This window comes from Aegilops tauschii, chromosome 4, assembly GCF_002575655.3.
Source record: "Aegilops tauschii subsp. strangulata cultivar AL8/78 chromosome 4, Aet v6.0, whole genome shotgun sequence".
NCBI classification, from domain to species: Eukaryota; Viridiplantae; Streptophyta; class Magnoliopsida; order Poales; family Poaceae; genus Aegilops; species Aegilops tauschii.
Window position 1 is genome coordinate 117,125,412 of NC_053038.3, and position 144,179 is coordinate 117,269,590.

The following is a 144,179-nucleotide window of genomic DNA, read 5'->3' on the forward strand; positions in this document are numbered from 1 at the left end:
CATAACGACGCCTATGGAACTCAACCTTGAGGTAGCCATTCATCTTCTTGAAGTTCTGAACATCTGTGACACTAAGCTTGGCCATGTGCTTCTTGAAGATAGCCTTTTCATGATCAATCTTGTTTTTCTACTCGATAACCTTTTGAGCAATGGCAAGCTCTTTTGCAATGCAGCCTTGGAACATCACACTGATGTCAATGGGAAGCTGCAGATCATCAATGGTAAGTGAAGTGTCTTCAAACCATTCATCAATGAAATTGTTCAGTATATCCGCATCAAACAGAGGCAAGTCTTTAAAGATTTCAGCCTCCTGTTTGCTCTTGATCAGCAGCTCAAGGGCATCATCACCGAGATCTTCATCACTGGATAGATCTATTACATCTTCATCATGGCGCAGGATGGTTGCTGGAGTAAGGCCTTGCCCTGAGATCTTCTTAGTCTTCATAGAGGTACGAGACAAATCTTCAGACTGCGCACTGGATTCAGGAGATGCAGATTTCAGTGGCTTCACTCTTGAAGCTTTTGGTGCAGCAGAAGACTTTGAAGGCTTAGCCTTCTTCATAGGCTTCAGAGGCTCTGGAGCTTCATTTTGTTCCTCATCCTCAACAGTATCTTCAACGCTGGCCCTCTGTTCCGCACAATGTGCCAGAAATGAGTTGAAATCATCAAAGGGGCCAATGAGATTTGGGTCTGCCTCCCGGCTGCCATCGGGCCTTGGCTCAACGGGACCTGGGTTGAAGTCAATCCTAAGGTCCTTCTTGTTTTGAATTGCTGAAGCCCAGGCAAACTTATATTTTTCTTCAAACAGATCATTCTCACGACACCATCGAAGACTGGATGGGTCGGCATTCTCAGGCATTGGTCCTCTCACCATACAAGGAAACAAACCTCTCTCAATGGCTTTAGCTTTGATCTTGGGGTGAAGCTTACGGTACACAATGTCAGCCGGTTGCCTCACATCATTCTTGTCCGCGTATTCTGGAGTCATAAAGTGACATAGAAACCATTATTCAGCCCAGTACCTGCGAATCCATTGAACTCTGGATTTGTGCTCTCCATAGCTTTCATTTGGATCAGACTTGTACATTTCATAAAGATCAGGAGGCAGGTCCAATGCAGTATTATCACGGCGCTGTCTGCCACCTTTGCCTCCTTTCTTTGCAGATTTTCCACCGGCCATTAGCTTCACAAGACTGAAAGGCTTCAGAAAACTGATTGGCTTTGTTTTGCTGGTCAGACAAGAACTGGCTTCAGGAGACTCAATGTGATGCTATAAGAATTCTGCAAATGAATTCAAACAATGAGAACCAAGAGACTCTCCCACGGACATGTACATGTGACAGCATTAGAGATGCGAGGGAAGGGGAAGAGGTCATATGCATTCTCAGAGGATTTTGAAGATAAATCGGTTTGAAGACATTGACCTCATAGCACGAAGACATTCACTTATTGATGTAAGTTGGTTCCATATTTGTACGAATCCATGAATAAGTACAAGTGAGGAATCTAACTAGTTGTGAAGCATAAGTGAAAGCACTTGCAAGTTATGAGATGCAGAGTATGGAAGATCCCAATTTGGAAGTGAGGAAACAACTTTCAGAAGATATGGAAAGTTTTAACAGATTAAACGTGCGGCAAAAATAGAATTTTAATTACCGCTCAAGAGCAGATGATAACTGCTAGACGAGTCGTGGATGGAGGCCAAGCAGTCCAATCTCCCGCGCCCTAACTTGGCGGCGAAAGACACCTACGTCGGCGGCAAACGAAAGAAGACCGCGACCGGCATACAACAACGATGGAGAACTCGCAGCAGCGAAGCGCTTCATCTCCAGCGACGACGGAAGCTAGCGACGGCACTACTTTTTGAGCGAGGTAGCGAGGGGAGTAGGAAATAATGACCACAGGGGGCTGAGTATTTATAAGCAAGGTGACGGCTGAGTGAATTTACTCAGCTACCCCCGGTGGTTCACATCTGAGGGACACGTGGCATGCATGCAACAACTCAAATATTGTGCCACGACCCCACACTACTGCAGGTTGCTGCTAACGTGACACTATGACCAGAGACCCTTTGAAGAAACTCTGTGCGATGCATTAATCGCAAATGGTGGTGTAAAAAAAATCGTCAAAAAAGTGCAAAATGTTTGCGATGACGGATGCATCAAACACGGTTCAGATTTTAGTTGCGCATGTGATGCAGGGCTTACGGTTCAGTTCAATTAACTGTTTGCGATGTGCCAGAACAAAAGAAACGGGTAGCCAGATGAAGGCGTGTACGATATACAGCTTATGGTTTACTCATATGAACTGTTTGTGATTAGGCAACACAACAGAAACGGTCAGCCAGATCAAGGTGTGTGCGATATACGGCATACGGTTCACTCGGATGAACTGTTTTTGATTAGGCAACGCAATAGAAACGGTTCAACCAGATCAAGGCGTGTGCAATGGAGGGCATACAGTTCATTTCGATAAATTGTTTGTGTTGAGCCAAGAGAACAGAAACGTTTCACATAAACAAGATGTGTGTAATACGCTGCAAACATCCAATTACAGAGGTGGCTAGTACCCACATAACATTTCCACACACCAAAGTAAACTATTACATGCATAACTAACTAGGATAAACGATCATCTGATCATCATCTACTTCTTGTGCTAGCTCGATGTTCCTTCTATTCTAAGTTTCCATTAATTGATGGCGTTTTATGAACATGCCACCCTTTCACGCCATTTCCTCACCGGTTTCCCGCCACCCAGCGATATTGCGCATAAACCTAGGCGACGCGCGATGCACGGAGGCAACAAGCATAGCCTGTAGCACATCCACCCTTTCCAAGCATGCCAACCCACCAAAGCGTCGCCTCTGCCATCAACCTCGTCGACGAGGAAAACGAGCAGGCGCCACAGCCCGTCGAGGCCGAGGCGCTCCTCGGCAACGCGATGGACGACGCCGTGATGCGCGTCATCGCTAGGGTTGAGCAGACCCTTGGTGCATGGCGCTTCAGCGCCGTGGATCAAGATAGGCATGCCAGCACCGAGAGGCTGCAGCTCACTGCACAACATGATCGATGGCGCGCGGTAGAGCAAGCTAGGCGCGTCCGCGCTGATAGGCTGCGGCTCGCTGCACGGCGAGACCGTTGGAGCGCCGCAGAGCGAGAGGCACGGCGTGCTGCACAGCAAGAGCGGATCAATCGGTGCTTGCGTGCTGTCGACAGGGTGTCGCAACTGGGTACACGTCTCGTCAGTACCCCCATTCTTCGCCAGGAGTGGGCAGAGGCCCTCTGCGCCGTACTTGCACCAGAGGCCGGCCGCGCCATACTTGCACCGGATGCCCACCGTGCCGTTCGCATGGGTCGCGCTGTTCGCCTTGTCTGTGACCCGCTTGATGCCAACGCGCTGGTCGATAGGCTCGACCGCCTCCTTGGCCCAGGTGTCCACCTGGGTGCAGTAGAGGAACATGGCCGTCGCATCCTCGAGCTGGTGATCTCCGATGAAATAGCCAACTTGGAGCTCGAGATCGCGCTCCAGATGTACCACGAGCGTGTTGACCGCTTGGACGAACGCCTGCATGAGTTCAGGCAGAGCCAAGAGCTACCGTAGGCAAGGGCAGCTGGTCATGGTCTCATGGACGCATTTTATTTTGTTGAGTCGTTTTGACGTGGATAGCTATATATTCACAACAATCATAATATTGCTATGTTTATTGCTCTTTTTCAATGTGTGTACTCTATTTTCCGTTCTTATATGTTCTATTTCAATGTGTGTATATACGCTTTCCATTCTGTACATGTGGATGATAACAGCTAGATTCAAATTAGTATACAAAAATAGATAGAAAATGGAATTCATAATATATATATATATATATATTAATTGTTCATTAGTTCACCATAGAATATATATAATATCATCACATATACGTGATGATACTTAACTACTAGGTACAATGCATAAAATTGAAAACGAACAATACTAAAACTAATAATCCCTCCTGGGGCCAGTATTCCGGCAGCCCCTCGCCAGCAGCTCCCTGGTGCGCGGCGTTTTCCAGTGCGGAGGCAGTACTCTACCTACTCCACCTCGCAGCACTTGACGTACCAATCTGCCTATTGCTGGCGGACGAGCGCGAACGATCTTGCCATTTCATTGGGCGCCCACCGGAGCTCCTCGTCGGTGGCACGCTGGAGCTTATCGGCCCACCTCCACGCAGCGATGAGGCGCCCAGCACCTTTGACCTTCCTTGCCAAGTACCCGTCTTCGTACACCTCCTCTGCACGACGACGCGCCCGCCCCCAAAGCTCCGCCGCCTCTTTTTTCCACGCGGCATCACGGGCTTCACAGGCCGCCTGTTACCTGGCTTCCTTCTCTGCCATCTCCTTCTTGAACGCCACTTGCCTGGTTTTCTTAGCCGACGGGAGCGACTTCCACAGACAAAGATTGTACTGGCCCCAAAACCAATCCAAAGTTGGGGGGGGGGGTATGGCGCAACCTCGTCCGGCGGCGCATAGGGTTCCTCGTCGCTGTTATTTGAGTGAGCGTTCTCGGGGGGCGGCGACTCCTCGTCGGCGCGCGGGCAGACCGGCGGCGCCATGGCAGAGATTTGAGAGAGAGAGAGAGAGGGAGAGAGAGACAGAGAGGGAGAGAGAGGGCGAGCGAGGGGAGGATGTAGATGAGAATGCAGGCGGGACGAAGTGAGCAAGGTATTATTTATTGGCGGCCGAAATCTAGGTCGACGGGAACCGTACACATGTCGGTCGCCCGAATTTACGAGTACTGTAGTTTGACTTACACACGATTCCCGCAGCAAAATCCGTGTGTGAACGTAATAGCTGACGGTTTCCAATACAGAACCGTGTCTGATTAATGACCCCCGCCACTCACCTACCAAACCTCGAGCCATGAAATAGAGTGCCAATCGTGTGGGGGCCGGTTGTCTTGCCAGATCTTTACAGTTTCTTTTTTGAACACCAGATATTTACATCGTCTGATGATTTTTTAACTCGCACACAAGTACACAAATATGATTTTTCAAGCCGTTATGGTTAGCCGTTGCATGTAGATGTAGTTCAAATTTGAATTACAGTCATTAAATGGCTAGAAAATCACTTAATGTCTTTAAAAGGTCAAATGACACCTTGAATTTTACATTTTTTCACATGATAGTTGTATTAGTGCACGTTAATAAACATAGAAAAAATTTGAAGGCCGTAAGAGGAAGCTATTTCCCGTTCGTCGTCAAACATGCATTGTTCCCTCTCGGAACCACGAGCCTTCTAGTGAGTTGCTCCGGTTTGTGAGGGGTGTGTGTACAAACTTTTGTCAAACAGGCCAATTTTTTTACCACATCATCTTGGTGGCATGACATTACATCAAGCAAGGTTTCATGTTTTTCCGATCATTTTTTTTATTCTTTGGAATTTAAATGCCATGGCACTCCATGCATGTGTCCATGCTGTGAGACCAATATGTTTGAAAATTCCTTCTAATTTACTGCACATGGAATTAACTCACACACAAATACACAAATATGATTTTTCGAACCGTTATGGTTAGCCGTTGCATGTAGATGTAGTTCAAATTTGAATTATAGTCATTAAATGGCTAGAAAATCACTTAAATGTCTTTAAAAGGTCAAATGACCCCTGAAATTTTCCAAATTTTCACATGACAGTTGTATTAGTGCACGTTAAACGTAGAAAAGAATTTGAAGGCCGTAAGAGGAAGTTATATCCCGTTCGTCATCAAACATGCATTGTTCCCTCTTTGAGCCACGAACCTTCTAGTGAGTTGCTCCGGTTTGTGAGGGGAGTGTTGATACGTCTCCAACGCATCTATAATTTTTTATTGTTCCATGCTATTATATTATCTGTTTTGGATGTTTTACATGCATTAATATGCTATTTTATATGATTTTTGGGACTAACCTATTAACCTAGAGCCTAGTGCCAGTTTCTGTTTTTTCCTTGTTTTAGAGTTTCGCAGAAAAGGAATACCAAATGGAGTCCAAACGGAATGAAACTTTCGCGATGATTTTTCTTGGACCAGAAGACGCCCATGAGACTTGGAGTGCAAGTCAGAAGAGCCACGAGGTGGCCACAAGGGTGGAGGGCGCGCCCCCTGACCTTGTGGGCCCCTCGATGAACCCCTGACCTAGATCTTCCTCCAATATATTCTCAAATATCCCCAAAACTTCCAGGGGAGCCACGAAACCACTTTTCCACCGCCGCAACCTTCTGTATCCGTGAGATCCCATCTAGGGGCCTTTTACGACATCCTGCCACAGGCGGATTCGATCACGGAGGGCTTCTACATCAACACCATTGCCTCTCCGATGAAGCGTGAGTAGTTTACCACAGACCTACGGGTCCATAGCTAGTAGCTAGATGGCTTCTTCTCTCTCTTTGATTCTCAATACAAAGTTCTCCTCGATGTTCTTGGAGATCTATTTGATGTAATACTCTTTTGCGGTGTGTTTGCCGAGATCCGATGAATTGTGGATTTATGATCAGCTTATCTATGAATATTATTTGAATCTCTCTGAATTCTTATATGCATGATTTGATATCTTTGCAAGTCTCTTCGAACTATCGATTTGATTTGGCCAACTAGAATGGTTTTTCTTGCAATGGGAGAAGTGCTTAGCTTTGGGTTGAATCTTGCGGTGCTCGATCCTAGTGACAAAAAGGGAACCAACACGTATTGTATTGTTGCCATCGAGGATAAAAAGATGGGGTTTTCATCATATTGCTTGAGTTAATTCCTCTACATCATGTCATCTTGCTTAAGGCGTTACTCTGTTCTTTATGAACTTAATACTCTAGATGCATGCTAGATAGCGGTCGATGTGTGGAGTAATAGTAGTAGATGCAGAATCGTTTCGGTCTATGTAGGATCAAAAGTATGTCTAGAGGGGGGATTAGACTACTTGACCAAATAAAAATCTAGCCTTTTCCCAATTTTAAGTCTTGGCAGATTTTAGCAACTTATCACAAGTCAAGCAATCAACCTACACATGCAAATCTAAGAGTATAGTAGCGGAATGTAAATCATTGCATATGAAGGTAAAGGGGAGGAGTTTGGAGGGTGCAAACGCAATGTAGACATTGAGATTTTTGGCGTGGTTCCGATAGGTGGTGCTATCGTACATCCACGTTGATGGAGACTTCAACCCACGAAGGGTAATGGTTGCGCGAGTCCACGGAGGGCTCCACCCACGAAGGGTCCATGAAGAAGCAACCTTATCTATCCCACCATGACCATCGCCCACGAAGGTCTTGCCCCACTTAGGTAGATCTTCACGAAGTAGGCGATCTCCTTGCCCTTACAAACTGCTTGGTTCAACTCCACAATCTTGACGGAGGCTCCAAGTGACACCTAACCAATCTAGGAGACACCACTCTCCAAAAGGTAATATATGGTATGTTGATGATGAACTCCTTGCTCTAGTGCTTCAAATGATAGTCTCCCCAACACTCAACTCTCTCTCATAGATTTGGATTTGGTGGAAAGATGATTTGAGTGGAAAGCAACTTGGGGATGGCAAGAGATCAAGATTCTTGTGGTTGGATTGGAATATCTTGATCTCCACACATGAGTAGGTGGTTCTCTCTCAGAAAATGAATGATGGAAGTGTAGGCACGTTCTGATGGTTTCTCCAGGAATGGAGGAAGGGTGGAGGGGTATATATATAGCCTCCACACAAAATCTAACCGTTACACACAATTTACCAAACTCGGTGAGACCGAATACTGAAACTCGGTCAGACCGATTTAGTTCAAAATGTGAACGTTAGGGTTTTTGGTGGGACCGACATGTCAACTCGGTGGGACCGATTTCATTAGGGTTAGGGCATAACGTAATCTCGGTGAGACTGATCACATGAACTCGGTGAGACTGATTTTTGTAATAGGCAAATAGAGAGTTGGTCAGGCAAACTCGGTGGGACCGATCGCTCATTTCGGTGAGACCGAAATGTTACGAAAAGGAAACAGAGAGTTTGCATTGCGAACTCGGTGGGATTGATCACTCATCTCGGTTAGACAGAAACGTTACGAAGGGAAACACAGAGTTTGCAATCCCACCTCGGTGAGACCGAGATGGCTATCGGTGAGACCGAACTGATTAGGGTTTCTGGCTATGGCTATGTCAAATGAACTCGGTGGCGCCGGATAGATCAAATTGGTGGGGCCGAGTTTGACTTTTGGTTTGGGACATATGTGGATATGAGAAAGTGGTTGAGGGATTTTGGAGCATATCATTGAGCATTTTCATCAAGCAAGCCATTAAGCAACACCTCATCCCCTTTTAATAGTACTGGCTTTTCCTATGGACTCAATGTGATCTTGGATCACTAAAATGAAAATGTAGGGTCTTGTGCTTGAGCCAATATGTGTCCTTAGCATTTTGAGGGGTCCACATCTCTAGTCGATGCCATGCCAATCATTGAACTTTCTGAAATGATCATCTTGAAAGAGTATTAGTTCAATGAGCTATATGTTGTTAAGAATTACCAAAAACACCCAGGGATTAGTTGCACTTTCAATCTCCCCCTTTTTGGTAATTTATGACAACATATAGATCAAAGATTCGACAAATGATAATAAGAATGAAACACATCATCGCTTTGAGAAGTATGTGATAAGCAAGAGCTCCCCTAAATTTGTGCTTTATTTAAAATTTGCTTTTGAATGCAAATGAACAATCGATTAGGATCATGGTTACTCTTCCATGTCACAAACATCCTGGTGGAGCGCTCAAAATGATAGTAAATGAAATATGCACTCATCACCAAGACAAAGTGAATGATCATACAAGAGAAATAAATAAATATCATCATCCAAGCACAAACATTAAAGTATGATATGATCAAACACATGACCAGACAAGTATCAAACACAAACATAGAGTATCAACAAGTAGCAAAAGAGATAGAAAAAAGAAGCAAAACTCTCTCTCTCTCTCGAAGCCTATGATCTATACACTTTCTCCCCTTTGGCAACAAGTTACCAAAAAACTTGAAAATGCATAGTTCTATGCGGCTCTCTAAGCTTGATCTTTGGGAGGTGGCGTGGATAGGACGCCTAGGACAAATGCATCTGTTGAGGTTGTTGGAGTTGCTGGAGTTGTAACCGGAGGAACAACTGAAGCTGTGGCTGCAGTTGCTGACATAGTAGCTCGAGTGTCTGTCACTGGCACTGTTGTAGATCTCTGTGCCCTAGGCACTCTTTGAAAAGCTTCGCCGGCTCGTCTGCTCTAGTGCCGGCAACCCTCGAATCCACGAATCCTGATCCACATTCCCGCACCCCCTTCTTGCAAAGAAGACACCGTGGAAACGCTTCGTGAAGGCCCGTACGATGGCCGCGTCCTCCCCGAGCACTGCCGCCTGCACCGAGAGCGCGACCGCCTACGCCAAGAGTGCCGCCGCATCCGCATTGAGTGTGGCCGCATCTGCCGAGAGGGCATTTGCGGCAGCCGACAGGGCAGCTGCAGCAGCCGAGACGGCTGCAGCAGCTGCTACGACTGCGGTTGCAAATGCCGAGAGCGCTCGAGCTGCCGTCCGTGCCGTCGATGTCGCCCTGGCCCAGGTCGAGGCCATCCACGCCAAGATCAAGGACGCACACGCCAAGATATTCTAGGCCACCTCGGAATACAGCATGCAACCCACGTACGAAAAGGTGGCGGTGGCCATGGAGCGCCTGCTTCCTCATGAGATCTCCGAGCGGGAGCTCGAGATGCAGGAGGCGGCGGAGATCGACGAGCGCCGGGAGGAGGAGTTGCGCGTGGCCGAGGTCGAGGTAGAGAAGAGTTTGTCTGTTGAGGAATCGGTGGTGGGGTACCAACACGAGCTCTGGCGCAGCCACTACTACGAGTACTACAACCTTGAGGATGGCGCCGAGGACGAGGACGAGGACGCGGTCAACTTCAGTAGGGGGGACGCGGAGTCCACCAACAGCGGCATTTCGCCAGGACAAGTCATCGACGTCTCTAAATGGGTCATGGAACTTTGCAAACGGTTCTACCAGTAAAAGCGCTTGTGATGGATAGCCCAATGCCACACAGTTTTCTTCATCACATCGTGTGGGATGTAGTTGATAAAAGCACACGGTTAACCAAGGCAGAGCGTGTGTGATAGTTACACCTTTCACACACGAGCCTATACATAAAACTGTGTGGGATGTACATACGAACGGAAATGTTTCCCTGGATTGACTATGTGGGATGTACATAAGAACGGAAACGTATTCCTTGGATTGACTGTGTGTGATATACACACGAACGGAAATGTTTTTCTGGGATTCACTGTGTGGGATGTACATACGAACGGAAACATTTGGGTTTGATGCCTCGCCCGATCGCACACGAGCTCATTTTGCCCCAGCCTTTGTGCCAGGATGGCCTATCCCCGACGGTTTCTGGGTCGTGTGGGAAGGACCTCCCCCTATCGCCCACACTCACTTGGCGACGGTTCCAAATGCCGTCGCAGAAAGGGGTTAAAAGCGTCTGTATAGCACCGACGCGCACCAGTGCCACGCGCGCCCGGTTTGTCGGGTGGTCGGTCCAGCTTCTCCGGGTTTAGGCAGACATGATAAGGATATTAAAATCATTTTAAATGTTTGTCTCTATATCTTAGACTGACAAGGACACGGTGAAGACAATCGACACGTGTTAATAGAATGCATATGAAGAGATAGAGAGAGTTGGAGAGAGTGTTGGAGAGATAAGCACAGATGGGGTCAGGGTCCGATCACATTCACTTAGTGCAGAAAATGGCAACTTGAAGACATAGCTATAAGTGAATGATGTAGAGGACAGAATATATATATATATATATATTTATATTTATATCTGTGTGTGTGTGTATTAATGGACAATGAGGACCAAAACAACATTGTGAAGATAATTCATGAAGACAAAAAATGTTGAAGACAAACCAACTTTGAAGATAATGCAATATGACGCCAGCCATAAAATCTTCAAGAGAAGTTGGTAGTGGCGCTACCCATCGTATAGGAAGTATTAGACCCAGACACGGCGCACAATTATTGTGGCACACCGAAGTCAAATTCCACATTAATGTATTCACAGTTAGATTGTATGTCTTCATGAGTTGAAGACATACGTGACTTTGTGTGTTGTGCACCTAAGTCATCAATATGCATAAGCATTATATCTGGCCTAGATGCTCATAAATACAATAAAGAACCAATCATGGAGCGGTATACCTTTTGATCGAACTCTTTACCATTGTCGTCGGGGCCCAATTGACCTTTGGTTGGCATTGGCGTCATGTACCCTTTGTAGTCTTGCATTCCAAACTTCCTCAGGCAATCATTGAGGTACTTTTCTTGTGAAATGAAGATGCCATTTCTATGTTGACGGATTTGAAGACCAAGGAAGAATTGCAGCACCCCCATCATGGACATCTGATATTGCTCTTGCATCATATGCCCGAACTTGTCGATGTATCTTTTGTCAGTGCATTCGAAGATAATGTCATCCACATAGATTTCGCATACAAACAGTTCTCCATCATATGTCTTCGTGAAGAGAGTGGGATCTAAGGAACCAGGTTTGAATCCTTTGCTCTTCAGGAAGTCTTTGAGTGTGTCATACCAAGCTCGAGGTGCTTGTTTGAGGCCATACAGTGTGTTGAGCTTGTATACCATATAAGGATGCTTTGGATCTTCAAAACCAGGTGGTTGAGCTACATATACTTCTTCTTCAATTTTGCCATTGAGAAAGGCACTCTTCACATCCATTTGTTACAGAAGGATGTTGTTGTGGTTAGCATAGGCTAGCAGTATGCAAATAGCTTGAAGCCTAGCCACGGGAGCAAAAGCTTCATCGAAGTCAATTCTCTCCACTTGAGTGTAACCTTGAGCAACAAGATGAGCTTTGTTTCTGACAACATGACCATGTTCATCCTTTTTGCTGTGATAGATCCATTTGGTGCCAATAATATTGTGCTTGCGAGGATCAGGATGCTTGACTAGCTCCCAAACAATGTTGAGCTCAAATTTTTGGAGCTCTTCTTGCATAGCTTGAATCCATTCAGGTTCCATGAAGTCTTCATCAACTTTCTTGGGTTCGGATATGGAGACGAATGCAAAGTGCCCACAGAAGTTTGCTAGTTGCGTAGCTGTTGATCGAGTAAGAGGACTAGGAACATTGATACTTGATAACGTATCTATAATTTATGAAGTATTCATGCCATGTTTACAACAGTTTTATATGGTTTTGGTATGATTTGCATGGAACTAACTCGGACTGATGCTGTTTTTAGCAGAACTACCATGGTGTTTTTTTGTGCAGAAATGAAAGCTCTCCAAATGAGCTAAAACTTTTTGACGATTTTTTTGAACAAAAGAGACCCCCGAAGCTTCATGGGAGGGCCAGAAGAGCCCCGAGGAGGTCAGAGCCCACCAGGGCGCACCTGGTGGGCCTGGCTTGCCCCGGTGGGTTGTGCTCACCTCGAGGCCCATCTTAGCGTGAAACCAAGCCAAAAAATCCTATAAATAGAGAAACCATCAAGGGTTAACCTAGATATCCACCGCCGCAAGGTTCTTTAGCCACCAAAAACCAATCTAGACCCCATTCCGGCACCCTGCTGAGGGGGGAATCATCTCCGGTGGCCATCTTCATCATCCCGGCGACTACCACTATGAGGAGGGAGTAGTCCACCCTCGGGGCTGAGGGTTTGTACCAGTAGCTATGTGTTTAATCTGTCCCCCTCTCGTGTGCTTGAGATGTCACGATCTTGATGTATCACGGGCTTTGTTAATATAGTCGGATCATATGGTGTTTTCACCTCTCTATCTTTTTTGTGATGAATTGAGTTTTTCCCTTTGAGATTTCGTTGTTATCGGATTGAATACTTTTATGGATTTGAGAGCACTTGATATATGTCTTGCATATGAATACTCGTGGTGACAATGGGTATCATATTGATTCACTTGATATATGTTTTGGCACTCAACTCGCGGATTCCCGAGGTGACATTGGGGTAATATACGCATAGGGGTTGATGCACGTTCTTGTCTTTGTTTCTTTGGTAGAAATCTTGGGGCACTCTTTGAGGTTCTTTGTGTTGGATTGAGTATTATGAATCTGAAATTATTTGGTGTTATTTTAGTACGAACTCTAGGATAGATCGAACGGAAAGAATAGCTTTGTGTTATTTTAGTATGAACTCTTGAATAGATCAAACGAAAAGAATAACTTTGAGGTGGTTTCGTACCCTACAAACAATTTCTTCTTATGTTCTCCGCTAGATAAGAACTTCGGAGTGATTCTGCGTTGCACGTTGAGGGATGGTTATGTGATCCAATTATATTAGCATTGTTGAGAGATTGCACTAGCGTAAGTACGGACCCTAGGCCTCATTTTCAAGCATTGCAATACCATTTTTGTGCCCATTTACTATTTGTTACCTTGCTGTTTTTATTTATTCAGATTATAAAAATATATTTCTACCATCAATATTACACTTTTATCACCATCTCTTCGCCAAACTAGTGCACCTATACAATTTGCCATTGTATTGGGTGTGTTGGGGACACAAGAGATTTCTTGTATTTGGTTGCAGGGTTGTGATACGTCTCCAACGTATCTACTTTTCCTAATGCTTTTCCTCTTGTTTTGGACTCTAATTTGCATGATTTGAATGAAACTAACCCCGGACTGACGCTGTTTTCAGCAGAACTACCATGGTGTTGTTTTTTGTGCAGAAAGAAAGTTCTCGGAATGGAACAAAACTTTACGAGGACTTTTTATGCAATAAATAAGAATTTCTGGAGCCAAGATCCACCGGAGGGGAAACCTGGGTGGGCACAACCCACCAGGGTGCACCCCCCTCCTGGCGCGCCCAGGTGGGTTGTCCCCACCTGGTGGCCCCGCAGACCCTGAAACCGACGCTATAAAATCCTATTTTTCAGAAAAAAATCAGGGAGAAAGAATTATCGCGATCCACGAGATGGAGCTGCCGTCACCTCCTGTTCTTCATCGGGAGGCCAGATCTGGAGTCCGTTTGGAGCTCCGGAGGGGGGGGGGGTTTGTTCTTCGTCGTCACCAACCCTTCTCCATCGCCAATTCCATGATGCTCCCCACCGAGAGTGAGTAATTACTTCGTAGCAGGCTCGCTGGTCGGTGAGGAGTTGGATGAGATTCATCATGTAATTGAGTTATTTTTGTTAGGGCATGATCCCTAGTATCCACTATGTTCTAGGATTGATGTTGCTATGACTTTGCCATGCTTAATGCTTCTCACTTTGGGCCCGGGTGCCATGAATTCAGATCTGAACCGTTTATGTTATCACCATTATATCCATGTTCTAGATCCGATCTCGCAAGTTATAGTCACCTACTACGTGCTATGATTCGACAACCCCGGAGTGACAATAGTCGGGACCACTCCCGGTGATGATCGTAGTCTGAGGAGTTCATGTATTCACCGTGTGTTAATGCTTTGTTCTGGTTCTCTATTAAAAGGAGGCCTTAGTATCCCTTAGTTTCCAATAGGACCCAGCTGGCACGGGAGGGTAGGAAAGAAGATGTCATGCAAGTTCTTTCCATAAGCACGTATGACTATTTACGGAATACATGCCTACATTATATTGATGAACTGGATCTAGTGCCGTATCGCCCTAGGTTATAACTGTCTCATGATGAATATCATCCAACAAGTCACCGATCCAATGCCTACGAATTTATCTTATATTGTTCTTGCTAAGTTACTACTACTATCATCACTGTTACACTTGCTACAAAATTACTGCTATCACTGTTACCGTTACTATTACTGTTGTCACTATTATCAAAACTATCATATTACTTTGCTACTGATCACTTTGCTGCATATAATTAATTTCCAGGTGTGGTTGAATTGACAACTCAGCTGCGAATACCTTCAAATATTCTTTGGCTCCCCTTGTGTCGAATCTATAAATTTGGGTTGAATACTCTACCCTCGAAAACTGTTGCGATCCCCTATACTTGTGGGTTATAAAGACCTTTTTCTGGCGCCATTGCTGGGGAGCATAGCTATATTTGTTGAGTCACTTGGGATTATTATCACTTTATCACTATGAAAAATCTGAAGGATGCTAAGACTAAGATTTTCCCTCAAAGACGAGGGGAGGTAAGGAACTACCATCCAGTTCTGCTTTAGATTCACCTTCTGTTATAAGTAAACTTGCAACACCACCACATGCTATCAATTCTGATATGTCGCAAGTTATTGATTATGCTACTTCTGCTATGGATAATGGTTATGATGATACTAGTACCTTCCTTGATGATAATGATGTGCCACTTGGTGATTTTCTTGATGAACAAATTGCTAGAGTAATACAACATGATGTTGTTGAATCTGATGATGAGCCTGAAACTGAAACTCCTGAAACACCTGCTAGAAGTAGTCTTCCTAGATATGAATTGCCTAAGGTACCGGAAGGTTATGTTATGAATGAGGAGACAACTAGAGATATTCTTGCTTGTAAGGATAGAGATGATATAGAGAAATTATTATGCAAGTATAAAGAAAAATCTCTGAATGCTAGAATGAAGTATGATCCTAAGTTTGCTACTTCACCTATCTTTATTGATGATAAGGATTATGAATTCTCTGTCGACCCAGAGTTAATTACTTTGGTTGAATATGATCCTTTCCATGGTTATGAAACTGAAACTGTTGTGGCACATCTTACTAAGTTGAATGACATAGCCACCCTTTTTACTCATGATGAGAAAACTCGTTATTACTTTATTCTCAAATTATTTTTGTTCTCAAATTATTTCCGTTACTCTTCCATGTCACATACATCTTGGTGGAGCGCTTAGAATGATAGTAAATGAAATATAAACAAATCACCAAGACAAAGTGAATGATCATACAAGAGAAATAGATAATATCATCATCCAAGCACAAACATTAAAGTATGATATGATCAAACACATGACCATACAAGTATCTCACACACACATAGAGTATCAACAAGTAGCAAAAGAGATAGAAAAAAGAAGCTAAATTCTCTCTCTCGAAGCCTATGATCTATACACTTTCTCCCTGTGACGCCCGGATAATCAAGCTACAGTAAAACTCTGCTAATGATGCCACGTCACCTCCGTTACTGTTTCTAATCCTTCGTTAGTTCAAAACCGATTCAAAAATCAATTCAAAATATAGCAAACAATAAAACTTTTCAAATGTCAAAGCTAAAATGTTCTAAAAGTGACAAATAAATCGTAAGTAATTATGGTGGAGAAACCAAGCTTTGACAAAATGTTTAAAGGCTCTAAAACAATTAAAACAATAGTGAAAACAATTAAACAAATGCCTATTGAATTTATAAAATGCTAAAACTATTTTATTATGGGTTAAGGATTAATCTCACAGTAGTTTGTTGATAAATACAAATTTAGGCACTAGTGGTAATTTTTGTAAAACAAGAAAATAAAAGAAACTACAAATAAAAAAAGAAAAGAAAAGAAAAGGAAAAGAAGCCCCCCCCACTGAACCTGGCCCAACTGGGCCAACCTCCAGCCGCCCGAGTGGGCCGGCCCACCCCGCGCCCCTCTCTCCCCTTATCCACTCCCCAGTCCCCCCACCGACAGCCACCCCCACTCACCCCCCCGAAATATCTCCTCCTCCTCCCTCCCCCCGATCCAGAACGGGATCGAGAGGAGGCCACCGTCGCCGACCGCCCCGCCGGCCTCGCCCTCGCCTCGCCGGAGCGCTGCCTCGCCGGCCTGCACCCCGACACCGCATCGCCGTCGTCTCCGTCTCCTCCCCGCGCACCGCTGCCACCTCCCTACGGCCCCAGTGAGCCGCACCTTCCTCCCCCCTTTCTCCTCTGCCCCCGCGCGCACCCCGCCGCAGCCGCCAGCCCCGTGCACCACCGCCGCACGCGCGTACGCGCATCGCCCCCCCAGCGCCCGTCTGCTCCCGCCTCGCCGCACCCTGTGCGTGCCGCCCGCCCGTGCTGCGCCCCTGTTCGCGGTGCGCGCCCGCGCCCCGAACCGCACGCCCGTCGACCGGCCTCCGTCGCCCGCCCCCCTCTCCTCTCGGTCACCGCCGCCCCGCTCGCGCTCCGGCGCGCCCAGACGCGCTCGCCCGCGCGCCCGCGTCGACCTCGCGCCGCGCGCCCGCGTCGACCTCGCGCCGCGCGCCCCCCCCTTTTCCCCCGTGCGCCCCGCGCCCGAGCTCCGGACGGGCTCTCGTCCGCCGCGCTCCTCGTCGGAGCCCCGCCTCCCCTGGACCTGGCCGCCGGCGCCGGCGTGCGCCGTGCGCGCCCAGCGCCCCGCCCCGTTGCCCGTTCGGGCCGTGCCCGATAACCCGCGCCCGTAGCCGCAGTGCCCCCCCTGGGCCACTGCCTAGTGGGCCTCGCCCCTCTGGGCCACTGCCAGGTGGGCCTCGCCCCACCTGAGCCACTGGCCACTGGGCCCGACCCCCTGGCCCAATGACAAACGGGCCCCAGCGCCCCAGAACGGTTTTTATAAAAATAAATAAATAAAATAAATAAATTAATAATAAATAATAATATTAATAATAAGAATAAATTAATTAATAAAAATTAATAAATAAATAAATAAAGAAAATAAAAATAAAAATAATTTTAATTAATTAATTAACTAAATTAATTAAGTTAATTAATCATGTTTAAATTAATTAAACAGAAATTATTTAGCTAAACCCTAATTAACCTAAACAGAGAATGACAGGTGGGTCCCACTGGACCCACATGTCAGTTTGACTTAGTCAACCCCTGTTGACTGCTGATGTCAGCATGACATCATGCTGATGTCATAAATTCAAATTTCGAATTAAATTAAATAATTAATTAAATTCCAGAAATTAAAAAAATCTTTAGAAAATCATATCTTTTAATCCGTAACTCGGATTAAAATATTTTCAACATGAAAGTTGCTTAGAACGTCGAGACGAATCCGGATACGTAGTCCGTTCGTCCACCACACCTCCCTAACCTATCGGTCTCGCAACTTTCCCCCTCCGGTCCGTCTGTCCGAGAACGTGAAACACCGGGGATATTTTCCCGGATGTTTCCCCCCTTCACCGGTATTACCTCATACCGTGTTAGAACACGTCTAGCTCTGCCTGTTGTCCTGTTATGCACTTGCTTGCTATGTATTTACTGTTTCTCCCCCCTCTTCTCTTCGGCAGACCCCGTGACGATGCTGATGCCCCTGTGGTCGACTACGTCACCGATGACCCCTCCTTGTCTGAGCAACCAGGCAAGCCCCCCCCCTTGATCACCAGATATTACCTACTCTACTCTCTACTACTTGCATTAGAGTAGTGTAGCATGTTACTGCTTTCGATTAATCCTATTCTATTGCATAGCCTGTCATTGTTGCTACAGTTGTTTCCCTTACCTACTATCCTACTGCTTAGTATAGGATGCTAGTTTTCCATCAGTGGCCCTACATCCTTGTCCGTCTGCTGTGCTATACTACCGGGCCGTGATCACCTGGGCGGTGATCACGGGTATATACTTATATACCATATACATGACACATGTGATGACTAAAGTCGGGTCGGCTCGAGGAGTACCCGCTAGTGGTTCTGATGAGGGGGCTGAAAGGACAGGTGGTTCCACCCCGGTAGAGGTGGGCCTGGGTTCCTGACGGCCCCCGACTGTTACTTTATGGCGGAGCGACAGGGCAGGTTGAGACCGCCTAGGTGAGAGGTGGGCCTGGCCCTGGTCGGCGTTCGCGGATACTTAACACGCTTAACGAGATCTTGGTATTTGATCTGAGTCTGGCCATTTGGTCTATACGCACTAACCATCTACGCGGGAGTAGTTATGGGTATCCCGGCGTCGTGGTATCAGCCGAAGCCTTCTTGACGTCAGCGACTGAGTGGCGCGCGCCGGATTGGACTGGAACGCCACTAGGCTAGGTCTACTTCCGGCCGCGTACGCAACGTGCAGGTGTGCATAGGGCGATGGGCCCAGACCGCTGCGCGCTTAGGATTAGACCGGCGTGCTGACCGCTCTGTTGTGCTTAGGTGGGGCTGCGACGCGTTGATCTTACGAGGCCGGGCATGACCCAGAAAAGTGTGTCCGGCCAAATGGGATCGAGCGTGTTGGGTTATGTGGTGCACCCCTGCAGGGAAGTTTATCTATTAGAATAGCCGTGTCCCTCGGTAAAAGGACGACCCGGAGTTGTACCTTGACCTTATGACAACTAGAACCGGATACTGAATAAAATACACCCTTCCAAGTGCCAGATACAACCCGGTGACCGCTCTCTAACAGGGCGACGAGGAGGGGATCGCCTTGTAGGATTATGCTATGCGATGCTACTTGGAGGACTTCAATCTACTCTCTTCTACATGCTGCAAGATGGAGATGTCCAGAAGCATAGTCTTCGACAGGACTAGCTATCCCCCTTTTATTCTGGCATTCTGCAGTTCAGTCCACTGATATGGCCCTTTACACTTATACCCATGCATATGTAGTGTAGCTCCTTGCATGCGAGTACTCTGAATGAGTACTCACGGTTGCCTTTCTCCCTCTTTTCCCTTTTTCTATACCGGATTGTCGCAACCAGATGCTGGAGTCCAGGAGCTAGAGATCCCGAGGATGATTCTACATGGAGTTTGGCTTCGAGGAGTAGTTAGGAGGTCCCAGGCAGGAGGCCTTGCCTTTTCGATCGTTGCTACTTTTGTGCTAGCCTTCTTAAGGCAAACTTGTTTAACTTATGTCTGTTCTCAGATATTGTGGCTTCCGCTGACTGGTCTGTGATCGAGCACTTGTATTCGAGCCCTCGAGGCCCCTGGCTTGTATTATGATGCTTGTATGACTTATTTATGTTGTAGAGTTGTGTTGTGATATCTTCCCGTGAGTCCCTGATCTTGATCGTACACATTTGCATGCATGATTAGTGTACGGTCAAATCGGTGGCGTCACATGTTGGTATCAGAGCCGACTGCCTGTAGGAATTCCCCTTCCCAAACTCCTTGGCCGAAGTTGAGTCTAGACATTGCAAAAACTTTTACTAACATGGCTATGTGTCTTACGGGCCCACGTCGCCATTGGGTGGTATTAGGATCTTTTACTCCTTGTCTATACTCTGGGACTCTGGTCTCTCTTCTATTCAGGTTAAGTGAATTTTACTAAATCTAACATTAGGATCTCGTTATCACTTTCACCCGGAGAGCCCTTATTACTGATGATCGTCTGCTGCACGTGAAGACCCTGAAGATACTCTCCGCTGATAACCCGAGAACTTGTGTTCATTGCTTTTGCAATTCCCTTTCATCGATAAACTCCTATGAATAACCACGTATACTCGCCATTCATACCATGTTTCCCAGTTGATCTTGTTATTACAAGATACCCCGAAATTATCTCTATTGTTTCGAGAATCATTGAGCTTACTGCCTTGCTGTTCTCTGACACCTGAATACCCCTACGGATAATCCTCGCACTTAACGAGTATCCGCTCATCCCCAGTTGATTCAGGTATTTCACAAAAGTGTGCAAAATATCATTCGATTTTCCGAAAATCTGCAGGAGCCTTTTTGCTCTTGAAATTCTTGCTTACTTGCATTATGATTAATCTTAAGTTTCGTAATCTTATTGGCATCTCTTGTCATTATCAGTTTGAGTCCGTTGATTCAATTTGTTGCGAATGCTCGCAATCATCAATCATATCCTAGAATTCATTCTTCCGGCTCAGACGCCATTCTAAACATGAGCTGGATCTCGACCTATCAAAACCATCGATTGTACCCCTAAGCCTACTCAACTTATCCATCCTTGATCAGAGCGTTGCTTCTGACCCCATGATTTGGAAATCATAATTCGTTTGTATTTAAACTTTGAGTTAGTCAGTTGTTTCTATAATCAGATCTCCTTGCATTCTTCTTCCTCTGGTTGAGTACCGATGCTCACATCAGATCCCTAGTGGACCATCGGTTCCTTTGTTGGATTTTATCCGACAGTGTCCTTCATATTGAATAACCTTGTGAGCCTTTCCATGGGTATATAATGCCTTTGGTAAATTGTATCATCTGTTTTTGAACAATGCTCTTCTTTCGAGCTTGTAATATTTACTCCGAAGTTTGTGGTATATGTTCCTAAGATGCCTTGATGGGTTGAACCTATACCTTCCCTAAAAACCGTATGAACCCGAAGGTTTTCACAAGCCATACCCTTCTGGTATTTTACCAGATAATTTTCTACCATACAACTTCATCGAACGCGAGAAGTGAATGAAAGGTTATGCATTGAAGAAGTGGGAGTCGACCTTGAACTTTGCGTTCATGCCCATGGACCCGATGTAGATCTTATCATTAAAGCTTTTCTTAAATTAATTATTCCATTGGTATAAGTTCATCTTATATCTGGGATCTGGCCTTTTTCAATCATGGTTCCGACCATGTTCTCCTTTAAATACCATTTCTCGTACAAGTTTAAGCACTTGTCTTCTGTAAGAGCAATACCCCAGTCCAACCTCTACTTTGGTTTGTCGTCGAGTATTACCCCCTGGCATCTCGAGATTATCACGGAACTGCATAACTTCTTATGAGTTCTCCATCAAGTATTACATTCTCATGGATTCCAAATTTTCACGGGCTCCGAGTTATTAAACACTCAAGGACATCGATAACTGAATCGAGTCCGCATCATGATTAAACAACTCTTAATAATCTCCTTTGTTTACGAGTTTGTACTCGATCACGTCATCCCTAGCCTGCTCGGCTATGTTATTATCATGCCGATTTTAACTGTGCTACCTGGTCTTTATTCCCGGAGCACCACCTTCGACGCTGAGCTAAGCTTACGTCGATTTTCCTCGTCATATCATTTCGCCTTGAACAACAAGCTTGATTTCGAGTTTGTGTCGTACCCCTGGTTCCAATAACTTTTCGCTTCATCATTCCTTTGACTTGATGTCATCGCCGATCGATTACCACTTCATAAATTCTCGCTACAAATGTGTCGTGAACATCATCAACATTCTGAGATCTTCCAAGATATCTATCGAATTCTGGATGAGAAATACCATCCTTGCCCTCGATGATTTGTTTTATCATCGACCATTTTGTCGCCTTCCATTCAACACAAACTTGTTCGTGTTTTGTGTTGTACCTTGATTTCCTTGCTATCTAGCTTATGATATGTTCTACCTTGGAGTATTACCATCTTTTATGTCAAGTATGTCGTAAGAATTTCACCACCTCGTATGACATCTTGGTACGGTGATACTTCTCCCCATCACCATTCTTTCTTAGTCCCCGTGTTGTTTCTAAAAGGAATACCGACCAATGGTCTGTGGTGTGTGAATTCTAAACTTCTAGAAACCCTATTGCTTTGAAGTTATTGGTCTATAGTTTCATTCTACGTCTATGGCTTAATGAATCATCATTCGAACATTGATTGTGCTACCTAGCCCATATTTCGGGTGCACATTTCGACCAATGTTTAACTGTGTATGTTTTCCTCGAGCATACATCATTAAGTCATTCGATCTAGCTAATGTTATCTCCTTGTTCACATAGTGGTGGAAATCCATCTTTTGGAAATCTCAATGGATTGTCGCTGAGTCAATCAGTCACCTCCTCACCTCTCCTTGATGTAATGGTGAACCCAGGTCCGGAACTCGCATCCATAGTTCATCGCCCGAGAATCTTCGATGTCGTTTCGACAATTTGTGTTGCACCTTTCTTCTCAGGCCTCCTAAGTCTGAGTTATCCTGACATCAATCAGATCTGAATCTCGGTCAGATATGATGGTTGGAACATATTTCCAAGAGTTATAACATTGGCCTATTTATGACCCGGTAAGGTGATGTCATGCCTAACACACCTGGCGGGAGGACCTATTGTTATAAGTTTTACTTTTTAGCAAGGCTAGCTATTCTTCCATGAGGAAATTGTAAGACTTACTCTATAAGTTGTTCCTGATGGATCCTTTTTGTTTCCAAAGTCTGATCTTCACCTGTTGACCATGTCAATGCTATCTCGAAGCATGTCTATGGTACTCTGATTTTAAACAGGAACATTTGAAGCCCAAAGCTATTTGTTTCCTGCTCAATTATCCACACACCGTTGTATGGGTAATGTCATGAAATTTCTCTCCCGTACCTAAAGAGTTTTCTACATTATATCACGTCATGGATATCATGCTCTGCTTTTCCTTGGGAAGGATATACCCTTGAAATATGTGTTTAAACACATTTTCCTTTCCATTCTTCTGTTTAATCTAATAATCATATTTTCCTTTCCATTGTTTGGTTTAACCTTTCTGGTGATCTATATGATCTAAGCAGTAATATTCTCCTGCTTATGTAAACACCTCGGTGTACAACTTTGTCAGTAAGACCCTGTTATTATTGTTGGTGACATTTCGGTAACCACCGATGGACGAGAACTTTGCCTAATGGTCCGCCTCGTTTCAACGAGCAGGAAAATGGTTCTCTTCGTCCCTCGCCCTTGGTACCGACGATGTTGCTGACATATAACTGACAGGCTACCCTCTGACATGCCTTGCTATCATGATCGTGCAAGATGTCACCGCCCTTCCTACTTTTAACCCACATGGTGGGCCCATAACCCAAAGTTCCACAGGATCGAAACCTGACTCTCCTGTACACCCCCTGTTCCCAAATTTATTCATCGCGCGTGGCCTCGTATGTAATTCACGGACCATCGTCCTACTGATCTATACTGGCATCAGACATAATACTTATTCCGATTGCTTTGAACCCCTTTCACACTTTGTTTCAGGCTTCGAACGATTGCCTACCCGTTTGAAACTTCTCATGGTACTTTCTTACTTGCTCTCGGCTTTTCTTAAGGTTTAGTTCGAGAGATACTTTCCGCCACCTTCCCCGATGATATTGACCAGATAGTAAACCCTGCAGAAGTCCGTTCTTCCAGAATACCCCCTTACTCTGTCGTAAGTACGGTGGAGTTCCCGAAGAAAGGACGACAACTTTATCATGATGACCTGAAACAACAGAATGAAGACATCAATGTATTGGACCAGCCTCTTCGAGAAGAGCAAGCCAGGATGAGAAGACCCGCTAGATTCGTTACCAAACCTTCCCCCCTTACTCCCCTCTTAAATCTCGGGACGAGATTTCTTGTAGTGGAGGAGAATTGTGACGCCCGGATAATCAAGCTACAGTAAAACTCTGCTAATGATGCCACGTCACCTCCGTTACTGTTTCTAATCCTTCGTTAGTTCAAAACCATTCAAAAATCAATTCAAAATATAGCAAACAATAAAACTTTTCAAATGTCAAAGCTAAAATGTTCTAAAAGTGACAAATAAATCGTAAGTAATTATGGTGGAGAAACCAAGCTTTGACAAAATGTTTAAAGGCTCTAAAACAATTAAAACAATAGTGAAAACAATTAAACAAATGCCTATTGAATTTATAAAATGCTAAAACTATTTTATTATGGGTTAAGGATTAATCTCACAGTAGTTTGTTGATAAATACAAATTTAGGCACTAGTGGTAATTTTTGTAAAACAAGAAAATAAAAGAAACTACAAATAAAAAAGAAAAGAAAAGAAAAGGAAAAGAAGCCCCCCCCACTGGACCTGGCCCAACTGGGCCAACCTCCAGCCGCCCGAGTGGGCCGGCCCACCCCGCGCCCCTCTCTCCCCTTATCCACTCCCCAGTCCCCCCACCGACAGCCACCCCCACTCACCCCCCCGAAATATTTCCTCCTCCTCCCTCCCCCCGATCCAGAACGGGATCGAGAGGAGGCCACCGTCGCCGACCGCCCCGCCGGCCTCGCCCTCGCCTCGCCGGAGCGCTGCCTCGCCGGCCTGCACCCCGACACTGCATCGCCGTCTCCTCCCCACACACCGCTGCCACCTCCCTACGGCCCCAGTGAGCTGCACCTTCCTCCCCCCTTTCTCCTCTGCCCCCGCGCGCACCCCGCTGCAGCCGCCAGCCCCGTGCACCACCGCCGCACGCGCGTACGCGCATCGCCCCCCAGCGCCCGTCTGCTCCCGCCTCGCCGCACCCTGTGCGTGCCGCCCGCCCGTGCTGCGCCCCTGTTCGCGGTGCGCGCCCGCGCCCCGAACCGCACGCCCGTCGACCGGCCTCCGTCGCCCGCCCCCCTCTCCTCTCGGTCACCGCTGCCCCGCTCGCGCTCCGGCGCGCCCAGACGCGCTCGCCCGCGCGCCCGCGTCGACCTCGCGCTGCGCGCCCCCCCTTTTCCCCCGTGCGCCCCGCGCCCGAGCTCCGGACGGGCTCTCGTCCGCCGCGCTCCTCGTCGGAGCCCCGCCTCCCCTGGCCCTGGCCGCCGGTGCCGGCGTGCGCCGTGCGCGCCCAGCACCCCGCCCCGTTGCCCGTTCGGGCCGTGCCCGATAACCCGCGCCCGTAGCCGCAGTGCCCCCCTGGGCCACTGCCTAGTGGGCCTCGCCCCTCTAGGCCACTGCCAGGTGGGCCTCGCCCCACCTGAGCCACTAGCCACTGGGCCCGACCCCCTGGCCCAATGACAAACGGGCCCCAGCGCCCCAGAACGGTTTTTATAAAAAAAAATAAAAAAAATTAATAAATAATAATAATAATAATAAGAATAAATTAATTAATAAAAATAAATAAATAAAGAAAGAAAATAAAAATAAAAATAATTTTAATTAACTAAATTAATTAAGTTAATTAATCCTGTTTAAATTAATTAAACAGAAATTATTTAGCTAAACCCTAATTAACCTAAACAGAGAATGACAGGTGGGTCCCACTGGACCCACATGTCAGTTTGACTTAGTCAACCCCTGTTGACTGCTGATGTCAGCATGACATCATGATGATGTCATAAATTCAAATTTCGAATTAAATTAAATAATTAATTAAATTCCAGAAATTAAAAAAATCTTTAGAAAATCATATCTTTTAATCCGTAACTCGGATTAAAATATTTTCAACATGAAAGTTGCTTAGAACGTCGAGACGAATCCGGATACATAGTCCGTTCGTCCACCACACCTCACTAACCTATCGGACTCGCAACTTTCCCCCTCCGGTCCGTCTGTCCGAGAACGTGAAACACCGGGGATATTTTCCCGGATGTTTCCCCCCTTCACCGGTATCACCTCATACCGTGTTAGAACACGTCTAGCTCTGCCTGTTGTCCTGTTATGCACTTGCTTGCTATGTATTTACTGTTTCTCCCCCCTCTTCTCTTCGGCAGACCCCGTGACGATGCTGATGCCCCTGTGGTCGACTACGTCACCGATGACCCCTCCTTGTCTGAGCAACCAGGCAAGCCCCCCCTTGATCACCAGATATCGCCTACTCTACTCTCTACTACTTGCATTAGAGTAGTGTAGCATGTTACTGCTTTCGATTAATCCTATTCTATTGCATAGCCTGTCATTGTTGCTACAGTTGTTTCCCTTACCTACTATCCTACTGCTTAGTATAGGATGCTAGTTTTCCATCAGTGGCCCTACATCCTTGTCCGTCTGCTGTGCTATAGTACCGGGTCGTGATCACCTGGGCGGTGATCACGGGTATATACTTATATACCATATACATGACACATGTGATGACTAAAGTCGGGTCGTCTCGAGGAGTACCCGCAAGTGGTTCTGATGAGGGGGCTGAAAGGACAGGTGGTTCCACCCCGGTAGAGGTGGGCCTGGGTTCCTGACGGCCCCCGACTGTTACTTTATGGCGGAGCGACAGGGCAGGTTGAGACCGCCTAGGTGAGAGGTGGGCCTGGCCCTGGTCGGCATTCGCGGATACTTAACACGCTTAACGAGATCTTGGTATTTGATCTGAGTCTGGCCATTTGGTCTATACACACTAACCATCTACGCGGGAGTAGTTATGGGTATCCCGGCGTCGTGGTATCAGCCGAAGCCTTCTTGACGTCAGCGACTGAGTGGCGCGCGCCGGATTGGACTGGAACGCCACTAGGCTAGGTCTGCTTCCGGCCGCGTACGCAACGTGCAGGTGTGCATAGGGCGATGGGCCCAGACCCCTGCGCGCTTAGGATTAGACCGGCGTGCTGACCGCTCTGTTGTGCTTAGGTGGGGCTGCGACGCGTTGATCTTACGAGGCCGGGCATGACCCAGAAAAGTGTGTCCGGCCAAATGGGATCGAGCGTGTTGGGTTATGTGGTGCACCCCTGCAGGGAAGTTTATCTATTAGAATAGCCGTGTCCCTCGGTAAAAGGACGACCCGGAGTTGTACCTTGACCTTATGACAACTAGAACCGGATACTGAATAAAATACACCCTTCCAAGTGCCAGATACAACCCGGTGATCGCTCTCTAACAGGGCGACGAGGAGGGGATCGCCGGGTAGGATTATGCTATGCGATGCTACTTGGAGGACTTCAATCTACTCTCTTCTACATGCTGCAAGATGGAGATGTCCAGAAGCGTAGTCTTCGACAGGACTAGCTATCCCCCTTTTATTCTAGCATTCTGCAGTTCAGTCCACTGATATGGCCCTTTACACTTATACCCATGCATATGTAGTGTAGCTCCTTGCTTGCGAGTACTTTGGATGAGTACTCACGGTTGCCTTTCTCCCTCTTTTCCCTTTTTCTATACCGGATTGTCGCAACCAGATGCTGGAGTCCAGGAGCTAGAGATCCCGAGGATGATTCTACATGGAGTTCGGCTTCGAGGAGTAGTTAGGAGGTCCCAGGCAGGAGGCCTTGCCTTTTCGATCGTTGCTACTTTTGTGCTAGCCTTCTTAAGGCAAACTTGTTTAAATTATGTCTGTTCTCAGATATTGTTGCTTCCGCTGACTCGTCTGTGATCGAGCACTTGTATTCGAGCCCTCGAGGCCCCTGGCTTGTATTATGATGCTTGTATGACTTATTTATGTTGTAGAGTTGTGTTGTGATATCTTCCCGTGAGTCCCTGATCTTGATCGTACACATTTGCGTGCATGATTAGTGTACGGTCAAATCGGGGGCGTCACACTCCCCCTTTGGCAACAAGTTACCAAAAAGCTTGAAAATGCATAGTTCTATGCGGCTCTCTAAGCTTGATCTTCCGGAGGTGGTGTGGAGAGGACTCCTAGGACAAATGCATCTGTTGAGGTTGTTGGAGCTAGTGGAGTTGCAACCTGTTGAGGATATAGCCCTTAGAGTCACCCGCCAGGAGGGGCCGGGTTACTCATATGGTCATTGCCAGAAGCCCGGCGCCAAGCTTAAAGACGGTGGGCCAAAGATGGGCTTAAGACCCGGATATGGCTTAAGGCCCGTAGTTACAATCATTATTATGGTAGAACTTGTACTGTAAGGCAAGAATAGTTGAGAGTCTGAGCCGGACACTCTTATGAGCCGGCCGGGACTCTGAGAGCTGCAGGGCATCAGCCTCCCTATATAAAGGGACGACCCAGCAGCAGTTTAAGGACGACGACAATCTCATCGAGAGCCGGGCATAGCAGTTTAGCTCCCTGGTGATCGTAACCCTAATCAATACCACCTCAAACTGGACGTAGGCTTTTACCTTCACCGTAAGGGGCCGAACCAGTATAAACCCTCGTGTTCCTTGTCCTGCATTAACCCCTTCAAGATTCCTAGTTGCGATGGCTCCACGACTAAGTCCTAGCTCGAGGACATCTGCCGTGACAATTCCACGACATTTGGCGCCCACCGTGGGGCCAGCGCACGGTGGATTTGAGTTATTGAAGGGCAGCTTCGAAGGGCTCAAGGGATACGCTGTGGGCCGGATGACCAAGAGTCGTCGCGGCAAGCTCTACATCGACGATGCAAACTGGGGCCCCGACGCCGGCTCAATTGAGTACGGGTACCGGGTCCCCTTCGGCGGAGTTCATGTTTTCATTGGCAAGATTGGTGAGCCGGGCCCTGAGCCGGATCTCTGCGCCGATCTCATCGAGGTGGCTCAGCGCGCATGACCCGCCCGGGCCAGGCCTGCCTTAAGACATGCTTTTGTGGGGTGTATCCACGGAGGACTCTCTGATTGATCTGGATCTGGTGATGAGACGGCCGCCGGCTCTGACGGCGAGTCGGCCACCGATGAGTCCAACTCGTTGTATCAACTTCAAGATGGCAGGCTCATGGGTTGTTCCGATGGTGACAGTATTCCGGACCCGTTTGAGCCGCCAAGTCAGGTTGGAGTCTTTATGGCCGGGGCGCAGCCTGTTCAGAACCCCGCTGCTGGAGCGGGAAACCCGGTGCCTTCTCCGGCTCAGGTACTGATGGATCTCACGGACAAGATGACGGCCCTGTTAACCGCCACGGTTGACCCGGCGGATCAAGCTCAGCATGATGCGGAGGTGGCACAGTTAAAATTGGATCTAGTGAAAGCTAAGGAGGACCTTGCAGCGGAAGGGATCAGGATGGCTGCGGAGAGGGCGGCTCTCGATGCCCAAACTCAGTTGATCCAGGCGCAGTCCTTCCAACTCACGATGGATCAGAACGCGTCCAATGAGGTCATGAGAAGGAGGCGTCAAAAGACCCAATCTCGACTCCCTCCGGTTTACGATCCACGCAACCTCTTCAACACGCCAGGTGCAGGGTCTAGTAACCCGCCAGGGGTCATAGTGCCCGGGTCTGGAACCCCTATTCAGCCAATAGTGATGGGGCCTCCCCAGGTGCCCCCTGCCCCGCCTCAGTACGTGCCAATACCCCCGGGTCATTATAATAACCCACTGGAGAACATGGTCGCCGCGGCAGCACGGCTGGCGGCTCTCCCAGTTGACGGCGACTCTCCGACAGCTATTGAAACCCGCCGGGTCAGGGAACTCCTTCAGACAGCACTGGCGCAGCAAGAGGCGTACTCCTACAGCCGGGACAGGATCCACTCGACCCCTCGGCTAGGCCGGAGCCCGAGTTACAGCAGACACATGGTCTCAGCGACCGGCTCAAGTAACGTCCGACGCCATGACCCGCCCCCTGGCCATGGCCCGGTTCATAACGGAGCCTTTCACGCAGCAGACCTGGAGAGAGCGCGGCAAGAGGCGGAGCAGGTGCCTCAATTAACGGCTTACCAGACCCCCCCGGCTTACCCGACGACTTCCGTCGACGTGGGTATCCCTACCAGGACTGGGGGTGTCCCTTGTTTAGTACCAGCTATCCGTAATGAACGTTTACCTAAGGACTTCAAAGGCCCTAGGAAGGTGCCTAATTACAAAGCTGACTTACAACCCGCAGCCTGGATCGAGAGTTACGAGATGGCCATGGAGCTGCTGGAGGTCAGTGAGGCGGCAATGGCCAAGTATTTCACCATGATGTTAGATGGGACTGCCCGCACTTGGTTGAAAGGGCTATCGCCGAATTCCATTGGGTCTTGGGCTGAGCTGAAGGCCCGGTTCATCCAAAACTTCAAAGATACCTGTAGGCAGTCTATGTCAATTGTGGATTTGACTAACTGTAAGCAGCAGGAGGGTGAGTCTACAACACATTGGGTTCGCCGGGTTAAGGAGATCATACACTCGTCAGACAAGATGGATGCCGGCTCAGCAGTTTTAATGCTGGAGCAGAATTGTCGTTTTGTGCCCCTGAAGATGAAACTCGGGTGGCTTAAGCGCGACTGCAATGATATGGGTACACTAATGGCGGCTCTTGTCAAGTACGCCGATTCTGATGGTACCAAGGATCCCCCTTCAGATGATGAAAGGACAGGGAAGGGAAAGAAGAACGGCAATGGCAAGGGTCCTCAGCATAACCCGGGGAACCAAGGAGGAAGCAAGCGCAAGGCTGATGGCAGCCTAGAGTTTGTAGCCAACGCCAGCTCACAAGGTAATAACCAGCGACGCAAAGGGAGGCCCCCTCCCCGAGGCGGCGGGTCAGGCCCGACGCTGGAGCAGCTGTTGAATGAGCCTTGTCCAAGGCATGGCTCTAGAGAGAAGCCGGCGACTCATCTATGGAAGGACTGTGCAATCATGAAGGCCTTTAAGAATTACAATGGCCCGGGCGGCGGCTCAGGCGCCGGCGGTTTCCATGGCCCGGGCGGCGGCTCAAATTCTAATCCTCAGAACGGTCAAGGGGGCTTCAATCAACAGTCTGGCCAGGGTCATCATCAGGAGCAGGGGGGTTATCAGACCAATCCAAAGCAGCTTAGCGGTGGACAGTACCATGTGTTTACCACCAGCCTGTGTAAGCGAGATCAGAAGCTTCATAAGAGGGCTGTGAATGCTGTTGAGCCGGCGGTTCCACGCTACTTGCGGTGGTCTGAGCAGCCTATAGTGTGGAGTAGGGAGGATCACCCTCCCCGGGTGGATAACCCGGGCCACTTGGCCCTAGTGGTGGCTCCTCAAGTGGGAGGATATAAGTTTACTAAGGTGCTCATGGATGGAGGCAGCAGCATCAACATCCTCTATTATGAGACGTTCCGTCGTATGGGGTTGATTGATAAGAACCTCAGCCAGTCCAACACTATTTTCCACGGTGTGGTACCTGGTAAGTCGGCTTATCCAGTCGGCAAGATCGAATTGGAAGTGGCCTTTGGAGAGGAGAACAACTACAGGGTGGAGAAATTGACCTTTGAGGTGGTTAAGATAAGAAGTCCGTGTCATGCTATATTTGGGCGGCCGGCTTACGCCAAGTTCATGGCTCGGCCGTGTTATGTGTACTTACAGCTCAAGATGCCGGGTCACAATGGGACCATTACGGTTCACGGCAGCCGGAAAGTGGCCCTGGAGTGTGAGGAAGGCGATGCAGCTTATGCAGAATCTGTTTGTGCAACAGAGGAGTTGAAGTTTTACAAGGACAATGTTGACCCAACAGATATGACCTCTCTGAAAAAGCCGACTACGGAGCATGAGCCGGCGATGAAATTTAAGTCGGCTGATGAGACTAAACTTGTTGATTTCATTCCAGGAGATTCATCTCAGCAGTTCAGCATCAGTGCCAACCTGGATCCGAAATAGGAAAGCGCGCTCATCGAGTTCATCCGTGAGAATAGGGACATCTTCGCATGGAAACCTTCTGACATGCCAGGTGTACCTAGAGAACTCGCTGAGCACACTCTCAATGTTGATTCGAAATTTAAGCCGGTCAGGCAGTTCCTTCGGCGGTTTAATGAAGAGAGGCGGAAAGCTATTGGTGAAGAGGTGGCCCGGCTCTTGGCGGCCGGGTTTATCGTTGAAGTCTTTCACCCAGAGTGGTTAGCTAACCCGGTGCTCGTACTCAAGAAGAACGGCACTTGGCGGATGTGTGTGGACTACACGGACTTAAACAAGGCGTGTCCGGCTGATCCTTTTGCCCTTCCCTGTATTGATCAAATTATTGATGCTACGGTAGGTTGTTCACGCTTAAGGTTCTTGGACGCCTATTCCAGATATCATCAGATTAAAATGGCAGTTAAGGACCAGGAGAAGACAGCATTCATCACTTCCTTTGGAGCCTTCTGCTATGTCTCCATGCCCTTTGGACTCAAGTGTGCACAGGCGACTTATCAGCGTTGCGTACAGAACTGTCTTCATAAACAGATTGGGCGCAATGTTCATGCTTATGTGGACGACATTGTGGTTAAATCCATAAAGGAGGAAACCCTGATAGATGATTTGAGAGAAACCTTTGATAATCTCCGGGTCTACAAGATGATGCTTAACCCGACCAAGTGTGTTTTTGGTGTTCCTGCAGGCAAACTTTTGGGTTTCTTGGTTTCTGACAGAGGCATTGAAGCTAACCCGGAGAAGATCAAGGCCATCACCTCTCTGGCTAAGCCGGCGTGTATAAATGATGTTCAGCGCTTGGCTGGTTGCATCGCTGCTTTAAGCTGGTTTATAAGCCGTTTGGGTGAGAAGGCCATGCCATTATATTAGTTAATGAAGAAAACTGATAACTTTGTCTGGAATGATGCAGCTAATACCGCTTTTGAGGATTTGAAGAAGCAGTTGGCAGAGCCCCCAGTCCTTGCTGCTCCGGTTGATAAAGAGCCCTTATTACTGTACGTGGTGGCAAACACGCGAGCCGTCAGTGTGGCTGTGGTGGTGGAACGCAAGGAAGAGGGTAAGGAGCATCCGGTTCAGCGGCCGGTTTACTATGTCAGCGAAGTGCTTATTGAGTCCAAACAACGGTATCCACATTGGCAGAAGCTTGTTTATGGTGTGTTCATGGCAAGCCGGAAGCTTAAGCATTATTTCCATGGTCATCCCATAACCATGGTCAGTTCTGCCCCTCTTGGTGATATCATTCAAAACAGAGAGGCCACAGGGAGAGTGGCTAAGTGGGCTATCGAGCTCGGACCTCATGGTCTCAAATATGTGCCACGCACTGCTGTTAAATCTCAGGCCCTGGTGGATTTCATCAACGATTGGACAGAGTCACAAGTGCCCGAGCAAAAGCCGGATAACACATATTGGACTATTCACTTCGACGGGTCTAGGCAGTTGGAGGGCTCGGGGGCTGGAGTTGTATTGGCTTCCCCTAAGGGTGACAAGTTCCATTATGTGCTACAATTGATGTTTCCTTGCACTAACAATGCGGCTGAGTACGAGGCCTTGCTCCACGGCCTTCGGATGGCTAAGGAGATGAGCTTGAGCCGGGTGAGGTGTTTCGGTGACTCAGACTTGGTGGCTCAACAAGTATCAGGCAAGTGTGACTCTAAGGACCCTCTCATGGCGGCTTATCGCCGCGAAGTTGATGCCATTGCAGGGCACTTTCAGGGCTACCAGGTAGAGCACATTGATCGCAGGAGGAACGAGGCGGCTGATGCTTTAAGCCGGCTACGCTCTCAGCGAAAGCCAGTGCCGCCTAATACTTTCCTGGATGTCCTGTATAATCCTTCTGTTAAGTTGCCTACAGAGGGAGATTTGGCTGTCCCTGACCCGGAGGCACGACTGGTGGCGGCTCTCCATATCATACCAGACTGGACAATGCCGTATCTGGCTTACATGACCCCGGGCGAGTTGCCTGAGGATGAAACTTTGGCCAGGCAAATAACCCGGCGGGCTAAGTCAATGATTGTTATCGATGGCGAGTTGCATCATCGCAGTGTTACAGGGGCGTTTCAGCGTTGTGTTTCCCCTGAGGAAGGGCAAGAGATCTTGCATGAGATTCATGAAGGGGATTGTGGCCATCACGCCGGCTCAAAGTCCCTTGTGGCCAAGGCTTTTCGTCATGGTTTTTATTGGTTGACGGCTCATGCTGATGCAGAGGACTTGGTCAGTAAGTGTGATGGTTGCCAAAGGTTCTCGCGACGGGCTCATGTACCGGCTCAAGAGCTGAGGATGATCCCAATTACTTGGCCCTTTGCGGTCTGGGGGCTGGATATGGCTAGGCCTTTCGAAAGATCCAAGGATAAGAAGACCCACCTTTTGGTGGCAGTTGACAAGTTTACCAAGTGGGTTGAAGCGGAGCCAGTTAGCAAGTGTGATGCAGCCACGGCGGTTCAGTTTATGAAGAAGGTGATCTTTCGCTTTGGTTTTCCACACAGCATCATAACTGACAAAGGCACCAATCTCTCCAAAGGCGCCATGGAGGAGTTTTGTCAACGAGAGCATATCCGACTTGATGTTTCCTCAGTGGCTCATCCTCAATCCGATGGTCAAGCTAAGAGAGCTAATCAGGAGATTCTGAAGGGTATCAAGCCCCGGCTTTTGGTCCCTTTGCAATGGACACCGGGTTGTTGGGTGGAGGAGTTGCCCTCCGTGTTATGGAGCATCAACACTACACCTAACAGGTCTACAGGTTTTACGCCTTTCTTCATGGTTTATGGGGCAGAAGCAGTCCTCCCCAGTGACATCCGTCATGACTCACCTCGAGTGGCGGCTTATGTTGAGGCGGATAATGAACAGGCGCGCCAAAATGCTCTTGACTTGTTGGACGAACAGCGTGATGTGGCGGCAGCCCGTTCAGTGATTTACCAACAAGACCTGCGCCGGTATCATAGCCGCCGGGTTAAATCCCGGATCTTCCAGGAAGGCGATCTCGTGCTCCGGCTCATCCAGGATCAAACAGATGCACACAAGCTATCCCCGCCTTGGGAAGGGCCCTTTGTGGTCAGCAAGAACTTGCACAACAGGTCATATTACCTCATTGACATTAGGGAGCACAAAGATTCATGTAAGTCGGAGGAAGAAACCCATCGGCCGTGGAACATAGCTCAGCTTCGGCCTTACTACACTTGAGCCACCGGCTCTCATAATGTACATATTTCGCTCAGCCATGTATATATTATGATAAGCAATAAAGCAGGACCTCTGTCCTTTTCTCTCCTCCATATGTGCACGTGTTGTTTTCATTGCAAGATTACATGATAACTGGAAGGAGGATCCGGCTTATGATCGTATTCGAATCTAGCCGTAGGCAGTAAGGTCACTTGGGGGCTTCATGTTCAAACATGGGTCGTATTCGAACCAAAGAGAACATAGCTGTCGATACCCATTTGATTGGCAAAGTGCCGAGCTCATTGAGGAGTTTTCTTTGATCATATTTGAATCTTAGTTTAAACCCTTTGAGAACCGACGTGGATCATATTCGAATCAGCGTCGTTAAACAATTCTTAAAGTCATTTGGGCGCTTCCTGTTCAAACATGGGTCGTATTCGAACCAAAGAGAACATAGCTGTCGATACCCTCTTGATTGGCATCGCCACACCCACTGGGGGCTATATGATCGTATTCGAATCCTAGCATAACCCCTTTGGGCCGGGTCTCTGGTCGTATTCGAACCGGAAGCCCCTAAGTTCTTCTGTTTTATAGCAAGTTTCTTCTGATTATTTCAAAGTGTGTACGGCCGGGTCTCACTTTGCCGGTTTAACTTTGGTTTACAGTGTTGGTTGAACACAATGGGGACCAGTCTTTTTTGATTCATATTCCGGGTTATATATCTAAAACATATGATTCTTAGGGCGGTAAGCCGCCTGGAGACTTGTGATTCGTCTTTCTATGCAGGATAGTTAAAGACAATTATTTGAGACTAAGGAGAATGAATAACCCGGAGAAGCATAAAGGAGAAAACTTCAATAAAACTTCAAGCATTCAAGACATGCACGATGGCACGGCAAAGATAAAGTGTTGGTCCTACTCTATTACAAGACTCGTTGAGTCCAAAAGGGTGAGGCATTGTTTGGTAAACCGCCAGCAGAATTACGACGCTTGCTGGGTTGATGTCTCCGGCTCGTCTCTTTCTTCTCCTCCGGCTGTTCCCAGGATCTGGAAAGTCGAAGACTTCCAGTCGATGCCGCTCAGAGCTTCGAACTGGGCTTCCTCGTCAATTAACCCGGCCAGGTCAATTTCCGGGGCGAAGGTGTGCTGACGAGCCGGCAGGATTAAACTCAGAGCTTCATAGCGAGGGGTCGGGATCCTCTGATTCTCCGCATTGTAACCCGGCTGATACTTGGTCAGATCTGTGTCGTTGCCAATAAGAGTGGCCATCGGGCGTACAGTCTTCACGCAAGCTGCGAAGTCCTTCTGATCAAAGGCGGTGCCATCTTCCTTCAGGCTTGGGTAGCCGAGGGCGATGTCCGCCGGGTCTAGCTCTGGCAAGAACGCCTTGGCCCGGCTCAACGCAGCGATTGCTCCGGCTCTCGCAGAGGCCCGTCGCAGCTCTTGGATCCGTTGAGGCAGAACGGCGAGCCGGCGGAGGACTTCCGCCAGGTGAGTCGGCACCTCGTTGGAGAGGGCCACCACAGCCAAGGCACGCTGAGACCCGGTGTAGAGTTGCTCCACCAGGGTATACACGGCCTTCAGCTTGGTTACCACGCTCTGGTTGAGGTTGGCACTTCTGGGACCTGTTTAATAGAGTCAGATAAGCCGCCGACAAGGATGAATTATGAGATATGAAAATTCTACGCTTGATGAAAGCCGGTGAGACGACTTACCGAAGATTGCAGCAACCATCTGGGACACCTGGCGCTTTAGGCCGGAGAGCTCGGCGGTCTTCTTGGAGAGAGTCTTCTCCGCCTGTTCAGCCCGGGTCACCAATGCGGCCTTTTCTTCGGCCCATGCCTTCCGCTCAGCGTCGAATTCCGTCTTCAGCTTCTCTTGCGCGGCGATGCTGGACACAAACTTGGCGTTTGCCTTCCGGGTCTCCATCTCTTGCATCTGCAGCCGGCTCTTGAGATCAACCATGTCAGCCTCTACTTCTTGCCAGCAGCCTGCATACATTTCCGGGTTATGACATGAACAGTTACTATATAAATTTTAAGTCCCAAGCGTTTTCCAAGCAAAGACACCTGGCACTTGGGGGCTAATGCATATTGAATGTATCTATCTACAAGCTGCCGGCTCAGTTGAGTAAGCCGGACCCTAAGTCTACAACATATTTAATCATAAGTCGCCGACTTGGGGGCTAGCATGATAAAAGTAACTATGCAGTAAGTAAGAGGATAGCAGAAGGATACCTCAGATTTTTGCTGGATCTGGTTCACCATGGCAACCTCTGCGTCCCGGCTCTTGTGCACTTGGCTGATGTAGCCGGAGACGAGCTCTCCAATGCTCAGGTCGGTGTGGTCGGAGAGGTCCAGGTTCACCCGGTGGGGCTGCAGCAACTCCCCCTTCGCGGAGCACTTAGCCAATGCGGTAGGTCTCCCCGGCTCAACAAATGCCGTCCGGGTGATTACCACGTCCGGGTCATTTGTTGGTTGAGCCGAGCCGGAGGCCTCTGGGTCAGCAGAAGCTTCTACAGGTGCCGTGTCCGTTGGAGTGGTGGCTTCGGGGGCGGAGGCAGCTGGCGGGTCTTGGACCGTCACCTCCGGCTCAGGCAAATCCGGCTCTCCGGCCGACTTGGTTTTCTTCGCCCTCTTGGTGAGTTTTGCCTGGGCACTGAAAGAACAACAAAGGTTAGTATAAAAAGTATGAGCAAGGACCAGAACAAATATGAGAGGGTTATCATTACCCGGGCACGGTCTTGAAAGCCGGAAGACTCGACTGCATAGAGTCGCCCGAAGAGGGGGAGGTCTCCTGATAATTGGAGTCAGAAGAATTGAGTGGCTGACGGATAACACCCGCCAACGGATGAAAAGGGTACAAGTGGGAAATAACCTCAGTTTGGCACTTCCTTGTTGCGTCGGGTAACCCGGCTGAGAGGTCGGTGTCCTTGTTGGTCCGGGTGTGATGCCGGCTTTCGTGAACCTGTCGCTTCAAAATAAATTGAAGGTCTTGATAAGCTAAAGGATGTGAAAAGCTTATTTTCCGGGTTACCCTTCGGACTTTCAGCTTGGGCAAGGGCTCCGAGTCGGAGGAAAGTGACATTACCTCTTCAACCACCGGGTTACTTGCGCCGGTGTCATCCTGTCAATGAGCAAATATTGATAAGGCGGACAGCAACAAACAACAAATACAGCAAGGACTTAAAGGCTCAGGGGTTACCTCTGACTCGGAGCTGTCGCTTAATTGCATCAGCTCCGAAGCAGTAGGCCTGCTTCCTTTCTTGCGAGGGGCGGCTTTCTTGGCAGATTTCTTCGCCTTCCTGGCCTTCTTGGCCGCTTCATGGTCGTATTTGACCCGCCAGAACTTATCATCAGCCTGAAAAATGCAATGAGGTTTTCTTAAAACAATTCAGATGAAAGTCATGTACAGATAAGATGTTCCGATCAGCGGCTTACCGCTGGGGCTGGGTTGGTCTTGCAGAAGGGGGCTAGCCCGGTCCTTCCGCAGTCTGCCAGGCTCTCGTTCAAAAGAGCCTTGGTCATCTCTTCTGCAACGTCTTCAGGAATATCATTGCGGCTGTGTCTCTGAGGGTCATCTTTTCGGCCCGTGTACTCACACATTAAGCCAGGGCGGCGGCTCAATGGGATCACCCGCCATGAGATCCAGACCCGGACCAGGTCGATTCCATTCAGACCATTGCCCAAGAGAGCCTTGATCTTGTTGATAGTGGGGAGCAGAGGTTGGCGCTCCGCTTAAGTCAGCTTGTCTGACAGTGGGTGAGTCGGCTCCAGACGCGAGGGGCGAAAGCCGGGCAACGGACTCCCGTCAGCCGGCGACGTGTCTTGGCAGTAAAACCACGTCAGATTCCAGTCCTTGGGGTGGCTGGGCGGCTCTGCGTAAGGGAAAAGGCAGTCCCTACGCCGCTGGATGGAGATGCCACCTAACTCCAGACTTGGCCCATTGGCGCACTCATTCTGACGGTTCAAATAAAAAAGCTCTCTGAAGAGCAGCAGACTAGGTTCTTCTCCAAGGTAAACCTCGCAGAACACTTGGAAATTGCAGATGTTGGACACTGAGTTGGGTCCTATGTCCTGAGGCCGCGGGTCGAAGAAGTTCAGGACGTCTCTGAAAAACTTTGAACCGGGCGGTGCGAAGCCCCGGCTCATATGATCCGCAAAAACCACTACCTCCCCGTCCTTTGGCTGTGGTCTCTCTTCTGACAGGTCGGGGGCACGGTAGGACATGACGTCCTTCTTGGGCAGGTATCCGGACTTAACAAAATCTGCCAGTGTCTCACTAGTGACATTGGACCTCATCCAGTTGCAAGTGATGGAAGCTTTGGGAGCTTTGGGAGGCATGGTGAAAGTCGGCAGTCTATGATAAAAGGAAAAATGTCCGGGTTAATTATGAGCCGGAGGAAATCTACAGTTCAATGTCAAGGTGGCGGCTTATGAAGGGGACTAATGGTATACACTTAAGTGCATCGGGCTATTTAAGCCGCCGAGGGATTGAGAGTAATTTGATCGTCTACAGGCCTTACCACAGCTAAACCGGAAAATTTTATGGTGCATGGTTTCTTTAAGCCGGACGGTTCTACGGCGCGTGGTTTCTTTAAGCCGGAACTGTAAACCGCCGAGATTCAATGATTGCAGTTTTTTACTAAGTGTGGTAAAACAGGTTTCACACATCGCAGTAAAACTTTTGGATCAAAATGGTCGGGTAAAATAAAAAGTTTCTAGACCTAGAAACAGACGCGCGGATGTTCTTGAGCTCGAACGAAGCCGTTATGCAGTGGAAAGAGATCTACTGGCATTTGAAATAAGTACCAAACAACCGCCGCACTAGTTCTATGCAGATCTAAGATCAAAAGGAGCAGTAAGAAAGAAAAATACCAGAGTTTGTGGCAATGGCGACGAACACGAAGAACGCAGACGAACCCTACGGCAGATCTATTCTACAGGACAAGCAGGACTTACAGGAGCTGGAGAGCTGCGGAGGTTGTCGCGTTTCTCTGGTCCGATCAGGGTGATGCAGCGGCCTGAGCTGGTGACGACGAGAAGACCCGCGGCGGCGACGGCGGCGGAGCTCGAGCAGCACGGAACAATGAGAGGAAGGAGACGACAGAGGAAGGAGAGTGAGAAAGGCCCGTCGGGCCGGCCTATTTATAAGGCGAGCTCGTAAAGCGGGCGCGAGAATCAAGGAGACCGTGGCGTGGTTATCTCCCCACACAACGCCTCGATTTTCGGGATGACAGTAAAGGTAAAGATCCGTTGCGGATCTGGCGGAGTAAAAAACGGATTTAATGGAAGATGACGTCACGGCGGATTACCCGGAGTCCAGAGGATGACATCACGCCGGGTTATGGCCTTCATACAATTGTAAGCCGGAGGTTTTTCTGTCGAAGGAGTTGAAGATTGACATGAGCCGGCTCAAATCAATCTGGGGCCTAATGTTGAGGATATAGACCTTAGAGTCACCCGCCAGGAGGGGCCGGGTTACTCATATGGTCATTGCCAGAAGCCCGGCGCCAAGCTTAAAGACGGTGGGCCAAAGATGGGCTTAAGACCCGGATATGGCTTAAGGCCCGTAGTTACAATCATTATTATGGTAGAACTTGTAGTGTAAGGCAAGAATAGTTGAGAGTCTGAGCCGGACACTCTTATGAGCCGGCCGGGACTCTGAGAGCTGCAGGGCGTCAGCCTCCCTATATAAAGGGACGACCCGACAGCAGTTTAAGGACGACGACAATCTCATCGAGAGCCGGGCATAGCAGTTTAGCTCCCTGGTGATCGTAACCCTAATCAATACCACCTCAAACTGGACGTAGGCTTTTACCTTCACCGTAAGGGGCCGAACCAGTATAAACCCTCGTGTTCCTTGTCCCGCATTAACCCCTTCAAGCTTCCTAGCTGCGATGGCTCCACGACTAAGTCCTAGCTCGAGGACATCTGCCGTGACAATTCCACGACACAACCGGAGGAACAACTGAAGCTGTGGCTACAGGTGCTGACGTAGTAGCTCGAGTGTCTGTCACTGGCACTGCTGTAGATCTCTGTGCCCTAGGCACTCTCTGAAAAGATTCAGTGGTAGATTTCCCTTTCCTCTCTTCAGCTTCTTCCTGGAGCTGCTCAACAGCTGTTTGCATCTCTGTGACCTTCAAGTCTAGATCATAGAACTTTGTTTCAATGATCCTCTCAAGACTCTCTTGATTCTGAGTCAGGGTGGCCAATCCTTTCTCAATCCTCAAAGTGGCTTGAATAAGATATCCAAGTTGATCTTGTTTTGACTTGAGAAAAACTTGTGAAGCCTCTTCAGCACTTGGCATCTTGGCTGCCTTTTCTGCTTTTGCTTTCTCCCTCTTCTCTTGAGCCTCTATTGATGTAGGATCTTCAGCATCCATGACAACTGTGTTGTCCTCAAAGTCAGGCCTCAATGGAACGTGTTCTTTATCCAATAGATATGTGCGTGTGCCCATCTTGGAGTTGATGAGCATTTGGATGTGTGGAGCATATCCACATGATCTCTTTTGGTCTGCAGTTGTTCTCTTGATGATCTCAACAGTCAAACTCATCACTTTAAATTTCTGTGGCACATCAAATAGCTGAAGCAAATTGATGGAGTGGCCTCTGATGATCATGTGATATCCTGATTTGGGCAACAAGGTGTGCCTCAAAATGGTGTTTATGGTGGCCAGTCCAGACAGCAGATAATACACTGAGCCTAGCTTGTGTGTCTCCAAGGCTTTGTCAGGAATTTCCTTATACATGTTGGCCAGGGAGTTGTGATCTTTCTTTCGCTTGGCATAGACATCAATGCCATCCTCATGCTCTTCAGGGACATTGATCAGCTTGGCCCACTCAGCACAGTAGATTGGTACTTGTACCTTCAGACATCCAAACAATTCTTCCATTAGGATAGAAATGAGCTGTAGAATATAATTGCATAATGAGCTCATCATTCAACTTGATCAATTTCTGACCCACAAAGGTGCCTACTCCATTGAGTCTGAAGCTCTCATGCACTCCAGGGAAGTGGTCTTCATTGTTGTTAACGTACTTCCAATCTGCCCACTTCATGTCACAGACTATTGACTTCTTATCCAAAAGAATTGTCTCATAGAAGTCTTGCTGCTCCTTGGTGTGAAACCTATAGTCCACAGCAGTCCTTCTCCTCACAGCATAAGGATCTGATTGTCTCCACAATCTGAGACCTGCATCCTTCCTTATCTTCATGTTTTCAGCCACTGGCTGATTGTCATCATGATCAGGGATCTTGGACTTTAATTTTCTGAGCACTTGGGCTTCATCATCATCATCATCATCATCATCATCATCATCATCTTCTTCTTCTTCTTCTTCAATTTCAGGCACTGGGGCCTTGTTCTACTCAGCAGCTGGAATATTTCTTGTGCTTCTCTTTGGTGCATTTTTGGGGGCTGGAGCAGTTGCTTTGGGGGCAGTCTTGGGCTTTGAAGGAGTAGCCCCAGACTTAATGGCATCCTCCATCAGCTTTTGAGCTTTAGGTGCTGGTGCAGCATCCTCTTCTTCCTCTTCTTCCTCACCAGACTGAATCATCATTGAGGGTTTTCCAATAACTCTGGCCATGGTCTTCTTAACCCTTTCCTTTCTCTTCTTGCCCTCACCAGCAGCCTCTCCAACAGTTGATTTGGAAGTTTCAAGAGTGGAGGCTCTGGCCTTTGACATGGGCACTCTCCTTGCAGGAGCCTTCTTGTTCAGACCAGGCTTTGTAGAAGCAGCTATGCCAAATTCCTTCTTGACTACCTTCTTCTTGGAGCTGACCTCCTCCTCAGCAGCAACATAGTCTTCATCCTCAGAATCAGAATTTCTCTTTCTCCTCTGCCTAGTACCAGCCTTAGGCAGGTTGCTAGGAGTACTTCTACTGCCCTCATCATAACTGCCAGAGGGACTAGTGCCCTCACTCAGGTTAACTTGCTCCTCAGACCTGTTCTGGCTATTTGATCAGACATTTCTGACACTGCAAACTAAAAGCTGACCCTATGAATGTATATAGATGAGATAGAGTGGATGAGCATCACAAAGTGCAGAGATTTTGCAGAACAATTGAGTCAAAAACTTAGTTTTAGTTTTCCACACAGAGCATTTAGGAGCTACGGATTTGTTAAACTCGGTGCCACGGAAGCAATATCGGAATCTGAACTAGTGAGATCGGTCAGACCGAGACACAGTTCGGTGAGTCTGAGATTGCTAGGGTTTCACGGAGAGTTGAACTCGGTCACACCGATTTGCAAGTTTTGGTCAGACTGAAAGTTACAAATGCAATGGCCTAAGCCAAATCGGTGAGACCGATTTCTACAACTCGGTCGGTCCGAGATGAGTTCGGCGGAAACCTAACCCTAAATTTTCGAATCAAAACTAATCTAAAGGAAGTTTTGGCTGGATAGGATAATCTCATACGTGGTAAGAATCATGGCATTGACTTTGTTCTAGGAATCGGAGGTAAATATTGCACAAAGGATCAAACTCATACCCTAACTTGGCGATGAGCTCGCTACAGCGGCAACGACAGAGACGATTCCCATTAACGGCGGCGGAGACCAGCGGCAGGAGGTCGCTGGTGATGAGGAGATGATCCGGAGACCCAAGTAGGTAGAGCAGGACACGCACGGGCAAAAAGGTTTCGGAGAAATTTCCAAAATTTGACCCGTCGGAATATATATCCTGACCCTGTCGGTGTGACCGAGTGGAACAACTCAGTGGCACCGAGATGCATAATCGCAAGCGGTTGCTGCAACTCGGTGTGACCGAACGGTTCTAATCGGTTGCACCGAGATTGAAAACCTAGATCAACTCAATGAACTCGGTATGACCGAAAGGGATGAATTGGTCAGACCGAAATACACAGAGAGGTTTTGGAAGTTTAAGTCTATGACGAATCGTGACTCCGAGTGCTCCTCACCCAGAGAGTTCGAATTTGACTTGATCAAACTTTGTGATGTAGCATGAAAATAGTTTGAGACGAGAAAAGCATAGATAGCTAGAGGAAGTTCTTAGGCATTCTTGTCCATCCATTTGGCAAAATAAGACGAGCCAAACAATCAAAGCAACAAATGGATGTCCTCGAATGAGAAAAATATGCAATCAACATGCTCACACAATAAAATGGCAAATGAAATATGTGGCAAAGCATGCACAAACACTCTAGTATCTATCAAGCAATTGGCGATGACTAGGTCATCTATATATTAGTATATTGACTTAGGAGTCAAATGAGAACATTTGATCATAGGTCATACTCATCGTTTAAGCGCAAGTGGGGTTACCACTTTTACATAAAGCATTGTTGTGTTCACACCATTAGAGTTGCTTTAGCTCAATTCTTAGAGTAAAGCTCCCCCTAGATGTGATATCCCCCAAAATAGGGATGAACTAACCTTGGGTTTTGTCGATGATGACTTCATGTAGGTGTTGAAGATGTGGATGCTCAATGTTGTTGTGGATCATTTGGAGCAATCCATTGGAGTGAGTTACACTTTCGATGCCTACATGGGTTAGTCCCACAAGGAACAAACAAGGATATCCATAGACATAGAGTGAAGTTCACACAATATGATGTCCATGAAAGCATTAGGTTACCTTGTCCCTTGTCTTACCAACAAGAGGGTTTGTGACTCCTTGAACTAATGCAAGATGCGGAAGTTGTTTGCACTTGTTCTCGCCAAAATGATATGAGTGAAATATGTTGGCGGAGTCATCCTCGAGAACTATCTAGTTCTTCTTCTTCGGGATCCACATCAACTTGATGGGAATCCTTGGAGTTATAGTCGTACTTGATGAAGTAGAACTTGATGTAGTCTTGGGGACCCACTTGACCAAGGCCTTGGGAGCTTCTTCAAATGCATCAATCTCCTCTTGAAGCTTGTCCTTGCCTTTTTGCTTGTGGTCTTGTGGTGGAAGATCATCTTTAGCTTGTGTTCCTTTGAAGGAAGTAGGATCATAATTCTCTTGTTGAGAAACAAACTTCATCTTGGGTTATTGATCTTCTTCCCACTCAACTCCGTTGACATTGAACTTTCGTTCAAAACCAACACCTTGATTCTTCCGGTGCCTTCCTTGCTTGGGTACAATTTCCTCAAATTGCTTACTCCCGGCAAGGCTCTTGTAAACACCTTTCTCTATAATTCCCTTCAATAAGCTATTTTCTTTCTCAAGTGTAACTTGGCTAAGAGAATCGTTAGTGGAATCAAGAGAAACTACTAGAAGCAACAACATTGGATTTAGCATGATTGCTGTTACTACTAGAGGAAGAATCATTCTTACCCTTGTTGATAGATTTTACTTGTGGCATGTAAGTAGACAAGAGCAAGCGCTTGGAAATGTAAGAACTTTTCTTGTGAAGATCATCATTGATTGCTTTTAAGAACCCATGCTCTTGTTCTAGGTTGAGATTTTCAATGCGTAGCTTCTCATGAGTCTTTGAAAGCTCTCGATGAGCTTCCAAGGTAGTTTCATGAGCTAACTATAGAGTGTTTAGTTCTTTAGTTAGACGCTCAATATCCTTCTTATCATCATCATTCGCTTTATCTTGATTAGCATGATTAATAGCAAGTTCATCATAGTTTTCATCACTAGAGTTGTCAAAAAGTAAATCATCATCACCTAGCAAATCATCTTCATCACTATTGAAATCAACATACTCGGGGTGTGATACCTTTGGGCCTTTAGCCATGAAGCATCTTCCAATTCCTTCATTTGGTGAGTCAAATATGTCATAGGAGTTGGTTGACACAAGTGCTAGACCGACAACACCTTCATCTTGAGTATATTCTGAGCCGGAGTGATAACTTCTCTCGGAGTGATGGTCGGAGTCGGAGCCGGATACCCATTCACCAACATGAGCTTGATGTCTTCGTTTTGTGTAGCTCCTTGATGACTTGTCCTTCCTCTCTGAATCCTTGCTTCTGCGAGAGGTTCTTCGTTCATAACGATCATCTCTACTCCTTCTCTCTCTTGGAGGTGATTCTTCCCTTCCACTTCTCCTTTTAGGTGAGTCTTCTCTTCTATTGTAAGGAGCCGTACACTCATTGGAGTAGTGTCCAGGTCTTCCACAATTGTAGCAATTTTGCTCATGACTAGAAGATCTTTTGTCATTGTAGGACCTTGACTTGGAACTTCTTTCCTTGCTTCTACTCTTGTAGAACTTGTTGAAGTCCTTCACCATTAGGCTCAATTCCTCATTGAAGGCCTGTTTCTCACTTGATGATGTAGGAGCATCACATGAGGCTTTGTAAGCACCACTAGACTGTTGGAAATATGCCCTAGAGGCAATAATAAAATGGTTATTATTATATTTCCTTGTTCATGATAATTGTCTATTGTTCATGATATAATTGTGTTATCCGGAAATCGTAATACATGTGTGAATACATAGACCACAACGTGTCCCTAGTAAGCCTCTAGTTGGCTAGCTCGTTGATCAACATATAGTCATGGTTTCCTGACTATGGACATTGGATGTCATTGATAACGGGATCACATCATTAGGAGAATGATGTGATGGACAAGACCCAATCCTAAGCATAGCACAAAGATCGTGTAGTTCGTTTGCTAGAGCTTTTCCAATTGTCAAGTATCATTTCCTTAGACCATGAGATTGTGCAACTCCCGGATACCGTAGGAGTGCTTTGGGTGTGCCAAACGTCACAACGTAACTGGGTGGCTATAAAGGTGCACTACGGGTATCTCCGAAAGTGTCTGTTGGGTTGGCACGAATCGAGACTGGGATTTGTCACTCCATTTGACGGAGAGGTATCTCTGGGCCCACTCGGTAATGCATCATCATAATGAGCTCAAAATGACCAAGTGGTTGGTCACAGGATCATGCCTTACGGTACGAGTAAAGTGACTTGCCGGTAACGAGATTGAACGAGGTATTGGGATACCGATGATCGAATCTCGGGCAAGTAACGTACCGATTGACAAAGGGAATTGTATACGGGATTGATTGAATCCTCGACATCATGGTTCATCCAATGAGATCATCGTGGAACATGTGGGAGCCAACATGGGTATCCAGATCCCGCTGTTGGTTATTGACTGGAGAGTCGTCTCGGTCATGTCTGCATGTCTCCCGAACCCGTAGGGTCTACACACTTAAGGTTCGGTGACGCTAGGGTTGTAGAGATATTAGTATGCGGAAACCCGAAAGTTGTTCGGAGTCCCGGATGAGATCCCAGACATCACGAGGAGTTCCGGAATGGTCCGGAGGTGAAGAATTATATATAGGAAGTCAAGTTTCGGCCACCGGGAAAGTTTCGGGGGTTATCGGTATTGTACCGGGACCACCGGAAGGGTCCCGGGGGTCCACTGGGTGGGGCCACCTGTCCCGGAGGGCCCCATGGGCTGAAGTGGGGAGGGGAACCAGCCACTGGTGGGCTGGTGTGCCCCCTTTGGGCCTCCCCTGCGCCTAGGGTTGGAAACCCTGGGGTGGGGGGGGGGGCGCCCCACTTGGCTTGGGGGGCAAGCCACCCCCTTGGCCGCCGCCCCCCTCAGATGGGATCTCCAGGGGGGCGGCGCCCCCCCAGGGCCCCTATAAATAGTGGGGGGGGAGGGAGGGCAGGCGCACCCTAGCCCCTAGCGCCTCCCTCTCCCTCCCGTGACACCTCTCCCTCCCGCTTGTGCTTGGCGAAGCCCTGCCGGGATCCCCGCTACTTCCACCACCACGCCGTCGTGCTGCTGGATCTCCATTAACCTCTCCTGCCCCCTTGCTGGATCAAGAAGGAGGAGACGTCGCTGCTCCGTACGTGTGTTGAACGCGGTGGTGCTGTCCGTTCGGCGCTCGGTCATCGGTGATTTGGATCACGACGAGTACGACTCCATCAACCCCGTTCACTTGAACGCTTCCGCTCACGATCTACAAGGGTATGTAGATGCACTCCTTCCTTCTTGTTGCTAGTAAACTCCATAGATGGATCTTGGTGATGCGTAGAAAATTTTCAATTTCTGCTACGATCCCCAACAGTGGTATCAGAGCCAGGCCTATGCGTAGTTACTATGCACGAGTAGAACACAAAGCAGTTGTGGGCATAGATGTTGTCAATTTTTGTTGCCACTACTAGTCTTATCTTGTTTCGGCGGTATTGTGGGATGAAGCGGCCCAGACCGACCTTACACGTACGCTTACGTGAGACAGGTTCCACCGACTGACATGCACTAGTTGCATAAGGTGGCTAGCGGGTGTCTGTCTCTCCCACTTTAGTCGGAACGGATTCGATGAAAAGGGTCCTTATGAAGGGTAAATAGAAATTGGCATATCACGTTGTGGTTTTACGTAGGTAAGAAACGTTCTTGCTAGAAACCAATAGAAGCCACATAAAAACTTGCAACAACAACTAGAGGACGTCTAACTTGTTTTTGCAGCATGTGCCTTGTGATGTGATATGGCGACAAGGATGTGATGAATGAGATATATGTGATGTATGAGATTGATCATGTTCTTGTAATAGGAATCACGACTTGCATGTCGATGAGTGTGACAACCGGCAGGAGCCATAGGAGTTGTCTTTATGTTTTGTATGACCTGCGTGTCATTGAATAACGCCATGTAAATTACTTTACTTTATTGCTAAACACGTTAGCCATAGAAGGAGAAGTAATCGTTGGCGTGACAACTTCATGAAGACACGATGATGGTGATCATGGTGTCATGCCGGTGACGAAGATGATCATGGCGCCCCGAAGATGGAGATCAAAGGAGCAAAATGATATTGGCCATATCATGTCACTATTTGATTGCATGTGATGTTTATCATGTTTTACATCTTATTTGCTTAGAACGACGGTAGTAAGTAAGATGATCCCTTATAATAATTTCAAGAAAGTGTTCCCCCCTAACTGTGCACCGTTGCGAAGGTTCGTTGTTTCGAAGCACCACGTGATGATCGGGTGTGATAGATTCTAACGTTCGCATACAATGGGTGTTGACGAGCCTAGCATGTACAGACATGGCCTCGGAACACACGCAATACACTTAGGTTGACTTGACGAGCCTAGCATGTACAGACATGGCCTCGGAACACGGAAGACCGAAAGGTCGAGCATGAGTCGTATAGAAGATACGATCAACATGAAGATGTTCACCGATCTTGACTAGTCCGTCTCACGTGATGATCGGACACGGCCTAGTTAACTCGGATCATGTTTCACTTAGATGACTAGAGGGATGTCTATCTGAGTGGGAGTTCATTGAATAATTTGATTAGATGAACTTAATTATCATGAACTTAGTCTAAAATCTTTACAATATGTCTTGTAGATCAAATGGCCCACGTTGCCCTCAACTTCAACGCGTTCCTAGAGAAAACCAAGCTGAAAGATGATGGCAGTAACTATACGGACTGGGTCCGGAACCTGAGGATCATCCTCATATCTGCCAAGAAAGATTATGTCCTAGAAGCACCGCTAGGTGAAGCACCCATCCCTGAGAACCAAGACGTTATGAACGCTTGGCAATCACATGCTAATGATTACTCCCTCGTTCAGTGCGGCATGCTTTACAGCTTAGAACCGGGGCTCCAAAAGCGTTTTGAGAAACATGGAGCATATGAGATGTTCGAAGAGCTGAAAATGGTTTTCCAAGCTCATGCCCGGGTCGAGAGATATGAAGTCTCCGACAAGTTCTTCAGTTGTAAAATGGAGGAAAATAGTTCTATCAGTGAGCACATACTCAAAATGTCTGGGTTACACAACCGCTTGTCTCAGCTGGGAGTTAATCTCCCGGATGACGCGGTCATTGACAGAATCCTTCAGTCGCTTCCACCAAGCTACAAGTGCTTTGTGATGAACTTCAATATGCAGGGGATGGAAAAGACCATTCCTGAGTTATATTCAATGCTGAAATCAGCGGAGGTGGAGATCAAAAAGGAACATCAAGTGTTGATGGTGAATAAAACCACTAAGTTCAAGAAAGGCAAGGGTAAGAAGAACTTCAAGAAGGACGGCAAGGGAGTTGCCGCGCCCGGTAAGCCAGTTGCTGGGAAGAAGTCAAAGAATGGACCCAAGCCTGAGACTGAGTGCTTTTATTGCAAGGGAAGTGGTCACTGGAAGCGGAACTGCCCCAAATACTTAGCGGACAAGAAGGCCGGCAACACCAAAGGTATATGTGATATACATGTAATTGATGTGTACCTTACCAGTACTCGTAGTAGCTCCTGGGTATTTGATACCAGTGCGGTTGCTCATATTTGTAACTCAAAACTGGAGCTGCGGAATAAGCGGAGACTGGCGAAGGACGAGGTGACGATGCGCGTCGGGAATGGTTCCAAGGTCGATGTGATCGCCGTCGGCACACTACCTCTACATTTACCTACGGGATTAGTTTTAAACCTCAATAATTGTTATTTAGTGCTAGCTTTGAGCATGAACATTGTATCAGGATCTCGTTTAATTCGAGATGGCTACTCATTTAAATCCGAGAATAATGGTTGTTCTATTTATATGAGAGATATGTTTTATGGTCATGCCCCGCTGGTCAATGGTTTATTCTTAATGAATCTCGAACGTGATGCTACACATATTCATAGTGTGAATACCAAAAGATGTAAAGTTGATAACGATAGTCCACATACTTGTGGCACTGCCGCCTTGGTCACATTGGTGTCAAACGCATGAAGAAGCTCCATGCAGATGGACTTTTGGAGTCTCTTGATTACGAATCATTTGACACGTGCGAACCATGCCTCATGTGTAAGATGACCAAGACTCCGTTCTCCGGAACAATGGAGCGAGCAACCAACTTATTGGAAGTCATACATACCGATGTGTGCGGTCCAATGATTGTTGAGGCTCGCGGTGGCTATCGTTATGTTCTCACTCTCACTGATGACTTAAGTAGATATGGGTATGTCTACCTAATGAAACACAAGTCTGAGACCTTTGAAAAGTTCAAGGAATTTCAGAATGAGGTGGAGAATCAACGTGACCGAAAGATAAAGTTCTTACGATCAGATCGTGGGGGAGAATATTTAAGTCACGAATTTGGTACACACTTAAGGAAATGTGGAATAGTTTCACAACTCACGCCGCCTGGAACACCTCAGCGAAATGGTGTGTCCGAACGTCGTAATCACACTCTATTGGATATGGTGCGATCTATGATGTCTCTTACCGATCTACCGCTCTCATTTGGGGCTATGCTTTAGAGACTGCCGCATTCACTTTAAATAGGGCTCCGTCGAAATCCGTTGAGACGACACTGTATGAATTATGGTTTGGGAAGAAACCTAAGCTGTCGTTTCTAAAAGTTTGGGGATGCGATGCTTATGTCAAGAAACTTCAACCTGAAAAGCTCGAACCCAAGTCGGAAAAATGCGTCTTCATAGGATACCCTAAGGAAACCATTGGGTATACCTTCTACCTCAGATCCGAAGGAAAAATCTTTGTTGCCAAGAACGGGTCCTTTCTGGAGAAAGAGTTTCTCTCGAAAGAAGTGAGTGGGAGGAAAGTGGAACTTGATGAGGTGATAGTCACCCCTTCCGAACCGGAAAGTAGCACAGCGCGGGAAGATGTTCCTGTGATGCCTACACCGACTGGGGAGGAAGTTAATGATGATGATCATGAAGCTTCGGATCAAGTTACTGCTGAACTTCGTAGGTCCACAAGGACACGTTCCGCACCAGAGTGGTATGGCAACCCTGTCCTGGAAATCATGTTGTTAGACAACGGTGAACCTTCGAACTATGAAGAAGCGATGGCGGGCCCGGATTCTGACAAATGGCTAGAAGCCATGAAATCCGAGATAGGATCCATGTATGAAAACAAAGTGTGGACTTTGACAGACTTGCCTGATGATGGGCGAGCGATAGAAAACAAATGGATCTTTAAGAAGAAGACGGGCGCGGATGGTAATGTTACCATCTATAAAGCTCGACTTGTCGCTAAGGGTTATCGACAAGTTCAAGGGGTTGACTACGATGAGACTTTCTCACCCGTAGCGAAGCTGAAGTCCGTCCGAATCATGTTAGCAATTGTCGCATACTAGGATTATGAGATATGGCAGATGGACGTCAAAACGGCATTCCTTAACGGCTTTCTTAAGGAAGAATTGTATATGATGCAGCCGGAAGGTTTTGTCGATCCTAAGAATGCTAACAAGGTATGCAAGCTCCAGCGCTCCATCTATGGGCTGGTGCAAGCATCTCGGAGTTGGAACATTCGATTTGATGAGATGATCAAAGCGTTTGGGTTTACACAGACTTATGGAGAAGCCTGTGTTTACAAGAAAGTGAGTGGGAGCTCTGTAGCATTTCTCTTATTATATGTGGATGACATACTATTGATGGGAAATGATATAGAATTCTTGGAAAGTATAAAGGCCTATTTGAATAAGTGTTTTTCAATGAAGGACCTTGGAGAAGCTGCTTATATATTAGGCATCAAGATCTATAGAGATAGATCAAGACGCCTCATTGGTCTTTCACAGAGTACGTACCTTGACAAGATATTGAAGAAATTCAATATGGATCAGTCCAAGAAGGGGTTCTTGCCTGTATTGCAAGGTGTGCAATTGAGCACGGCTCAATGCCCGACCACGGCAGAAGATAGAGAAAAGATGAGTGTCATCCCCTATGCCTCGGCCATAGGGTCTATTATGTATGCCATGCTGTGTACCAGACCTGATGTAAACCTTGCCGTAAGTTTGGTAGGAAGGTACCAAAGTAATCCCGGCATGGAACACTGGACAGTGGTCAAGAATATCCTGAAGTACCTGAAGAGGACTAAGGATATGTTTCTCGTTTATGGAGGTGACGAAGAGCTCGTCGTAAAGGGTTACGTCGATGCTAGCTTCGACACAGATCTGGATGACTCTAAGTCACAAACCGGATACGTGTATATTTTGAATGGAGCGGCAGTAAGCTGGTGCAGTTGCAAGCAAAGCGTCGTGGCAGGATCTACATGTGAAGCGGAGTACATGGCGGCCTCAGAGGCAGCACAAGAAGCAATCTGGGTGAAGGATTTCATTACCGACCTAGGGGTGATTCCCAATGCGTCGGGCCCGATGACTCTCTTCTGTGACAACACTTGAGCTATTGCCCTTGCCAAGGAGCCCAGGTTTCACAGGAAGACCAGGCATATCAAGTGTCGCTTCAACTCCATTCGTGAAAGTGTTAAAAATGGAGACATAGATATTTGTAAAGTACATACGGACCTGAATGTAGCTGATCCGTTGACTAAACCTCTCCCTAGAGCAAAACATGATCAACACCAGAATTCTATGGGTGTTCGATTCATCACAATGTAACTAGATTATTGACTCTAGTGCAAGTGGGAGACTGTTGGAAATATGCCCTAGAGGCAATAATAAAATGGTTATTATTATATTTCCTTGTTCATGATAATTGTCTATTGTTCATGCTATAATTGTGTTATCCGGAAATCGTAATACATGTGTGAATACATAGACCACAACATGTCCCTAGTAAGCCTCTAGTTGGCTAGCTCGTTGATCAACAGATAGTCATGGTTTCCTGACTATGGACATTGGATGTCATTGATAACGGGATCACATCATTAGGAGAATGATGTGATGGACAAGACCCAATCCTAAGCATAGCACAAAGATCGTGTAGTTCGTTTGCTAGAGCTTTTCCAATTGTCAAGTATCATTTCCTTAGACCATGAGATTGTGCAACTCCCGGATACCGTAGGAGTGCTTTGGGTGTGCCAAACGTCACAACGTAACTGGGTGGCTATAAAGGTGCACTACGGGTATCTCCGAAAGTGTCTGTTGGGTTGGCACGAATCGAGACTGGGATTTGTCACTCCGTTTGACGGAGAGGTATCTCTGGGCCCACTCGGTAATGCATCATCATAATGAGCTCAAAGTAACCAAGTGGTTGGTCACGGGATCATGCATTACGGTACGAGTAAAGTGACTTGCCGGTAACGAGATTGAACGAGGTATTGGGATACCGACGATCGAATCTCGGGCAAGTAACGTACCGATTGACAAAGGGAATTGTATACGGGCTTGATTGAATCCTCGATATCGTGGTTCATCCGATGAGATCATCGTGGAACATGTGGGAGCCAACATGGGTATCCAGATCCCGTTGTTGGTTATTGACCGGAGAGTCGTCTCGGTCATGTCTGCATGTCTTCCGAACCCGTAGGGTCTACACACTTAAGGTTCGGTGACGCTAGGGTTGTAGAGATATTAGTATGCGGAAACCCGAAAGTTGTTCGGAGTCCCGGATGAGATCCCGGACGTCATGAGGAGTTCCGGAATGGTCCGGAGGTGAAGAATTATATATAGGAAGTCAAGTTTCGGCCACCGGGAAAGTTTCGGGGGTTATCGGTATTGTACCGGGACCACCGGAAGGGTCCCGGGGGTCCACCGGGTGGGGCCACCTGTCCCGGAGGGCCCCATGGGCTGAAGTGGGGAGGGGAACCAGCCACTGGTGGGCTGGTGCGCCCCCTTTGGGCCTCCCCTGCGCCTAGGGTTGGAAACCCTGGGGGTGGGGGCGCCCCACTTGGCTTGGGGGGCAAGCCACCCCCTTGGCCGCCGCCCCCCCCCTCAGATGGGATCTCCAGGGGTCCGGCGCCCCTAGGGCCCCTATAAATAGTGTGGGGGGGAGGGAGGGCAGCCGCACCCTAGCCCCTGGCGCCTCACTCTCCCTCCCGCTTGTGCTTGGCGAAGCCCTGCCGGGATCCCCGCTACTTCCACCACCACGCCGTCGTGCTGCTGGATCTCCATTAACCTCTCCTTCCCCCTTGCTGGATCAAGAAGGAGGAGACGTCGCTGCTCCGTACGTGTGTTGAACGCGGAGGTGCCGTCCGTTCGGCGCTCGGTCATCGGTGATTTGGATCACGACGAGTACGACTCCATCAACCCCGTTCACTTGAACGCTTCCGCTCGTGATCTACAAGGGTATGTAGATGCACTCCTTCCTTCTCGTTGCGAGTAAACTCCATAGAAGGATCTTGGTGCTGCGTAGAAAATTTTAAATTTCTGCTACGATCCCCAACATAGACTTGTTGTGAAGCTCTTCTTTATCCTTGAGTGACATCTCATGAGCAACAATTCTTCCAATGACTTCCCTTGGCTTGAGATCTTTGTAATTGGGCATCATTTGGATCAATGTTCACACGGTGTCATGTTTTCCATCCAAGGCTCTTAGGATCTTCTTGATGATGAATCTGTCGGTCATCTCTTCACTTCCCAAGCCGGCAATCTCATTTGTGATGAGAACAAGCCTAGAGTACATTTCAGCGACACCTTCACCATCCTTCATTTTGAACCTGTCAAGCTTAGTTTGAAGCACATCCAATTTGGATTCCTTGACGGAGTCGGTACCTTCATGCATATCAATCAAAGTATCCCAAATTTCCTTTACATTCTCAAGACGGCTAATTTTGTTGAATTCTTTGGGGCACAATCCATTGAAGAGGATATCGCAAGCTTGAGCATTGTATTGCAGCATCTTCAATTCTTCCGCGGTAGCTTCACGATTCTGTTCTCTCCCATCGAAGAGTTCACCTTGCAAGCCAATACACACAATAGCCCAAACGGCGGGGTTATGTCCAAGAATATGCATTTTCATCTTATGCTTCCAACTAGCAAAATTAGTACCATCAAAGTAAGGACCTTTACGGTGGTAATTTCCCTCGCTAGAAGCCATACTCTCCTAGGTTGTGAAACCAAGGCTATGATCACCAAAGGTATGGAATTCAAGGCAAATGGAGACCAAAGCTCTGATACCACTTGTGGGATTGAAAGTATGTCTAGAGGGGGGTGATTAGACTACTTGACCAAATAAAAATCTAGCCTTTTCCCAATTTTAAGTCTTGGCAGATTTTAGCAACTTATCACAAGTCAAGCAATCAACCTACACATGCAAATCTAAGAGTATAGTAGCGGAATGTAAATCATTGCATATGAAGGTAAAGGGGAGGAGTTTGGAGGGAGCAAACGCAATGTAGCCACAGAGATTTTTGGCGTGGTTCCGATAGGTGGTGCTATCATACATCCATGTTGATGGAGACTTCAACCCACGAAGGGTAAGGTTGCGCGAGTCCACGGAGGGCTCCACCCACGAAGGGTCCACGAAGAAGCAACCTTGTCTATCCCACCATGGCCATCGCCCATGAAGGACTTGCCTCACTTGGGTAGATCTTCACGAAGTAGGCGATCTCCTTGCCCTTACAAACTCCTTGGTTCAACTCCACAATCTTGACAGAGGCTCCCAAGTGACACCTAACCAATGCAGGAGACACCACTCTCCAAAAGGTAATAGATGGTGTGTTGATGATGAACTCCTTGCTCTTGTGCTTCAAATGATAGTCTCCCCAACACTCAACTCTCTCTCATAGATTTGGATTTGGTGGAAAGATGATTTGAGTGGAAAGCAACTTGGGGAAGGCTAGAGTTCAGGATTCTTGTGGTTGGATTGGAATATCTTGATCTCAACACATGAGTAGGTGGTTCTCTCTCAGAAAATAAATGCTGGAAGTGTAGGCACGTTCTGATGGCTTTCTCCACGAATGGAGGAAGGGTGGAGGGGTATATATAGCCACCACACAAAATCTAACCGTTACACACAATTTACCAAACTCGGTAAGACCGAATACTGAAACTCGGTCAGACCGATTTAGTTCAAAATGTGAACGTTAGGGTTTTCGATGGGACCGACATGTCAACTCGGTGGCACCGATTTCATTAGGGTTAGGGCATAACGTAACCTCGGTGAGACCGATCACATGAACTCGGTGAGACCGATTTCTGTAATAGGCAAACAGAGAGTTGGTCAGGCAAACTCGGTGGGACCGATCGCTCATTTCGGTGAGACCGAAACATTACGAAAAGGGAACAGAGAGTTTGCATTGCGAACTCGGTGGGACCGATCGCTCATCTCAGTTAGACCGAAACGTTACGAAGGGAAACAGAGAGTTTGCAATCCCATCTCGGTGAGACCGAGATCCCTATCGGTGAGACTGAACTGATTAGGGTTTCTGGCTATGTCAAATTAACTCGGTGGCGCCGGATAGATCAAATCTGTGGTGCTGAGTTTGACTTTTGGTTTGGAACATATGTGGATATGAGAAAGTGGTCGAGGGCTTTTGGAACATATCATTGAGCATTTTGAGCAAGCAAGCAAGCCATTAAGCAACACCTCATCCCCTTTTAATAGTATTGGCTTTTCCTATGGACTCAATGTGATCTTGGATCACCAAAATGAAAATGTAGAGTCATGAGCTTGAGCCAATATGTGTCCTTAGCATTTTGAGGGGTCCACATCTCTAGTACATGCCATGCCAATTATTGAACTTTCTGAAATGATCATCTTGAAAGACTATTAGTTCAATGAGCTATATGTTGTTAAGAATTACCAAAACCACCCAGGGGTTAGTTGCATTTTCAGTCTACTTGACACGAACATGATGCCTATATTCACGATCATTGCCTTAGATATCATCATAACTTTGCGCTTTTCTATCAATTGCTCGGCAGTAATTTGTTCACCCACCGTAATAATTTTTATCTTCAGAGAAGCCTCTAGTGAAACCTATGGCCCCCGGATCTACTTTCCATCATATAAGTTTCCGATCCAATCTTAGTTTCCTATTTACTTCCTTTGCAATCTTTTACTTTCCGTTCCATAAACCAAAAATACCAAAAATATTACTTTACTGTTTATCCATCTATATCTGATCTCACTTTGCAAATAACCGTGAAGGTATTGAGAACCCCTTTATCGCGTTGGGTGCAAGTTGGTGTTTGTTTGTTCAGGTATTCGGTGGCTTGTTGCGTTGTCTTCTACTGGATTGATACCTTGGTTCTCAAAAGCTGAAGGAAATACTTACTCTACTTTGCTGCATCACCCTTTCCTCTTCAAGGGAAAAACCAACGCAAGCTCAGGAGGTAGCAGGTGTGTCCAAACTTTCGTCAAACATGCCAATTTTTTTACCATGTGATCATGGTGGCATGACATTACATCAAGCAAGGTTTCATATTTTTCTGATCATTTTTTTATTTTTTGGAATTTAAATGCCATGGCACTCCGTGCATGTGTCCATGCCGTGAGACCAATATGTTTGAAAATTCCTTCTAATTTACAGCACATGGAATTAACTCGCACACAAGTACACAAATATGATTTTTCAAACTGTTATGGTTAGCTGTTGCATGTAGATGTAGTTCAAATTTGAACTACGGACATTAAATGGCTAGAAAATCACTTAAATGTCTTTGAAAGGTCAAATGACCCCTGAAATTTTCCAAATGTTCACATGATAGTTGTATTAGTGCATGTTAAATGTAGAAAAAATTTGAAGGCCATAAGGGGAAGCTATCTCCCGTTCGTCATCAAACATGCATTGTTCCCACTCGGAAACACGAGACTTCTAGTGAGTTGCTTCGCTTTGTGAGGGGTGTGTGTCCAAACTTTCGTCAAACATGCCAATTTTTTTACCACATCATCTTCGTGGCATGACATTACATCAAACAAGGTTTCATGTGTTTCTGATCATTTTTTAATTTTTTGGAATTAAAATGCCATGGCACTCCATGCATGTGTCCATGCCGTGAGACCAATATGTTTGAAAATTCCTTCTAATTTATGGACAAGGAATTAACTCACACACAAGTACACAAATATGATTTTTCAAACCATTATGGTTAGCCTTTGCATGTAGATGTAGTTCAAATTTGAATTACGGTCATTGAATGGCTAGAAAATCACTTAAATGTCTTTAAAAGGTCAAATGACACCTGAAATTTTCCAAATTTTCACATGAAACTTGTATTAGTGCACGTTAATAAACATAGAAAAAAAATTGAAGGCCGTAAGAGGAAGCTATTTCCCGTTTGTCATCAAACATGCATTGTTCCCTCTCGGAACCACGAGCCTTCTATTGAGTTGCTCCGGTTTGTGAGGGGTGTGTTTCCAAACTTTTGTCAAACATGCCAATTTTTTTGCCACATCATCTTGGTGGCATGACATTACATCAAGCAAGGTTTCATGTTTTTCTGATCATTTTTTAGTTTTTTGGAATGAAAATGCCATGGCACTCCATGCTTATGTCCATGCGGTGAGACCAATATGTTTGAAAATTCCTTCTAATTTACTGCACATGGAATAACTCGCACACAAGTACACAAATATGATTTATCAAACCGTTATGGTTAGCCGTTGCATGTAGGTTTAGTTCAAATTTGAATTACGGTCATTAAATGGCTAGAAAATCACTTAAATGTCTTTAATAGGTCAAATGACACCTGAAATTTTCCAAATTTTCACATGACAGTTGTATTAGTGCAAGTTAAATGTAAAAACAATTGAAGGCCGTATGGGGAAGCTATCTCCCGTTCGTCATCAGACATGCATTGTTCCCTCTCGGAAACACGAGCCTTCTAGTGAGTTGCTTCGGTTGGTGAGGGACGCATGTCCAGACTTTCGTCAACATGCCAAATTTTTTACCACATCATCTTGGTGGCATGACATTACATCAAGCAAGGTTTCATGTGTTTCTGATCTTTTTCTAATTTTCTGGAATTTAAATACCATGGCACTCCATGCTTAATTGTGTCATAGCCATAAGACCAATATGTTTGAAAATTCCTTCCAATTTACTGCACATGGAATTAAATCGCACACAAGTACACAAAATATGACTTTTCAAACTATTATGGTTAGCTGTTGCATGTACATGTAGTTCAAATTTGAATTACGGTCATTAAATAGCTAGAAAATCACTTAAATTCTTAAAAGGTCAAATGACCCCTGAAATTTTTCAAAATTTGTCATGACAGTTATATTAGTACTACAAATTTTCTCGTACATTTAAAACACCATCCGTTGCCACTTTACTCCAAATTCATCTTTCACATCTAATAAAAAATATGCACAACATCGGACATAATTTTTTTGTACGAACCGTTTGCGATGAAAATTTCTGGGTCTATTTAAGTCTTCCTCCTTAAGCTTCGCCGGCTCGTCTGCTCTAGTGCCGGCAATCCTTGAATCCATGAATCCCGATCCCATTCCCGCACCCCCTTCTTGCAAAGATGACATCGTGGAAACGCTTCGTGAAGGCCCATATGATGGCCGCGTCCTCCCCGAGCGCCGCCGCCTGCGCCGGGAGCGCAGCCGCCTACGCCGAGAGTGCCGCGCATCCGCATTGAGCGCGGCCGCATGTGTCGAGAGGGCATCTGCGGCAGCCGACAGGGCAGCTGCAGCAGCCGAGACGACTGCAACAGCTGCTGCGGCTGTAAACGCCGAGAGCGCTGGAGCTGCCGTCCGTGCTGTCGATGTCGCCCCGGCCCGTGTCGAGGCCATCCACGCCAAGATTGAGGACGCACACGCCAAGATATTCCAGGCCGCCTCGGAATCCAGCATGCAACCCACACACGAAAGGGTGGTGGTGGCCGTGGAGCACCTGCTTCCTCATGAGGTCGCCGAGCGGGAGCTCGAGATGCAGGAGGCGGCGGAGATCGACAAGCGTCGGGAGGAGGAGTTGCGCGTGACCGAGGTCGAGGTAGAGAAGAGTTTGTATGTTGAGGAATCAGCGGTGGGGTACCAACACGAGCTCTGGCGCAACCACTAATACGAGTACTACAACCTTGAGGACGGCACCGAGGACGAGGACGAGGACGTGGTCGACTTTAGCAGGGGGGACGCGGAGTCCACCAACGACGACATTTCGCGAGGACAAGTCATCGACGTCTCATCACACCAGCGATGCATAGGCCGCCGCGGTGGCGGATTTGTTAAAATTATGCATACTTAGGCTTTGTTTATAATGCTGGTCTTTTGTTAGAGCAATGTTTAGGTCAACTGGCTCTGTTTAATTACTAAAATTGCTCGATTCAGTAAGTGTGGTCTGTGTGCTGTACGCTCTTTTGTGTGCCCAAATTAGGAAGCGATGTTAAATTATGCAATGACGTACCCAGGGAATTTCCACCAAAATTTGAATGATCAAACTCATCCCATGCGCGTAAAGCAGAAGAATCGTTTGCGATGCACACAATTGTTCAAAGTGAATGGTGTCTGGCGGCCCCGTGCACAAAGTTTCCTTCCACATTTCCAAATTTTTGTCCTACCGCCAAAATATCTACCCCCCCTTCCCCACCCCCTTTTCTCCCCGACCACAAGTCACATTTCCCCTATTTCCTCCTTCCTTCCTTCCTAAGCTATAGCCGCTTCCTCGCTTGCTTCCTCGCTCTCGCCGTCTTGCATCCTACCACCGGGGTCGCCATGGTCTTCTTCAATGACCTCTCCGGTGGTTCCTCCGACTCCTTCACCACCCGGGTATGCCTCTCTTCTCTCTCTCGAGCTATGACTTGGAATGAAGGATTTTAACCCGGTGGTCGATTTCAGTCATTTCTTCCTCTTGTAGCTCCCTAGGACCATCAATTGCAACGAATGGAGCGGAGTGGCTGAAGATCTGTCTGCTCGTTGTCACCATCAATCTCCATGCGTGAAGCTAGTTGTGTTTGAAGCTGTGGTCAATGGGAGGAAGTTTCTGGCATGTGCAGAGAAGGTTAGACCCTCTTTCGTTTTTACAAATCATTTATTAGATGTGATTCAGACACTGTCACGGTCCCAACCCATTCATACCACACCTTCAACCAAACGCATCCTAAGACAGTGTCACAGTTTGTACCTAGTATCTAAAAATGTTGCCATCTCATCGGCGGTGCCATTAGAAAATTATTTGGCACTGCTTCAGTAGTTTGTGCCGCCAACTTTGGTCCACACATCCGAGAAGCCAAGCAGTAAAATACTAAATCTTTATGGCATGAAGGAACTGGGCATTGGAGCAACTAGGTGGTCCGGATTCCGGGTCCCTGATTTTTTTTCCGCTGCATCGGCTCGCTAGTGCAGGGCACCGGTGCGAGATGTAGAAACAGTTGCCTTTACACCGGGTTTGGCATACATAGTGGACGAACTTAGTGCTATTAGTTCTGTGTTACTAAATTTGTGCATGTACACACCTGTTAGTATCAATTTGCTGTCATCCAAACATTGTCGCTATGCTGTTGCAGTTATATTTACCATCCTCATAAAATGTTCAATTTGTTATTTATAGTACATGAGTAAGAACTTGTAGCGTTGTTGTAGTTAATTATAGCTTCTGATGTTTCAGAATTTGGTTGTTGTCTCAATAGCAATTAATTCATTTGCACATTGATCTTTTTGAGAAGATATGTCATAATTAACATGTTTCTTCAGTTTCTCAAAATAAGTATTGGTGATTTTCTATGTTGCTATAAACCCATTTCCCCTATAATTGTTACCGATCTAGTTTTAAATATTATAGGATGAATGGAAGTGTTCTTACCTGGAGTGGGTTGATCGAGAGTGGCCACAGTCTTTGAAGATGTGCCTAGCAAAGCTCTGGAGCATGTATGAGGAAGAGAACAAAGGTAGGCTTAAAGAAAGTGTTGTCAACGCTGAAGAATATTTGAAGATGCGGGATAAAAAGAGAAAGGTGGAGAATGAGCTCAGATTTTTTAAATCAGACTTTGCTAAGATGGTGTTGGCGAAGGAGGAGGCACTTTCCCAGTTGGACAGTGCAAAATAGGTTCTTACTGAATTGAAAGCAGAGGTGGATACGACGTGCCTGGATGATCTCGATTAGGGAAATGTATATATTGTTCTAATATTGTTCTTATGAAGTTGAAGTAGCTATATGATGTAATGTGTTGTTTTCAGGTAACTATCGTACTGTGATGTTAAAATATATTTATGTGCCTGATATGAAATTAGCAAACAACTATTCGATATGAAATGTGAATTTGTGTAATACTAGAATTATTAATTATAAACTAATAAACCTGCTAAATGGGTCATGGAACTTTGCAAACGGTTCTAGCAGTAAAAGCGCTTGTGATGGATAGCTCAATGCCACATAGTTTTCTTCATCAAATCATGTGGGATGTAGTTGATAAAAGCACACGGTTAACCAAGGCCGAGCGTGTGTGATAGTTACACCTTTCAACATGAGCCTATACATAAAACTGTGTATGATGTACATACGAACGGAAACGTTTTCCCTGGATTGACTGTGTGGGATGTACATAAGAACGGAAACGTATTCCTTGGATTGACTGTGTGTGATATACATACGAACGGAAATGTTTTTCTGGGATCCACTGTGTACATACGAACAGAAACGATTGGGTTTTGATGCCTCGCCCGATCGCACATGAGCTCATTTTGCCCCAGCCTTTGTGCCAGGATGCCTATCCCCGACGGTTTCTGGGTCATGTGGGAAGGGACCTCACCCCTATCGCCCACACTCACTTGGTGACGGTTCCAAATGCCGTCGCGGAAAGGGGTTAAAACCCGTCTGTATAGCAGCAATGCGCACCAGTGCCACGCGCGCCCGGTTTGTTGGGTGGTCATTCCAGCTTCTCCGGGTTCAGGCAGACATGATAAGGATATTAAAATCGTTTTAAATGTTTGTCTCTATATCTTAGACTGACAAGGACACGGTGAAGACAATCTACACGTGTCAATAGAATGCATATGAAGAGATAGAGAGAGGTGGAGAGATAAGCACAGATGGGGTCAGGGTCTGATCAGATTCACTTAGTGCAGAAAATGGCAACTTGAAGACATAGCTATAAGTGAATGATGTAGAGGATAGAACATATATATATATATATATATTTATATTTATATCTGTGTGTGTGTGTATTAATGGACAATGAGGACCAAAACAACATTGTGAAGATAATTCATGAAGACAAAAAATGTTGAAGACAAACCAACTTTGAAGATAATGCAATATGACGCCAGCCATAAAATCTTCAAGAGAAGTTGGTAGTGGCGCTACCCATCGTATAGGAAGTATTAGACCCAGACACGGCGCACAATTATTGTGGCACACCGAAGTCAAATTCCACATTAATGTATTCACAGTTAGATTGTATGTCTTCATGAGTTGAAGACATACGTGACTTTGTGTGTTGTGCACCTAAGTCATCAATATGCATAAGCATTATATCTGGCCTAGATGCTCATAAATACAATAAAGAACCAATCATGGAGCGGTATACCTTTTGATCGAACTCTTTACCATTGTCGTCGGGGCCCAATTGACCTTTGGTTGGCATTGGCGTCATGTACCCTTTGTAGTCTTGCATTCCAAACTTCCTCAGGCAATCATTGAGGTACTTTTCTTGTGAAATGAAGATGCCATTTCTATGTTGACGGATTTGAAGACCAAGGAAGAATTGCAGCACCCCCATCATGGACATCTGATATTGCTCTTGCATCATATGCCCGAACTTGTCGATGTATCTTTTGTCAGTGCATTCGAAGATAATGTCATCCACATAGATTTCGCATACAAACAGTTCTCCATCATATGTCTTCGTGAAGAGAGTGGGATCTAAGGAACCAGGTTTGAATCCTTTGCTCTTCAGGAAGTCTTTGAGTGTGTCATACCAAGCTCGAGGTGCTTGTTTGAGGCCATACAGTGTGTTGAGCTTGTATACCATATAAGGATGCTTTGGATCTTCAAAACCAGGTGTGTGTGTGTGTGTGTGTGTGTGTGTTGATGGACAATGAGGACCAAAACAACATTGTGAAGATAATTCATGAAGACAAAACAATGTTGAAGACAAACCAACTTTGAAGATAATGCAATATGACGCCAGCCATAAAATCTTCAAGAGAAGTTGGTAGTGGCGCTACTCATCGTATAGGAAGTATTAGATCCAGACACGGCGCACAATTATTGTGGCACACCGAAGTCAAATTCCACATTAATGTATTCACACTTAGAGTGTATGTCTTGATGAGTTGAAGACATACATGACTTTGTGTGTTGTGCACCTAAGTCATCAATATGCATAAGCATCATATCTGGCCTAGATGCACATAAATACAGTAAAGAACCAATCATGGAGCGGTATACCTTTTGATCGAACTCCTTACCATTGTCGTCGGGGCCCGATTGACCTTTGGTTGGCATTGGCGTCGTGTACCCTTTGCAGTCTTGCATTCCAAACTTCTTCAGGCAATCGTTGAGGTACTTTTCTTGTGAAATGAAGATGCCATTTCTATGTTGACGGATTTGAAGACCAAGGAAGAATTTCAGCACCCCCATCATGGACATCTGATATTGCTCTTGCATTATATGCCCGAACTCATCGATGTATCTTTTGTCAGTGCAACCGAAGATAATGTCATCCACATAGATTTGGCATACAAACAGTTCTCCATAATATGTCTTCGTGAACAGAGTGAGATCTAAGGAACCAGGTTTGAAGCCTTTGCTCTTCAGGAAGTCTTTGAGTGTGTCATACCAAGCTCGAGGTGCTTGTTTGAGGCCATACAGTGTCGTGTTGAGCTTTTATACCATATAAGGATGCTTTGGATCTTCAAAACCAGATGGTTGAGCTACATATACTTCTTCTTCAATTTTGCCATTGAGAAAGGCACTCTTCACATCCATTTGTTACAGAAGGATGTTGTTGTGGTTAGCATAGGCTAGCAGTATGCTAATAGCTTCAAGCCTAGCCACAGGAGCAATGGTTTCATCGAAGTCAATTCCCTCCACTTGAGTGTAACCTTGAGCAACAAGATGAGATTTGTTTCTGACAACTTGACCATGTTCATCTTTTTTGTTGCGATAGATCCATTTGGTGCCAGTAATATTGTGCTTGCGAGGATCTGGATGCTTGACTAGCTCCTAGACATTGTTGAGCTCAAATTGTTGGAGCTCTTCTTGCATAGCTTGAATCCATTCAGGTTCCATGGAGGCTTCATCAACTTTCTTGGGTTCGGATATGGAGACGAATGCAAAGTGCCCACAAAATACTACTGGAAATAGGAGATTTGCCATCAGCCATCTCTTTGCTGTCGGCTGGCTGAAAGCGAAGAGGTCCTTTGCCGTCCGCTTAAAATAAACAGACGGCAAAGAGTCAGCGTACGATAAAGAGGTACTTCTCCATCTACTAGCTCTTTGCCGTCCGCCGGCGGACGACAAAGAGGTGGGCGGGGTCTAGTGGAGGTCTAAACCATAACGACCCACCGGCCCCACCTCTTTGCCGTCCGCCAACGGACGGCAAAGAGACTGGTACGTAAACGGCCGTCCCGCCCCCGTCCCCTCTCTCTTCTCTCTCTGTCTCCTTCCCAATCGACCCACACCCGCGCCGCCGCCGCCGACGCCGTCCGCCGTAGCCGGCCGCCCCGCCGCCCTGCACCCCTCCCCTGTGGCGCCCCGACCTCCACCGCGCCCCCGCCGCCCCTTCCACGTCGCCCCCCCGCCCCCTCCACTGCGTCGCCATCCCCGATCCACACCTGCGCTGCTGCTGAAGGAAATATGCCGTAGAGGCAATAATAAAGTTGTTATTTATATTTACTTGTATCATGATAAATGTTTATTATTCATGCTAGAATTGTATTAACCGGAGACTTAGTACATGTGTGAATACATAGACAAACAAAGTGTCACTAGTATGCCTCTACTTGACTAGCTCGTTGAATCAAAGATGGTTAAGTTTCCTAGCCATAGACATGAGTTGTCATTTGATTAACGGGATCACATCATTAGAGAATGATGTGATTGACTTGACCCATTCCGTTAGCTTAGTATTTGATCGTTTACTATATTGCTATTGCTTTCTTCATGACTTATACATGTTCCTATGACTATGAGATTATGCAACTCCCGAATACCGGAGGAACACTTTGTGTGCTACCAAACGTCACAACGTAACTGGGTGATTATAAAGGTGCTCTACAGGTGTCTCCGATGGTACTTGTTGAGTTGGCATAGATCAAAATTAGGATTTGTCACTCCGATTTTCGGAGAGGTATCTCTGGGCCCTCTCGGTAATGCACATCACTATAAGCCTTGCAAGCAATGCAACTAATGACTTAGTTGCGGGATGATGTATTATGGGATGAGTAAAGAGACTTGCCGGTAACGAGATTGAACTAGGTATTGAGATACCGACGATCGAATCTCGGGCAAGTAACATACCGATGACAAAGGGAAGAACGTATGTTGTTATGCGGTTTAACCGATAAAGATCTTCGTAGAATATGTAGGAGCCAATATGAGCATCCAGGTTCCGCTATTGGTTATTGACCGGAGATGAGTCTCGGTCATGTCTACATAGTTCTCGAACCCGTAGGGTCCGCACGCTTAACGTTCGGTGATGATCGGTATTATGAGTTTATGTGTTTTGATGTAATGAAGGTAGTTCGAAGTCCCGGATATGATCACGGACATGACAAGGACTCTCGAAATAGTCGAGACATAAAGATCGATATATTGGAAGCCTATATTTGGACATCGGAATAGTTCCGGGTGAAATTGGGATTTTACCGGAGTGCCGGGGGGGTTACCGGAATTCCCTGGGGGCTAATGGGCCTTGATGAGCCCTAGTGGAGAGAGAGGGGCCGGCCGCACGCCCCCTCCCCTTGAGTCCAAATAGGACAAGGAAGGGGGGCGGCGCCCCCCTTGCCTTTCCCCTCTCCCACTCCTTCCTACCCCCTCCTAGTGGGACTAGGAAAGGGGAGTCCTACTCCCACTAGGAGGAGGACTCCTCCTCTTGGCGCGCCCTCCTAGGGCCGGTCGGGCTCCTCCCTTGCTCCTTTATATACGGGGGCAGGGGCACCCCAAGACACACAAGTTGATCAGTTGATCTTTTAGCCGTGTGCGGTGCCCCCCTCCACCATAATCCACCTCGTTCATATCATAGCGGTGCTTAGGCGAAGCCGTGCGTCGGTAGCATCATCATCACCGTCATCACGCCGTCATGCTGACGGAACTCTCCCTCGAAGCTCTGCTGGATCGTGAGTTCGTGGGACGTCACCAAGCTGAACGTGTGCTGAACTCGGAGGTGCCGTGTGTTCGGTACTTGGATCGGTCGGATCGTGAAGACGTACGAGTACATCAACCGCATTGTCATAACGCTTCCGCTTATGGTCTACGAGGGTACATGGACGACACTCTCCCCTCTCGTTACTATGCATCACCATGATCTTGCGTGTGCGTAGGAAATTTTTTGAAATTACTACTCTCCCCAACAGTGGCATCCGAGCCAGGTTTATGCGTAGATGTTATATGCACGAGTAGAACACAAGTGAGTTGTGGGAGATACAAGTCATACTGCTTACCAGCATGTCATACTTTGATTCGGCGGTATTGTTGGATGAAGCGGCCCAGACCGACATTACGCGTACGCTTACGCGAGACTGGTTCTACCGACGTGCTTCGCACACAGGTGGCTGGCGGGTGTTAGTTTCTCCAATTTTAGTTGAATCGAGTCTGGCTACGCCCGGTCCTTGTGAAGGTTAAAACAACACATACTTGACGAAATATCGTTGTGGTTTTGATGCGTAGGTAAGAACGGTTCTTGCTCAGCCCGTAACAGCCACGTAAAACTTGCAACAACAAAGTAGAGGACGTCTAACTTGTTTTTGCAGGGCATGTTGTGATGTGATATGGTCAAGACATGATGCTGAATTTTATTGTATGAGATGATCATGTTTTGTAACAGAGTTATCGGCAACTTGCAGGAGCCATATGGTTGTCACTTTATTGTATGAAATGCAATCGCCATGTAATTGCTTTACTTTATCACTAAGCGGTAGCGATAGTCGTAGAAGCAATAGTTGGCGAGACGACAACGATGCTACGATGGAGACCAAGGTGTCGCGCCGATGACGATGCTGATCATGACGGTGCTTTGGAGATGGAGATCAAAGGCACAAGATGATGATGGCCATATCATATCACTTATATTCATTGGATGTGATGTTTATCTTTTATGCATCTTATTTTGCTTAAATCGACGGTAGCATTATAAGATGATCTCTCACTAAATTTCAAGGTATAAGTGTTCTCCCTGAGTATGCACCGTTGCGAAAGTTCATCGTGCCGAGACACCACGTGATGATCGGGTGTGATAAGCTCTACGTTCACATACAACGGGTGCAAGCCAGTTTTGCACAAGCAGAATACTCGGGTTAAACTTGACGAGCCTAGCATATGCAGATATGGCCTCGGAGCACTGAGACCGAAAGGTCGAGTGTGAATCATATAGTAGATATGATCAACATAGTGATGTTCACCATTGTAAACTACTCCATCTCACGTGATGATCAGACATGGTTTAGTTGATATGGATCACGTGATCACTTAGATGATTAGAGGGATGCCTGTCTAAGTGGGAGTTCTTAAGTAATTTGATTAATTGAACTTTAATTTATCATGAACTTAGTACCTGATAGTATTTTGCATGTCTATGTTGTTGTAGATAGATGGCCCATGCTGTTGTTCCATTGAATTTTAATGCGTTCCTTGAGAAAGCACAGTTGAAAGATGATGGTACCAATTACACGGACTGGGTCCGTAACTTGAGGATTATCATCATTGCTGCACAGAAGAATTACGTCCTGGAAGCACCGCTAGGTGCCAAACCTGATGCAGGAGCAACGCCAGATGTTATGAACGTCTGGCAAATCAAAGCTGATGACTACTCGATAGTTCAGTGTGCCATGCTTTACGGCTTAGAACCGGGACTTCAACGACGTTTTGAACGTCATGGAGCATATGAGATGTTCCAGGAGTTGAAATTAATATTTCAAGCAAATGCCTGGATTGAGATACATGAAGTCTCCAATAAGTTCTACAGCTGTAAGATGGAGGAGAATAGTTATGTCAGTGAGCATATACTCAAAATGTCTGGGTATAACAATCACCTGATTCAACTTGGAGTTAATCTTCCGGATGATAGTGTCATTGACAGAATTCTTCAATCACTGCCACCAAGCTACAAGAGCTTCGTGATGAACTATAATATGCAAGGAATGGATAAGACAATTCCCGAGCTCTTCGCGATGCTAAAGGCTGCGGAGGTAGAAATCAAGAAGGAGCATCAAGTGTTGATGGTCAACAAGACCACCAGTTTCAAGAAAAAGGGTAAAGGGAAGAAGGGGAACTTCAAGAAGAACAGACAAGCAAGTTGCTGCTCAAGTGAAGAATCCCAAGTCTGGACGTAAGCCTCAGACTGAGTGCTTCTACTCCAAAGGGACTGGTCACTGGAAGTGGAACTGACCCAAGTATTTGGCGGATAAGGATGGCAAGGTGAACAAAGGTATATGTGATATGCATGTTATTGATGTGTACCTTACTAATGCTCGGAGTAGTGCCTGGGTATTTGATACTAGTTCTGTTGCTAATATTTGCAACTCGAAACAGGGACTACGGATTAAGCGAAGATTGGCTAAGGACGAGGTGACGATGCGTGTGGGAAATGGTTCCAAAGTCGATGTGATCGCGGTCGGCACGCTACCTCTACATCTACCTTCGGGATTAGTTTTAGACCTGAATAATTGTTATTTGGTGCCAACGTTAAGCATGGACATTATATTTGGATCTTGTTTGATGCGAGACAGTTATTCATTTAAATCAGAGAATGATGGTTGTTCTATTTATATGAGTAATATCTGTTATGGTCATGCACCCTTGAAGAGTGGTCTATTCTTTTTGAATCTCGATAGTAGTGATACACATATTCATAATATTAAAGCCAAAAGATGCAGAGTTGATAATGATAGTGCAACTTATTTGTGGCACTGCCGTTTAGGACATATTGGTGTAAAGCGCATGAAGAAACTCCATTCTGATGGACTTTTGGAATCACTTGGTACTTGCGAACCATGCCTCATGGGCAAGATGACTAAAACGCCGTTCTCCGGAACAATGGAGCGAGCAACAGATTTATTGGAAATCATACATACTGATGTATGTGATCCAATGAATGTTGAGGCTCGCGGCGGGTATCGTTATTTTCTCACCTTCACAGATGATTTAAGAAGATATGGGTATATCTACTTAATGAAACATAAGTTTGAAACATTTGAAAAGTTCAAAGAATTTCAGAGTGAAGTGGAAAATCATCGTAACAAGAAAAATAAAGTTTCTATGATCTAATCGTGTAGGAGAATATTTGAGTTACGAGTTTGGTCTTCATTTGAAACAATGCAAAGTAGTTTCGCAACTCACGCCACCCAGAACACCACAGCGTAATGGTGTGTCCGAACGTCGTAATCGTACTTTACTAGATATGGTGCGATCTATGATGTCTCTTACTGATTTACCGCTATCGTTTTGGGGTTATGCTTTAGAGACGGCTGCATTCACGTTAAATAGGGCACCATCTAAATCCGTTGAGACGACGCCTTATGAACTGTGGTTTGGCAAGAAACCAAAGTTGTCGTTTCTTAAAGTTTGGGGCTGCGATGCTTATGTGAAAAAGCTTCAACCTGATAAGCTCGAACCCAAATCAGAGAAATGTGTCTTCATAGGAGACTGTTGGGTACACCTTCTATCACAGATCCAAAGGCAAGATATTTGTTGCTAAGAATGGATCCTTTCTAGAGAAGGAGTTTCTCTCGAAAGAAATAAGTGAGAGGAAAGTAGAACTTGATGAGGTAACTGTACGTACTCCCTTATTGGAAAGTAGTTCATCACAGAAATCTGTTCATGTGACTACTACACCAATTAGTGAGGAAGCTAATGATGATGATCATGTAACTTCAGATCAAGTTACTACCGAACCTCGTAGGTCAACCAGAGTAAGATCCGCACCAGAATGGTACGGTAATCCTGTTCTGGAGGTCATGTTACTTGACCATGACGAACCTACGAACTATGAAGCGATGATGAGCCCAGATTCCACAAAATGGCTTGAGGCCATGAAATCTGAGATGGGATCCATGTATGAGAACAAAGTGTGGACTTTGGTTGACTTGCCCGATGATCGGCAAGCCATCGAGAATAAATGGATCTTCAAGAAGAAGACTGACGCTGACGGTAATGTTACTGTCTACAAAGCTCGACTTGTTGCGAAAGGTTTTCGAAAAGTTCAAGGAGTTGACTACAATGAGACTTTCTCACCCGTAGCGATGCTTAAGTCTATCCGAATCATGTTAGCAATTTCCGCATTTTATGATTATGAAATTTGGCAAATGGATGTAAAGACTGCATTCCTGAATGGATTTCTGGAAGAAGAGTTGTATATGATGCAACCTGAAGGTTTTATCGATCCAAAGGATGCTAACAAAGTGTGTAAGCTCCAGCGATCCATCTATGGACTGGTGCAAGCATCTCGGAGTTGGAATAAAAGTTTTGATAGTGTGATCAAAGCATATGGTTTTATACAGACTTTTGGAGAAGCCTGTATTTACAAGAAAGTGAGTGGGAGCTCTGTAGCATTTCTAATATTATATGTGGATGACATATTGTTGATTGGAAATGATAAATAATTTCTGGATAGCATAAAAGGATACTTGAATAAGAGGTTTTCAATGAAAGACCTCGGTGAAGCTGCTTATATATCGGGATCAAGATCTATAGAGATAGATCAGGACGCTTAATTGTTCTTTCACAAAGCACATACCTTGATAAAGTTTTGAAAAAGTTCAAAATGGATCAAGCAAAGAAAGGGTTTTTGCCTGTGTTACAAGGTGTGAAGTTGAGTCAGACTCAATGCCCGACCACTACAGAAGATAGAGAGAAAATGAAAGATGTTCCCTATGCTTCAGCCATAGGCTCTATCATGTATGCAATGCTGTGTACCAGACCTGATGTGTGCCTTGCTATTAGCTTAGCAGGGAGGTACCAAAGTAATCCAGGAGTGGATCACTGGAAAGCGGTCAAGAACATCCTGAAATACCTGAAAAGGACTAAGGATATGTTTCTCGTTTATGGAGGTGACAAAGAGCTCGTCGTAAATGGTTACGTCGATGCAAGCTTTGACACTGATCCGGATGACTCTAAGTCACAAACCGAATACGTATTTATATTGAACGGTGTAGCTGTCAGTTGGTGCAGTTCTAAGCAAAGCGTCGTGGCGGGATCTACGTGTGAAGCGGAGAGCTGCTTCGGAAGCAGCAAATGAAGGAGTCTGGATGAAGGAGTTCATATCCGATCTAGGTGTCATACCTAGTGCATCGGGTCCAATGAAAATCTTTTGTGACAATACTGGTGCAATTGCCTTGGCAAAGGAATCTAGATTTCACAAGAGAACCAAGCACATCAAGAGACGCTTCAATTCCATCCGCGACCAAGTCAAGGAGGGAGACATAGAGATTTGCAAGATACATACGGATATGAATGTTGCAGACCCGTTGACTAAGCCTCTCTCACGAGCCAATAATGATCAGCACCTAGACTCCATGGGTGTTAGAATCATTACTGTGTAATCTACATTATTGACTCTAGTGCAAGTGGGAGACTGAAGGAAATATGCCCTAGAGGCAATAATAAAGTTGTTATTTATATTTCCTTATATCATGATAAAAGTTTATTATTCATGCTAGAATTGTATTAACCGAAAACTTAGTACATGTGTGACTAGTATGCCTCTACTTGACTAGCTCGTTGAATCAAAGATGGTTAAGTTTCCTAGCCATAGACATGAGTTGTCATTTGATTAACGGGATCACATCATTAGAGAATGATGTGATTGACTTGACCCATTCCGTTAGCTTAGCATTTGATCGTTTAGTATATTGCTATTGCTTTCTGCATGACTTATACATGTTCCTATGACTATGAGATTGTGCAACTCCCGAATATCGGAGGAACACTTTGTGTGCTACCAAACGTCACAAAATAACTGGGTGATTATAAAGGTGCTCTATAGGTGTCTCCGATGGTACTTGTTGAGTTGGCATAGATCAAAATTACGATTTGTCACTCTGATTGTCGGACAGGTATCTCCGGGCCCTCTCGGTAGTGCACATCACTATAAGCCTTGCAAGCAATCCAACTAATGAGTTAGTTGCGGGATGATGTATTATGGAACGAGTAAAGAGACTTGCCGGTAATGAGATTGAACTAGGTATTGAGATACTGACGATCGAATCTCGGGCAAGTAACATACCGATGACAAAGGGAACAACGTATGTTGTTATGCGGTTTGACCGATAAAGATCTTCATAGAATATGTAGGAGCCAATATGAGCATCCAGGTTCCGCAATTGGTTATTGACCGGAGATGAGTCTCGGTCATGTCTACATAGTTCTTGAACCCGTAGGGTCCGCACGCTTAACGTTCGGTGTCGATCGGTATTATGAGTTTATGTGTTTTGATGTACCAAAGGTAGTTCGGAGTCCCGGATATGATCACAGACAAGACAAGGAGTCTCGAAATGGTCGAGACATAAAGATCGATATATTGGAAGCCTATATTTGGACATCAGAATAGTTCCCGGTGAAATCGGGATTTTACCGGAGTGCCAGCGGGGTTACCGGAACCCCCCGAGGGCTAATGGGCCTTGATGGGCCCTCGTGGAGAGAGAGAGAGGGGCCCGCGAGGGCAGGCCGCCCGCCCCCTCCCCTTGAGTCCGAATAGGACAAGGAAGGGGGGGGGGGGCGCCCCCTTGCCTTTCCCCTTTCCCACTCCTTCCTTCCCCCTCCTAGTGGGACTAGGAAAGGGGAGTCCTACTCCCAACAGGAGGAGGACTCCTCTTGGCGCGCCCTCCTAGGGCCGGCCGGCCTCGCCCCTTGCTCCTTTATATACGGGGGCAGGGGCACCCCAAGACACACAAGTTGATTACTTGATCCTTTAGCCGTGTGCGGTGCCCCCCTCCACCATAATCCACCTCGGTCATATCGTAGCGGTGCTTAGGCGAAGCCCTGCGTTGGTAGCATCATCATCACCTTCATCACGTCGTTGTGCTGACGGAACTCTCCCTCGAAGCTCTGCTGGATCGTGAGTTCGTGGGACGTCACCGAGCTGAACGTGTGCTAAACTCGGAGGTGCCGTGTGTTCGGTACTTGGATCGGTCGGATCGTGAAGACGTACAACTACATCAACCACGTTGTCATAACGCTTCCGCTTACGGTCTACGAGGGTACATGGAAGACACTCTCCCCTCTCGTTACTATGCATCACCATGATCTTGCGTGTGCGTAGGAATTTTTTTGAAATTACTGCGTTCCCCAACAGCCGCCGCCGATCCCATCCGCCGTAGCCGGCCGCCCCGCCGCCCGCACCCCTCCCCTACGGCGCCCCGACCTCCACCGCGCCCCCGTCGCCCCTTCCATGTTGGCCAGCCGCGCCGCGGCCGTCCAGCCGCCCCGCGGCCGTCCAGCCGCCCCGCCCCTCCCTGCATCGCCGTCCCCTCCGCGGCCGTCCGGCCTCCCCCTCCACCGGGCCGCCTCCTCCTCCAGCGGCCGCCCTCCCATCCACCGGCTGCCCCGTGCCTCCTCCACCGGTGATCCCCTGCAGGTGAGTTCTTCCCCCCTTTTTAGTTTAGTTTCTGTTTTAGTTATAGTTATAGTTTAGTTTAGTTATAGTTTCAGTTTAGTTTTAGTTTTAGTTTTAGTTTACTTTAGTTTAGTTTAGTTTAGATTAGTTTTAGTTTAGAAGAAGAAGAAGAGTAGAAGGAGGAGGAGGAGGGAGGAAGAGGAGGAGGAAGAAGAAGAAGAAGAAGATGGAGAAGAAGAAGGTGAAGAAGAAGAAGGAGAAGAAGAAGGAGAAGAAGAAGGAGAAGAAGAAGGAGGAGGAGGAGGAGGAGGAGGAGGAGGAGAAGGAGAAGAAGAAGAAGACGATGACGACGAGGAGGATGAGGAGGAGGAGGAGAAGAAAGAAGAAGAAGAAGAAGAAGAAGAAGAAGAAGAAGAAGAAGAAGAAGAAGAAGAAGAAGAAGAAGAAGAAGAAGAAGAAGAAGAAGAAGAAGAAGGAGAAGCAGAAGCAGAAGAAGAAGGAGGAGAAGAAGAAGAAGAAGAAGAAGAAGAAGAAGAAGAGGAAGAAAAGAAGAAGAAGAAGAGGAGGAGGAGGAGGAGGAGGAGAAGAAAGAAGAAGAACAAGACCCCGACCCCGACACGACACCCCGATACCCCGGCACGACACCCAACCCCGACCCCCGACACCCTGACACCACACCCCGACACCCTGACACCACACCCCGACCCTGACCCCGACACCCTGACACCCCGATCGACCCCGACACCCTCACACCACACCCCGACCCCGAGCCCGACCCCGACCCCGATGGGGTCATATATTTGTGAATTATGAGTTAGATCGTATATTTTTTGATTTTGTTATGCAAAACATCATATATATTTGTGTTGATTGGGTGTATTTAAATGTGCAGTTGTTTCGTCGCTGCGAGGGTGTGGTGTTTGACGACCTCGCCGTGCGTTCGACGAGCTCCGCCCCTGCGTTCGTTGGTGAGCACAAATGACATCTCCTCCTTCCCCCTTCATTTGCTCTGTTCCGGTCTTCGTGCCGATGAAACTTGCTAGCTATAGGTGTCAATCATCAGTATGCGTAACCACTATGCGTCTCCTGTTCGAAAGGGTTACATCTATAAATATGCATGCATTTGCATATTTATAATCGTGATTCTTTTGAATTGTCCAACGTTATCCATGGACAGCCTGAGTATGTGTAGATTGGGTTCGTTTTCCCATATGCTCTGCTCCGGATCCGATGCAGAATTTCGTCAGTGCCTCCCTGTTGTTCTCCGGGTACACATCCTCTCTGCTTATTGCCGAGACGTGTATCAGGAGAACAACGGGGAGGTGCTGCCGAAATTTTGCGTCAGATCCGGAGTGGAGCATGGGAAAACAAACCCAATCTACACATACTCAGGTGGGATTAGGACCTATCTTTACCTATTAGCATGTAGGTTGCATGGACGTAATAAAACTGACAAACTCCATTAATTGATGGATATGGTTTGCTTAATTATGTATACATTTCTTGTGTGTCCAGTAGGAAGTCAATATGAGTGATCGTGCGTGGATGTACACCAGTTACACTAGTCAGAAAGTTTGGACCGAGGAATGGTTAACAAAAACCAAGGGGTTTGTTAGAGCCACATTTGCAAATGGCCAAAAATTAAGCTGGTGCCCCTATGTCGGGTGCGACAACTATAATATGAGGGACAAGCTTGCAATGAGTAAACACCTGCAGAAGTTTGGTTTTACACCTGGTTACACGGTCTGGACATTACATGGTGAGTCTGCCTAACGTGCCAGAGCCGAGGTGGTTCGTCGTCGCACCGACGAGCATGGTACCGGGATGGAAGACGTGGTGCAAGACTTTGACGATGCTCGGGACTCGGACGAGGACATGGAGGAATCTGCAAAGGCCTTCGCTGAAATGTTGGAGTCCTCAAAACGTTCTCTCCACGAGCACACTGAGCTTTGTTAGCTGGATGCCATCTCCCAAATAATGGCTTTGAAGGCTCAATTCAACTTGGGTAGAGAATGCTACGACGCGATGATGACAGTATTCGGACAATTTCTACCCAAAGGCCATGTGCTACCTGGAAACCTATACCAGTTAGACAAAATCCTCCGTGCTCTTAAGATGCCCTATGAGAAGATACATGCCTGTGAGAAAGGATGTGTCTTATTTAGGCTTCAGTATGAGGACTTGAACTATTGTCCCATTTGCAAGTCTTCCAGGTATGTTGTGGTAGACAACGGTATGGGTGAGAAGACGCAGACCAAAATACCCGTTAATGTTCTTCGGTATATGCCAATCATACCAAGACTTCAACGTCTTTTCACGGTCAAAGAGACGGCCAGACAGATGACATTGCACAAAACGGGCAAAAGAACCGAACTAGATGCAGATGGGAATGTGATGATGGTGCACACATCGGATGGTGAAGCGTGGAAGCGCTTCGATGCATTACATAAGAAAAAAAGGCAGATCCAAGGCATCCTCGAGTCGCCGTCAGCACGGATGGGTTCGGTGTGTTTGGTCAGACGGCAGCCCAATACAGTTGTTGGCCCGTGTTTGTCATCCCACTCAATCTCCCCCCTGGCAGATTATGCAAAGAAAGAACATTTTCCTGACGTTGATAATTCCAGGGCCCAACTATCCGGGGAAGAATATGATTGTGTACATGCAGCCGCTTAAGGACGAATTGCAAGAAGCTTGGGATAATGGGTTCAAGACATACGACGCCTTTAGCAAACAGAACTTCATAATGCGTGCCTGGTACATGTACTCGACGCATGACTTGCCGGCATATGCGCTATTCGTTGGCTGGTGTGTGCATGGAAGGTTCCCGTGCCCCACATGCAAGGGAGCTCTTGAGTTTCGTTGGCTGACGGCAGGGCACAAGTATACTTGCTTCGACTTGCATAGACCGTTTCTAGATCCTCGCCATAAGTTCAGGAAAGACAAGAAGAGCTTCATCAAAGGTAGAGTTGTCAAACACTCTGCACCACCTGCGTTGAGAGGCCAACAGACCCTAGATCAGTTAAACGCTCTCGAGCCAGATCCAGAGCGTCCAGGGTACTTCAAGGGGTATAATAAGGAACATGCCTGGACTCACAAGACATGCTTGTGGGATCTACCTTACTTCCAAGACCTCCTTTGCCCACACAACATCGACGTCATGCACACTGAAAAGAATATCGCCGAAGCCATTTTTGGTACATTGTTCGGCATAGAGGGGAAATCAAAGGATAATACTAAGGCTAGAGTCGATCAAGAGGAGCTATGTGATAGACCGTTACAAAACATGCAAGAACCGAAAGGAAAGCGGAACTGGACGAAGCCAAAGGCATGGTTCAATCTTGGAAGGCCAGCTATGAGGGAAATTATTTTGTGGGTGAAAATGCAGTTGATGTTCCCCGATGGGTATGCAGCAAATCTAAAGAGGGGGGCGAGTCTTGAAAAATTCCAAATATTTGGTCTAAAAAGTCATGATTGGCACATATGGATTGAGCGGATAATGCCGGTGATGTTGCGTGGCTTCATCCCTGAGGATGAATGGATAGTACTGGCAGAGCTGAGCTATTTCTTCGGTGTTCTTTGTGCGAAAGAACTATCGCCTGGCCTCCTAGAAGAAATGGAACAGTTGGTGCCGGAGTTGATCTGCAAATTAGAGATGATCTTTCCGCCAAGCCTCTTTAATCCAATTCAACACTTGATTTTGCATCTCCCGACCGAGGCACGATTGGGGGCCCGTGCAAAATCATTGGTGCTACTCAACTGAGAGGATGCAGAAGACGCTTCGAGCAAAATGTAAAAATAAACGTAGAATTGAAGCATCGATGGCTGAGGCATTCATCACTGAGGAGGTGGCAAACTTCGTGACAACACACTACGAAGCCAAAAATCTTCATTTGCATAATCGGAAGCCTCGGTACAATGCAGACGACCCTAAAAGGGGTCGATCCAACCTCAGCCTATTCAAAGGGAATCTCGCACCAGCCAGTGGTTGGAAACCAGTATCGTTGGATGTTGAAGAATGGCGGACCATTTCGCCGTATCTCTTCAACAACCTAACAGAAGTGCGGCCGTACATCGAGTAAGATCTCGATACATTGTTTCGCAACTTCTAATTCCTTTGAACTGCTCTTATTCCTGGATATTTGATGCAGTCGATATGTTGCCATATTCTCGTATGGAGCGGTGATCCAAAATGATTCCGTCGAAGAGTATGAGCTCCTGGGAAAGCAAGGAGGCGAATATCCCGGTTTCATATCTTGGTTCAAAAAAAGGGTAATTTCCATTAGACCATTTCATTTCTTTGGTTAATTTGCGACTAATGCAACAATCCTTTCGTATTAAACTTGTAGGCTAATTCAGAGATTATGGATGCCGAATTGAGACAAGTAGCTAATGGTTTTGACTATAAGGTCCTTTCATTTGACAAATACGACATCAACGGGTATCGCTTTCGTACCTATGGCAAAGAGCTATCTATGGCCGACCGAAAGTCTACAAATTGCTGTGTCTCTGCTATCGGCGAAGGAGATATCGAGTATTATGGAAGAGTTGAAGCAATTTATGAACTTCAATTCTATGGTGAAAACCCACCAAACGTCGTAGTCTTCAGATGTTATTGGTTCCAGTCGAGGGAGACTAGAAGGACTCATTAACATATAGGGCTAGTCGAAATCAAACAAAGCACCCATTTGGATGTTCCCGATGTCTATATTATGGCTCAACAGGCAACCCAAGTTTTCTATCTACCGTGGGCCTGTCAAAGTGATCCAAATCTCAGTGGTTGGGATGTCGTTTATGAAGTGCCGCCACGTGTTAGACCACCTCCCCCCAATGAAGAGGATTATGAACCTCACATTAACCAAGACACATATGACGAAGGAGAATTCTTCCAAGAAACACGTCTTTCCAAAAAACGTTTCAAGAACCGCTCTACTCCACCCCAGAACATTGAAGTAGACAACGATAGTGAATCCGACTTCACCCCTAAGCCGGAACAAGAAGAGCCGAAACAAGAAGAAGTTACTGCTGCAGATGACCTGTCAATGCTTGAACGATTACGTAAAGGAGGCCTTCCACATGTTGATGCATTTATTGATGATGATGATGAGCACGTCACTGATAGTGATGATGATGATGCATTTATTGATCCCGGAGCATATATAGACGATTCAGAGTAATATTAGTAATGTGAGGTATTCAATTTTTTATTATGTTCATGATGATGATACACTTAAATTATATACATATTATTCATGTCAGGTATTCAATTTTTTATGTTGTACTAATTTAGTCCACAAATGACATAATAAGATGAAGAAAATCAAGGAAGAGGAAGAAAAGAAGGAATAGGAAGAAAAGAAGAAGAAGAAGAACTTCTTCTTCTTCTTCTTAATTCTTCTTCTTCTTCTTCCTCTTTTCCTCCTCTTACTTGTTTTTATTCGTAAATGGCATAATATCCTTGCTAACCTCATAAATGTCATATACTTAGCTTGTTGTCCTCTAAAATGACACAATAAGCTTAGTTAGGTCAAAAATGGCATAATTAGCTAGGTTAGCTAAAAATGACCAAGTTTAGCTAGGTTAGCTCCAATATGATCCATTTAACCTACGTTGGCTCCAAAATGACCTATTTACCTAGCTTAGCTCTAAATTGACCTACACACTTAGCATTTTTACTTAGAAAAGAAGAAGATAAATAATAGGAGAGGAGAGAAAGAAAGAGAAGATAAATTCTTCTTCTTCTTTTCCTCCTCTTCCTTTTCTTCTAGCTAGTCTTCTTCTTCTTCTTCTAACTTTCATGTTTCCCAATTTACAGATTTGCTTTAGATGAGGAAGCTTGCATTGATGGAGTGTACTATTCTTCTGGTGCTTCCTTGTTGTTTATGAAAACTTGTTTGGATATGTATGTCTATATGGATATGTTGTTGGAAACTTGTTTCTGGCATGTATGTATATATGGATATGTTGGATAGGATGGACTTTGTTGAACTATGTTGTTGGATATGTTGGATTTGATGAAATATGTTGTTGGACATGCTGTTATATGTTGTTGGATATGTTGGATATGTATGTATGTATATCTATGTGTGAAATCCTGTCAAATTAAATGGACTCAAATAAAAACAGGGGATATATAGCCTCTTTGCCGTCTGCCAGTGGACAGCAAAGCTCTTTACCGTCCGCTAGCAGACGGCAAAGAGGCCACGTGGCAGCTACCTGTGCAAACTGGGAACACTGGGCTGCCTATTTGGTCACTTTGCCGTCTGCCAGGAGACGGCAACGTGTGCAAATAGGACTGGAAAACAGGGCCAGCTATGCCGTCCGCTGGATTAAAAGCTCTTTGCCGTCCGCTGGCAGATGGCATAGCTGGCCATGTGGAAGCTTCCCAGTGCTGGCCCAGCTGAGCTCTTTGCCGTCCGTCAGGAGATGGCAAAGAGCTTTGCCTCTTTGCCGTCGGCTGGCGGGCAGCAAAGCACGCCGTTAACCCCTAACGGCTCTCACCCCACCCCACTGCTGTCCATGATCTTTGCCGTCTGCTGGCCTCCGTCAACGGACGGCACAATCCTTTGCCGGCCGCTTCTATGAAGCAGACGACAAAGAAGGCCTTTGCCGACACTTGTTCAGACGGACAGTTTGTCGTCCGCTGGCTGACGACAAAGGACTTTGCCATCCGTGCATGCCTTTGCCATCCGCCATGGCGGACGACAAAGAAGCTGATTCCAGTAGTGGAAGTTTGCTAGTTGCGTAGCTGTTGATCGAGTAAGAGAACTAGGAACATTGATACTTGATACGTCTCCAACGTATCTATAATTTATGAAGTATTCATGCCATGTTTACAACAATTTTATATGGTTTTGGTATGATTTGCATGGAACTAACCCGACTTGATGCTGTTTTCAGCAGAACTACCGTGGTGTTGTTTTTTGTGCACAAATGAAAGCTCTCCAAATGAGCTGAAACTTTTTGATGATTTTTTTGAACAAAAGAGACCCCCGAAGCTTCGTGGGAGGGCCAGAAGAGCCACGAGGAGGTCACAACCCACCAGGGCGCGCCTGGTGGGCGTGGCTTGCCCCGGTGGGTTGTGCTCACCTCGAGGCCCATCTTAGCGTGAAACCAACGCCAAAAAATCCTATAAATAGAGAAACCATCAAGGGTTAACCTAGATCAGAAGTTCCACCGCCACAAGGCTCTGTAGCCACTGAAAACCAATCTAGACCCCGTTCCGGCACCCTGCCGGAGGGGGGGATCATCTCCGGTGGCCATCTTCATCATCCCGGTGGCCACCACGATGAGGAGGGAGTAGTCCACCCTCAAGACTGAGGGTTTGTACCAGTAGCTATGTGTTTAATCTCTCTCTCTCTCATGTTCTTGAGATGTCACGATCTTGATGTATCACGGGCTTTGTTAATATAGTCGGATCATATGGTGTTTTCCCCTCTGTATCTTTTTGTGATGAATTGAGTTTTTCCCTTTGAGATTTCATTGTTATCGAATTGAATACTTTTCTGGATTTGAGATCACTTGATATATGTCTTGCATGTGAATACTCATGGTGACAATGGGGTATCATATTGATTCACTTGATATATGTTTTGGCACTCAACTCGCAGATTCCCGAGGTGACATTGGGGTAATCTACGCATAGGGGTTGATGCATGTTCTTGTCTTTGTTTCTTCGGTAGAAATCTTGGGGCACTCTTTGAGGTTCTTTGTGTTGGATTGAGTATTATGAATCTGAAATTATTTGGTGTTATTTTAGTACGAACTCTAGGATAGATCGAACGGAAAGAATAGCTTTGTGTTATTTTAGTACGAACTCTTGAATAGATCGAACGGAAAGAATAACTTTGAGGTGGATTCATACCCTACAAACAATTTCTTCTTATGTTCTCCGCTAGATAAGAACTTCGGAGGGATTCTTCGTTGCACGTTGAGGGATGGTTATGTGATCCAATTATATTAGCATTGTTGAGAGATTGCCCTAGCGAAAGTACGGACCCTAGGCCTAATTTTCAAGCATTGCAATACCGTTTTTGTGCCCGTTTACTATTTGTTACCTTGCTGTTTTTATTTATTCAGATTATAAAAATATATTTCTACCATCAATATTAAACTTTTATCACCATCTCTTCACCGAACTAGTGCACCTATACAATTTGCCATTGTATTGGGTGTGTTGGGGACACAAGAGATTTCTTGTATTTGGTTGCAGGGTTGTGATATGTCTCCAACGTATCTACTTTTCCTAACGCTTTTCCTCTTGTTTTGGACTCTAATTTGCATGATTTGAAAGAAACTAACCCCGGACTGATGATGTTTTCAGCAGAACTACCATGGTGTTGTTTTTGTGCAGAAATAAAAGTCCTCGGAATGAAACGAAACTTTGCGAGGACTTTTTATGCAATTAATAAGAATTTTTGGAGCCAAGATCCACCGGAGGGGAAACCTGGGTGGGCACAACCCACCAGGGCGCCCCCCTCTTGGCGCGCCCAGGTGGGTTGTCCCCACCTGGTGGCCCCGCAAACCCTGAAACCGACGCTCTAAAATCCTATTTTTCCAGAAAAAACCAAGGAGAAAGAATGATCGCGATCCACGAGACGGAGCCGCCGTCACCTCCTGTTCTTCATCGGGAGGCCAGATCTGGAGTCCGTTTGGAGCTACGGAGAGGGGGATCTTTGTTCTTCGTCATCACCAACCCATCTCCATCGCCAATTCCATGATGCTCCGTATCGGGAGTGAGTATTCCTTCGTAGGCTCTCTGGTCGGTGATGAGTTGGATGAGATTCATCATGTAATCGAGTTAGTTTTGTTAGGTCATGATCCCTAGTATCCACTATGTTCTAAGATTGATGTTGCAATGACTTTGCCATGCTTAATGCTTGTCACTTTGGGCCCAGGTGCCATGAATTCAGATCTGAACCGTTTATGTTATCACCATTATATGCATGTTCTAGATCCGATCTCGCAAGTTGTAGTCACCTACTACGTGTTATGATCCGGCAACCCCGGAGTGACAATAGCGGGACCACTCCCAGTGACGATCGTAGTTTGAGGAGTTTATGTATTCACCGTGTGTTAATGCTTTGTTCCGGTTCTCTATTAAAAGGAGGCATTAATATCCCTTAGTTTCCAATAGGACCTCGCTGCCACGGGAGGGTAGGACAAAAGATGTCATGCAAGTTCTTTCCATAAGCACGTATGACTATTTACGGAATACATGCCTACATTATATTGATGAACTGGAGCTAGTGTCGTATAGCCCTAGGTTATAACTGTATCATGATGAATATCATCCAACAAGTCACCGATCCAATGCCTACGAATTTATCTTATATTGTTCTTGCTAAGTTACTACTACTATCATCACTGTTACACTTGCTACAAAATTACTGCTATCACTGTTACCGTTACTATTACTGTTGTCACTATTATCAAAACTATCATATTACTTTGCTACCGGTCACTTTGCTGCAGGTAATTAATTTCCAGGTGTGGTTGAATTGACAACTCAGCTGCTAATACCTTCAAATATTCTTTGGCTCCCCCTGTGTCGAATCTATAAATTTGGGTTGAATACTCTACCCTCGAAAACTGTTGTGATCCCCTATACTTGTGGGTTGTCAAGTCCTTTTTCTGGCTCCATTGTCGGGGAGCATAGCTATATTTGTTGATTCACTTGGGATTATTATCACTTTATCACTATGAAGAATCTGAAGGATGCTAAGACTAAGATTTTTCCCTCAAAGACGATGGGAGGTAAGGAACTACCATCCAGTTCTGCTTTAGATTCACCTTCTGTTATAAGTAAACTTGCAACACCACCACATGCTATCAATTCTGATATGTCGCAAGTTATTGATGATGCTACTTTTGCTATGGATAATGCTTATGATGATACTAGTACCTTGCTTGATGATAATGATGTGCCACTTGGTGATTTTCTTGATGAACAAATTGCTAGAGTAATACAACATGATGTTGTTGAATCTGATGATGAGCCTGAAACTGAAACTCCTGAAACACCTACTAGAACTAGCCTTCCTAGATATGAATTGCCTAAGGTACCGGAAGGTTATGTTATGAATGAGGAGACAACTAGAGGTATTCTTGCTTGTAAGGATAGAGATGATATAGAGAAATTATTATGCAAGTATAAAGAAAAATCTCTGAATGCTAGAATGTAATATGATCCTAAGTTTGCTACTTCACCTATCTTTATTGATGATAAGGATTATGAATTCTCTGTCGACCAGAGTTAATTACTTTGGTTGAATCTGATCCTTTCCATGGTTATGAAACTGAAACTGTTGTGGCACATCTTACTAAGTTGAATGACATAGCCACCCTTTTTACTCATGATGAGAAAACTCGTTATTACTTTATTCTCAAATTATTTCTGTTCTCATTAAAGGGTGATGCTGAAGCTTGGTACAATACTCTTGCTCCTGGTTGTGTGTGTAGTCCCCAGGATATGATTTATTACTTCTCTGAAAAATATTTCCCTGCTCATAAGAAACAGGCTGATTTACAGGAAATATTTAACTTTGTGCAAACTAAAGAAGAGAGTCTCCCACAAGCTTGGATGAGGCTTTGCCAATTACTTAATGCTTTGCCTGATCATCCTCTTAAGAAAAATGAAATACTTGATATCTTCTATAATGGACTAACCGATGCTTCTAGGGATTTCCTAGATAGTTGTGCTGGTTGTGTTTTCAGGGAATGAACTGTTGGGCAAGCTGAAGAATTATTGAATAACATATTGAAAAATCATGATGATTGGACTCTTCCTGAACCACCGCCTAAACCCACTCCAAAGAAGAGGGGTATACTATATCTCAGTCCTGAAGATATGCAAGAGGCAAATAAATCTACGAAGGAAAAGGTATTAAAGTTGAGGATGTTAAAAATTTACCTCCTGTTGTAGAAATACATGGGCTTAATACACCACCACCGCCTAAGGTGGTAGAGGTAAATTCTCTAATGAAGTTAATCGATAATGACAATCCTCACAATATGCACCCTAGCCAATGTCTTTATGAGTTTGAAAACTATATTAGAAAGCAAGATCACTTCAATGCAAATGTTATGAAACAATTGAAATGCAATTCTGATATGATTGCTCGCTTGAGTGACTTGTTATTTAGAATCTCATATGATGTTAGACGTGTTGGAAAGCATGCTTATATGGCTCAAACTCAGTTAGAACAAGTTGCTAAATCTCAAAGAGAGTTGCTAGATTTAATGAATCATAATATACATGACTTTGCTGTTAGAGTTGCAACTAGAGGAGGTAAAATGACTAAGGAACCTCTTTATCCCGAGGGAGACCAAAAATAATTGAACAAGATTCACAAAGAGTTAACACCAATGCACGTAGTCCTTCTAAAAAGAAAAAGAAGAAGAAAAATGATAGGACTTTGCATACTTCTAGTGAACCTGAAATAGAGAATCCTCCTGATCATGATAATGAAACTTCTATCTCTAATGCTGAAACTCAGTCTGGTAATGAACACTCACCTTAGGATAATGAAAAAGAAAATGATGAGGTTCATGGAGATGCTCAACCAAATAATAAAGAACCAGACAATGATGTTGAGATAGAACCACCTGTTGATCTTGATAACCCACAACCTAAGAATAAAAGATATGATAAAAGAGACTTCATTGCTGGAAAATGCGGTAAAGAAAGAGAACCATGGGTTCAAAAACCTATGCCCTTTCCACCTAAGTCAACTAAAAAGAAAGATGATGAAGAATTTGAACGCTTTGCTGAAATGCTGAGGCAAGTCTTTTTGCGTACTCGCTTGACTGATATCTTGAAAATGCCTCCTTATGCAAAGTATATGAAAGACATCATCACTAATAAGAGAAAAATACCGGAAGCTGAAATCTCCACTATGCTTGCTAATTATACTTTTAAAGATGGAGTACCTAAAAAACTTGGAGATCTGGGAATACCAACTATACCTTGCTCTATCAAAAAGAATTATGTGAAAACTGCTTTGTGTGATTTAGGAGTTGGTGTTAGTGTTATGCCTTTCTCTTTATATAAAAGACTTGATTTGGATAAAATCACACATACTAAAATATCTTTGCAAATGGCTGACAAATCAACTGCCATACCAATCGGTATTTGTGAGGATATGCCCGTTGTTGTTGCTAATGTTACTATTTTGACTGACTGTGTTATACTTGAGATGCCCGAGGACGACAACATGTCGATTATCCTTGGTAGACCCTTCTTGAATACTGCAGGGCTGTTATTGATTGCAATAAAAGCAAGGTCACTTTTCATATCAATGGTAATGAGCATACAGTGCACTTTTCGAAGAAACAATTCCAAGTAAATGCTATTAATGTTATTGAAAAATCTCCGACAATCACTATTGGAAGTTTTCAAATACCTCTACCTACTGTCAAAAAGAAATATCAAATGCTTATCGTTGGGGACATTAATATCCCCGTTGAGGTAACTTAGTGATTTATGAAAGTTCTTCGGTTTCATGCTAATTGAAAGTGGTGTTAAAAAGACTTGATCAACCTTATTAATGAATCATTTTTGAGCGGTATGAAGTTGATGAATTTAGTAAGCACTACCTTCTGTCCTTACTTTTTGTTTTCTGTTTTTATTAGTCAAATAAAATAAAATGCCATGTTTTGTCTGTTTTTTGAATTTCCAGTGTAATAAAAAATGACCCAAAAATAAAAGTTCTTAGAATGCTCTGAAAAGTTAATATGATTTTTTATGAATATTTAACAATTTTTGGTGCAAATAATATCAGAGGGTGGTGTACCAGGTGGGCACAACCCACTTGGGCGTGCCAGGACCCCCAGGCGTGCCCTGGTGGGTTGTGGTCCCCACGTGGGCCCCTCACTTATCCCTTCACACCACATCATCACTTACCTCATGAAAAAGTTCTCCATTGTTCTCTCTCTCTCGTGTTCTTACTCTCAAACCAGCGGATTTCGATATCTTTGCTCGAAGCTCCGTTTCCGAAACTGTTTCGGGGGATTGTTGCTTGGTATGTGACTCCACTGTTTGTCCAATTAGTTTTTATTTTAGTGGTTTATATTTTGAATAATTATCTACTCTTGGTGCTGCTGTAGATGAGCTTGCATGTTGAATTCTTTGAGTTCTAAGTAGTTTGAATGCTCGCTATGGCCTCTATGCATCCCTATGAGTAGTTGCTATCAATTTTGTGAAGTTTTGTTGAGAAAAATTTGTGGACTAAAAACTTCAGAATTTTGTTCATAGGAAAAAGATGAACATCTTTAGGAAGTTTGCTTCTAAGAAGAACTCCAAGGGTGTTATTGGGGAGTCGTCTGACAGTGATCTCAATCCCTCGGCCGTGCGAATGGCCGCACACCCAGTTTATGGAAGAGGCTGGAATCCTTCAGGAGTTCACACAATATGCTACTAATGCTGGCCTCACTGAGTTCATCGCAGATGAATGTGAACAGTATCATCTCCTCACAAACATCTTTGTTCAAAGTTTTACTTTCATTCCTAGGAATAATCCTCCTGAGGTGCGGTTTGATTTATATGCTGAAACCCATCAGATACCACTTACTGAATTCTCTAACATATGCATGATCCCTTCTGATGGGAGCTTAGTCGAGCCTAGGCCGGCAGAGTTTGAGGCCTTTTATCATACCTTGATGGGAGGAGATGAGAGATGGGTGTCAGCTATCACTGCCGCTGGCTTGCATTTTCCTACTATTCATTACTTTGCTCTTTTCATTGCAAAATGCTTGCTTGCTAGAGAGAATGTGGGTGCGCTCAGTTCACCAGACCTTGTTGTTTTACTCGTGCACTAGAGGGCGACAACACTTATAGCTTGGGAGCTATTGTGGCACGTCGCCTTCATATTAATATGTCCAAGGCTAAAATACATGGTGGGATTTTCGCTACTCGTTTGGCGGCTCACTTCGAGGTTGAGATACGCCTTCATGATCACCCTCTGACCAAGGTTTACCTAGACCACGCAGCCATGGATCACCACCACTTCACTGATATCGATTCTCCTAACATCCCTATTCCATATAACCTGGTTTTTAGCGTTAACACTCGCGATATTATTCCATTGTCTGCTCCTGCTTTGTTTGATTCTGTTGCCAGGGGCGGATATAGGATTATGCCTGCGGACATCATCGCCTACCGGAATGATCAGGCTACTGCAGAGGCAGAGGAGGAGCCCCAGCAGTGGGATGAGTGGATGCCCGCTCCTCAGTACCCCAACTACTATCCAGGCTACTGACTGTTTACCAAGTTAGGCCAAAAGCCTAAGCTTGGGGGAGTACATGTTTCTCACCGACATTACATTCATGTCCACTCATTTCATTTGTCGGTGTTCACACTTTTTCATTGTATTATCCATGCTTAGATTTATTTTCTTGCTTTCTTCTTGTGTGTTTGAAAAACCTTAGAAAAACAAAAAAATAGTTATAGTTAGTTTACTTTCTATGCATGCTTAGTTGTAATACTAAAAAGAAAACCCAAAAAGATTTTCTTGTTCTTCTTTTGCTTGTTGGAAGCTTTCCCGTGTAAATAGTTTTTTCGTTTTTGCTTTTCCCTTTTATTTGCTTGTTCAAGAAAACCAAAAACTCCAAAAATATTTCAGTGTGTTTCTCTGAATTTCTTTTATTTTTATTCGAGTTGTACCGAGGAGAAGACCACGATTAAAATGTTGAGTGGCTCGCATATGAATAATTGTTGATCTAATAAAGAGCACATTTTACCTTGTCTTCTCCTGTTGAATAAAATGTACGTAGATTCCAGCTTAGTCCACGGCACTCTTGCACTATTATTATTTTCATATCGTTCGGTCGTGCAAGTGAAAGGCAATAATGATGACATTCGATGAATTGGCCATGGCAGAGAGAAACTGGTATGAACTCGACTTGTTATGTTTGTGTAAATATGTTGAACCTAGTATCCATGATTCAACCCATTATGATTAAACATGTTTGCAATGACAATTACAGATTATAGTTTCTCATGCCATGCATAACTAGCTAGGAGTGGATAATGATTTATCTTGGATATCAACATTGCGTTAAAATGATTGTGATGTAGTATGATGATATGGTATCCTCCTCTGAATGTTCGAGTGGCTTGACTTGGCACATGTTCATGCATGTAGTTGAATCAAAACCAACATAGCCTCTATGATATTTATGTTCATGGTGTTTATATCCTACTCATGCTAGTGTCCAATGTTACTTATGCATAATGCATGTTCATGACCGTTGTTGCTCTCTAGCTGGCCGCTTCTTAATCTAATTGCTAGCCTTCGCCTGTACTAAGTGGTAATTCTGCTTGTACATCAAACACCTTGAACCCAAAGTTATTCCAGATGAGTCCACCATACCTACCTATGTGCGGTATTACCCTGCCGTCCTAAGTAAATTTGCATGTGCCACCTCTAAAAACTTCTAATAAATATCCTTTTGTGTGCCTGGATCGTTCATGGAACGACAGGAGGTGGTCGGTATCTTCCATGCTAAGCGGGTTATTCTCAGGTCGAGTGTTTATTCACTCGCCATCGCACGAGAAAAGGACGGTATTAGGGATGCCCAGTCCCAAACTGCAAACAAAAACTCCCAATGGAGTCAAAACCTTTACTCTTATCGCTTGGGAACCGCCACTAGTGTGCTTAGCATGGAAGATATTGATAACTGATAGTCGTGAAGTAAATGAGAAGGGTGCATGTCTCAAAATGTCATTTACCTCTGTTTTAAAAACTTGAGCTCTGGCACCTCTGCAAATAACTGCTTCCCTCTGCAAAGGAACTATCTATTTACTTTTATGTTGTGCCATCACCTTCTAAAACAAGCGCCAGAACCTGAGAGCACTATTGTCATGACTTATGCCTTGTGTGTAGCTAATGTGGGTGCATCATGACTGGATCTTTTCTACCATGAATTACAATGTTTAGTCGCTGCTTGAACTTTGGAGGTGCTCTGCATTTGTTTTGCAGTCTCAGAAAGGGCTAGCGAGATACCACTATTGTCATATTATATCATGGTTGTTTTGACAACATGTTGCTGTCTCAGATATCTTATTATTGCTCCCTAGCTGATTATGTCATTGATATGAGTTAATATAATCTTTAAGAGTTATTGTCGGCATGGTTAGTTATAATGTTGGCTGAAACCTGGGTGCTGTTTAAGCTTATTTATGCAAACAAGAGCAAAAGAGTTCATAAAAGTTTTTCTTTTTCACTTTCAGTTTATCAACTGAATTGCTTGAGGACAAGCAAAGGTTTAAGCTTGGGGGAGTTGATACATCTCCAACTCCTAACGCTTTTCCTCTTGTTTGAACTCTAATTTGCATCATTTGAATGAAACTAACCCCGGACTGACGCTGTTTTCAGCAGAACTACCATGGTGTTGTTTTTGTGCAGAAATAAAAGTTCTTCGAACAGAACGAAACTTTGTGAGGATTTTTTATGCAATAAATAAGAATTTCAGGAGCCAAGATCCACCGGAGGGGGCACCTGGGTGGGCACAACCCACCAGGGCGCCCCCCCCTCCTGGCACGCCCAGGTGGGTTGTCCCCACCTGGTGGCCCTGCAGACCCTGAAACTGACGCTATAAAAATCATATTTTTCCAGAAAAATATCAGGGAGAAAGAATTATGGCGATCCACGAGACGGAGCCTCCGTCACCTCCTATTCTTCATCGGGACTCCAGATCTGGAGTCCGTTTGGGGCTCCAGAGAGGGGGGGGTCTTCGTTCTTCATCATCACCAACCCTTCCCCATCGCCAATTCCAGGATGCTCCCCACCGGGAGTGAGTAATTCCTTCGTAGGCTCGCTGGTCGGTATGGACTTGGATGAGATTCATCATGTAATCGAGTTAGTTTTGTTAGGGCCTGATCCCTAGTATCCACTATGTTCAAAGATTGATGTTGCTATGACTTTGCCATGCTTAATGCTTGTCACTTTGGGCCTGGGTGCCATGAATTCAGATCCGAACCATTTATGTTATCACCATTATATCCATATTCTAGATCCGATCTCGCAAGTTATAGTCACCTACTACGTGTTATGATTCGGCAACCCCGGAGTGACAATAGTCGGGACCACTCCCGGTGATGACCGTAGTTTGAGGAGTTCATGTATTCACCATGTGTTAATGGTTTGTTCCGGTTCTCTATTAAAAGGAGGCCTTAATATCCCTTAGTTTCCAATAGGACCCTGCTGCCACGGGAGGGTAGGACAGAATATGTCATGCAAGTTCTTTCCATAAGCACGTATGACTATTTACGGAATACATGCCTACATTATATTGATGAACTGAACTAGGTTATAAATGTCTCATGATGAATATCATCCAAGAAGTCACCGATCCAATGCCTACGAATTTATCTTATATTGTTCTTGTTAAGTTACTACTGCTATCATCACTGTTACACTTGCTACAAAATTACTGCTATCACTGTTACCGTTACTATTACTGTTGTCACTATTATCAAAACTATCATATTACTTTTCTACTGATCACTTTGCTGTTGATAATTAATCTCCAGGTGTGGTTGAATTGACAACTCAGTTGCTAATACCTTTCAAATATTCTTTGGCTCCCCTTGTGTCGAATCTATAAATTTGGGTTGAATACTCTACCCTCGAAAACTGTTGCGATCCCCTATACTTGTGGGTTATCAGGTTGCTTGAGAGAGACCATCTTCATCCTACACCTCCCACGGATTGGTAAACCTTAGGTCATCCACTTGAGGGAAAATTGCTACTGTCCTACAAAACTCTGCGCTTGGAGGCCCAACACGAGTCTACAAGAATAAAGTTGCATAGTAGACATCAATACTGTCAAGAATCTTCTCAATCTGAACTTCATTTGCGAATCGAGGATGAACAGGGCGAGGACTTTGCTCTTGCTTATTATTATCTTCATTTTCAGCATTGTCTTCAGTCTCAGCATTTTCTTCATGTTGAGTAGGAGCAGGAATAACAATTTCCTCTTTAGTTTGTTCCTCCGTGGGTATGATTTCTCCAGTACCCATTAGCTTGATAGTTTCGTTAGGAGAAGCTTCATCTAGCACATTTGGTAGGTGCTCCCTTTGCGAGCCGTTATTCTCACCGAACCGCAATCTACAGTTTCGACCACTTTATAGTGAAGGTTGAAGACTCTGTAGGTGTGCGAATCCTTTCCGTAACCAAACCTTCATGTGCTTTCGGTGAAAATTTGGAAGTGTGATGTGGATCCTTGATCCAGTGATACGTCTCCAACGTATTTATAATTTTTTATTGTTCCATGCTATTATATTTTCAGTTTTGGATGTTTTATATGCATTATTATGCTATTTTATATTATTTTTGGGACTAATTTATTAACCTAGAGCCCAGTGCAAGTTTATGTTTTTTCCTTGTATTTGAGTTTCGCAAAAAAGGAATATCAAATGGAGTCCAAATGGAATAAAACTTTACTATGATTTTTCTTGGACCAGAAGACACCCAGAGGACTTGGAATCCAAGCTAGAAGACCCACGAGGCAGCGGAAAGGTGGAGGGCGCGCCCTAGGGGGGGCCTACCTTGTGGCCCCCTCGGGAGTCCCTTACCTACTTCTTCGTCCTATATATTCACATATATTCCAAAACCCTCAGAGAGAGCCACAAAGATACTTTTCCGCCGTCGCAACCTTCTATTCCTGTGAGATCCCATCTTGGGGCCTTTTCCGGCATCCTGCCGGAGGGGGATTCGATCACGAAGGGTGATACGTCTCCAACGTATCTATAATTTATGAAGTATTCATGCTGTTATTTTATCATTCTTGGATGTTTTACAATCATTTTATAGCAACTTTATATCATTTTTTGGGACTAACCTATTGACCCAGTGCCTAGTGCCAGTTGCTGTTTTTGCTTGTCTTTTACATCGCAGGAAATCAATACCAAACGGAGTCCAAACGCAATGAAACTTTATGGAGATTTTTTTGGACCAGAAGGAACCCAATGGGCCAAAGCTGCACCTAGGGGGTGCCCCGAGGGGGGCACAACCCACCAGGGCGCGCCAGGCCCCCTGGCGCGCCCAGGTGGGTTGTACCCACCTCGGTGGCCTCCCGTACCCCATCTTTGCACTATAAATTCCCAAATATTCCGAAACCCATCGGGGTGAACCTAGATCAGAAGTTCCGCCGCTGCAACGCTCTGTAGCCACCGAAAACCAATCTAGACCTTTTCCGACACCCTGCCGGAGGGGGGAATCATCTCCGGTGGCCATCTTCATCATCCCGGCGGCCACCACGGTGAGGAGGGAGTAGTTCACCCTCGGGGCTAAGGGTTTGTACCAGTAGCTATGTGTTTAATCTCTCTCTCTCGTGATCTATATCATGGGCTTTGTTAATATAGATGGATCATATGATGTTTCTCCCCTCTATACTCTTGATGTGATGAATTGAATCTTTACCCTTTGAAGTTTTGTCATGTCGGATTGAATATTCAGATTTGAGAACACATGATGTATGTCTTGCGGTATGAATACTTGAGGTGACAATGAGGTATCGTATTGATTTGCTTGATATATGTTATGGCACTCAAATTGCGGATTCCCGAGGTGATGTTGGGGTAATCTATGCATATGGGTTGATGCACATTTTTATTATCTTTTCTCCGATAGAAACTTTGGGGTCTCTTTGTAGTTCCTTGTGTGGATTGAGTATTATGAATATGAATTTGCTTTGGTGTTACTCGAAGACCTTGAAGACCTTGAAGAATAGCGTGGAGGCACCGTCATACTCGAAGTGGATCGCGAGGGCGCCCTCCGCACGGCAAACCCACGCGACCTCGCCCCAGCCGTGGGTCATGAAGATCTTGCTGGGGGAGACCGCTTCAACCTCTGCTCCGGTCGCCGGAGCGTCGCAGTCAGCATGCTGCAACCAGAGCTCGAGGGGTCCCCTCGGTGGCGTCACGTTAGAGAAGAACTGCGGGAAGCTGATCCAAGAGCTTGGGGGCATCACAGCCCACAGCATAAGCTCGCGCGAGGAGTCCGTGGCATGGACTCCAGGAGCGACGGCGCGCGTCGCCACGGCACGTCGACCTTGGCCACCGCGCGCGCGCCGACGCTCGTCGCCCCTTCCTCCTGAGCCCCAGGCTCGGGCATAGAAGGGCAGAGGATACCTAGGAGGAGGCCGCTCACACCAAGGCCTCGTCACCACCTGCATCGCCACTGCGTCGCGGCGGTGAAACGACCTCTTCTTCGGCGGGAGCGGCGCCGGCACGTCGAGGGGAGTCTTTCCCTTCTCCGCAGCAAAAAACCTTCGGATGGGCGCCATTGCTACTAGCAGATGATCGAGGAGGAAGAAGCAAATAGGATTGGGAGAAGTGGCGACGGGGGCTCTGCCCCCCTCATCATTTATAGCAGGAGAAGGCCAGCCAGCGCCCCCACGATCACAGGTAATGATGGTTTTCCTTGCATGTCGCAGGGACTTGTCAAGTCGGGCAGTTGCCGAGGCAGCGTGGGGAAGCGGAGACGCCCACGTCCAATCAACCGCCATGCGTCGACCAAGGCTGCAGGCTTTTGGGGCCCGCGGCCCACCGCGCTTGACCTTTGGCTTCACCTCGAAGCCAAGCCCGAGCGCGCCTTGGGCCCGGGAGCTACTGTCGGCGTTCTGGGAACGGGGGTGCCCGGACTTGCCTGCCTGCGGCCCACGGCGTGGCTGTGCTAGCAGGCATGTACGGCCCATCTTCATCAACAAGGCACTCAAGACCCTCGCAAGGGGCCAAGCCTCGTGAGGCCGACGACGCAAGACCTCCTCAGGAGCGGCCTCGCCAGGGACGCTCGCGAGGGGCGGAGAGATCAAGGCAAGGCAGACCTCGCGAGGTTCTCGTGACGTGAGCCATGACGACCGAGACCAGGCGGGTGCCAGGCGGGAGCCAGCGCGCGGAGTGTCCTTGTTTCCTCTTTGGTGCTAAGGAGGCAAGGGTAGGCGTGGAGTACCGAGGCATCAAGCAAAGGTTTCCACATCGGTGGAACGAGACCAAGACCAGCGTCACCACCAGAGCCTTTTGCAGGCGAATACCGCTTTTGTCAGGATAAGCTGTACTAGTTGTCCCCTTTCAAATTGGCCGTTGTTGGCTCCCTTCCCTCTCAATATTTGGGGAGAGGACCAGGGCCTCTATAAATAGGACTAGCCACCACCGTAGGAGATAACTCACAAAAAGGCATCTCATCCTGAGTAATCCTAACGCACACAAGTTCACCGAGCACAAGAACACCTCAACCTCAGGAGGTTGTTCTCCCCCTTGTACTGTTCATCATCAGCCCAAGAGGCAATCCACCACCACCACACTGGAGTAGGGTATTACACCACAACGGTGGCCCGAACCAGTATAAATCTTGTGTCCCTTGTGTTGCGAGTTCGTCGAGTTCGTTCTTGAGATCTTAGCCAGTTAGGACGTGGATCGGTAGGGAGGAAATCTTCGCGATCACCCCAGTGTTCGAACCTTGAGGGTTTTGCCAAAACCTGTGATCCGACAGCCCCTCCTCCTCCTCCCTCTCCGGCGGCCCCCTCCTCCTCCTCCTCCCTCCTCCCTCTCCTGCTCTCTCCTCGTCCTCTCTCCTCTCTCCTCCTCCCCCTCCTGCTCTCTCCTCCTGCTCCTTCCCCTCCTCCTGGCCTCCTCCCACACCTCCCCTTTCTCTAAATAGGTTTTAGTTTTTGTTAAATGTAGGTTTTTTGTTTTTAGTAAATGTAGGTTTTTAGTATATTTTGTTTTTAGAAAATTTGAATAAGTAATTTGAAAAGAATAAGTAAATGTAGGTCTTTTGAATAGAATAGGAATTTTTTAGAAATTTTGAATAAGTAAATTGAATAGAATAAAATATGAAATTGAAAAAATAAGTAAATGTAGGTCTTTTTAATAGAATGGGAAATTTTTAGAAATTTTGAATAAGTAAATTTGAACAGAATAAAATATGAAATTGAAAAAAATGTAGGTCTTTTGAATAGAATAGGAAATTTTTTAGAAATTTTGAATAAGTAAATTTGAATAGAATAAAATATGAAATTGAAAAAAAAGAGTAAATATAGGTCTTTTGAATAGAATAGGAAATTTTTAGAAATTTTGAATAAGTAAATTTGAATAGAATAATTTAATGTAGCTTATGGAGTTTCACTAAGTCCTAAGATGACGATAATAATGTTTTTGTTTATATTTTGTTTTTGCAGAAATCAAGGAGCCCCTGCATCATCCCCGCCGTCGTCCCCGTCACCGACCCCCTCCGCTCGAGGTGAGAGCAGGCACCCCATGTTGTTAATTTAATTTAGGTATTTTAGGTGTTTAATCTTAGAATAATGTAGTATGAACCCTAGTTATGATCGAATCATGTTCAAAATGTAGGTTTTTAATTAGGTGTAGTTAATAGAATTTAGGTGTTTTAGGTGTCACATTTGTTGTTATTTTTTTAGTTAAAGCAATTATTCCCGCATCGACGTCGACGATGCCTATCCCGCATCCTCGTCGTCGACTCGGCGGAGGAGGCCTGGGCTTGGTGAGGAGTCATGTCCGGGACTGGGCTCTGTCGGGCTGGTACTGGGAGGTGCTACCTTCTGGGAGGCGCAGCTTGGTGAGGAGCCAGCCCATCGTTGACCCGAACCTTCTTTGGTGGCGGTCGCGTGGGCCAGTGATGGTGCGGAGGCTTGAGGACCCCGTGGAGGTGGTACGTCACTGTGTCAGCGAGGAGGACGAGCATGTCCGTCGCTACATGGTTGCGTTGGAGGGCTGGTTCTCCAATACCTGGGAGGTTCTTCAGGGATCTCACTGGAGCTATGATCCTGTGATGGTTCCTTCTCTTTGGGTGTCCACCGCCAGCGCCGATACCCGTCTTTAACTACGGTTTTAGCTGTATTAGTGATGTTATATGTATGATACTATTCGAGATCTATTAGTGATAATATTCGACGATGTACGGATGAAAGAGATGGTTTAGTTTTGCTTATTGAATGAATGCTAATTTGAATACTAATTTATTTTACGATTTAGATATGTGCTTGCCCTTATGATGTGGATATAAACATGTATATGTTGTGTTGCTCAAATAGGATATGTGCTTGCCCAAGTGGCCGGCCATGTTTGCAGGTTACACCTCCTGTAGTGGCCTATGTTTTACCAGAGTGTTGATTAATTTCCGTTCCGGCAAATTTTAGGGGCTCGATATGTCCTTTTTTAGCAAAGATCATGCCGGATTTTTTCGTGAATTCTGGCATGACTTGTGCGAGAATATGTAGGAAATATCGAGTGGCATGGAATTTCTAGAAAAATAATTAAACGACATTTCGGGTTGACTTTAAGTCTGTCGAGGCTCCGTCACCGAAGGTCAAAAAATTAGTGAGGGAGTGTATCCACCATATATGAGAGAGGACGAAGAAGCCGGATTGTTGTCGTGGGGGTCGTTTCTCCTTCGTCTCCGGGTGCTAGATCTTTGTTATGCACTAGGGGAAGAAGGAGTACTGACCATCACCGACGGGCGCAAATGTGAGAGAGGAATCAGTGAGTGAGAGTCTCCACCACATACGAGAGGACGAAAAATCCTGACTGTTGTCGTGGGGGTCGCTTCTCCTTCGTTCCTGTGTGCTAGACATTTTGGTGTAATGCACTCGGGAACGAAAGGAGGAGCTACCATCACCAACGGTTGAATGTATACACCACGCAAGTTGAGAGTTTTCAACAAAAAGACTCGACAGACCGATAATCAACCCGTGATGAATAATAATGATCTAATTTAATTTTTGTAGTACATATATTGAATTGTACAAGTTTAATCTTTGAATTATGAACGTAGGAAATGTCGTCATCGGACGACGAAAGTCTTCCGGGGGAGTGCAGCTGGTGCAACGACTACCGAGATCTGTGCGACAGGCCTTACCTGGACGAAGATCGGTGCTTCAGCATTAAGCTCCAGGAGACCTTCGATGTTGAAACGGTACGCAATGACGACAAGTGTTTTTTTCGTAATTAAGCATGACTTCAACTATTTCAATGTGTAATTTTCATCTTCTACAATTCGAGTAGCTTATCCCATGCCATGCAAGACGCTATGTCTTGGAGAGGATGGATTTTGAAGACCATGAAAATTTCAAAACAAAGAAAATTCACCTAAGGACTCATCATGGTATGGATTTTGAAGTAAATCTGTATAATTCTGAGAGCGTAACCCATTTTGGTTGCAAAAATTGGGAAGCACTTTGCAAGATGTATGGTTTTTTATGAGGGTATGCTTGTCACCATGGATCTTGGTGATCCTGACATCGACCAAGACAATATGGACATTTGGGTCCTTGTTGATACGCTTCCAGTTCTACCGCTATGTGAGTTTCTCAAACATAGTTATTAACTAATTTATATTGTTCATTTCAAAATAGTTGACAAATTATTTTCATTGTTCAAACAATGTGTGGAACATGGTAGACAGAACCTACTACACCGATGGCTCTGAGTAAACTTATCAGGAGAAAAATCATCTGGTCGCATTTTGTACTGATCTTGAGAATTACAATATCTATTATAAAACTCCTCCACATTATGGTCAATACGTGTCACTAGTGCATGTGTTGAACTACGGTAACATCCATGGAGATGCCATGGTAAGATTTTTTAGTATTACGACATCCGTGCATCTTTGGCATAAATTCCTTTAAAACTTAACTACATTGCTCACTACGAAGTTATTACTATGTTTTTCAACAGAAAATCCTGAATGATTGTGTGCCTCATCTGATGTATCAGAATGGTCGCCTTGATGTTTTGAACATACGGCTAGGTCATCCTACGAATCTCACCTGTCCATATCAGATTTCTAAAAGAAGTGGAGACATGAAAATCAAATAATGGAAAAAATGTATGGACAGTTGTAAGGAGGTACTTGGAAGCAACATTGTGCGAAAGGCAAGAATTGAATAAAGGATAATCTCCATTCTCCATAATGGAGCGTCAGGGCCTATCTTGTTTTATGCTATTTTACCTAAGAGAAGGTAGTAGGTCCTAGTTAATAATACTCATGATCATGTGCTAAGAACAACCAAGTAGGATTGGTTAGATGACTATGATGATGATGTGGTATCGAGTAGAAGTTGAATGATCGATGATGATGAGTATGACTTGTTATTATGATACCAATGATGATTTATTTATTATTATGATCGATGATGCATGATGCTAAGTTGTTATATGAGCATGATTACTTATTATATATAACAGTGGGTGAAATGAACCTGGATTAGATTCAAGTGAAGCCAACATGTGGTGCACATCGAAAGTACTACTAACCCAAACTAGATCAAGTTTGGATTAGAGTAGTACTTTCGACATGCACCACATGTTGCCTCCACTTGAATCTACTCCATGTTCATTTACCCACCGTTATATATAATAAGTAATCATGGTCATAAAATCATATGATGAAAGTACTGTATATAAAACCACACAATGAAAATAAGTTGTATTTTTAAAAATACAGGAAAATTTAGCAACATCGCTTTTTAGAACAAGCGCTACTGCTACTTACAAGTAGCAGTAGCGTTGTCCAAAGGAGAGCGCTACTGCTAACTAGGTATAGCAGTAGCGCTCCCTTTCCAGCGCTACTGCTACTAGTTAGCTGTAGCGCCTTAGTGGTAGCACTGGACCTAGCGCTACTGCTATGCATATTTCAAGCGCTACTACTAGGGTTTTCCCTAGTAGTGTGTATGTGATAGTTATATTGTTGAATCCATTCATGATGTTTCTGAAAATTATTACGAGGAAAGAACTTATGCTCCTACATATCTCAATAATATCAAGTTCCTTCTCTATGTGTTGATTGTTTTGAAGTTGCACTTGTTTTGCCCTCCTATGTTAGTTGATTCTTGCTCCCTTAAGTTGTTTGCTTACGAAATCCCTATGCATAGGAAGTGGTTTAGACCTAAATGTGCTAGTCATATGCTTCATGATGCTCTCTTTATGTTTCAATTATTATCTTTTATGCGAGCATCATTGAAATCATCATGCCTAGCTTAAAAGGCATTAAAAAGCGCTTGTTGGGAGACAACCCAACACTTTTACCTACTATTTTCGTGTATTCACATGATTATGCTACTGTATTGATCATGTTTTATTGCTTTTGTTTCAATAAAGTGCCAAGTAAAGCCTTTGGGATCATGTTGGGTGATAGTTGATTTGACCCTGCTGAAAAACAGAAACTTCTGCGCTCATGAAAATAAGTCTCATTTTTAACAGAAGAGTGCTTTTGAGTTGATTATTTTTGAAGAAATTTAATATACAAATTTCTCACGTGGTCCTAATTTTTTCATAATTTTTGGAGTAGAAGAAGTATGGTTTGAGTACAGATCATTACAGACTATTCTGTTTTTGACAGATTCTGTTTTCAATGCATAGTTTGCTTGCTTTCTAGTTTCTATGGCTTATATTGCTCATTATAAATTGTGGAAATAATAAGCTACAGTAGGAATTGTGTGATAACAATTATGAATCTTGTCTTTGACAGTACCAAAAGTGGAATGGTTTGCTCTTTATCATACTAACCTATCTCACGAAGTTCCGTTAAGTTTTGTGTGATTGAAGTTTTCAAGTTTTGGGTGAGATATCGATATGAGAAGAATAAGGAGTGACAATACCCTAAGCTTGGGGATGCCCAAGGCACCCCAAGTTAATATCCAAGGAAGATCCAAGCAACTAAGCTTGGGGATGCCCCGGAAGGCATCCGCTCTTTCGTCTCCAACATTATCGGTAACCTTACTTGGAGCTATATTTTTATTCGTCACATGATATGTGTTTTGCTTGGAGAGTCAATTTATTTTGTTAAGAATTTGCTTTCTATTATTTAGAATAATGTTTTGCATCTTTCATTTCAATAAAAGTGCCATTGATAGCCTTTGCCATGCTTATCTTGCAAGTATACATGTTGCTGTTTGGAAACAGAAAGTTTATAGATGTTGCAAAAATTCCCTAGAAAAGTCAGAGTGTGATAAAATTTTGAAACTTTTTGCATAATAAGCTCTGATAAATTTTCTACAGTGTGGTAAATTTTCATAATTTTTCGAGTTAGAGAAGTATGATGAATATTGCATTCTTTACAGAGTGTACTGTTTTGGTAGATTGCTGTTATGTTTGCATATGTTTGCTTGATTCTATTAGAGGATAGGAGTATTAAATATGCAGAGGCATTTAGTATGCAATGTTGAACAATAATTTTAGTGATTTTCTACAGTAGATAATGATAAGGTTTTTGCATTGGTTTATACTAACTTGGAGTTTTTAAGTTTTTAAGATTTAGGGAAACCGTGATATAAAAGGAATTAAGGAGACACAAAAGCTCAAGCTTGGGGATGCCCAAGGCATCCCAAGATAATATTTCAAGATGTCTCAAGCATCTAAGCTTGGGGATGCCCCGGTAGGCATCCCACCTTTCTTCTTCAACAATTATCGGTTAGTATCGGTTGAGCCCAAGTTTTTGCTTCTTCACATGAGTTGTGCTATTCTTAGAATGTCATTTTATTTATGTTTTACTTGCTGTTTTAATAAAATACTTAGATCTGAAAGTTTTTAAATAAAATTGAGTCCTCAAATAGTTGCCAAGGAGGCTAAGTAAGCGGCATTCACATCCCATCAACAAAGCTCTTTTCTTTGGAATTGCTCTTTTGCTTCACTTATATCCTATGAGTAAATTGTCGAATAAATTGAGTGTTATGAAGTTGAAATCATATCATGCCTAGTTGTAGCTTCAATTTGGGTCTAGAAAGTGAAATCTTTTGAGGCTTGACAATCACAATTTTGGCCATACAAGCAATTCACGAATAATTAGTATAAGGAAGAGAACTTTCACATGCAAATGCACTATCCTGGAAATCTTTTGTGATTGTGAGCCCCCATCAATATATTATATGCCAAAATTGTTGACGTTGGACAAGGAAGACAACGTAATGATTTATGAGGTGACAATGAGGTATCGTATTGATTCACTTGATATATGTTATGGCACTCAACTTGCGGATTCCCGAGGTGGCGTTGGGGTAATCTATGCATATGGGTTGATGCACGTTTTTATTATCTTTTCTCCGATAGAAACTTTGGGGTCTCTTTGTAGTTCCTTGTGTGGATTGAGTATTATGAATATGAATTTGCTTTGGTGTTATTTTAGTACGAACTCTAGGATAGATCAAACGGAAAAAATAGCTTTGCGTTACTTTAGTACGAACTCTTGAATAGATCGAACGGAAAGAATAGCTTTGAGGTGGTTTTGTACCCTACAAACAATATCTATCTTTTGTTCTCCGCTAGTAGGAACTCGGGAGTGATTCTTTATTGCACTTTGAGGGATAATCATATGATCCAACTATGTTAGCACTCTTGAGAGATTGCACTAGCGAAAGTACGGACCCTAGGCCTTGTTTTCAAGCATTGCAATACCGTTTTTGTGCCCGTTTTACTATTTGCTACCTTTTTGTTTTTATTTATTCAGATTATAAAAATATATTTGTACCAACCATATTACACTTGTATCACCATCTCTTCGCCGAACTAGTGCACCTATACACTTAGCCATTGTATTGGGTGTGTTGGGGACACAAGAGATTTCGTGTATTTCGTTGCAGGGTCGGTTGAGAGAGACCACCTTCATCCTACACCTCTCAGGGATTGATAAACCTTAGGTCATCCACTTGAGGGAAAATTGCTACTGTCCTACAAAACTCTGCGCTTGCAGGCCCAACACGTGTCTACTAGAATAAAGTTGCGTAGTAGACATCAAAGGGCATCTACATCAACCCTATTGCCCTTCCGGTGAAGCATGAGTAGTTTACCTCAGACCTACGGGTCCATAGCTAGTAGCTAGATGGCTTCTTCTCTCTCTTTGATTCTCAATACCATGTTCTCCTCGATGTTCTTGGAGATCTATCCGATGTAATCTTATTTTGCGGTGTGTTTCTCGAGATCCGATGAATTGTGGATTTATGATCAGCTTATCTATGAATATTATTTGAATCTTCTCTGAATTCTTATATGCATGATTTGATATCTTTGTATTTCTCTTCGAATTATCGGTTTGGTTTGGCCAACTAGATTGGTTTTTCTTGCAATGGGAGAGGTGCTTAGCTTTGGGCTCAATCTTGCGTGTTTTCACCCAGTGACAAAGTAGGGGTAGCGAGACACGTATTGAATTGTTGCCACCGAGGATAAAAAGATGGGGGTTTTATCATATTGCTTGAGTTTATTCCTCTACATCATGTCATCTTACTTAAGGTGTTACTCCGTTCTTTATGAACATAATACTCTAGATGCATGCTGGATAGCGGTCGATATGTGGAGTAATAGTAGTAGATGCATGCAGGAGTCAGTCTACATGACACGAACATGATGCCTATATGCATAATCATTACCTTGGATATCGTCATAACTTTGCGCTTTTCTATCAATTGCTCGACAGTAATTTTTTCACCCACCGTATTATTTGCCTTCAAGATATAAGCCTCTAGTCAAACCTATGGCCCTGGGTCTATTTTCCATCATATTTGTTTCTGATCTACTATTTTGCAATCTTTTATTTTCAGATCTATAAACCAAAAACCAAAAAATATTTAGTTATCTTTTATTTAGTTTTATCTATCTCTACCCGATCTATCCTTTGCGAGTGACTGTGAAGGGATTGACAAACCCTTTTTGGCGCTGGGTGCAAGTGTTTGATTGTTTGTGTAGGTGCATCTATTGGGGACTTTCGCGTTTCTCCTACTGGGTTGATACCTTGGTTCTTAACTGAGGGAAATACTTATCTCTACTGTGCTGCATCACCCTTTCCTCTTCGTGGGAAAAACCAACGCAAGCTCAAGAAGTGGCATCCAACACCTAGCACCGAAGACCTTGAAATAGCTAACATTTGGCTTCTTACTAGTGAGTAGTTCATAAGATGTCTTCTTGAAGAATTTGTGAAGATAAACTCTGTTGATGATATGGCATGCAATGTCAATAGCTTTAGGCCAGAACTTTCTAGGAGTCTTGTACTCATCAAGCATCGTACAAGCCATCTCAATAAGGGTCCCGTTCTTGCGCTCCACGACGCCATTCTACTGAGGTGTGTATGGAGCAGAGAGCTCATGAGTGATGCCCAGTGTATCAACATAAGTGTCGAGGCCTGTATTCTTGAATTTTGTGCCATTCTCACTCTTGATGTGTTTGATCTTGATGCCATAGTTAGTCATGGCGTGATTGGCAAATCGTCTGAAGACATCCTGCACATCAATCTTATAGAGAATTATGTGCACCCAGGTATATCTCGAATAATCATCAATAATAACGAAGCCATAAAGATGTGCAGTGGTAGTAAGGGTAGAGTAGTGAGTAGGGGCAAATAAGTCCATGTGTAACAGCTCGAAGGGACGTGAAGTCGTCATGATTGTCTTTGAGGGATGTTTTGCCCTAGTCATCTTCCCGGCTTCACAAGCGCCACATAGATGATCCTTCTTGAACTTGATGCCCTTGATGCCAATGATGTGCTTCTTCTTCACGAGAGTGTGCAAGTTCCTCATGCCCGCATGTACCAGCCTTCGATGCCAGAGCCAGCACCCTGAAGCTTTTGCTAGAAGACATACAGCAAGTTGTGGTCCTGTGGAGAAATCTACCATATACGGATCACCTCTTCGATAACCTTCGAAGACTAGAGATTTATCAGAAGCCATAAGCACAAGGCATCGATATTTTCCAAATATCACAATCATATCAAGATCACAAAGCATTAAGATAGACATTAAGTTGTATCCAAGGGATTCAACAAGCATCACTTTATCCATGTGTTGATCCTTTGAGATAGCAACTCTACCTAGGCCCAATACCTTGCTTTTACCAGTGTCAGCAAATGTGATATGGCTTTTAGTAGATGGTCGACGAGTGGAATCCATGAGAAGACTTCGATCACCATTCATGTGGTTAGTGCATCCACTGTCCATAATCCATTCAGTAGCTTTCAGAGTTGTACCCTATAGTGCAGTTAGTAGGATAGGCTTCACCAAGAGTATTGTGAAGCATAAATATTTGGCGAACAAGCATACTATCAAAATTAAGATTCTTGGATGGTAAGATGGGATGTTAATCAAGAAATCCAGGGATGAAGTAAATGGTAAGACCATTTTGACATTTTATCTTGCGTCCCACAAGATGTTTTAGGTCCCCAGCATTGTCTTCAGAAGTCAATGATTTCCGGCTGGAGACCCGACCCTGCAAGAGAAGTTAATTCTTCTTAACCACCCACATCTGAAGGGGTGGCTTGAAGCAATGAGTCTAAGTGCACCATCTGAGAACTTTGGCTTTGAAGCCTTAGCAAATAGTTTTGCAGGAGGAGAATAGTACTCAAATGAATATGCAGAAAAATTCGTTGATTTGTGGACATAGCGGTTTGACCAAACCCATATTTGTGAGTCTGATGATAGTTTCCCTGCAAAACATTGGCATTAGGGTGACCTTGTTAGGTCCTCTATCTGTATGAAGCCTTTGGGCCATATGAAGCCTTTGATCTAGGGTTTGTCTTCTTCCCTGGTGGTGTCATGATGACATTCACGGGAAGGTTCACAAGCCGACTTTTAGGAACCCAGATCTTCTTCATAGGTGATCCATTCCTGCAGTTAGTTCCAATAAACCTGGCAAACACTTCACCATTCTAATTCTTGAATAGTTTATAGTTTGAGTCAAATGACTCATCAATAATAATAGGGTTAGCACAAGTGAAGCCAGACAAGGTGGATGGATCCATTGAAGGGCCCTTTGCAGCAACCCATGTGGTTTTGGGGTACTGCTTAGGCTTCCAGTAAGAACCATCAGCGTTCATTTTCCTCTCGAAACCAACACCCTCTTTCCTAGGTTTTCGGTTCAGAATCTATTTCTTGAGGACATCACATAGGGTCTGATGCCCTTTGAGGCTTTTGTACATGCCAGTTTCAAGCAATGTCTTCAACCTGGCATTCTCATCAGCAATAGTAGTGGTATCCTCTATTTCTTGAGGACATCACATAGGGTCTGATGCCCTTTGAGGCTTTTGTACATGCCAGTTTCAAGCAATGTCTTCAACCTGGCATTCTCATCAGCAATAGTAGTGGTATCCTCAGAAGAGGGGTTAGGTATCACATCAACAGTTGAAGATATTGTAGCTTCAGAAGTAGTAGAACATTCAGCAACAGAGACAGCATTGTCACGCTCAAGGCATTTTAAACAAGGTGGCACAAAATCTTCTCGAGCAGAACTGATCTGTTGAGCGAGTAGTGAATTGTTTTCTTTTTGAAGATCCTCATGAGACACTCTCAGTTTCTCTAGATCTTGCTTCCTTTGAAGTTAATCATAGGAAATCTTCTCATGAGTGACTGAGAGGGTTTCATGACGACTTTCAAGTTCCTCGTACTTAACGCAAATATTTTTGATGTCTTCTATTAAGGACTGGGTTCGATTCATTTCCTCGTCCAACACGTCATTGTTTTTTTCTAGCAATTTTTGAATCTTTTCCATGGATGTTTGTTGTTCAGTTGCAATTTTAGCAAGAGTCTTGTAGCTAGGTTTGGATTCACATTCAGAGTCATCTTCACTGCAGGTCTGAAAGTAAGCATCGTGTGAGTTTACCTTGGCACCTCTTTCCATGAAGTAGTAGGTGGGAGCAGAATCGTCGTCATCATTGGCCTCAGCGTCGGCGTCGTGACCATTGTCTTTTGTGTTGAAGATGGACTTGGCGACGAATGCCGAAGCTAGAGCCAGGTTTGCCATGCCTGAATCAGACTCCTCCTCAAACTCCACCTCCGCCTCCTCAGAAGTAGACTCCTCCTCTGAATCCATTTCCTTGCCAATGAACGCACGAGCCTTGCCAGATGAGCTCTTCTTGTAGTATGAAGACTTTGAAGAAGATTTTGAGGATTTCTTTCTTCTTCTTGTCGTCAGAGTCATAGTCCTTGCTCTTCTTCTTTTTATTTGCTTTCGTGTCCCATTGAGGACATTCAGATATATAGTGGTCTGGCTTCTTGCATTTGTGGCATGTTCTCTTCTTGTAGTCACGAGTGGAAGCCTCATCATTCTTGGAGCTGGATCTTGAAGACTTTTCGAAGAGATTCTTCTTGGAGAACTTTTGGAAGTTTCTCACAAGCATTGCCAGCTCTTTGCCAATGTCTTCAGGATCATCCGAACTGTAGTCAGATTGTTCAAATGAGGATTCAGCCTTGGTCTTCAAGGCACGAGATCGGCCATAGTTGGGACCATAGATATCTCTCTTCTCACATGGCTGGAATTCATGTGTGTTGAGCCTCTCAAGTATGTCAGACGGATCGAAATATTTGAAGTCAGGGCATTCTTGGATCATCAATGCTAGAGTGTCAAATGAGCTGTCAAGTGATCTCAGTAGCTTCTTCACGACTTCATGCTTGATGATTTCAGTGGTGCCAAGAGCCCAAAGCTCATTTGTGATATCAGTGAGGCGATCAAAAGAGATCTGGACATTCTCATTATTATTCCTCTTGAACCGGTAGAAGAGATTGCGAAGCACATCAATTCTTGAGTCTCTTTGAGTTGAGACGCATTCGTTGACCTTGGACAGCCAGTCCCATACCAGCTTCGTAGATTCCAGAGCACTCACACGGCCATACTGCCCATTGGTCAGATGACCATAGATGATGTGCTTGGCGGTTGGGTCCAGTTGCGCGAACCTCTTGACATCAGCAGCGGTGACGCCTTCATTGACTTTGGGAACGTCGGTCTTATGACATACCAGAGGTTGTTGTCAATGGCTTTAAGATGCATGTGCATCTTATTCTTCCAGTAGGGGTAATCAGTGCCATCGAAGATGGGACACAGAGCGGAGACTTTGATTATCCCTGTAGTTGACATAGCTAAAACTCTAGGTGGTTAAACCGAATCACACAGAACAAGGGAGCACCTTGCTCTGATACCAATTGAAAGTGCTAGTTATCGACTAGAGGGGGGTGAATAGGCGATTTTTAATGAAAGTCTTCAAGACATGCAATGTCATCAAAGACAGCTAACCGAATGCAACCTACACAGTATGCAGCGAAAGATAAACAAACACTAGCCAAGCCATGATCTAGGAAATAGTACTGAGTAAACACGAAGACAAATAGCGGCTAGGTAGAATGGATCAGATTACGAAGACAGTGTGAAACCAAATATGCAATCAGAGAGTATATCTTCACACGGTGAAGTCAAAATAGGACAAGCAAGCAATGACTTCACGAAGCTAAACTGAAAGTAAAGAGTGAAGAGATAGAACCAGTAGCTTGATGAAGACAAGGATTTGGTAGACCAGTTCCAGTTGCTGTGACAACTGTACGTCTGGTTAGGGAGGCTGAGATTGAACTCGGAAGACCATGTCTTCACTTTATTCCCCTTGAGCTAAGGACACTTAGTCCTCGCCCAATCACTCTGCTAAGTCTTCAAGGTAGACTTCCAAACCATCACAGACTTCGTTCACCGGCGATCCACAATGACTGTTGGATCCTTAGAACGCGACGCCTATCCGACTGGAAGATATATAGTCTTCAAGTGTAATAAGTATTCAGATCACGCGGACAGAAAGACTTAAATGATGCCAAACACTCTTTGGGCTCTGGGTGTTTTGGGATTTTTCCTCGCAAGGTTTTCTCTCTCAAAGGCTTCAGAGGTGGGTTGCTCTCAAACGACAAAAGTCATGCACTTACTCTGAGCAGCCACCAATTTATGGTGTAGGGGTGGGCTATTTATAGCCAGGAGGCAAGCCGACCTGATATGTACGAAATGACCCTGGGTCACTAAGGAACCAACACGTGTCCAACAGTCAGATTTCAAACACACGCGGCAGCTTGACTTGGGCTAGAAGCAAAGCTGACTCATCCAACTATGGACAAGATTTGCTCTCATTATCTTCACTTGAAGACATAGGATTTTGGTAGAGCGTCACATCCATTTTTCTGACTTTGTTCACTTGGACCCCACTTAATAGTTCAGTGGTTCCTAAGACTCAAGAAAGAAGAAAATAAACTATGAAAGAAACTATGTCTTCGCACTCCATTGTCTTCAAGTGAATGTCTTCACATGTCATTATCTTTGACGTGAATGTCTTCATGAACCACCATTGTCTGCAATGTCTTCATACATTTTTAGGTGCCATCTCTGTTAAGTAAACCGAATCAATGAGGGACTTCTACCTGTGTTATGCTGCAATTTTCACAAACACATTAGTCCCTCAACCATGTTTGTCGTCAATACTCCAAAACCAACTAGGGGTGGCACTAGATGCACTTACAAGTACAAGGTGTATACCGAGAAGTATTGTGGTTTAGATTGAAAAGGTATCGACCGAGGAGTCCATGACACACCTTATATACTTGACCGTGGCTAGGGTTACAAGAGTCTGGAGTCATTTGATACATGCCTAATACAGAAGACCTACGCTAGATGGCATGTAGAGTCCTTGTCTTATTCTCCAAGGTGGTGATGCGCCATTTATCGCTAAAGGACTCTAAGGAGCAGGCATGGGACATCCTATGGTCGCTGTGCCTTTTCTGTCCTTCGTGGCTATACCTAGGAGCATGGCATCGTCAAGTAAGCATATGTAGTCATACCCCAGGATGTAGCCTAGTTCGGTGAATCTTGTTAACAAATCTCGATCGTGTGCCCTCCCCTTGTCGGTGTCAAAACCGGCAAATCTCGGGTAGGGGGTCCCGAACTGTGCATCTAAGGATTGATGCTACCAAGGGACAAGTGGGACACAATGTTTACCCAGGATCGGACCCTCTTAATGGAGGTAAAACCCTATGTCCTGCTTGATTGTATTTGATGACTATAGGGGTTACAAGAGTTGATCTACCTCGAGATCGTAATGGCAAAACCCTAACTGTCTAGCCTATGAGAATTCTGATAGCCTCTACGGACTAAACCCTCCGGTTTATATACACATGTCGGTGTCAAACCGGCGGATCTCAGGTAGGGGGTCCCGAACTGTGCATCTAAGGTCGATGGTTGCAGGAGATGGGGGACACGATGTTTACCCAGGTTCGGGCCCTCTCTCTGGAGGTAATACCCTACTTCCTGCTTGATTGATCTTGATGAATATGAGTGTTACAAGAGTTGATCTACCACGAGATCGTAATGGCTAACCCTAGAGGCCTAGCCTGTATGACTATGGTAATGAGTATATGCTTTCCGGACTACACCCTCCGGTTTATATAGACACCGGGGGGATCTAGGGTTACATGGAGTCGGTTACATAAGAAGGAATCTTCATAGTTGATCGCCAAGCTTGCCTTCCACGCCAAGGAGAGTCCAATCCGGACACGGGTACAGTCTTCGGCCTTCATGTCTTCACAACCCACCAGTCCGGCTCATAGATAACAGGCCGGACGCCCGAGGACCCATAAGTCCAGGACTCCCTCAGTAGCCACTAAACCTGGCTTCAATGACGAGGAGTCCGGCGCGCAGATTTTCTTCGGCATTGCAAGGCGGGTTCCCTTCTATCCGAACTCCAAGATAGTCTTCAGGCGCGACGATAGTATCTGGACCTATCACACACACACACCATACACAACCACAGAGAGAATATAATTTTGCACAAGTCTGATCCGCCGACAAATTTCGGTAGCATGACATCATGTCCGACCGGTCATAATTCCGGACCGTTTCGTGTCCGACGCTCCACGTCCCGAGACGCGGTTGCCATTGGCACGTCTTGTCGAAGCAGAGACCGTGCCCCCTTATAGTGGAATTCTCATCAATGCGGGCATGGGTAATCTAACCGCGCCGTTTATACAGCCCTTGGGATTAGGCGAATTCTAAGGCGAGTGGGGAGGCGTTCGATATTTATTGCCTTTATAAGGGGATAAGGATTCTCTCTCCCTCTCCCACTCCCTCTCTCTATCTCCGCCCTTCCAACCTCGAGCTCCACCGCCCAAGTTCTCATCTCCTTTCCACTCGAGCTAGCACTCAACCATGTCCGGATCCGGAGGTCAGGGCAAGTGGATGGTCTCCTCCGTCAAGGAGGAGGACATTACTGAGCTTCGGGCGGCCGGATACTTGGCGAAGCAAATCGCCCATCGCCTGGCAGCCGAGGGACAAGTCGTCCCCACGCTGGAGCCCAAAGAGAGGGTGGTATTCCTCCCTCACTTCTTCCGCGGACTAGGGTTCCCACTCCACCCTTTCGTCCGTGGGCTGATGTATTATACGGGATAGATTTCCATGATCTGTCCCTAAACTCCTTCCTCAACATCTCGGCGTTTATCGTCGTGTGTGAGGCCTTCCTCCGCGTCCAACCCCACTTCGGGCTATGGCTCAAAGTCTTCAATGTGAAGCCGAAGGTGCTGGACGGCCAGCACGCGGAGTGCGGGGGAGCCATGGTGAGTAAGCTGTCAAACGTCTCCTGGCCGAAAGGTACTTTCGTGGAGACAGTAAAGGAGTGGAAGAAACAATGGTTTTACATCACAGAACCTCGCGGCACCACCTGGGCCCCAGCTGCCGAATTCCGCTCCAGTGCTCCGATGCGACTCACCTCCCGGGTGCCGTCTCGTTCTCAGCGGTGACAGTCTCTTTTTCAGTTCATTATCAGGGAGATATGTGACACTGATCCAATCTCAAATTGGTCCGAAGAAGCACCAAACTCTGGAGAGGCTCTTCAAAACCACTCACGAAGGTGCCTGGAAGTTGCTCTTTGAGGGCAACGAGAAACCGCCGGCCACAGATTCAGATCGTGGGCACGATTGCAAACACCTCGCCAGCGAGGTATGTTATTTTTGGCGTATCCCCTACTTAATTGTTTCGAGGATGATGTCTGAGTTTATAATTGCTCTTTCAGGATTGGATGGAGAGGGTGAAGCGGATCTAGTGTCCGGCACCACTACCTCAAGAGCCGGTCATCCCGTGCCTGGCGAAGATGCTGGTACCGGCGCCGTATAAGGCGCCGGAGAAGAAGGCCAAGGAGGGAAAAAGTGGCCCCCGTCGCAAGGGCACTTTGGACGTGACGTCCGAAGACGAGGAAGCCCATTCCTCCGTCCCTGAGGACGATGATGAGGAAGAGGAGGAGGAGGAGAAGAACCCTCCCCCTAAGGAGAAGAAGAGGGGGGCCTCCACGAATCTGGAGGCGGGAACGCCCAAGAAGGGGAAGGGCGCCCCTGCGGTCAACACCGCGTGGGACGTTGACAGTAGTCCGGAGCGACGCCTCCGCACTAAGCCTCGGGCCGCATTGTAAGTACTATGACTCCCGTACATAAGTGTACCAACCTCTCCTTTTTATTGTTTTGATGTTGTTAATTGTGCCATTGCAGTCCGGCCCGTGGCAGCATCCAGCGATCCTCGTCTGGGGGTTCGTTGGATCCGGCGGAAATGGCCAGTATGTCGCCGCCGCCCGCTTACTCCCCTCAGGCCAAGGACGATACCGAAGTGTTGTCCCGGAGGATTGCTCCGAGCCGGGGAGGGGTCCAGTACGCTGTCCAGGAGGCGCCGCAGGGCGAGACCTCCGCTGCTGGACACATCGGGGAGCAGATCCCCATGGAGACTGGCGAAGAGGGACGTATTCAATTCGGCCCTCAGCCGAATACGATCCCGGGGACTGATACGACCCCGGAATCCGGCGCGCGCCTTTCTTTGAAGGAGGGGGGTGCACCAATTCCACCGATGGCCCCTGTCCAACCAGGGGCACCGATAACCTAATGGAGGGCACTACGAGGCGCCTCCATTGTGGACGAGCACCATATCCTTATGGGTACAGTGATCAAGAAAGTTCAATCCATCAAGAGCGGACTAAACGAGGCCTGCCACAACTTGTTGACAAGTTTCGAGGTAAGTCACGTAAAAGGAGAACACCCTGTGCTGACAGTAGCCCCTGAGACACTGTCCGGTATTCGGAAAGAATGGCCGGACAGGGGATCAACCCTTTGTAGGAGACCAATTATGTGATTAAATAGGCGTCGTTGTTGGCCGCGAGCTCACATGCTGCCGAAGTCTCTGAACTGAAGCAGAGATTGGAGCGGACCGAGAACGAGCTCGACGAGGTGAAGATTCAGCTCCACAAGAAGCAAGGTGAGTAACGACTTGCTGTGTATTCGGAAAGAATAAGCGGTGAGTATTGACCGGAGTGTCCTAATATGTGTAGGGGCGGCGACCGAGGTTGAGGCCTTGAAAAACGCCCTGACCGAAGCCGAAGGGAAGGCTGTCCAGCAGCAAGCCGCCCGTAAGAAGCTCAAGGCCCGGGTCGGCGAGGTCCAGCAGGAGCTCCAGGACACGGTGAAGAAGTGTGAGGCCTTGGAGCACGAGGCGTCGGCTCGAGAGACCAAACTTGCAAAAGTTCGCCAGAGCGCGGAGGCCGCACAGAATGAAGCCCGGGGCGCCCTCCAGGAGATCCAGGAGGCCAAGAAGGTCGCAGCGGGTAAGGCTTTTAACATGCAAAGCAAGTATGCGGAGAAGAAGTACCTTTTAATAACCCGGGTTCGGAGTTGCCCGGGGGCCTTTGCGGATTTGCCACGCAGAGTGTCCGATGCTGCGGAGTTCTTCCGAGCCGGAGAAGGGAATTCCACGGAGAAGCTGTTCTGGTCGCAGTATGTTGTGCCAGAACATCCGGTGACCTTTGCCGATCAACTGAAACAGTTGGTCGAGCTGCACAGGGTGGCCGAACTGCACAGTTGGTCGAGCTGCACAGGGTGGTTGTTGCAAGATGTGGTGGGCGAAGATGGACGCCGTCGAGGTGGCCAAGGGGCCGCCGGAGGGCAAGGAGCACCACACACCCGAGCGATATTTTGCGGATGTCCTGGAGGGGTCTCGACTTGCAGCAGCACAGTGCGGGTAGGACATTATTTTTGAATGAAGACATTCATTTTTTGTCTTTGCCTTGTATGATGGAAACAAATCCGGTTTGTAATATAATGTTTGTTATGTTTTGATTGTTTCCTCCTGTGCGGCCGTGTTGTATGGAACCTGAGGGTTGACCAGTCGTCGGCTTCTGCCCTCACGTAGGTAGTACGGAGGTGTTCGGGATGGAATCTAAACAATATTGATCAAATTATATGGTCCTTGAAGGAGTTGTTTAGCGCAACGAACCAGGCAATCAGACTATGTGGCTTAAACGCCCTCACTTAGCCATAGGAGTTTTATAATAAAACATAGGCGCAGCCCCTAGTATACGAACCAGAGTGCTGTCAGCGTCTGATCGGGAAGTACCGATCCTTCGTGAAATGCGGAAAAAATCTCCAACGATTTGTGACCTCCGAACAGCTGACCGGCTCTCGCCGCATCATGACAGTCAGTTTTTGGCTTTCTCTACTGAGGTGCTCATCCGGTTTAGACCAGGGCGCAATCGCAGTAGTTCTCCCTTTACTACCCTAGCCGATGTAGCGGAACGTAGGGTAGCAAGCACAGGAGCCAGGCAACCCAACTATTGACCAAAGACATGATTCGGAGCCAATGCATATAATGCTAAATTCGGGGTGCCGAACTTATCTATAAGAAGTGTTCGGACTTTGTTGCCGTATGATGGGGCGATAGGGAGCCCCTGGCGAATATGAAACGTACCAAAGTGCACGGGTGCGAGGATATAAGTAATCAATAGCAATGGGAAACAGAAAAAGAGCAGAGGTAGTATCTGGGGCCCCTTGACTTGGGTCGTAAACTGTTTCCATTGTAGTTGGGTTAATGCGTCAAAGCGCATTTATACAAATAACGCGATAAGCAACCGGCTATTTAACATGCCAGAACCAAAGGAGAGCTGCATTTGGGTACTGAAAAACAGCTAGAGTAGTCGTTGGATTGTCCTCTGTGTGCCTGTGCTCTGTGCCAATCTGGTGTACTTGTCCTTTGACAGGACCGGTAATCAGGCCATCGGAGGAGGCCTGTATAAAAGATACCTGAAAAAAGGAAAAAAAAAGGAAAAAAGGAAGTAGTAAAGATACCAGTGAGTCCGGGATCGGTGTAGCCGAACTACAAGCTAGCTGTGCCTCCGTCGATGCCCATGGGATTTTGAGTGCGTAATTATGTACGCGAGGTGCGGATGCGGCTTCCTCATCAGGACCGGGACGAACGCCGAATTGCTAGTCGAGCTCTTGACGAGCCGAACTGTCCTGTTGCAGTCTGGTTCGGACTCTCTTGGTGATGTCCAGGGGCTCGGCAGCCGGATTACGGTTCTGCTTGAGAAGGCCGCTCTGTACCTCTGCTGCTAGGGCGGCTGTGTGCTCCTATGTTCGGAGGGAGCGCTCAGTATTTCCATTGACTGTTATGACGCCGCATGGACCGGGCATCTTGAGCTTGAGATAAGCATAGTTTGGCACTACGTTGAATCTAGCAAACGCAGTTCGTCCAAGCAATGTGTGGTAGCCGCTGCGGAAGGGGACGATATCGAAGATTAACTCTTCGCTTCGGAAGTTGTCCGGAGAACCGAAGACCACTTCCAGCGTGATTGAGCCCGTACAACGGGCCACTACGCCTGGTATGACTCCTTTGAAGGTAGTCTTTGTGGGCTTGATTCGTGAGGGATTAATGCCCATTTTGCGCACTGTATCCTGATAGAGCAGGTTGAGGCTGCTACCACCATCCATTAGGACTCGTGTTAGGTGAAATCCGTCGATGATTGGGTCGAGGACCAGTGCGGCCGAACCACCATGGCAGATACTAGTTGGATGATCTCGACGATCGAACGTGATCGGGAATGACGACCATGGATTGAATTTTGGGGCGACTGGCTCTACTGCGTAGACGTCCATGAGTGCTCGCTTGCGCTCCCTTTTGGGGAAGTGTGTAGCATATATCATGTTCACCGTTTTGACTTGGGGACCAGTGCGACAGAACCACCATGACAGATACTAGTTGGATGATCTCGACGATCGAACGTGATCGGGAATGACGACCATGGATTGAATTTTGGGGCGACTGGCTCTACCGCGTAGACGTCCCTGAGTGCTCGCTTGCGCTCCCTTTTGGGGATGTGTGTAGCGTATATCATGTTCACCGTTTTGACTTGAGGGGGAAATTTCTTCTGCGCCCCAGTGTTCGGCTGTCGGGGCTCTTCGTCCTCGTCCTCGCTTTGCGATCCCTTTTCCTTGTTCTCGGCATTTAACTTGCCAGCCTGTTTAAAAACCCGACAATCTCTGTTGGTATGATTGGCTTGTTTGTCTGGGGTGCCATGTATCTGGCACGGACGGTCGAGTATGTGGTCCAAGATAGATGGTCCCTCATTGTTCCTTTTGTAGGGCTTCTTCCGCTGGCTGGACTTGGAGCCACTGAATCCGGCGTTGACTGTAGTGTCATCGGTATTATCGTCATTGCTTCGGTGTTTGTGTCTATTGCGCCGAAGCTTGCCGGTGCTGTTCTTGGCCTCGGAGGGGCCTGCCTCGTTGGCTGTGTTTTTGCTACGAGCCAGCCAGCTATCCTCACCCGCGCAAAAGCAGGTCATGAGTGCTGCGAGGGCTGCCATAGATTTCGGCTTTTCTTGGCGGAGGTGGCGGGCGAGCCATTCGTCACGGATGCTGTGTTTCAAGGCCGCTAGGGCTTCGGCATCCGGACAGTCGACGATTTGGTTCTTTTTGGTTAGGAACCTAGTCCAGAATTTTCTAGCTGTTTCTCCAGGTTGTTGAACTATGTGACTTAAGTCATCAGCATCTGGTGGCTGGACATAAGTACCTTGGAAGTTGTCAAGAAAAGCTTCTTCCAAGTCCTCCCAACTGCCAATGGAATTTTCGGGCAGGCTATTTAACCAGTGTCTAGCTGGCCCTTTTAGTTTTAGTGGGAGGTATTTGATGGCGTGGAGGTCGTCTCCTCGGGCCATATGAATGTGTAGAATAAAATCCTCGATCCATACTGCGGGATTGGTTGTTCCGTCGCATGATTCGATATTGACGGGCTTGAACCCCTCGGGGAATTCGTGATCCAGTACTTCATCTTTGAAGCAGAGGGGGTGTGCGGCGCCTCTATATCGGGCCGCGTCACAGCGCACCTCCGATGAAGTCCGTCTATGGTTATCGGCCCGGGCGTGACTAGGTTTGTCACTGCCGAACAGGTAGCCATCATCCCGAGTCGGGAAGCATCCCCGCGATCCATAGATTGATCTGGTGTGTCCCGCTCTACTGTCCAGGTCCTGCCGAAGGTTGTATGTATGGTCCCGAGCTGTTCTATCTCTGTTTTTACGAGGGGGTGGGGCGGGCTGTTGTTCGGCCTAAGTTGCCGTTTTTCCCGACCGCGGGGTGGTCGGTCTGCCGCACTATCCCGACCACGTGGTGGTCGTTCCGCATTGCGCGAGGGAGGTATGGGATTGGGTGCCTCCTCATCGAACTGAGGTAGCAGTCTGCGCTTCGGGTAACTCTTGGCTGAGCGCTTGAGGCCATATTCTTCAGCTGCCAGGACATCGGTCCATCTGTCAATGAGTAGGTCTTGATCGGCTTGGAGCTGCTGCTGCTTTTTCTTCAGGCTTCTTGCAGTAGCTATTAGCTGGCGCTTGAAGCGCTCCTGCTCGAGGGGTGCCTCAGGCACGATGAAATCCTCGCTGCCAAGGCTCTCCTCATCCTCGGAGACTGGACGATAACATCGTCATCCGGGTCATTGGACATGGCCTGTTTGTCAGGGTTAACTTGCTCGTTGTCTTGTTCCTCCTGTTCGGATGCTGCTCCAATAGGGTCTTCATTGTTTTTGGCGTCACCCGGAGTACTATTTTCACAGGTGCCAGTGTTGCCATCTTTTGAGCGACGAGGCTTAGAACGGCGTTTAGGGCGCCAGCGCTTGGACTGTGTCTCAGAAGGTTTATTCGCAACTTGATCTTCTTTGTCATCGTCGCTAGCCTCTTTAGGTGTGTCAACCATGTACACATCGTACGAAGAGGTGGCCGTCCAATGTCCAGTGAATGGCGGGTCTTGGCCTTGCTCCTTGTCGGCATCGTCGTCCATACTGTCGATGTCTTCGGAGCCATAATCAAGCACGTCGGTTAAGTCATCGACGGTGGTATGAAGTGGGTGGCGGGTGGGAAGCAAAATTCCCCATCATCAGCCTGTAGCTCGAACCGAACATAGTTCGGCTATGAGTCCTTCTCCAAGGACAAAATCTTTAAAGAGTTTAGCACATCACCCAAAGGTGAGTGCTGGAAGATATCTGCGTTGTTGAATTCGAAAATCGATAGCCGATCCAGCTCGGTGTCCGCAGGCATACATGGTCCGAAATTTATAGCCGGAGACGAGTCCGGAGTTCCGTTGACGCAAGTATTGCAGGGTGTCGAGTCTGTGTGCGGCTCCAACGCCGCGGACTCTGTGTCCTCGGATGGCACGATCTGCTCCGGTTCTAAGGCCATTGCAGCAGCAGGAACCATCTCCTGGATGTGATCCGATGACAGATTTAAGTCATGTTCATTGAAGCAAGAGGGAGCGATCGTCGCGGTCTCGAATCCGTCGAAGATCAAGCCTCCGCGGACGTCCGCGGCGTAGGTCAAGCTTCCGAATCTGACCTAATGCCCAGGGGCGTAGCTATCGATCTGCTCCAGATGGCCAAGCGACTTGGCCCGCAGTATGAAGCCGCCGAACACGAAGATCTGTCCGAGGAGGAAGGTTTCTCCTCCAACGGCGTCACTATCGATGATTGAAGGGGCCATCGAACCTTTCGTCGACGGCACAGTGGAACTCTCAATGGAAGCACCAATGTCGGTGTCAAAACCGGCGGATCTCGGGTAGGGGGTCCCGAACTGTGCGTCTAAGGTCGATGGTTGCAGGAGACGGGGGACACGATGTTTACCTAGGTTCTGGCCCTCTCTATGGAGGTAATACCCTACTTCCTGCTTGATTGATCTTGATGAATATGAATGTTACAAGAGTTGATCTACCACGAGATCATAATGGCTAACCCTAGAGGCCTAGCATGTATTACTATGGTAATGAGTATATGCTTTCCGGACTACACCCTCCAGTTTATATAGACACCGGGGGGGATCTAGGGTTACATGGAGTCGGTTACATAAGAAGGAATCTTCATAGTTGATCGCCAAGCTTGCCTTCCACGCCAAGGAGAGTCCAATCCGGACACGGGTACAGTCTTCAGCCTTCATGTCTTCACAGCCAACCAGTCCGGCACATAGATAACAGGACGGATGCCCGAGGACCCCTAAGTCCAGGACTCCCTCAACACACCCGAGGGGTTTAGGGGTGTACAGAGTCGGTTTGTGAAGGAAGGAAATAACATATCCGGACACCAAACTTGCCTTCCATGCATATAGGAGTCCTACCCGGACACGAGGGAAAGTCTTCTGCTTGTATCTTCGCGGCCCACCAGTCCGGCCCATATCAAATAGCCCAGACACCCGATGACCCCCTATTCCAGAACTCCCTTAGTAGCCCCCGAACAGGCCTTCAAATGACGATGTAGTATCTGATGTCTACTATGCAACTTTATTCTTGTAGACTCGTGTTGAGCCTCCAAGCGCAGAGTTTTGTAGGACAGTAGCAATTTTCCCTCAAGAGGGTGACCTAAGGTTTATCAATCCGTGGGAGGTGTAGGATGAAGATGGTCTCTCTCAAACAACCCTGCAACCAAATAAAAGAAATCTCTTGTGTCCCCAACACGCCCAATACAATGGCGAATTGTAGAGAGGTGCACTAGTTCGGCGAAGAGATGGTGATAAAAGTGTAATATTGATGGTAGAAATATATTTTTATAATCTGAATAAATAAAAACAGCAAGGTAGCAAATAGTAAACGGGCACAATAACAGTATTGCAATGCTTGAAAATGAGGCCTAGGGTCCATACTTTCACTAGTGCAATCTCTCAACAGTGCTAATATAATTGGATCATATAACCATCCCTCAACGTGCAACGAAGAATCACTCCAAAGTTCCTATCTAGCGGAGAACATAAGACGAAATTGTTTGTAGGGTACGAAAGCACCTCAAAGCTATTCTTTCCGATCAATCTATCCTAGAGTTCGTACTAAAATAACACGAAGCTATTCTTTCCGATCGATCTAACCAAGAGTTCGTACTAAAATAACACCAAAGCAAATTCATATTCATAATATTCAATCCAACACAAAGAAGTTCAAAGAGTGCCCCAAGATTCCTAACGGAGAAACAAAGACAAGAATGTGCATCAACCCCTATGCATAGATTACCCCAATGTCACCTCGGGAATCCGCGAGTTGAGTGCCAAAACATACATCAAGTGAATCAATACGATACCCCATTGTCACCACGAGTATTCAATTGCAAGACATATATCAAGTGTTCTCAAATCCATAAAAGTATTCAATCCGATAACAAGGAAATCTCAAAGGGAAAAACTCAATTCATCACAACAAGATAGAGAGGGGAAAACACCATAGGATCTGACTATATTAACAAAGCCCGCGATACATCAAGATCGTGACATCTCAAGAACGCGCGCGAGAGAGAGAGATTAAACACATAGCTACTGGTACAAACCCTCAGCCGGAGATGGCCACCGGAGATGATTCCCCCTCCTGCAGGGTGCCGGAAAGGGTCTAGATCGGTTTTCAGTGGCTATAGAGCCTTGCGGCGGCGGAACTTCTGATCTAGATTAACTCCGAGGGTTTCTGGAATTTTTGGGAAGTTATAGGGTAAAGAGGGGGTGCGGGAGGCCACCGAGGTGGGCACAACCCACCTGGGCACGCCCGGGCCCCCAGGCGCGCCCTGGTGGGTTGTGCCCCCCTCGGGGCACCCCCCAGGGGCTTCTATGGCCCACTGGTGGTCTTCTGGTCCATAAAAATCCACAAAAAGTGTCACAGTGTTTGGAGTCTGTTTGATATTGATTTCCTGCGATGGAAAAAACAAGCAAAAAACAACACCTGGCACTGGGTTAATAGGTTAATCCCAAAAAATGATATAAAATTTCTATAAAATGATTGTAAAACATCCTAGAATGATAAAATAACAGCATGAATACTTCATAAATTATAGATACGTTGGAGACGTATCAGTATCCGGCTTATGTCTTCGGCTTTTGCGAGGCTGGTTCTTCATTATACCTCAGACGGATAATAGTCCGGCTCTGACTTTTTACATTCTGTCTTTATGACTCCTTCCCCGTCATCGCCTCAATTTCCACGTGCCGGGCGAATGCGAACGGTCCATAATAAAACTTTTACCAAAAAGAAAACCCCTGGCCACATAGGGACGACGCCTATATAAAGAGGTTAGATCCCCAAGTGCCATCCACATCATGCAGAGAACACCAGGACTAGCCACGGAAAACTTCAAAACATGGCCAGCGCTCCTAGCTCTTCTTCGCGCCCTCATGGCCCTCAAGAGGGTGATTAGCAGAGCTGCTCAGTGTCTCATCTTCAGTTGAGTCGACTCCAGATGCAGGGATATCTCCCCCTCACAGATCTAGTCTCTGTGCGAGCGGGATTGGCCTCGATTGGCAATGATGTACTAGCAGAAAATTTCCCCAACCCCAATAAGGAGGAGAGGGTGTGCTTCGTTTCGTTTCTTTTGCGGGGCTTAGGATTTCCGATCCATCCCTTTCTCAGGTGTCTATTGGAGTTTGACGGAATCCAGCTGCACAACCTCACCCCAGGTTCCATTCTACACATCTCGGGCTTGATCGCTCTCTGCGAATTGTTTCTGCGCTGTGAGGCCCATTTCGGACTATGGAGAAAGTTCTTTTGCCTCATCCCTCGCCATCGAGGGGGCTCCATATTTGAAGTTGGCGGCGCTGAAGTATGGCGCATAGCCAGATCAGGCTACCCTATTGGAACTCCCAAGGAGGTATCCCAAGAATGGTCTTCTGAGTGGTTTTACATCGATGACGTCCCACTTCCCGACCCAGTTCGGCGCGGCCTCCACAAATTCTCCAGTGCTCCTTTGAAGAAACACCTCAATTGGCGTCCCCGGAGTCCCAAGGAGGAAGACAGTGCGAAAGTAAAGAGGTTGCTCAGCAAGGTCAGATTACTAGCTCATACCGAGCTCTCGATAATCGAAGTCATGGCCATTGCAATAAAATGATGTATTCAGCCCCTCCAGTCCAGAGTAACTCCTTTATGGTGTTACAACGGAGAAGATGACGCATCTCGTTACAAACGCAAGGGTCTGGATACTCTAGCTGAACTGGCTATGATCCTAGCCGATCTGTATAAGGGGGAGAATGAAGACTTCCTTCGCTTAAACTGCCGAGAAGGCTTTTCCATGTACAACCCCATTGAATGGGTAAGCTTTTGATTATCAGCGTTGTTTTACCTTACTACCAAGGCATGCTAATCAAATTACTCTTGTTGTCTTAGAACAGTCATGGAGGAAGGTGGTCGAGAACATTCATTGTCCTCCCCCACAGCCAGAGGATCACGCTCGCAACGAAGACACCGGCCTCTGCGAGGATCCGGATATATACATAGAGTTCGATGATAGAGTATTTTATCAGGCGAGCCTTGATGGCTCGGAAGTGGCTATTATGGCCGACTACCCACGCCCTTACTCCTTCTCCATTGTAAGTAAAAAAGCTTCCTCGAAAAGAAGCCCCTACTTGCGCTTTCTCCATTATACTAAAACTGTACTTCACAGGATTGGCGCTCGGCAAGCCGCACTCCCTCGAGAGTGACCTCTACGCAGGGCGATCGTTCAAAACGGAAGGAAACCTGGAGCACTGTCGAGCCTCCTCCTCCTTCAAATTGGTATGTCCTTTGATATATGCCTAAGCATGAGATTAGATTGTTAAATTTCTCCTCCACCTATATTTCAGGAGGAGCACGCGACAAATAGTGGGAAAACACCCTACGCACCAAACTCGTCAACTAGGACAAGGGCTGATACAGTGCAGGACCCGCCTCCTCAAGCAGATTCGGATGACGTATTCGTCATGAATTCCGAGGTAGAGAGCGTGATGAATCATCATCGACTGAAAGAGGCCATGCGCACTCCAGTTTTCACTAAACAGGAATTTACCACACTCAGCTCCGCTGATGCATATATCTGAGCCGCCCGGTATGGACTTGTTGGAGTTACTCAACTGTTTTCAAAGGATATGCAGGTAATAATATGTGCAAATTGAATAGATATATGCCAGTAGCCCCCGAGACTTGAAGCGGTTAGGTCAACCGATTTAAGGATCGTTATAATATGCAGGTTCTCAGGGAGAAGAACAATGCCCTGTCCCAGGAGCTGAAAACAAACCAGATAAAGCTGAATGCCGCCACCACAGAGCTTGCGGAGATGAAAAAGGCCACAATGACCACTGATCAAAAGAACAAGCTTGAGGAGGAAAAGGATAAACAAGTCGAAGAGATAAAGAGCTTAAAGGCTCAGTTATCGGCCGCACAACAAGAAAATAAGAAGTTGAAAGGTGGCATATTCGGTATGACCTTCTGAACCTTCCAAGGACGTATAATATCCCATAGTGCGGATTGTCACAACTTTGTTATTGCAGGTCTGTTAACCGGTCAACCTGAAGAGGAAGTATCCGGATTTCGAAGCAACGTGCTTAAGGAACTGTCCGTGATGAATGAACGAGCCTAGAAAGCTATGAGAAGTATGGCGAAGGCTTTATGGCCATCTGATGTCCCTCTGAAAAGTATGGAGGGGTTGGCGAACATGTTCAAAGGTGCCCGGCGCCGTTTCGAGCTATGGAAGGCGTCCGCATGCCGGGAAGGTGCAAGAGAAGCGTGGGCGATGGTGAAAATGCGCTACACCGGACTCGATCTGAATCATATGGCCCGAGTTGGACCTCGGGGGCCTGACGGAAAGGAGATTCCCATGAACTTGGTATACGACCAAGTGATGATAGCTACGAAGTACTCGCAAGAAGACTGTAATTTAGACAGTCTTATAGATGGTACAAATAAAGACTAGCTGTTCGTTTCGACGTATTAATGTACTTTTACTCTTGAATTTTATCTCCAACCGAACATGTGAAAATTTGTCATCGCAGAATTTCGGCTTCGGCCTCCGAACCAAGAAGGTGGAGTGTTTTCGGATACCATTTTGGAATGTAAGAAACATTCATTATGTCCGGAAACCAGGCAATCCAGTCATATTGCTCGAACAGACAAAAATTTAGTGCGGGGAGTTATATTATATTACTTAACGTAAGAAACATCTTCCAATGAAAATAGTTCCGTTAAGGGTTCCTTTCCTTGCGTTGGCATGCTTAATTACGCGTGCCAAGGCTTTGATCCGAATTATGAGGAGTCTGTCCCATATTATTTGTTTGAAGAGTTACAGGAACATAAACAATCTGTTGTTGCTTGCCGACCAATTATTCTCTTAAGAACGCTAGCTTTCGGCTTCACCCGTCTGAGGTACAGGTCTGGATTACCCGGTTGTAACAATCGGATAGGTGCTCCCTTTACACCATAGCCGAACAATCGGGCACGTAGGGTATAAACACAGGACCGAGGCAACCTAGCTTGGTAAAAACTTAAGTCATAGAGGTGCATATAATGCCAGAAAATTGTATATAAAACGACATAGACGATGTAAGCCAAAAAGCTTTTTGTAATAAGCTTCATCAAAGAAGCCCCCAGTTGTAGTGGGGTGTATACATTTAAAGATGTGTACCCCTAATAGTTCGGCATATCCGAACATACCCTGGGAGGTATATAAAAAATGAAAAGAAAGGAAGAGGAGAAAAACGGGAAATAGATAAAAGATCCCTAACTATGCGTAGAATCTTCGAAGCCGAGCAGCGTTCCATGGATTCGGCTCAAGGTGATTATCCGATGCAGTACGAAGGTGATAGGCTCCTCCTGTGAGAACTTCATCTATGATGATGGGGGCCTCCCATTTTGGTTTGATCTTATCCTTCTTCTTCTCCGGGAGGCACAAAACGAGTTCGCCGACATTATAAGTCTTGGCCCGCACTTCTCTGCTTTGGTATCTCCTAGCCTGTTGTTGATAAAATGCGGAACGGGCTCGTGTGATATCATGCTCCTCTTCAAGGCCGTCTAGGTCGTCCTGCCGATCGGCCTCGGCTTCTCTCTCTTCGTACATGTGCACTCGAGGTGGGTCATGAATAATGTCGCAGGGCAAGACAGCTTCTGCGTCGTACACCATGAAAAAAAGGTGCGTATCTGGTCGTTCGATTAGGCGTAGTCCGCAGCCCCCAGAGCACGGAATCGATTTCCTCAACCTAGTGCTTATCTGACTCCCATAGAGAGCGCACCAGTCTGGGTTTAATGTCGCTCATTATTAGGCCATTAGCCCGTTCAACCTGACCGTTTGTTTGAGGGTGGTAGACAGATGCATAATCGAGCTTAATGCCCAAGTTGGCGCACCAGTTTTTCACCTCATCGGCTGTGAAATTGGAGCCATTATCAGTGATGATACTGCTACCTCTTGAGCTTGCGTTGGTTTTTCCCTTGAACAGGAAAGGGTGATGCAGCAAAGTAGCATAAGTATTTCCCTCAGTTTTGAGAACCAAGGTATCAATCCAGTAGGAGACAACGCAACAAGCCACCGAATACCAGCAGAAACACACACCAACTTGCAACCAACATGACAAAGGGGTTGTCAATCCCTTCACGGTTATTCGCAAAGTGAGATCTGATAGAGATGGATAAACGGTAAAGTAATATTTTTGGTATTTTTGGTTTATGGAACGGAAAGTAAAGATTGCAAAAGAAATTAAATAGGAGACTACAATTGTAGATCAGAAACTTATATGATGGAAAATAGACCCGGGGGCATAGGTTTCACTAGAGGCTTCTCTCGAGATAGAAATTATTATGGTGGGTGAACAAATTACTGTCGAGCAATTGATAGAAAAGCGCAAAGTTATGAAGATATCTAAGGCAATGATCATGAACATAGGCATCACGTCCGTGTCAAGTAGACCGAAATGATTCTGCATCTACTACTATTACTCCACACATCGACCGCTATCCAGCATGCATCTAGAGTATTAAGTTCATAAAGAACGGAGTAATGCCTTAAGCAAGATGACATGATGTAGAGGAATTAACTCAAGCAATATGATGAAAACCCCATCTTTTTATCCTCGATGGCAACAATACAATACGTGTCAGTTTCCCTTCTGTCACTAGGATCGAGCACCGCAAGATTGAGCCCAAAGCTAAGAACTTCTCCCATTGCAAGAAAAACCAATCTAGTTGGCCAAACCAAATCGATAGTTCGAAGAGACTTGCAAAGATATAAAATCATGCATATAAGAATTCAAAGGAGATTCAAATAATATTCATAGATAAGCTGATCATAAATCCACAATTCAACAGATCTCAGCAAACACACCGCAAAAGAGTATTACACAGAATAGATCTCCAAGAACATTAAGGAGAACTTTGTATTGAGAATCAAAGAGAGAGAAGAAGCCATCTAGCTACTAGCTATGGACCCGTAGGTCTGAAGTAAACTACTTGTGCTTCATCGGAGAGGCAATGGTATCGATGAGAAGCCCTCCGTGATCGATTCTCCCTCCGGCAGGATGCTGGAAAAAGCCCCAAGATGGGATCTCATGGGTACAGAAGGTTGCGGCGGTGGAAAAGTGGTTTCGTGGCTCCCCTGGATGTTTTTAGGGTATAATAGTATATATAGGAGGAAGAACTAGGTCAGGGGCTCTACGAGGGTCCCACAAGGTCGGGGGCGCGCCCTACCCCCCTGAGTGCTGCCTCCACCCTTGTGGCCGCCTTGTGGCTCTTTTGACTTGCACTCCAAGTCTCCTGGGTGTCTTCTGGTCCAAGAAAAATCATCGCGAAAGTTTTATTCTGTTGGGCTCCGTTTGGTATTCCTTTTCTGCGAAACTCTAAAACAAGGAAAAAACAAAAACTGGCACTAGGCTCTAGGTTAATAGGTTAGTCCCAAAAATCATATAAATAGCATATTAATGCATATAAAACATCCAAAACAGATAATATAATAGCATGGAACAATAAAAAATTATAGATACGTTGGAGACGTATCAAGCATCCCCAAGCTTAATTCCTTCTCATCCTCGAGTAGGTAAATGATAAAAATAGAATTTTTGATGTGGAATACTACCTAACATATTTATCCATAGAAGGTTTCCTACTTGGTTATGGCTCAAATTTGCTCCTAAATCTCATGAAGGTTTCCTACTTGGTTATGGCTCAAACTCGCACACTTACCGTGTCTACAACAGTTTCACCCGAAAGGTTGAAGAGACGGTAGATGTAAAGTTTGATGAATCTAACGGCTCGCAAGTAGAGCAATTGCCAATTGATGTAGGAGATAAAGATCCTTCGGAAGCAATCCAAGACTTGTCTATTGGCAAGATTCGTCCAATGGAGGTGAAGGAGAGTACCTCGTCCATCCAAGTGGAAGCTTCTACCTCACGACAAGGTGAACCAAGAGTTGATACGGAAGCATCCACAAGTGGGACACACCAAGATGAAGAGAACGAGGAAATACACCAAGATGAACATCATCAACCTCCTTCTCCACCACACAAGAGAACGACAACGCCAACAATGAAGAAGGAGATGATGAAGAAGATGTTCCACCCTGACCCAAGCAAAAGCTCCCACGAGTTCGAGCAAGAGTCGCCAAAGACCATCCCGTCGAGCAAATCTACAACGATATCCAAACCGGGAGAATCACTCGCTCTAAAACTCATTTGGCCAACTTTTGTGAACATTACTCATTCATCTCTAGTATTGAACCTATGAAGGTTGAAGAAGCATTGGAAGATCCAGATTGGATAAATGCCATGCATGAAGAGCTACACAACTTTGAGAGAAATCAAGTGTGGACATTAGTCGAGAAGCCCGAAAACAACCACAACATCATTTGGTACCAATTGGGTGTTTCGCAACAAGCAAGATGAAGATGGTCAAGTCGTCCTCAACAAAGCTCGTCTAGTCGCCCAAGGCTACACTCAAGTCGAAGGTATGGACTACGGTTAGACATATGCCCCTGTTGCTAGACTTGAGTCCATCTGCATCTTTCTTGCCTATGCTAATCACCATGATATCACTTTATACCAAATGGACATTAAAAGTGCTTTTATAAATGGTGAAATTGAGGAGGAAGTTTATGTTAAACAACCTCCCGGCTTTGTCAATCCTAAGAAACCCGATCATGTTTACAAACTTCACAAAGCTCTTTATGGTCTTGAACAAACTCCTAGAGCATGGTATAAATGCTTGACCAAGTTCCTTATTGAAAAAGGCTTTGAAATTGGTAAAATAGATTCTACTCTTTTTACTAAAAGGGTTAATGGAGAATTATTTGTGTGCCAAATTTATGTTGATGATATTATATTTGGTTCTACTAACCCTCATTTTAGTGAAAAGTTTGGAAAGCTAATGTCGGAGAAGTTTGAGATGTCTATGATGAGTGAACTCAAATTCTTTCTTGGTTTGCAAATCAAGCAAACTAAGGAGGGTACCTTTGTCTCTCAAACAAAGTACACCAAGGACTTATTCAAGAAGTTTAATATGCAAGAATCCAAAGGTATGAGTACACCCATGCCTACTAGTGGACATCTTGATTTGACTAAAGATGGTGAACCGGTTGATCAAAAAGTTTACCGCTCTATGATTGGTTCATTGTTATATCTATGTGCCTCTCATCCCGATATTATGCTAAGTGTGTGCATGTGTGCACGATATCAAGCGGCCCCTAAAGAATGTCATCTTAAGGCTGTGAAAAGGATAGTGAGATACTTAATACATACACCAAATTTTGGCATTTGGTATCCTAAGAGGTCCTCTTTTGATCTTGTTAGCTATTCCGACTCGGACTATGCCGGAGACAAGGTTGATAGAAAGTCCACTTCGGGTACTTGTCAATTTCTTGGTAGATCTTTTGTGCCTTGGTCCTCCAAGAAACAAAACTCGGTATCCTTATCCACCGCCGAAGCGGAATACATTGCCACTGGTTCATGTTGTGCTCAATTACTTTGGATGACCCAAACTCTTAACGATTATGGGATATATGTGAAACATGTTCCTTTGCTTTGTGACAATGAAAGTGCCATTAAGATTGCTCATAATCCCGTACAACATTCTCGAACTAAGCACATTGAAGTTCGTCATCATTTCATTCGAGATCATGTTGCTAAAGGGGATATTGATCTTAAGCATGTTCGTACCGATAAGCAACTGGCGGATATATTCACCAAGCCACTTGATGAGAAAGTATTTTGCCGGTTGAGAGGTGAATTGAGCATAATTGATGCTTCAAACTTGGAGTAGGAACTCCATTTTGGATACATGCAAGGCATGAATCTATGACTAATCCTTGATATTTATCTTATGATAATATTCATATGTCTTGGATATATTTGCACCCTTGCATGTTATCTAACCCTTGTAGCTACTTGGATGAATCTAAATCTATGAGATTGCAACTCACTCGCATCTTGAGCAATCTCTACATCACCAAGTCTCTACAAAATGGTGGTTGATGACAAGGAAGCATGAAACCCTTCAACATATCCTTTGACAAATTCTATATATCTAATTTCTTTTGGTACCAAATTTCATGATTGTCATTTTGGATACACAAGTGCTCTTCCTTGCAAAACTAACCCATGTAGGTACATGAACTCACTTCCAAGTGGTGCTCCCAACTCTTGATGAGCTACATCAACCTCGAGCAACCCACACAAGTTCCACTACATGACTAAGATCAACACCTCCACCCAAGGTATGTCATTCCATCTTAGAGCAGCTTTACCTCAAGTCATGGGGCAAAGCAACTCAACAAGATGTGAATACATCAAAATGCTTAAACAAAAAATGGTAACCCCATTTTGAGCTTAAACGATGAGTATGACCCATGATCAAGTGCCCTCACTTGACTCCTAAGTCAATATACTCTAACATAGGTGACTTTGTCACCGCCCATTTCTAGATGAAGTTCCCTTGTGTTTCTCCGTGTTCTTGCATTTGTCTCATGCATGTTTGTTTTCCCTTTCAAAAAAAACTTCATCTAGATTTTCTTTTCTTTGTTATGCTTTGCATTCCCTGCATCCAATTCCTTGAAAATTCTTCAGCTAATTCATTGCAAATCTTTGTGAGATCTTATTTGCCTAGTGAGCTGAGGTGACAAGTGCTTTCTCTGTAGTGAACTCGGTCACACCGATCTGTTGCTTTCGGTCCAACCGAATCCTTTCGGTGCAACCGAAGCACACAACTCGGTGCCACCGATTTCACTGCAGACAAAACAACTTGCCACTTGATCCTGCATTCCTTTTTGCTCTAGCTCCACTCAATGATTCTTGTCCTCTACCAGCATCAAATTTTATACGCTGCTTTGCTCTGTGACTCAAGGACCAAACCTATTTTGACACACACTCCAGAGGATCCCTTCTTGGAAATTGATGTCAAAGGGGGAGAGAGAGTTCACATCAAAGCTTAGTCCTTCAAAAAGGGGAGAGAATGCTTCAAACAGGGGGAGAGAAGAATTACATACCCCAGATGCTTGGTGTTCAAGAGGAGAGAAGTCACATGTCTTTAGAGGGGAAAGACATGTTAATGTTGTTTGTGTGTTTTCTTTGCTCTGATTTTCTGTTCCCTATCTTCTCCGAGTATCCCATATAAGATTCAGGGGGAGCAAGACATCTAAGGGAAGAAAATCTTCGAATTCATTGCATATCTTTACCTTTGGGGACATGTCTATATCTAATAGAGTATCCAGTGCTCACACTCTACATGTCATCCCAATCTTGGTACTCTTGTGGTTCCTTTTGTTTGCTCTGGCTAGTAGATGTATCTGTGTTATCTAACCTTGTTTACTCAGGTTCATCCCTTTCTAAGCCAACTCAAGACCACAAGGTAAGTATATGCATCACACTCATGTGCATGAGGATATCTTGCTGATGTACATACTGCTTGCAAGAAGGACTCATGAGCATGAAGGTACATTTCCCATATTCACACCATTTTCTCTGATGCATATAGCCAAGATACATGTAGCTCATTTCTTGCTCTGTCATGATTATGCACTCATATGCTCTTATGTTCCATATTCACATGATTGCATACATGTAGGGGGAGCCTATGCATGTTACATGTCTTTCCAAAGCTTTACTTGTTATTCTCTATATCTTTATCTAAAGCTTTGTATGTTGTCATCAATTACCAAAAAGGGGGAGATTGCAAGCACAAGTGCTCCCTAGGTGATTTTGGTAATTAATGTCAACATATCTCTTGTTGGACTAATACTTTCATCTAGTATATTTCAGATAAGTCCAACAGTGGAGTGGCATGGACAAGAGGATGTGGAACCCCTTCAAGATGATAAGGACAAAGGATTGGCTCAAGCTCAAAGTTCAGGACTCTAAAATTTCTATTTTAGTGATCCAAGATCACATTGAGTCCAAAGGAAAAGCCAATACTATTAAGAGGGGATGAGGTGTTGCTTAATGGCTTGCTTACTCAAAGTGCTTAGTGATATGCTCCAAAGCCCTCAACCACTTTCTCACATCCATATATGTCCCAAACCAAAAGTCAAACTCGGCCCCACCGAAACTTTCTATCCGGCACCACCGAGTTCTCTTGACATAGCCACTGCCAGAAACCCTAATCAATTCGGTCTCACCGATGGGATCTCGGTCTCACCGAGATGGGCTTGCAAACTCTTTGTTGCCTATTGCATTAATTTCGGTCTCACCGAAATATGAAATCGCTACCACCGAGTTTGCTTGGCCAACTCTCCACTACAAAAAAAGACACATCCGTGACATTTTGGGCCGAACAAAAAATTTTCTGTCATACTTATGACACTTCTATGACGATAATTGTGACAAACCCGGTATCATCATAGATGTGGTGGGGTCCTACTTCTATGACAAAAAATCATGACAGAAAATGGGCTTTTCGTCCTGGGCGGGCCGGAGACACAGCTGCATGACATTCTTTGGGCCGTCCATGACGCAAAAACCGTGGTAGAAGCGAGGGCGCGGAAAATATCAAGGAGTTCCCGGTTACGGTGGGTGGTCGGGGGCCGAGCGATGCGCGTTTCTCTCGTACGTACGCGCGTGTGTGCGAGGCGTTGGGCTCTAACTGAACCCGAGCGAGGCGTTGGGATCTAACTGAACCCGAGCGATTGCACTGCAGGCTACACGTTACTGAACCCGAGCGATTCCTTCGCTACTGCTGCTAACTGAAGCCGATCGATGCTGCCTCTGGATGAACAGTGAGCATTGCGGGGGGGGGGGGGTTGGATGAACAGTTCCCGGTGGGGGTGGATGAACAGGACCCCGTAGTGTTGCCTCTGGATGAACAGTACCCCGATCGATCGAGTCGGTTGGGTCTGGATGAACAGGACCCCGTGGAGGGCTGGATGAACAGGACCACCCCGTGGAGGGCAGGATGAACAGTAGATAATGGAGGGCAGGATGAACAGTAGCCCGTGGAGGGGTGGTTGAACAGGAGCCCGTGGAGAGGGCTGGTTGAACAATAGCCGGTGGAGTAGTGCACGGTGGAGGCTGGAAGAACAGGAGCCCGTGGATGAACAGTCGCAGGTGGAGGCTGGAGGAGGTCGACGGTGGATGAACAGTAGCCCGTGGAGGCTGGAGGGGGTCGACGGTGGAGATGAACAGTATCCCGTGGACTCCCGTTTTGCGGTACGCCACACCCCTCCCGATGAACAGGACCCCCGTTTCGACCGTAGCGCTCCAACACAAGTCCGTTTCCTCCGTTTTGCGGTACGCCACACCCCTCACGATCAACAGGACCCCTGTTTCGACCGTAGGAGGTCCGTTTCCTCCGTTTTGCGGTACGCCAGACCCCTCCCAATGAACAGGATCCCGTTTCGAATGTGGCCGGTCGAACACAAGGCCGTTTCCTCCGTTCTACGGTACGCCAGGCCTCGTTTCCATCGGCTGTTCCGTCCAAGCCCTCCCGATGAACACGACGACGCATTCTGTTCCGACCCAGCCGGTTGGCTCCCCATGAACACAACGACGACGCTATTTCTCCATTCCAACCTAGCCATGTACACGAGCCCTGGCCGTACGTATGCGCGAGTAGGCGTTCGAGACCTTTCTCGTATGCACGTACGTGGCCGTATTTTCTTTCTTGCACACTGGCCCCTGTACGTACGTGTACATGCTACGTGCGCGCCTCTACTACGACACGTGCGCGCCTCTACATCGACCAGTATGTACGTACACATTCGCGGCCAGAATGACAATGCTACGTACGCTTCGACCAGGTGGGTCCCGACTGTCAGGCACTTCCTTGCGTGCGAAGATGTAGCTGGTGGGTCCCAGCAGTCAGGGGGGCGAATCATTTTTTTGCCCAGACGCACTTCCTTGCATGCGAAGATGTAGCTGGTGGGTCCCAGCAGTCAGGGGGAAATACTTTTTTCACGAAATAAGGTGGCCCGTCTGGTGGGTCCCCGCTGTCAGGTGGAGGAATAATTATTTTGCACGTAATAAGGAGGCACTTCCTTGCTACGGCCGTGGACCCAGCTGTCAGCCTCTCCACGTACAGTCCACGTCCGATGGAAGCCGTTCCTTGACCATGTTGACCACGCCGCGCCGAGAGCACCAGGGCAGTGGACGACGGCGAGGCCTAGGAAGGGGACGACGCGGAGCCGGGGAAGACGCGGCAGTGGATGCCCACGCGTAGAGGAGTATGAGGGTTCACTGGTTCGCTGCCGTGTGAGGCTGCCATCGCCGTAGAATAACAGGGGGTGTGGGTGAGTAGAGGGATGACCTGGCCAGCGATGGGAGTAGTAGGGGGCGGTGAGGCCTCCGCGGCATCGCAGCCGGCCACGGGAGGCAGGAGCACGAGGCACGACCCGCGCTGGTTTGGGTGGCTGGAGCAAGAAGACCAGAGGTTGAAGAAGCACTACGGCCGTTGGATGAAAATCGTACGGTCAGTGGAGCTAGAATCGTGCATATTGACTAAGTTGACAACTTAGTAGGCCCACAAGTCAGGCTTCCACTATACTGGGTCCCAGCTAGCAGGGGGAGTATTCATTTTTTTGTGCGTAATAAGGAGGCACTTCCTTGCGTGCGAAGATATAGCTGGTGGGTCCAAGCTGTCAGCGGCAGTAACGTTTTTTTCGTGAAATACAGAGGCCCTTTCGGTGGGTCCCAGATGTTAGGGGGAGGAATCTGTCGGATGTGGGGTTCCGGCAAACCCTTAAGGTTCAAACACTGGGGTGCGCATGAAGTCTTTCCCTCCCATCGATCTACGCCCTAGCTCGCTAAGATCTCGTGGACGAACTCGATGAACTCGCAACACAGAAAGACACAAGATTTATACTGGTTCAGGCCACCGTTGTGGTGTAATACCCTACTCCAGTGTGGTGGTGGTGGATTGCCTCTTGGGGAAGAACAGCCTCGTGAGGTTGAGTTGTTCTTGTGCTTGGTGTCTTAGCGGGTGAGAGCTGGGTGAACTGCTCGATGAGATTGGATCAAGCTAAGATCCGATGCCCCATACTGTGATGGCTAGCTCTACTTATATAGGCCCTGGTCCTCTTCCCAAATATTGAGCGGGAAGGGAGCCAACAACGGCGGGCAAAATTTGAAGGGGGACAGCTAGTACAAGCTATCCTGACAAAAGTGGTCTTCGCCTGCGAAAGGTTCTGGTGGTGACGCCATCTTGGGCTCCACGATGACCTCCGCCTTGCCGTCCTCCTAGTCTTGGTCTCGTTGCACCAATATAGCAACCTTTGCCTGATGCCTTGGTACTCCTCGCCTGCGCTGGCCTCCTTAGCACCCAAAGGAAACAAGGACACTGCGCGCGCTGGAGCCCGCCTAGCGCCGATCGTCATGGCTCACGCCATGATAGCCTCGTGAGGTTTGCCCCGCCTTGATATCTCCGCTCCTCGTGAGCCTGCCTGGCTAGGCCACTCCTGAGGAGGTCTTGTGTTGTCCGCCTCGCGAGGCTTGGACCCTCGCGAGGGTCTTGGATGCCTTGTTGATGAAGATGGGCCGTACGGCCTGCCGCTTAGCCACGCCGTGGGCCGCAGGCAGGCAAGTCTGGGGACCCCCATTCCCAGAACACCGACAGTAGCCCCCGGGCCCAAGGTGCGCTCGGGTTTGGCTTCGCGGCGAAGCCAAGGGTCAAGTACGGAGCACCGCGGGCCCCAAAATCCTGCGGCCTCGGTTGACGCGTGGCGGTTGATTGGACGTGGGCGTCTCCGCTTCCCCACACTGCCTCGGCAACTGCTTGACCAAACAAAAGGCTGGCGCGGGCAGTTCTTGCCTTCATTGCTTCTTCATCGCCTCGCTCCATATCCCCTTTCTTGCTCCTCGCCACCGCCACCTTCAGATCCGCTCCAATCTCATCCTGCATCCGCAATCCATGGCGCCGCGCAAGGTCAAGACTTCCTCAACACCGACCTGGTATGAATCGGCCCTTGAGGCGCCCACCGTCACGGAGAAGAGCCTCGCCTCCGTGCGCCTGCTGACGGCGGGTGAGAGCAATGAGTGGGGGGAGACCGAGCTCCGGCTTGCCTCCGACGTGCCGGAGCCCGAGGAAAGCACCTTCTTCCCCTTCTTCTCGAGCAGCGTTGCCGTCGGGTTGGTTCCTCCCTTCTCTAATTTCTTTTATGAAGTCCTCGACCACTACGGTCTGCAGGCGTTGCATCTCCATCCCAACTCTGTCCTCCTCATGTCCATCTTTGCCTACTACTGTGAGGCGTACCTGGGCGTGATGCCGTCCGTGGCGCTCCTGCGCCATTCCTTCTTCCTCCATGTCAGCGAGACGCACATCTCCGGATGCGCTAATTTCGTCGCATGCGGCAAGGCCAACTCGATCTCGAGCACCGGGAAGAGGGCCGACAACATTCTATCCAAATGGGTCATGATGGACGCCAAGCATGCCGACCCGCGTCTGGCGTTGCCAATGGCAGCGCCCTCTTCCAACGGGGGGTGGCCCAAGGCGGAGCTTGCCGACGAGCGGGCATCATCAGTGTTGGGGCAGATGATTACCGACTTGAAGCCGAGCAACGCGAGGGCGGCCAAGGTGACGGGGGTCATGCTCCTGAGGGAGTTCTTGACGCTGCGAGTTGCCCCGCTCTAGGCGCGCGCACGCCCCCTGTGGGAGCTTGAAGAAGAGGGAAACAAGACCCGCCTGAGGCCGGGGGCCCTACCTGACGATGAATTGGCCGCTGTTCTGCGCCTCATAGTTGGGGACAACCAGGAGTACCCGCCAAGCGCCTTCGTTCCCCTGTTCCAACGTCGGGACTGGGAGGAATTCGCCACCTCCAGGCCGACCTTTGATGCGCGCGGGCTGGTGCCGCCGGCGCTCCCAGGGGCTACTGCGGCGCCGAAACCGGTGGAGGTGTCTTCTGACGAGTCCCGCGGGGAGGGGGAAGAGGAGGTGGACTCGGAGAAGACTCTGGAAGAGGTGGGGGAGACTACCCTCTGAGCAAGGCCGAGATCCTCCGTGCCCTTCCTGACGATGCCGATGCCGACGCCCGCCAAGTGGAGAGAGAGTAGCCCCTCATCCCGACGAGGGGTAGGTAGTCGCTGGTGCCTCGCGATGCCGCCTCCGTCCCGACACCTTCTGGGGCTGGCTCCGGCTCTGCTTCCGCACCGCCTGCCGCCGCCGGAACCCGAACGCCCGCTCCTCAGGTCCCGATGTTGTCAGGCTTCAAGCTCCCCAAGCGGAAGTATGTTGCGGTGGATCAGTAAGTGTCTCAAGCTTCTCCTTGTCCCTGTTTGTACTCGTCATCTCCTGATGCTAGCCCTTGGTTGATCAGGCTGACGTCTTCTGCGAAGAAGAGGAAAGAGGAGACGGCGGTCATGCCTTCCTCCACAGAGAAAGGAGGTAGCAGCGCCCGCATCTCGCTAGCCCGGTCGTCCTCGCGGGGCCAAGAGGAACATCACCACATGGATTCAGCCCCCATGGCCCTGCTGGCTCCGGAAGTGCCGACGCCTGGCGCGACTGTTGAGGTCCCAGCTGCTTCGGAACCCGTGATCTCCCAGGCCCTGGTGACGACGTCGCCTCCTCCCACTGCTGCACCTCCACTCCCAGGTTCTTCTGCTCCTGCTGCTGTTCTGGAACGCGCTCTTTCGGAGATGACCCAGTTGCAGGCGGATCTCCTGAGCGCGGACCCACGCCTTGTGGCCGGGCGCCTGGAGCTGGCCTCAGGCTGGCTCCACTCTGACTTGGCGGTTCGTGCAGCGCTGGGCCAGGCCGCTACGGCTTCTGAGAAGGAGAAGCAGAGTGCCGCCAACGCCGCAGCCGATCGTGAGATGACGCTGAAAGACGCCAAGGCCGCCCGTGACCACTGCCGGGTGCTGGAGGACGAGTTGTAGAGCCTGCGCGACAAGCATGCCGAAGAAGCACGCTGCCACCAAGCGAAGGAGGAGGAGATGAAGGCCCGGGAGGACGCCGTCAAGAACCGTGATGCTGAGCTGGTGGAGTTGGGGAAGACGCAGGCTGCCGAGCGCAACCGGTTGGAGGAGCTGGAGCGAAAGATGGAGGCGAGGGAGGCCGATCTTGATGCCAAGGTGCGAGTCCTAGCCGAAGACCGCGTGGCCTTCGCCGATCTCGAGAAGAGATCTCGCAAGGCACTGAAGACGCTCTACGAGCACGGCCTGGAGAAGTCGCTGGCCACTGATGAGGACGGCCCTGCCTGGCTGCTTCCTCTCTTGGTGAAAGCCCTCAAGGAAGTCGTTGATGGCGTTGGTCCCATGGGGGAGGCAGAAGCTCGCGTCCTGTCTTCAGCTGCATTGACCCGCATCTTCAGCCACCTGCACCTTCGCGACCCCAAGGCTTGTCTTGACGAGCTGCTGGAGCCTGTGGCTGAAGATCAATGTGAGGCCGCCGCCGCAGCCGTGCAGGGTCAAGTGGAGGCCTTGCTGAAGAAGTTCTGCGGCTTTGTCTTCGCTCCTCTGTCTGGCGATGTCGCCGATCCTGCAGCTGGTGGTGAAGGTGAAGACAACGTTGCTCACGAAGTAGCACCTTCCGCGGGTGATGGCGGTGCCCGGGAGTGACCCGCGGCTGTTCTCCCATTTCGTTCCTGCAACATGCATTAGGCCTCGTGGAGGTGTTTAGACTTTTCATTTGATATCGTGAGGACAATGTGTTTGTAATATTTGCTTCGAGATTTTGCGATTTCCTTCCTATTTGCTTTGCGTTCTGCGTCGGCAGAGCCCGGCCCCACGCATACCTCAACCGCCATTGGGCCGACCGGAGACCAGGACGGACCAAGGAGTGAGGGCCTATGTGACCAGTTAGGCTCCTGAGTCGCGATGCTCAGGAGTCCCCCTTGACGCGCAAACAGCTTATAGGGAGAGTTCGCGAGGATAGATTAATGTTCTACGTCGGCAGAGCCCGGCCCCGCGCATACCTCAACCGCCATTGGGCCGACCGGAGACCAGGATGGACCAAGGAGTGAGGGGCTACGTGACCAGTTAGGCTCCTGAGTCACGATGCTCAGGAGTCCCCCTTGACATGCAAACAATTTCCATACCTGCCCTCGCCGAGGCCTCAGGAGGGGTGCGCGACGCCCAGGTCCGGGAGACTTGGTTGGATGGCGTGCGCTTGGGCGTGACCCGAGCGCAGCCCCCGTGCCTAGCCCCCTCGCGTGGCTCTCCCGAGGGGAGGCGTTGCGGTGAGGCTGGATGCTGAGCTCTGGGCTCCCTGAGGTTGGTACGACCGTGGGGCCGCCCTCAGTTGTTTATCACCAGCACGGAGCATAGTGCTTCCGTTTGTGGACGGGCATAGCCGCTCCTCGGCAGTGTCGACGGCCAGCGCGGAGCATGGTCCTTCCACTTGTGCGTGGGATGGAGGCCCCCCTCCGGGAGGAGCCCCCGGGGCGTGTACAGCCCCGCCCTAACACGTGGCTTGCACGGCAGGGCTACGAGGTGTATCTGGGCACTCGTGAGCCAGCGCGGGACTCACGAGGCCCTACCTCAAGGCGGGTTGCGCCTGGTCTTGAGTCTTGGTGACTGTGTGTTCCTTCAAGGCGGTTAGGTGCAAGCACTCTACGTCCTCAGGTCCCAGCCCTCGAGCGAGCTCAGCCGCCGCTGGTATGCTAGCTCGCGATGCCGTGGTCAAGGCCAGGGGGTGACGGATGGAGAGCCAGTAAGAGCTCCTGAGTCGCGATGCTCAGGAGGCCCCCTTTTAACGCGCAAGCGAATTGCACGGGGTGAATGGACCCGCGGCGGGTAGCGATCGAGCAGGCGATAGCCGTAGGCAGGTTAAGCATGGAAAGCAGATCAACTTGGATAAATGCAGGAAGATACATGCCACCGGGTCCGGCCCGAGCGGCTTGGGGATGATGCAGCCCGAGGGGCACCCCCAACAAGGTAAGCTAAAGACATAAGCAAAAGGGATACATGCCGCAGGGACGGACCCACGCGACCTGGGAATAATGCAGCCCGAGGGGCGCTCCCAGCTAAACGAGCTTGGAAGATGTCACCTGGTTCTGTAGACGAAGTAGAGTTTGTGCAGCTGAAGGCGTGCGTCGAAGAAATGACTCTTGATGAGCCACCGGAGCCCTGAGCCTCAGGAGGCTCTAGGGGCTCGGGAGGTTCCCTGAAGACTGTCTCCATTTCCTCTAGGACAGCGTGGTACCTAGCCTCCTGAGCCGCCAGGACATGCCGCATGTTGCGCTGATAGGCTGACGCCACGCTCGGCAAGCCGAAGGGCATGCGAACGTAGCTGTGCGGCGGGCCCTCGCAGCAGCCCACACATGAAGGCCAGAAGCGCTCCTGAGATGTGGCCCTGTTGAGCCCTGGGATGTCGATGCAGACACGCAGCCCAGCATCCTCGCCAGGATGGGGAGCTGTGCCTCGTGAGCGGCTTTCGCCACGCATGGCTCTTGCGTCTTGCAGTCCCTGAGTGGTCTTGGCGATGAACTCCTGAGTGGTGGGCACTCCTTGCCCTGTGCTCTCCTGAGGGACATGTGCCGCGAAGCACGCCTCCAAGTGGCACCCAAGCGCCTCCCTCGTGAGGTTGGCAAGGTCTGAGGCCCTCCAGAAGAGAGCCCCCGAGCCCTGCCCGAGGAGGGCGCCGGGCGCGCGTTCCTATGCGATGGAGGGAGGCGCCCCTGGGACAGACGCTGATCCTGATGAGGCTCCTGCCCTGACGCCATCCTCCTGAGGTCCTGCGCCGGCGCAGCTGGTTCTTCTTGGGGATGGCCTCCGGAGGGCCCTCACTTCTGGTGTCGGGGTCATCGATTGCTGCAGCTTGGAAGGCGTGCTCGAGGGAGCACACCGCATCCCTCTCTTCACATGGGACCGTGATGATTCCGCCGCTTCTCGGCATCTTGAGGACGTTGTAGCCGTGATGGGTGACTGCCATGAACTTGGCCAGGGCTGGATACCCGAGGATGGCGTTGTACGGCAGGCGGATGTGCGCGACGTCGAAGTCGATGAGCTCGGTGCGGTAGTTCTTGCGCTCTCCGAAGGTGACAGGCAGGCGGACCTGCACTATCGGCGTGGTGAAACCGTCGGTCACTCCTGAAAAAGGCTTGGTAGGCTGGAGCTGCTCATATGGCACTTGGAGGTTGTCGAACGTGTCGACGGACAGGACGTTGAGCCCTGCGCCACTCTCGATGAGAGTCTTGGTAACCTGCACATTGCTGATGACTGGGGAACACAACATTGGGAGGGCGTCGGCGGTGGCCGCGCACTTGAGCTGATCTGCTGAGTTGAAAGTGATGGCGTATTGGGACCACTTGAGCGGGCGCGTGGCCTCGAGCTTGGGGAGCACCGCGTTCACCTCGCGAGCAAACTGTTTGAAGATGCGCTGAGAGGCTGGGGCCTGGGCGCCGCCCAAGATGCAGGCGATTGCGCGCGGCTCCTGGAAGCCCTCAGCCCCCTCGTCCTGATGGTGGTCGTCGTTCCTTCTTGGTGGCGGCAGCGGGGGAAGACCGGCGTTGCCTTGGGGGCGATCCTCACGAGGCTGGTCCCTCCAGGCGCCCTCGCGAGGTTTGTCCTGCCAGCGGTCCTCGCGAGGCCTGTCGCGCCATTCCTGGCGCGGGCGACGGTCGTCCCAGCGTCCGCCTCCTCGTCCTCCTCCACGGCCATAGCCCCGGTCGCTGCACTCGGGACGTCGAGCGAAGCGTCCTTCTCGTATGGCTCTGAGCTCTTGACAGTCGCTGGTGTTGTGGGTGTTCAGGTTGTGGAAGGTGCAGAACGGTCGGCTGTTCTTGGATGATTCGGGCTGATCTCCGCCTCGCTTGGTGTCGGGCTCCGCTGCGAGCACAACTGCTTCCTTGCGCTTCACGTCCTTGGCCTTGGCTTTCTTCTCCTTTGCGCCCGTGGCCGGCAGCTCAAGGAGAGAGAGGCGCCCCTCCTCAGCTCTTGCGCACTTGGTCGCCAGGTTGAACAACTCCTGAGAGGTGTAGAGCTCCTCGTGGATAGCGAGGTCTTCCTTCATCTTGACGTCACGGACACCGTCGGAGAATGCAGAGATGATGGCCTCATCCGTGACCTTGGGAATCTTGAGGCGGGTGTTGTTGAAGCGCTGGATGTACTTCTGGAGGGTCTCTCCTGGTTGTTGCTTGATGCGGCGCAGGTCACCCGCGGCCGGCGGGCGATCGCGAGTGCCCTGGAAGTTGGCGACGAAGCGGTCGCGCATCTCGTCCCAGGAGGAGATCGAGCCACGCTGCAGGTTCAGGAGCCAGGAGTGGGCTCCATCCTTGAGAGCCATGGGAAACCAGTTCGCCATGACTTTTTCATCGCCGTTGGCTGCTTCGATGCTTAGCTCGTAGAGCTGCAGGAACTCCGCGGGGTCGGCGGTGCCGTCGTAGCGAGGAGGCAGATCCGGCTTGAACTTGCCTGGCCAGGCGACGCTACGCAGCTCGGGGGTGAAGGCGCGGCAGCCAGCCGTGGTTGCTGGGGCCCGCTTTGGAGGTGGAGCTTGGTCTTGGCGAGGTCCACGCGGCGTCGCTGCGGGCGGCGTGGGGAGCGCAGGTGCAGCTTCTCGCAGCCGCGGGATTTCTTGGCAGCTTCTCTCTTCGCGCGCGGGCACCGGGCGCGGTGGATCACGCCGCGGAACCACGCGCCTTGGTGCCAAGGCACCGTCTTGAGGCAGTGGTGGTGGAGGCGCGCCATGGGTCTCGTTGCCCATGGATAGCTGAGGGTGAGGCAGAGAGAGGGACGGCGCCGGGGAGCCCCTGCGGCGCGGACGAGCTCAGCGACGCGATCGAGCCACTCCTCGTAGAGGTCATCGACTGGGCGGTAGCGTAGGAGTTCGTTCACCGCCAGGAGCGCGGCCCGCGCCTCCATGGGAGCGCGGCGCGCGTGAGACGAAGAACCGGCCGGGGTCAGCGATGGAGTGGCGGTGTGGCCGTCCTGCCGCACTGAAGGATGCAGCGAGGACGCCTGCTGCTCGTTCCCAGCCGGGCCGGTGGCAGCGTTGGCGGCGGGAGACGGAGAACGACGAGGTGGCCCGCCGACGGGAGCCGTCTGAGCAACACGGGCGGTGAGGGTAACCCAACGCTCATCTCGAGCACGGCGAGTGTCCGCCATGGAGACGACGGAGCGACAGAGTGACTGATCAATGGGAGGGAGGCTACGGCGCACCCCTACCTAGCGCGCCAAATGTCGGATGCGGGGTTCCGGCAAACCCTTAAGGTTCAAACACTGGGGTGCGCGCGAAGTCTTTCCCTCCCACCGATCTACGCCCTAGCTCGCTAAGATCTCGTGGACGAACTCGATGAAATCGCAACACAAAAAGACACAAGATTTATACTGGTTTGGGCCACCGTTGTGGTGTAATACCCTACTCCAGTGTGGTGGTGGTGGTGGATTGCCTCTTGGGCTGATGAAGAATAGTACAAGGGAAGAACAGCCTCCTGAGGTTGAGGTGTTCTTGTGCTGGGTGTTTTAGCGGGTGAGAGTTGGGTGAACTGCTCGATGAGATTGCATCAAGCTAAGATCCGATGCCCCATACTGTGATGGCTAGCTCTACTTATATAGGCCCTGGTCCTCTTCCCAAATATTGAGCGGGAAGGGAGCCAACGGCGGGCAAATTTGAAGGGGGATAGCTAGTACAAGCTATCCTGACAAAAGTGGTCTTCGCCTGCGAAAGGTTCTGGTGGTGACGCCGTCTTGGGATCCATGATGACCTCCGCCTTTCCGTCCTCCTGGTCTTGGTCACGTTGCACCAATATAGCAACCTTTGCCT